A 144179-nucleotide genomic window follows, 5' to 3' on the forward strand; every position below is an offset into this window, starting at 1 on the left:
TAGCTGGTGACTGTCGATCTCTCCCCTCTTGGCACAGAACAGGTGATATCTCAAGTCATTCACCTTCACTGTCCCCGACTTCGGTGCGTACATGAGACAAGTGAAGTTCTCCAATTTATCCATCAGTTCCTCACTGACGTCCCAGTCCTCTCCCAGCTGTGTACATGCATCCTGCACATCTTTGTTGGTTCTGATGAGTTTTAGTGCAGTCAGTTTTCCTCGTCCAGCGAACGTGCTGACTGTGTCGCATCCGGTATAGGCATGCATTCCAATTAGGGCCTGACATACATTTGTGCCGACTGACTTTCCTATTTTCCCTATGTCTAGGATTTTAGCCCTTGCTTTGGTGCCACATTTCTGAAACAACTTGGCATGAATCTTGGTATGAAATGCCAAGCCAATGACAAGTACGTCGGTGTCATCTGAGCTAATAAGCAGACTGGTATCCATGTGCGGCAGCATGCAAGAACAGACGACCATCTGCTTCCTCGTGTGTGCTTTCCAGGGCCACTACTTCTTGGCTAGCATCAGATGTGATCTGATAACACTTGTCATCGCATGTTACAAAGAGAACCTTTCCCTGTAGGCATCTGATGTACTCTGGTTTCTTCCACTCTTCGACCAGGAACATGATAAGACTTGACTTGTTCCCAACATAGCTGAGAAACTTGCGCCATTGCCTTACAATTTGAGATGCCTTGATGTTTTTCAGCTCAAGTCCAAGTTCTTCCCCCCTGGTTAACCGTTCGCTGTTTTTGATGGAAGTCTCCTTGTAGGTGTCAAAGACGACATCGATCCTCTGGCTACTGCATCCATCCTTCAGGGCCATGGATAGGACAATCATGGCCACTTCGGCAAATGTAGTTTGATCACCTGCCACCTTCTGTATAAGGAGCATCCCATCAATAATTGTTGCCGAATTGTCGGGTATCCTTTCAGCCGGGGTCACAGTCCTTTGCAAGGCCGTGGCTAGGGCAGCTTTGTTGGTTTTCCATAGAAGGCCTTCGGGTGTCACCAGGGCCCATGGCAAGGGACCTAGAGGATGAGATAGCACCTCTGCCATGTGAAGATCTCGGCCCTGTGCCATCACGATAATTCTACCAAATAGAGCTCTGTCTGCTTGAAGAATTACTGCCCTGCCATTGCTTCTGCATTCCTTCTTCTTAGTGAGGTTGCTGAAAGTCTTCAGCTTGTTCAGTTGCAAAGGGTCATGGAATTTCGATTGGTGGGTTGCTCTCAAGTCGCTCAATCTTGAAGTTTGTGTAGCACTTGTGTCTGACTTCCCATGCTTTCTCCAGATCCTTGGCAATATTTGGAGGGGCTGCGCATGCGGCGTGCACTTTCTATACATCATTTGAAAGGTAATTCAATAACCTTTTACCTGATATACCACACTAGCTGATATATACACGTGATATTATTTGAGAGCCAAAAAACTAACCCCACCCCCTAAATCTTAAGCGGGAAAAATGACCCGAAAAGCGATAAATGGGTGATCTGACAAATGTGATGATAACACAGATACGGCTAAGAGTTTCACACTGCTATCACATTTTTTTCAGCACTAGGGACCTTGGCCTTGCCAAAAATAACTGTTAGCCATCCTCCCTCTGATTGAGCATGGTCGACCCCTCGGCTCATAGCCTAAATGTCAAAGCACATACTGAAATGGCTATGCATTTCTTCCAAAGATTCTACGACAGCATCAAGTCATGACCACATAGACAGCACAAGTGTATGAAGTAGAGGAGCGTGTTGAGAAATAGGTGATTTCATCAATTCCTTTGGACTTTTGGTTTTCCCATAGTAATTTAAATATTGAAATACCCTCATCAGATGACGTGCAGGTTAAAAACAAGAATGACCGCACTGTGGTCACAACCTGCGACAAAATCCGGTAACGGAGACCGATTGGGAAATGTGCATCTAATGGTTAACCGGACACCTCTCATCCATGTCAGCCTCCCCACAGTTATATCAGAACGAGCAGATTCATCACACGGTCATGGATTGGCTAACTCCATTCAAAAATTACATATCGCTATTTCTTTAGGAAGGCGCGTACCATGCATGCTGACAAACTTCATTACGGTAAACCTCACCAATAATTTCTATTCGACATCAATTAGATTTTTCGGGGTCCTTCATGGTGAGCAACACTCGATCCAAACAAAGCCAATGGACATCTGACAACAAACCCAGTGTATAATCAGCAGAGGCCTACAGGCCTGATGTCTAAGGCCCACCAAAGAACAAAGATGCCAGCTATATTATTTTGTCTTGGTGCCATGGTGGGTGGAGTCCTGTGACAAATGTGGGTGGGGTGCTGCAGCTGTCTGACCAATGGGTGCACATTTCAAAAATCGACCCCCCAACAAGAACCACGCAGAGCTCTTGTAGACATGTGACATCATAGGCACCAAAAATGGCTTGAAAAGCAACCTCCAATATGGAGCAAATGATTGCAACTCGCAAAATTTGCTGTGGGCACAGCTGTACCACTGATGCAGTGCCCACTGTAGGTTAGAACAGGAATTGTATCCAGGGTGCCAGCACTAGCTCACATTATTATTCTTCGTAAAGTTCAGAAAGGTACCCATATGTATAGAAATGGTTTAATTTAGCGCAGTCAGGATAGACAATGTAGGAAGACAAGACCCAAGAAGTGTTTATTCACTTACACAATGCTGGGACACGATATTCTTGACTTCCTCGTTACCGAGCAGAAACATGAGCGATGTACAATATTTGTTCAGTTACCGTTGACAATTTACATACAAGTTTGCAGCACCACAATCCCGCTGGACGATCCCTTACAAAGTTGATCAAGGAGGTGTCATGTGGAAATTTAAGCATAGAAACAAAAGAAAATGGAATGAAAATAAAGACGAGGGGTTACATTTAAACACATCGCCAAGAACTGATAATTTTGTATGTACAGCTCAAATTTCCTTCGTCTCTCCAATAGCTTCCAACCTTGGGGTACGACAGAAATCCCAAAACGGTTCCCTTCAAAGCAGGGCAGGGAGATTCAGGTACAGCATAATGCAACACCGGCATACTCCACCACAACGCACAAGAAAAAAAACCGGATCCTCGACAGTCTCGGTCATTACAAAGCGAGTGTCAGAACATCGCACACACAGAAAAATATATATATTAATGCAAATATACGAGCACAGCATCGATTTCCATGAAAACTTTCCAAAGAAGTTGATGCAACAAAATTATGAAGACTTGTGTGGACTTGGAATGAAGACGCTGCAGCAGTCGATGAGCAATGCATAGAAATGCATTAACAGACAAGGAAAGTTAGTTAGGATTGCCGACGCTGTACATGCTATAGCAATTTGACAAACCTGCCAAAGAAATAAAAAAGAAAATCTGGAAGGAAAAGAATATTGCAGAGAGTGGAGGAGGGCAGAGGATAACTAAACAGGATTAATGACAAATTTCCAAAAGTCATAAAACAAAAAGAACCATGAAAGAGGAGAAAATGAGTTTCTTGGCATCAATTAGGAAATGTGAGGAAAAGGAAAAGGTGGGAAGTCACGACACTATCGTGTGCGAAGCAGGTTGCCCAGCGGGCCGAGGCAAAGGAGTCGAGTAACGCACGGCAGGGATGAACCTAATTGCAGCAAGAGGCTCGATTCTGCTGGGTGGGCTGCTCGATGCATACTCTATCTCCTCCACGATTCTGTGCACTCTGCTGATCGTTCTTTGGCAATTTTTTGGCTGGAAACACACACACACACATCTCGTTTTTTCATTTCTGTTCCTCACAACTCTGTCTCTCTCTTATTCACACAGACACATACATCCACAGACACATCCACAGACACACACAGACACACACACACAGACACACACACACAGAGACACACACATACATATTTAGTCACGTGAAAAAGTAAGTACACCCCATGTAAAGTTTTGACTTTTTCAAGATATTTCAACATACAGCTATTTGATCTTCATTTCAACAATATTGATAGATAAAGGTGATATAATATAACAAATATCATGAAACATTTACATTTTGTAGTCCATTGTATAATTTAAATAAACATAAATGCAAATTTCGCATGTGGAAAAAGTAAGTACACCCTTGGCTCTAATAGGTGGTATTGCCCCCTTTGGCAGAAACAACCTCAAGTAGGCGTTTCTTATAACTGTCTACCAGTCTCTGACATCGAGTGGGAGAAATTTTTTCCCACTCTTCCATGCAGAATTCTTTCAGCTGTGCGATGTTTGAGGGGTTTCTTGCATGCACAGCTCGTTTCAAATCCCCCCACAACATCTCGATGGGATTTAGATCCAGGCTTTGACTTGGCCATGCCAGAACCCTCCATTTCTTTCTTTTCATCCATTCCTTGGTGGATTTACTGGTATGTTTAGGGTCATTGTCATGTTGCAAGGTCCACCTTCGGTTGAGCTTCAACTTTTCGACAGATGGCCTCACATTATCCTCAAGCACCCTCTGGTACAATGAAGAATTCATAGTGGATTCTATGATGGTGAGCTGCCCAGGCCCTGATGCAGCAAAGCTGCCCCAAACCATAATATTTCCACCACCAAAAGTCCACCATGCTTTACAGTTGGTACCAGGTTCTTGTGGTCAAATGCTTTCTTTGGTTTTCACCAAACATGTCTTCCGGTACTGTGGCCAAATAGCTCTACCTTTGACTCATCTGGAACAATGTGCTCTGGACAGAAGTGCCGGTCTTTGCCTAGGTGTTCATTGGCAAACTTTAGTCTTGCCCTGATGTTCTTTCTGGACAGCAAAGGTTTCCTCCTGGCACACCGCCCATGTAGATCAAATTTGTGCAGCCTCATTCTAATGGTAGAGTCGTGCACATTGACATCAACAGTGGCAAGAGCTACCTGGAGGTCCCGTGATGACATTCTGGGGTTCTTAGAGACTTCTTTCAGCATCTTGCGGTCTGCTCTCAGGCTGAACTTGCTAGGGTGTCTTGGCCTGAACAAGTTGGCAGTTGTTTGGAATCTTCTCCACTTGTAGATGATCTTCCGGACAGTCGAATGATTGATTTCAAATTGTTTGGAGATCTTTTTGAATCCCTTTCCAGTCTCGTAGGCATCTATAACCTTCTTTCTGAAGGCCTCGGAGAGCTCTTTTGATCTTGGCATGGTGACGCCGCACACTTCAACAACAAAGAGCAAACCAAACTAAATGTCTGAGGTTTAAATAAGACAGGTTCCTCCAAGATCCTCTCTAACGATGTTCTAATCATTTGCACCTGAGCTGGTGCACCTGATTCTCATTTTAGGTATTTGAAGTAGTGATAAATGTAGGGGTGTACTTACTTTTTCCACATGTGAAATTTGCATTTATGTTTATTTAAATTATACAATGGTGCCTGGTGTTGGCTTAGCGGCTAGGGTGCCAGCTTAGGATCCTAGGATCCTGGGTTCGAATCCCGGTCGATCGCTGAATTAACGCCAGGGGGGTTGACTCAGCCTGTCATCCTTCCGAGGTCGGCTAATTGAGTACCAGTTCACTGGTAATTCCCTGTTTGTCGTAAAAGGTGACAAACAGGGTTGGCGGCAGAAAGGGCATCCGGCCGTAAGACATTGCTTCAAAAAGGAGACCAACAACAACAACAACCACGGTGCCCGAAAAAGGCCAACCCCCGCTTTGTGGGGAAAAATGGCCTCTAAAGGTTTTTTTTTAAATTATACAATGGACTACAAAATGTAAATGTTTCATGATATTTGTAATATTATATCACCTTTATCTATCAATATTGTTGAAATGAAGATCAAATAGCTGTATGTTGAAATATGTTGAAACAGTCAAAACTTTACATGGGGTGTACTTACTTTTTCACGTGACTGTATATGCCCAAGGGCTCTCCGAGAGGTGGGGCGGAAGATAGGCCCAAACGGACAGATAAAACGGATAAAGACCCCTATACTGATGTTGACAAACGAGAACGGATTGTGGATGCAAGTCTGGTAAGGTGTCAGTGTGGACGTGAGTTCGGATCCATCAAAGGGTTGAGGACCCATCAGGCCAGGAAAGGGTGGGAGTGATCATGTGGGAGATGTTGGTCTATGGGGTGATGGTGTGCATGTGGAGGCAGGGCAGGTTCGAAAGAAGTGTGGGTGTGGACGTGAGTTTGAGTCGGTTGCGGTCGGACGTGTTGCGGTTTTGCGAATAAAGGCAACCCCCCTATAGTTAGTTACACCACAACATGTAGCCTCCTATAGTTAGTTATTTCTTATTAAATGTAAAGCATCGGCCCTTTCCAGTGTTTAGAAAGAAAACAAATAATGCGTCGTCAGGCAGGATGATTGTAGGCCTCGTTGAGGCCTAAAGTGCCTTGTCATGTGACTAGACTAGGCCCTGCAGGCCTGAAAGAGGAATAAAACCTTCCCCGAATGAGGAACGATACATTCCTGAGAGGAGGAGCAGCGAGCAACCAATGTGAGCTAAAGGGAAAGCATGGGGGAGTGGCCGAGGGTGGCCAATGAGGGGCTGTCACGTCAACATTCAGGAAGGGTTTGGGGTGTTATAAAAATCCCGGCCCATAACACACTCTCTCTCTCGCTGGGCTCCTGCTATCTTGATCGGTCCTCTGGTTCCTGGCGCTCTCTGGTTCCTGCTCCCGGTTCGTCTTAACCACGTCGTCCCTGCTGAGATAGTCTCCGGCTGTTGGCGCGTTGGGTTGGAGCGATTCCTGGGGCTGTCGTCTACCAAGCCCATTCGCACGAGCTGCACGGCCCAGCCCATACGGGCGAGCTGCACGACCAAGCCCATACGGGCGAGCTGCACGACCAAGCCCATACGGGCGAGCTGCACGACCGAGCCCATACGGGCGAGCTGCACGACCGAGCCCATCTGGGCGAGCTGCACGACCGAGCCCATCCGGGCGAGCTGCACGAAGCGGCCGCGCTTCCCCGCGCATAACCCTCTTCCCCCTTTTCCCGAACGAATGAGGGCCCTTGTCAGGGAACGTAGGTAAGGCTGTTAAGATTCTTTGCTTTGTCTGTGTTCTATACATACTTGTAACTAAATACTGTGTTTTGTACTTCCAACCTGGCCGTCGTCATTTTACATCCATTGCCCGAGCATCGCCCGAATTAAAACCGCTCGATCGGGTCCGATAGTGTAACGGCACGGGTCACGCGACGCACAACCACTCGGGTGTCAGGAATAAGTGACTTGTGCGGGATTCAGTCCCTGTCCTCACGGCTGCGTGTGTCTGAAGGTATTCGGGTTGTGCCCGCCAACCCTTCCGACTTCCGTGCAGCTGCCGGCTCGGCGGCTGGAGTTGCCTAGCAATCCGTCAACCACGAGTTTAGACGTGGTCGGCGGCCTCAGTGGACCCGGAGTTTGTGGGGGGAACGGGGCATAAACCCCCCCTTTGTCCGTCGACGAACCAGGGATCCACAACAAAATTGGTGTCAGGAGCGAGATTGGACCTGGAGTGCGCTTCACGTACTCAAAATTACGAGTGATTAAAATTTAGTTTAAAACAAATTGTTTTTTTTAAATTGAATTCGGGCGATGGCGGGCCAAGACAACCAGGTACCGGTGGGTATAGAAAGTGTAAACGACGGAGATGAATTAATGACCCAGGACCAGCATAAACAATTGGATGAGGGAGTTAATGAGGGTGCAGCAGGTAGAGGTGAAAAATGGCGTCGATTCGCACCCGGGGCCCGCCGGACGGGTTGAGCCCGCGGTGCCGATGGATATGGGCCTATTTATGGCGCAACTCAGGGCATACATGGTCGAGATGAGAGCAGAATCAAGGTGTGACATGAAAAAGATGGGTGATCGAATGGATAAAATGAGGGAAGAAGCAAGGTGTGATATGAATAAGTACAAAAAGTTTTAATTAAAACAAAAGCCACGTCGATGTTACACAATGCCTAGATGCAGCTGTGCCTATAACGTCGATGTTATAGGCACAGGACATTCCTATCGATTCGATTACTTGGTTATTTTTGTGCAAAGTGAAAATATATCTCGGCAATTTCCCGTGTGTGGCGACGAATTTTTAATATATCTCGGCATTTTCCCGTCTGTTATTTCAGGCGGTGTATGACTGACCATGCCGCGATTTAAAAAAAATATATCTCAGCAATTTCCCGTATGTGGCGACACGTGAACGAAGCTATGCTCCTCTCTCCACATTATCGTGACGACGTATAAATTAAATATTTCATCGTGACGATTGTCATCAAATGGACGAATTTTTAATATATCTCGGCATTTTCCCGTCTGTTATTTCGGGCGGTGTATGACTGACCATGCCGCGATTTAAACAAAATATATATATATCTCGGCATTTTCCCGTCTTATTTCGGGCGGTGTATGACTGACCATGCCGCGATTTAAAAAAAAAAAATCTCAATGGACTTGAAGTTATAGGCCTTTGAGAATTCATTTCGTTCTATAAAGGGCAACTTTCATCGGATTTTCTTCCCGTTTTTTTTCAACCGAGTCTAAAACGATGTTAGCGACTGTGAAAAATGAAATGATATATCGAATTTGATTTGAAATAAAACTGTGTGAGAGAGGAAGACACCACGGGCCTACAAAACAGGCCTCAAAGCTATGCGAATTAATAAAATGGTGGATATTTGTTTATATGAAGCCTCTCCCAGAATGGGTGGAGCTATGGTTCCCAGAATGGGTGGAGCTTTGAGGTTTTGTCTTCTCTGCAAGAACAAGAACAAGAAGAAGAACAACAACAACAGCAGAGGGCACTCTATGACCAGCGTCTGCGACGCGGCTAAAAAGATGGGGGAGGAGATTGGGCGGAAGTTGAGCAAAGAGGTGGCAGTGGTACGTGACGAGGTGAAGCGGTGCGAGGAACGCGTGGAGAGGGAGTTAAAACGGAGTACTTCTAAACTACAAGGGGGTATGGAAGGACTGACGCGGGAAGTAGAGAAACCGACGGTGGGACAACAGGAGTTAAGGGAACAGGGAGAGAGAAATGGCGATGTAATCGGGGGGGTTGAAGGCGGCGCAAAAAGAATTTAAGCGGGAAGTGGTAGCGACAAAGAGGGAGTGTAAAATGGGGCACGAAGGACTGACGAAGGGGGTGGATGACGTGATAGAAACTATGGGAACGAAGGAACGAGAAATTAGGATGCAAATAGAGACGACCAAGGTAACATTAGAAAAAGAGATTTCGGAGGGAGATAATGGGAGTGAAAGAAAAAATGGAGGGTGGAAAATGATTTAAGTAATATTGAAAAGAGATGAAGTGAGACAGGGAATTAATTACAAGAGGAAGTGATGGAATATGTGCAGGGTTGGTGTTCGCACCGTGATGAAATGCTTGCTGACCAAATGAAAAGTTTACAGGTGCTGGAAGAGAAGTGGGAAAAGGGGAGCCCCGAAGTGAGTGGCGATGATTTCGGAAATGTGTTTGGTGCGATCGGAGCCTCGACAAACTTGGGGGTCGGGATAGACCTGGGCATTCGTGGGGGTCCATTGTGAGGGGTGCGACAGACGGAGTGTGTGAAAGGCATGTGCGAGTACAGAGTGTGTGGAGAGTGTGTGCACCGGTGTGTGCGAGTATGAAATGGAGTGCAAGGGGTAATCCGCCATCTCAGGCCTCAGGCATCGACACCGATCGGGGTAGAGATCAGTGAGACGGATAGGGTATGCGAGCCCCCGATGGGTGGTGCACCGTGGGGACCCGAACGGTTCACCCGCGCGTCGATCCCGCAGGAAGCGGCGTGTGGGGTACGAACGTCCGGTATCCATAAAGTGCTGCTGGCGCCGTACGACGGCAAGAGCGATCGGTCGAGAGGAAATTCGAAATTGAGGAGGGACGCACTTTACCAGGTGAGGTGCTGTGACTACAACGGGTTGGGTCATCGTGTGTGGAACCGCAGGGCGCCGCGCAAGGATGGACCCCGGCACCTGGGACCACCAACTCTGCGCCCCCCCCCCCACCCCCCCCGGATCGTCAATGCCAGCCAGATAACACCCCACACAGGCGAACAAGCACCCTCATGGACCGCTCTGGCCTTAGAGGCCAAGGCACGACCAGGTACCTCCAGAGATAGGGGCTCATAGTGTAGAAGACTGGGGGAGTATTGTACCCCCCACTTGGGGGTATGGTGGTGTGACCACTCCTCACACATGGGGGGGGGGGTGGGGGGTCATGAGCACTAGTTTAGGGGGATGGCAGTGTTAGGCCCATGGAGGAGCCAGCAATGGTTGCCTCCATGGGGCATCGGAACTAGCCGAGGGAGGGCTAGGATAATTGTTAGGGATTCAGAGACAATGAACTGTAGTGGGGACGTAAAGAGTTGAGTGGTTGCTAACAAAGGGTGTGCATAGTTTAAAGGGACGACGAGGGAAGCACGAGTTATAGGGGAAATTAGTCAGATAAATGATGGTAAGTGTGAATTGAATTGTGGTGTGGAAATAATTGGTGTGGAATGCATGGTGTGGAATGCATGGTGCGAAGGATTGAATGGGGGGAGGGGAGGGGGGAGTGGAACCCATTCACGGAGACCCGGCGGGGTAGTTTAAAGTTAGATAGAGGGTACAGGTAAATTGCATGGATATTGGCACCTGTGGTGCTGATTGTGGAAATAGTTTTTTTTTGTAAGGTGCAGGAGGCAGTGAAATGGCTGGGCGTGTGGCTTAATTGGTAGTAATAGTTATTGGGGCACTCCGTCACTGGTAGCTCGTCGGCCAGGTAAGGCCGCAGGTTGGCTCAGGGAGCCAGTTAGGTTAGTGTGAGTGGGGCCCGAGGATCCAGAGGAAGGACTCGGGTTGCCCAATGCCAAGGTGGGCATCAGGGGGTAAGCGCCAGGGAGGGCCTTCCCCAGATAGGTTAGAGTGAGGAGCAGGCAAGCTCGGGAGGCGGCTCCAGTGAACGGAGGGGTGCAGGTAGGTAGACCTGCTGGTAGAGACACACGACCCAGCCCCGAAATTGTGCGAGGGCACAGATAGAAAATTTGTGGGGTTAGACCCAAATTCAGAGGTGCACCACAGTGTGGGCAATGGGAATTCGGGTTCTTAGAACCGCGTAGTTTAAAGAGGCCTACTGGCAGGGTACGACCCCGGGGAGTTTAAATGAGTAATGTTGTTAGTGTAGTTAGAATGCGAGACCCCTTCGCACCATCCACAACCATCCACCACTGAGGACGAATTTTGCACCGAGAGGCTCTGTAAGCTGTTTGGTAGGTGAGATGCATCACGACATGAGTGGAATATTGTTTTATTCCGTCCTTTCCTTCCTGGGAGAACCTGGGAGGGTTTTGGGGACGAATTTGGCGTAAGAGGGGGACATGTGAGACAAGACGTAGAGACGAATTGTAAATACAAGGAGGGCTAGGGTTGTGTAGTTAACAGTGGGGGTGCGAACGGTTAGGGCCGAGCTTACTCCGCTCACGATGCCGCGTTCCTCTCACCGCACCAGGTATGGCAATACCTGGTTACCTTGTTTTTCATGTGCCACTGTTGCCTTCCCTGTGCTCGTTGCGCTTCGTCTTCCTCCCCGCCCAGGACCATTATGAAGAATCACCTCTCGCAGCATCTTGCTGCCAAACATCCATCCATCCATCCATCCATCCATCACCTTATGGACCACGAGTCTTGTGGCCCCGCACCTCTGCTGTGGTAGCTCTTGGCTGCCCCATCATCTTGCACCATGGACCACCTGTTGGGTGGCATTCTGGCCAACCTTCGGACCACCTGTTGGGAGGCATTCTGGCCAACCTTTGGACCACCTTTTGGGTGGCATGGAAGCCCACCTTTGGCCACGTGTCAGTAGCCCTGTTCACCAAATAAACGGATCAATTTTGAGGAGGTGGAAATTTAGATGACCCTTTGCTTCAAATTGCCTGTATGCTGGTCTCGGGCAGCCGGTTTTTGTTCGGAAACCTCTCAAGACAAGAAGCCGCAAGATGACTCAAGCAGCAAGTGCCTCCATTTCCTTTCTCCATTCCTTCTTACCTCGAGTCCAGGTTCTGGGTTATCGTTTTTGTAAATAAAGATTAAAGTTTTTTAAAATGTAAATGTAAGAATGTTGCCCACCGGTTATGTGTTTAGTTTAAAAATTCCGGAAATACGCGAACAGTTGTGGGTGTGAGTGTTAGTTAGCTGCTCAACGCATTAGGAGGGACATATCTAGTGTAAATTATGTCGCTCACATACATGGGGTTAGATTTAAATGTTAGGGGAATTACATCTACGTGTCACACTAATGGTAAATGTAAAAATTGAATGCCGACTCTACCGGTCGCTCCACCTAAGGTCGACTCAGGACGAACCTGGTCGGAGAGGGGGGTAGTGTTGCGGTTTTGCGAATAAAGGCAACCCCCCTATAGTTAGTTACACCACAACATGTAGCCTCCTATAGTTAGTTATTTCTTATTAAATGTAAAGCCCTTTTAGAAAAAAAACAAATAATGCGTAGAGCCAGGCTGGATGATTGTAGGCCTCGTTGAGGCCTAAAGTGCCTTGTGATGGGACTAGACTAGGCCCTGCAGGCCTGAAAGAGGAATAAAACCTTCCCCGAAGGAGGAACGAGACATTCCTTGGAGGAGGAGCAGCGAGCAACCAATGGGAGCTAAAGGGAAGGCATGAGGGAGTGGCCGAGGGTGGTCAATGAGGGGCTGTCACGATAGTGTAACGGCACGGGTCACGCGACGCACAACCACTCGGGTGTCAGGAATAAGTGACTTGTGCGGGGTTCAGTCCCCGGCCTCACGGATGCGTGTGTCCGAAGGTATTCGGGTTGTGACCGCTAACCCTTCCACAAGCAGCTGCGGGCTCGGCGGCTGGAGTTGCCTAGCAATCCGTCAACCATGAGTTTAGACGTGGTCGGCGGCCTCAGTGGCACCGGAGTTTGTGGGGGGAACGGGGCATAAACCCCCCTTTGTACGTCGAAGAACCCGGGATCCGCGACTGTGTGTATGTATATATATACCGAAGGGCTCTCCAAGAGGTGGGGTGGAAGATGGGCCCAAACGGACAGATAAAATGGATAAATACCCCTATACTGATGTTGACAAACGAGAACGGATTGTGGATGCAATTCTGGTAAGGCGTCAGTGTGGACGTGAGTTCGGATCCATCAGAGGGTTGAGGATCCATCAGGCCAGGAAAGGGTGTGGGAGTGATCGTGTGGGAGATGTTGGTCTATGGGGTGATGGTGTGCATGTGGAGACAGGGCAGGTTTGAGAGAAGTGTGGGTGTGGACGTGAGTTGAGTCGGTGAGAGGATTGCATGTCCATCAGAGCCGAATGGGGTGTGTGCGTAAGGTGGGTGAGGAGGAGGTACAGCAACGCAGTGCCTTTGAAAAGGGGACACGTAAGACGGCCGGGAGAAACAGCCAGGTAGCAAGCCACAGTGTTGTCTGTCCTGGGGTTGTACTTCAGCAGGGAAAGGATGTGAGGAGGAGAGTGAAATGGCCAGGTATGGGAGAAAGGGAAGTATGGGAGAGAATGGATGGAGTGATGTGTGGGGCACTTCATAGGTTGAAAGGAAGGGTGGAAGATAGATTGAGAAAGATGAATGAGATCGTGTTTGAGTATGTATGTGTCACGTTTGGAGTGAAAGTGTGTAGAGAGGGGTGAGAAGGAGGCATGTTTAAGCAGGAGGCAGAAGGAGATCCATGAGTTGAGAATGGAGTTGAAGAGTTCGAATGGAAGATGGAAGAGGGCAGTGGAAGGGGAGAGGAATGGGCTTGAGGTGTTGACGAAGCATGTGAGGATGAGATTGGTGAAGTTGAAGAGTGGAAAGGATGAAGAGGCGAAGAAAGGAGAGGCAGAGGAAGAGAAAGAGGTTCTTTGAGAAGCCTTTTCAGTTTATGAAGGATCTGTTAGAGCTGTCTCGATGTGGTGTATGAAGGTACCAAAGGAAGAGTTGGAAGGTCACCTGCGTGTCACATATGCAGACACAAGGAGGAACAAAGTGGTGGAGGACATCGAAGGATTGGTGAGACGGACAGAGCCAGGTGTTCCATTTGATTTGTCAGAGCCAAAGATGTCTGAGATTGAGGCTGTTTTGAGGAAGGCACGGGCGGCATCGGCTCCAGGACCAAGTGGAGTGCCATGCAAGGTGTTTAAGAGTTGTGAAGGCATCAGGCAGTATCTGTGGAAGGCTCTGAAGGTGGTATGGAGGCAAGGAGTGGTGCCCAGTCAATGGACTAGGGCAGAAGGAGTTTATATTCCAAAGCAGGAGGAGGCTGTGGCACTGGAGCTGTTTAGACCAATATCATTGCTCGATGTAGATGGGAAGATATTGACGAGTGTCTTTGCGGCACGGCTCTCAGGCTTCATCAGAGGAAATGGTTTTGTGGATGGTTCTGTGCAGAAGGCAGGAATACCAGGATAACCAGGATGCATTGAACACTCGGCAATGGTCTGGCAAGTGTTACAGGAGGCAAAGAGGCAAAGGAAGGATGTGGCGGTGGTATGGCTGGATTTGGAGAATGCATATGGGTCAGTGCCGCATGCCTTGATCAGGTATGCCATGGATTTCTTTTGGGTGCCACAGAGATTTAGGGATTTTTTGATGGCATATTATGATCAGTTTTGGATGCGGTTTGCGACACAGTCTTATGTAACAGAGTGCCAGAATTTGGAAGTGGGGATCTCGATGGGATGTACCATCTCCCCTATTTTGTTTGTGCTGGTTATGGAGTTGTTGATACGTGCGGTGAGTGGACATGGGAAAGAAGTGCAGCTAGCCCCTGGTCAGAGGTTGCCAGCAATGTTTGCTTTCATGGATGACCTGATAGTTGTCCAACAGTCCGCTGATGCAGCAGTAGAGGTACTGGGACGATAGAAAGGTTGATGCGGTGGGCAAGAAACGGATAAAGGTGGAATGGGATTTAAAGCAAGAAAGTCGAGGAGTGTGGTAATGAGACAAGGAGTGGTGGATAACATACACAGGTTTGAGCTGGGAGGGGAGGTGGTTCCATCATTGGTGGAGGCCTCTGTGAAGAGTTTGGGAAGATGGTATACAGTGGAGTTGAATGATGTGGGAGGAGTGGAGGAGGTCAGAAACAAGCTTTTGAGAGGTTTGAAGAGGATTGATGGATGTGGTTTGCCAGGTAAGTTGAAGGTATGGTGTTTGAAGTTTGGATTGATGCCATGAGTATTGTGGCCATTGATGATGTATGATATTGCGATTGGGCATGTAGAGAGGATTGAGGTTGTGGTGAGCAGGTTTGTGAGGAGGTGGTTGGGAGTGCCACGCTGTTTGACGAACATTGCCTTTCATGGTCAGGGTGGAAAACTCCAGTTTCCCTTGACATCATTAACCGATGAGTTTAAGGTGGTGAGGGTGTGGGAGTTCATGATGTTGCGGGATTCAAGGTGCAGTGGTAAAGAATGCTCTCCCAAAGAAGAAGGGAAGTCGGAAGTGGAATGCAAGAGCAGAGGTGGACGAGATGGAGGAGCGGTTGCAACAGGAGGAGGTCATGGGGATGGTACAGCACAGGAAGCATGGCTTGGGGTGGATGAAGCATGAGCGATGGGGAAAGGTATGTGTGAAAGAGAGGAGGAAGATGGTTGAGAGGGAGGTGAGAAGAAAGGAAGAGGAGGGGAGATATGTGAAAGCAGTCAGTCAGGCACAGCAAGGTGCTTGGACTAGGTGGGAAGGTGTGCAGGTGAGGATGTTGAAGTGGCAAGAGATTTGGAGGATAGAGCCAATATTGTTGAATTTCCTGTTGCGGGCAACGTATGATGTGCTTCCGTCACTAGTAAACTTGATTGTGGGGGTTGTTGCAGGAGAGATGTTATTTGTGTGGAGGTGTGGGAACGGTGCAGCATGCACCGAGTGCATGTTCAGTGGCATTGTCAGCAGGACAATACAGGTGGCGACATAATCAGGTGCTGGCGGTGGTGGTGCAACAAGAGGTGCTGAGGTCGAGAGAGAGAAGAGAGGAGAAGGAGACTGATGGGGGAGAGGTGTGGTTTGTCAAGGAGGGCCGAGTGGTAAGAGGTGGAAAGAGGAGTAGGTGGAAAGCAAGAGGGCTGTCAGATGCTTGTGATTGGCAGGTGGTGGCAGACCTAAAGCCACAATTGGTATTCCCAGAGAAGATCTGTGTGACAAGGTTGCAGCCTGACTGTCATTTGGTCAGGTGCAACAAGACAGGTCATCTTCAGGGAATTGTCTGTACCTTGGGAAGAGAACATGGAGGAGGTGCACGAGAGGAAGAGAGGAAATTACAGTGAGCTGGAGGCAGAGTGCCGGGAGAGGGGTTGGCGAGTTTCGTGTCAGGCATTTGAGGTGGGGTGCAGAGGGTATATTGGCAATTCCTTTTCTGCATTTCTTGCTCGGCTTGGAGTGTGTGGGACAGAAAGAAGGAGGATGTGTGACAAGGTGGCCCAGGTTGCCTTGAAAGGCTTTTTGGATATGGAGGAAGTTTATGGAGACACGTCGAATGGTGTAGGTTGAGGTTACGGAATAGAAATGGTGTGTGTGTGTGTGTGTGTGTGTGTGTGTGTGTGTGTGTGTGTGTGTGTGTGTGTGTGTGTGTGTGTGTGTGTGATTTTGCATGTTTGCATGAGTGGTGCATGTTGGTAAGGGTAGGTGGTTGGTTGTGTGTGGTTTTTTTATTGTTAGTTTTTTTTTTGTTACTATTATTATTTCTTATTTTGTGTATGTGAGTGAGTGAGTGGGTGAGTGGGTGAGGGTGTGTGTTTTTGCATGAATGAATTTTTGCATGTGTGTGTGTTTTTGTATGTTGAGTGGTGTATGTTGTAAGGGTAGGTGGTTGGTTGGTGTTGTGTGTGTATATGTGTGTGGATGTGTGTGTATGAATGATCTGGTTTGTTTTATTGGCGAGTGGTGAAGGGTATAAAGGTGGGTGTTTGAGTGTTCCACCATGTTTGTTTGGTGCTGTGGATTCTGGATGTGGAGGCGTTGCTGTTGTAGTCTGTGTTCGCACTGGCTGGGGGTGGGGGTTTGTACGCATCCAGGTGTAATTGCTGCATGTGGAGGTGTATGTGCCCCTGCTGGCCCACCTTAGCTGACCGTATCGAGGTTGAAGGGCCGAAACGGGATGATGCTGAGGACCTCGACTGAGGACCCGGTCAGTGCGGCACACTTGTGACCAGATGCGTTTTCAACTTATATATATTATGTGTGTAATATATATATTAAGGCATAGACATGGCCATTGGGCCTTCACGGTGTAATTTGTGCGAGGCTTTTGTCCGAGTGAGCTTAAGTCGAGAGGGCGAATGTACGGGTTGGGAATGTATGGGTCTCCCTTCCCCCACCCGGCAAGGCCGGTACTGGAGGGTGTCACAGGATCGGTGAGTCTCCAAAATTTACTAAAACTGCTGCGTTTTGAAGCTTTGCCTGCAGTTATTCGGCAATCTAAGACAACCTTCTATGATCATATTTACTAAACCTGCTGCGTTTTGAAGCTTTACCTGCAGTTATTTGGCAATCTGATACAACCTTCTATGATCATATTTACTAAACCTGCTGCGTTTTGAAGCTTTACCTGCAGTTCTTTGGCAATCTTAGACAACCTTCTATGATCATATTTACTAAACCTGCTGCATTTTGAAGCTTTACCTGCAGTTATTTGGCAATCTAAGACAACCTTCTATGATCATCTATATATATAAAACACTGTGTGTGTGTGTGTGTGTGTGTGTGTGTGTGTGTGTGTGTGTGTGTGTGTGTGTGTGTGTGTGTGTGTGTGTGTGTGTGTGTGTGTGTGTGTGTGTGTGTGTGTGTGTGTGTGTAATGTTACCGAGACTCCTAAATGGAGAGGCTCACGTACTTGATATTTGGCACAGACATGGCCATTGAGCCTGGGAAGAACATGGCCGACCTAAAAATTTATTTCATAATATTTTTACCTCAGCGCATTTCAGCGAGGAATATTATGCACGGAATCTGACCGGTGGCAGAGCAGCACGCTGATTCGCTCAGAGCGATCACGTGATGTTCCTTGCCGCCATTAACTCAGTTACGCTTTCGCACGTATTTCAGAGCGAAAAGCGATTGCGTATTTTCACATTTCAGCGAGGAACATTGCCATTCACACCACAAAGGTTTTTTTTTCTTTCATCTTTAGATCCATTTTTTTTTTCAGCGAGGGATATTATACACGGAATCTGAATCGGTGGCAGAGCAGCGTGCTGATTCGCTCATTGATGACGATCACGATCACGTGATGACATGATCACGAATGATGTTCGTGACGCGATCACGTGATGTTCCTTGCCGCCATAAACTCACAGCAAGTAGCATAGATTTTAGCATGATTAGCATTTAGCATGATTTAGCATAGATAGTAGCATGCTTCACATAGATTTTTTTTCAGCGAGGAATATTATACACAGATTCTGACCGGTGGCAGAGCAGCGCGCCGATTCGCTCAGAGCGATCACGTGATGTTCCATCCCCGCCGCCAGTTGGCTTCACTTTTCACGGAGTATGAGCGTTCTATATATTTTCAATTTAGTGCGCCCGACTCGCTCACGTACTTGATTTGTGGCATAGACATGGCCATTGGGCCTTCACGGTGTAATTTGTGCGAGGCTTTTGTCCGAGTGAGCTTGAGTCGAGAGGGCGAATGTACGGGTTGGGAATGTACGGGTCTCCCTTTCCCCACCCGCAAGGCCGGTACTGGAGGGCGTCACAGGATCGGTGAGTCTCCAAAATCTGCTTCGTGCTGTTGCGAAGATTCAGGACGATGTCGCGATTGTTGTGCTGCTCTCCGACCATGAGAACTGAAACGTCATTGTTGACTGGCCCTCCCCTTCCCCATACCCCCTCCCCCCTCCCTTTTCCCCCTCCCCCCTCCTTTTCCCCCTCCCCCTCCCCTTTTCCCCCTCCCCCCTCCCCTTTTCCCCCTCCCCCCTCCCCTTTTCCCCCTCCCCCTCCCCCTCCCCCCTCCCCCTCCCTTTTCCCCCTCCCTTTTCCCCCTCCCTTTTCCCCCTCCCCCCTCCCCCTCCCTTTTCCCCCTCCCCCCTCCCCCTCCCTTTTCCCCCTCCCCCCTCCCCCTCCCTTTTCCCCCTCCCCCTCCCCCTCCCTTTTCCCCCTCCCCCCTCCCCCTCCCTTTTCCCCCTCCCCCTCCCATTTCCCCCTCCCCCTCCATTTCCCCCTCCCCCTCCCATTTCCCTTTTCCCCCTCCCCCCATCCCCCTCCACTCCCCCCTCCCCTCTTCCCCCCCAAAACACCCAGAAGACCAAAAAGACCCTTAAAGGGGAACCCAATTTTTATTTCTTCTGAAAACCATTGACAAGCAATCACAGTCTAATTTGAAGGGGATTTTATTTTATTTGTGAATCACGAAGTGCCGAAAAAAAGCCCGATAGTGTCGATTTTCGAGTTTGCCAGTGACATCACATTGTGAACTCACTGTGATCCTGCTGGCGACAGTACATTCCGAGCTGCTCGGATTCCGATAATGATTGGGGATGTTGGAGGGGGCGGGGTGTGTGGGTTGGTCGTTGGTATTGTTAGCTTGGGTGATGGTTGTTGGGGGATGGTGTGTGGTGGTCGTGAATATCGTTAGTTACAGAGATAGTTGATGGGGTATTGTGTAGTGGTGGTGAGGGGTGGTCGTGGGTATTGTTAGCTAGCGTGACGGTTGAAAGGGGATTCTGAGGATATGGTGGAGGGGAGGGTGGTGGGGGGGGGGGGGGGTGGGGGGTTGTCGTGGGTATTGTTAGCTCGCGTGATGGCTGAAGGGGGATTTTGAGGATATGGTGGAGGTGTGGGGTTGTCCTGGGTATTGTTAGCTGGGGTGATGGTTGATGGGAGTTTGTGAAGAGATGGTGGAGGGGAGGAAATAGAGTGGTGTGGGGTTGTCGTGGGTATTGTTAGCTAGGGTGACAGTTAAAGGGGGATTTTGAGGAGATGGTGGAGGGGAGGTTTTTTTTTTTGTTTTGTATACAAGATCGAGGCTCGTGAAAGAGCGAACATTAATCACACAGAAAGACAAACCGACACATAAAACATATAACATCGGGAGCGGTAGACAAGATGGGGAGAGAGGGGGAAGGACACAAACACAACATTTGAGAGCAGGGACCGAGAGACATGGAGACATCGAGAGATCTGAGAGAGCGCGAGGGCTTTGGGGGGGGGAGGGGGCATGGGAAGGGGGCGGTGGGAGAGGTATAAAACATATGGACACTGCCAGGACTTCCAGGAAAGAAGTTGGAATTTCAAACAAGGTGGATCTGGGGTGAATTAGCGGGGGTAGAAAAGATCAAGGTTTTGGATGGGGGAAGATAAGAGATGGTGGTGAACAGCTGTTTTAAAGACCTGGAGGGAGGAGTGGGATTGAAGGGAGTGAGGGAGTTTGTTCCAGAGGCGGGAGAAAAGAGGAATGAAAGAGTGAAGGTGAGCAGAGAGCCGAGATTTCGGCAGTTTAACCATCAGAGGGTTGCTGGCAGATCTTGTGCGACCTGTAGGAATATTTGGGGGACAGAGCACAGAGAGAGCTGGGGGTGCAAGTGCTGGGGGTGCAAGAGCTGGGGGTGCAACCAAAACGAGGTAGGCGGGGGAAGTGTGGGGTTGTCGTGGGTATTGCTGATGAGGGTGACAGTTGAAGGGGGATTTTGAGGAGATGGTGGAGGGGAGGTTGGCAGGGGAGGTGTGGGGTTGTCGTGGCTATTGTTAGCTAGGGTGACGGTTGATATTTGTTTTTTCTGGAAAATTGAGATGCCTCAAAAACCAAGGCCACCTAAGTTGAACAGAGATCCAGCAATATTACCAAAGGAAATAATCAAGAAATCGAAGTCAAATCAGTTGTATCAGCAGAAAACATCCTCCAATAAGTGATGGCAGAAAATGTATTGTATGCTTGGAACAAGAACACCCATAGGGTCGCCCATAGGGTCGCCCGTAGGGCGGGTACTCTGCTAGTATAAAGAATTTAAAGGATTTTTCTGTAAATGATATTAATTTCACAACATCCCATATTCAACTTTATTTAAATTGTAAACCTCAAAACATAGTTCCTCTACCTAAAGTAAGCACCTTAACCTGGAAGAGCAATTGACTAGTTTCACGACTGCACGGATTATCAGCTGGGCACCTGATGCACTTACACACACACCACACCACACCACACACACGACTATAAACCTTGCTCATCTTTCAAATACATTTTGAGAAGCAGCGATGATCAAACAACCAAATTACTCGAGAAAAGGTTTTCTACCAACCTTTTTTCACAAGATCAAATACAATTATAACTGATGTACACATACCTATTGCCAGGAAGACATCATTAACATTCATCGCCGTTTTAGCAGAAGTCTCCATGAACAGCAAGCCATTATCATCGGCATACGTCTCAGCTTCCTGCAGGATGGAATTTAACGACATACGCGTAAAGAATAAATAAACAAACAAAATATACCATGACAACCTCAGTAGAGAGTACTTAGTAGAGCGCATACCTCCACCAGGCTGAACAGTTTACATTCTGTATCCCACTGATAGGCCGGATCTTGAACTGGACGTGAACCAAATTCTAAATCGGCTTGTTCTTGTCCCCTAACCAACTCATCCACAGAGTGGTCATTGTACAATGCTTTCAAATATCGTGATATACATCGTTTTCTTCCAAAAGAAACTCTCCCAAATAAACACAAATAAACAGACAAACCAAGAAACTAACCGTCACAAACAAAAAAAATAAATAACGCCCGCCAATCTTCGGTGGCTGAGGTAATTACCAAAAATGGACAGAGATTATGTATTCATCCCTGTATGTTTGTCGGTGAACAGAATATCTCAAAACGTTATGGGCAGATTTGGACAAAATTTGTGGGACAGGTTGGGTGTGTGACAAGGACGAATCGATTCGATTTTTGGTGAAGATTCGGATACGATAATTTTAAGTGATACTTCATCATTTAAGTGATCGGGCCGAAAATGATGCATAGCATGATATTTGAAAATCTCACTAATGGAGTTTGACAAAACACGGTGGGCAGGCTACGGCAAAACGCGGTGGGCAGGTTACGGCAAAACGCGGTGGGCAGGCTACGGCAAAACGCGGTGGGCAGGCTACGGCAAAACGCGGTGGGCAGGTTACGGCAAAACGCGGTGGGCAGGTTACGGCAAAACGCGGTGGGCAGGCTACGGCAAAACGCGGTGGGCAGGTTACGGCAAAACGCGGTGGGCAGGTTACGGCAAAACGCGGTGGGCAGGTTACGGCAAAACGCGGTGGGCAGGTTACGGCAAAACGCGGTGGGCAGGTTACGGCAAAACGCGGTGGGCAGGTTACGGCAAAACGCGGTGGGCAGGTTACGGCAAAACGCGGTGGGCAGGTTACGGCAAAACGCGGTGGGCAGGTTACGGCAAAACGCCGTGGGCAGGTTACGGCAAAACGCCGTGGGCAGGTTAAGGCAAAACAGGGAGGATGAGTTGGTTTGGTGACAAGAACAAGCCAATTAGATTTTGGTTCATATACAGATGCAGATGCAGATCCGGCCAATCAGTGGGAAACAAAACACAACAACGCAAACGGAGGTATGTGCTCTACAGTCTACAGAGTGCGATTCTAGTTAAGAGCCAATGCATCTCAAATCGATGTCACTGGAAACGCAAATATAACAATGTACCCAGCATGCCTGCATTGGTAACGCATAATCACAGTGACATATGCTACAGTAGAATGGAGCACTTGTCTTCATCATGAAGACTCCTGCCCATCTGCGTAAGTTGGAAAAAATCAAGATGTCAAAAAGGTATGCCAACTACAGTGGGCCGCAAGGAGAAGCTGACATTTCGGGCGTTAGGCATCAACATGAATTCCATCCATTTTACCATTTCCTATAGATTGGACTGACTTGGACATTGGAAAAGCCTTTATGGTGGCATCTTGCAAACGATGAAAAAGCATTTCAGATCCAAATTATTGATAACAAGAACGGGAGCAATGTCAGCTTGAGAGATTGCACAATTTCAGGCACTGCACCAGATGGAAGTTTTTGATGTGTTCAACTAAGCTGGCGATCAAACAAAAATAAAAAATAAAATAAAAACTTGGAGAAGCAAGTTGACACCTGGTACATTATCACATCATCCAAACAAGCTTCTTTGTATCGTTCCAATAGAACCTGAAAAGAAAAAGGTTAACAATATTTTCCTCGATTGTGAGATGTGTCTTCCCACCCTGCGTGGGGCTTTGTGTTGTGTGCATGCCTTGCCCAGGTGACCCGAAGAAACGCGAGACTTACCAGTTGCCTTGCGGTGATTATTAATCATATTAGAGTAATGAGTCAGATTAAGGTTATGGTGAATCGTAAACACTCCACTATAAAGTGAAGCCACGAGTCAATTCAAACAGACTCGTTCTCTTGCAATGGAACTGAATTTTTCCAACAATGTTAATTCACATTATGTAAGCATTATCTACTGGTGTCATTACTGTATTTGTTGTGGAATACCATTAATTTTTATTTACATCAAGTTGCATGCATTATAGCATAAAATGCCTGATGCAATGCATCAATCTACTAAATAAATAGAAGGGATTATAATTATTTTATTTTTTTTGCATTTATCGTTTGCCATTCTAAAGCACTTACAAATTCATTCAACAAAAACACGTATACTCCCATATACATATACATACACACATAATCCCATGTGCATATACACACTCCCAAATACACTACATGACCAAAAGTATGTGGACACCCGAACATCTCATTCCAAAATCATGGCCATTAACATGGAGTTGGTCCCCCCTTTGCTGCTATATCAGCCTCCACTCTCCTGAGAAGGCTTTCCACTAGATGTTGGAACATTGCTGCGGGGATTTGCTTCCATTCAGCCACAAGAGCATTGGTGAGGTCGGGCAATGATGTTGGGCGATTAAGCCTGGCTCGCAGTCGGCATTCCAATTCATCCCAAAGGTGTTCGATGGGGTTGAAGTCAGGGCTCTGTGCAGGCCAGTCAAGTTCTTCCACACCGATCTCGACAAAAACATTTATGTATGGACTTCGCTTTGTGCACGGGGGGTAATGTCATGCTGAAACAGGAAAGGGCCTTCCCCACACTGTTGCCACAAAGTTGGAAGCACACAATCGTCTAGAATGTCATTGTATGATGTAGCGTTAAGATTTCCCTTCACTGGAACTAAGGGGCCGAGCCCAAACCATGAAAAACAGCCCCAGACCATTATTCCTTTTCCACCAACTTTGCAGTTGGCACTATGCATTTAGGCAGGTAGCATTCTCCTGGCATCCGTCAAACCCAGATGTGTCCGTCGGACTGCCCGATTGTGAAGCGGGATTAATCACTCCAGAGAACACGTTTCCACTGCTCCAGAGTCCAATGGCGGCTAGCTCGACACCACACCAGCCAACGCTTGACATTGCGCATGGTGATCTTCGGCTTGTGTGCGGCTGCTCGGCCATGGAAACCCATTTCATGAAGCTCCCGACGAACAGTTGTTGTGCTGACGTTGCTTCCAGAGGCAGTTTGGAACTCGGTAGTGAGTGTTGTAACCGAGGACAGATGATTTTTTTTATGCGCTACGTGCTTCAGCACTCGGCGGTCCCGTTCTGTGAGCTTGTGTGGCCTACCACTTCGCGGCTGAGCTGTTGTTGCTCCTAGATGTTTCCACTTCACAATAACAGCACTTCCAGTTGACTGGGGCAGCTCTAGCAGGGCAGAAATTTGAGGAACTGACTTGTTGGAAAGGTGGCATCCTATGATGGTGCCATGTTGAAAGTCACTGAGCTCTTCAGCACGGCCCATTCTACTGCCAATGTTTGTCTATGGAGATTGCATGGCTGTGTTCTTGAGTATATACAGTATACCTGTCAGCAATGGGTGTAGCTGAAACAGCAGAATCCACTAAATAGAAGGGGTGTCAACATACTTTTGGTCATGTAGTGTACATGTAGCTGCCACACTGGTTAATGACCCTCTCAGACCACCACTACACTACAGTGGTCTGAGAGGGTCATTAACCAGTGTGGCAGCTACATTCAAATGTAAGGTGTGCACAGAGGGAGCTGCAGATGGAGGAAATGTTGTTGGATCTTGGAGACTGCATGAAGCTGGAAGGTGTGAAAACATTTTGCTACCTCGGAGACATGCTGAATGGAGAAGGTGGATCAGACTCTGCAACGGTTGTTCGAGTGAGATGTGCATGGAAGAAGTTTCGGGAACTGAGTGGCGTGCTGATGAGGAGGGGAGTGTCGTTGAAGCTGAAGGGAAAGGTGTATGCTGCATGTGTGAGAAGTGTTATGATTGATGGGAGCGAAACATGGGTAATGAACGTAGAGCAGCAACGAAGGTTGGAAAGGGTGGAAATGCGAATGGTTCGATGGATGTGTGGAGTATCATTGAGAGAGAGGAAGACAAATGATGAATTGCGAAAAATGATGGGAATAGAGCCTGTGATTGATGTTGTGAAGAGGAACAGGTTGAGATGGTTTGGTCATGTGTTGAGAAAGGATGAATGTGACTGGTTGAGAAGAGTAATGGAAATGAGTGTAGAAGGAAGTAGAGGACGGGGAAGACCAAGAAAGACTTGGCTAAAGATGGTGGAAGAAGAAATGCGGGCAAGGGGGTTAACAAGGAGAGATGCAGAAAATAGGGCAAGATGGAGAAGATTGTCATGGGGACCGCAAGGCTAACCCCCGCTCTGGCAGGGAAAATGGCCTTAAAATGCATGTTGTTGTTGTTGTTGCACATGTGTTCGGCTGCACTTAATGATATTGCACTTACCTGTAATTCAACTTCATGTTATTGCACTTCAAAATTGATTTAGGTCATTGCTCTTTTGAAACTTTTAGGTTCATCATACATCATGCATGGTGCAGTGATGTCTCATATTATTTTCTTACTATCCTAACATAACGTAACATAACAGTTAGGATTTATAAAGCGCTTAACCTAAAAGATCTAAGCGCTGCACAAAAGGTACTTTTAGCTACAAAGTTATGAAATACAACTTAAACTACACATAGGTAACAACAATTACAATGAGAAAATATGAAATTTGAGTAATCTTTTAAATCTTTTTATTTTACAGGTATTCACAGGCATTTATCAAGTTTGTGAAATCACTGTTCCATGATGTCCTTTTGAAGAGCCGCCGCCGAAAAAACAATGTACAAGTTACGAACTTTGTGTGTTCTGCCAAGAGAGAACTCCCAAACTCTTGGTTGACATTAATCATGCCATCTTCAAATGTGTGTCATATGAAACATTTCTCAGCAACGTGCACAAAAGAGCACAACTTGGAAACTTAAGCTTTGTGTCAGCTAGTAAGAGAAGACAATACAAATGTCAAATGAAGTCAAATGTTTCAAATTGTCAAATGTCAAATCAAGAAGACAAATGTCAACAGAAGACAATACTCATCACCACCACTTGACGTCAGCCAAATTTACTCAACGGGAGCAGAGTGTAAATCAGCTATTGGCAGCATTGAAGGACTGTAATCCATTTGCTGACAAATCACCTACATTGTACAATTTAATGACAAAACAGGTGGTGCCTGAGAATATTGAAAAGGACATACTGAACATGGAAGTTCGTGGGCAGCAAGCACTCAGATCTTTTGTTGAACAGCACATCTGTGGATCAACAAACATGTGGGACCGCATGACAAAAGTAAAGTATCTCAACTAGGACGACATGTGCAAAACCCTCAAACTGAAAGGTACCAAGGGGGAAGTCGAATTGAAAGCAACAAACACACTCTGCCAGATTGCTCATGATAGCAAAGTCAAGTCGCGAAATCGACCTTCAAGACGTTATCTCCAATTACGAGTTCACAGCCGTCAATTCAACTCTGATGAAAACTGACGGCTCGCTGATAACTTCACAGTAAAAGTGATCTGATACATGTGTTAGAAAGCTTGGCAACAGAAGAGGAAGCCAACAGAGAGGTGACAACTGATTCACATTTGAACACTTTCTTGGTTGTTGATGGCATGTCAGTAGTTCATGAAGTAATGTCTGCAATGTCACCAAAAACCTGCAAAGATATGGGAGATGCCTTTGTTAATACAATAGAAAGTAGATGCAAAAACTATGAAGGTTGCCGTGTGATCTTTGATAATTACGTAAGACAGACCTCAATCAAGGATATCAGACATCGCAAGTTGGGGCACCAATCATCGGCGGTGGGTTACATTGTTGTTGACACAACCCCTATCAATGACCCAAAGCTATTTCTGGCTAACAATGAAACTACAGATTCCCTCACAGTCTACCTGGCAGACAGTCATGCAGCTGAAGATTCCAGTGGCCACGGTGACACGTCTGCATGTAAGAAGTAACATTGAAGATGTTCAGCCATCAACAGGTGTTAGTACACAAGAAGAAGCCACCTTAATTATTTTACATGCAGCTGAGGTCTCTGCAGCTGTAAAGAATGTGCATATTATGAGCCAGGACACAGATGTTATGGTACTTGCTCTACAGAGACTCCCAATTATTGGTCCTCAGACAACCATGCTTATGGGAACAGGTGACGAGAAGAAAAGTGTTGCTGAAACCAATATATGACAGTCTTGGTCCATCAAAAGCTGCAGAACTTCCCGGGTTTCATAGTATGACAGGGTGCGACACATGTGGGCACATAAGAAGTAAAGGCAAAAAAATATGCCTTCAAGGCATTTAATGAAGCAACACCAGATGAACTCACTGCATTGGCTCAACTTGGTACTGAAGAGATGCCATCTGCAGGCGTTATCTCGGGATGTGAGCAGTTCCTGTGTCGGCTGATGAGCACCAAAAGGGACGTGTCCAAAACAGCTGGAAAACTCAGATGGAAACGTTTCAAGAACCAATCTGGGGGGATAGACAAAATCCCTCCAACTGCTGGTGCCTGGTATCAGCATATTCTCAGGGCTCACATGCAAGCATATATTTGGAACCAAGACCTTGTGGAAGATCCAGATATTCCAGACCCATTCAAGCTGGGCTGGTCATGTGCTGCAGATAACATTTCATTTCCTCTCCTGTCAGCTGTTCCTATAGCACCTGAATCTGTAGTTGAGCTTGTCAGGTGCGGCTGTGGAATAAGCAAATGTTCAAGAAGATGTACCTGTAGGCAGAACAATCTTGCATGCACGGAGATGTGTGAATGTGGAGCGGATGAGGAATGCGTTAACACTGGTGTTAGGGAGCATCAAGCTGAGGAAAACCCTGATAACTAGATGCAGATATTGTGACATTGCTACAAACAAAATTGAAATGTCTACAAATGGACTTTTACTTGGTACAAATGGACTTTTGCTTGACCGTTATCAAAATGTATCGCATTATTGTCTGAAGAGGTTCGTATACACAACAACAACAACAACAACAACAACAACAACAACAACAACAACATGCATTTTAAAGGCCATTTTCCCTGCTAGAGCGGGGGTTAGCCTTGCGGTCCCCATGACAATCTTCTCCATTTTGCCCTATTTTCTGCATCTCTCCTTGTTAACCCCCTTGCCCGCATTTCTTCTTCCACCATCTTTAGCCAAGTCTTTCTCGGTCTTCCCCGTCTTCTAGTTCCTTCTACATTCATTTCCATCACTCTTCTCAACCAGTCACTTTCATCCTTCCTCAACACATGACCAAACCATCTCAACCTGTTCCTCTTCACAGCATCAATCACAAGCTCTATTCCCATCATCTTTCGCAATTCATCATTTGTCTTCCTCTCTCTCAACGATACTCCGCACATCCGTCGAACCATTCGCATTTCCACCCTTTCCAACCTTCATTGCTGCTCTACGTTCATTACCCATGTCTCGCTCCCATAAATCATAACACTTCTCACACATGCAGCATACACCTTTCCCTTCAGCTTCAACGACACTCCCCTCATCATCAGCACGCCACTCAATTCCCGAAACTTCTTCCATGCACATCTCACTCGAGCAACCGTTGCCGAGTCTGATCCACCTTCTCCATTCAGCATGTCTCCGAGGTAGCAAAATGTTTTCACACCTTCCAACTTCACGCCGTCTCCAAGATCCAACTCAACATTTCCTCCATCTGCAGCTCCCTCTGTGCACACCTTACATTTGAATGTAGCTGCCACACTGGTTAATGACCCTCTCAGACCACTACATTTTTGATGAACCCACTCAGCGCACATTGTACACTGAATGGAGTTCACTCCGACACCCTTCCTACACACAGCACAGGGCCACTTCCCAGTTCTTTCCACCTCACCACATGCTTTACCACTTGCCATCACCTTCGTCTTTCCGATATTCACCTTCAGACCTTTTGTCTCCATACATTCCTTCCACGTGTTCATCTTTTCCTTCAGTCCATCCATACTTTCCGCAATCAACACCAGATCATCTGCAAACAACTCCCACGGTAAACCCTCCTTTACGTTGAGCCAGCACCTCCATCACAGGTACAATCGGCCTGGTGGTGGGGTGGCTATCTTTGTCAAAAACTCTCTTCCTCACTCTCCTTGCACTGCTCTCTTTCCTCCTCACCCGCAGGAGTACCTCTGGTTACGGCTTCCTCTCCGCTCCCACCTTTTGTTCATATGTGTTCTGTACCGTCCCCCAAACAGTGATGACTCCATCTACATTTCAATGTCTGACAACATGGACCAACTTCTATCCACTCATCCCAACTCTCTCTTCCTCATATGTGGTGACTTCAACTGTCATCATGCCACCTGGTTGGGTGTGGGTTCCTCTCTCACTAGTCATGGCACCTCAGCAAAGGACTTCTGTGACTCACTGGGATTGACACAATCTGTCAATTTCCCGACCCGGATCTCAGCCAATGGAGTATCTTCTCTTCTAGACTTGGTTATGACAAACTTCCCTGCTAATGTCTGCTGCTCTTCTTCTGCTCCAATCGGTTCTTCTGATCATGTGCTTGTCAAAGTGGACATCTCTCTGGCCATTCTCAGAGAGCCTCCTCAGCGTCGACGAGTCTGGCATTTCACTCAGGCCGACTGGGACGGTCTTCAAGCAGCCATCAATCGTCTGGATTGGTCTCCCATCTCCACTGCCTCTGACATCAATTCTTCCTGGGAATTCTTCCAAAGCAAACTGATCTCTCTCATGCACAGATTTATCCCATCTCGCCTTCAATTGTCTTACCCTTCCTCCCGTCCATGGTACACTGAATCTTGTGGTGAGGCAGTTGCCCTGAAACAACTTGCCTTTGCCTCTTGGAAGGCTAATCCAACTGAAGGAAATCTCAGTTCCTTCCACCAAGCTCGGAACAAGTGTGTGTCTACCCTCAGGAGTGCCAGGAAGCACTATCTCTCCTCACTCAAGAATGAACTCTCAAACCTGTCTCCTTCCTCCAAATCCTGGTGGCGTCTGGTCAAATCCGTTTCTGGTGTTTGTTCCCCCTCCATCCCCTCCCTTACCTCAAATAGCCACACAGTTGACATCGCACGTGACAAAGCCGAATGCCTCAACTCTGTGTTCGCCTCGAAATCCTTAGTCCCAAACCCATCTCTCTCTGTTCCCACCTTTCCCAGTCGAACCCAAATGCTCCTGGACTCTGTGTCCTTCTCTCCTGACAAGGTGGAGGAGTTTTTGTCAAACCTCGACTCTGATTCTGCAACTGGACCAGACGGCATCAGCCCACGGGTCCTAAAATCCTGCTCTGCCGCTCTATCTCACCCTCTCTCTGTTCTTTTCACCCTATCTTTTGCTCAAGGTCATCTGCCAGCATCCTGGAAATCAGCTAACATTACCGCTTTACACAAAAAAGGTGCAAAAACAGATCCTTGCAACTACAGACCAATCAGCCTGCTCCCAATTATCAGCAAAGTCATGGAATCCATCATTGCTTCGGATATGAAATCTTTCCTCTTCTCCAATGGCTTGATCTCTGATCATCAATTTGGTTTCAGACCAGGTCACTCTACTCTGGACATGCTGCTTCTGCTGTCTCAACAATGGATGGAGGTCCTGAATGCCAAACAGGAAATCAGAGCTGTCTCCCTTGACATATCAAGGGCCTTTGATACGGTCTGGCACCCAGCTCTCCTCACCAAACTCTCCTCCTATGGTATCCATGGAAATCTCCATGCATGGCTTGCGGACTTCCTCTCTGGTCGTAGTCAACGTGTGGCCCTGAATGGATTTCTCTCATCTCCCCTTCCTGTTCAGGCTGGAGTTCCCCAAGGAAGTGTGCTGGGCCCTGTGCTTTTTCTGGTCTTTATCAATGATCTCTCTGACTCTCTGGAAAATCCTCTCTATCTCTTTGCTGATGACTCCACTCTCTGCCGCTCCATTCCTCTTCCCTCAGATAGGCAGTCTGCAGCCTCCTCACTCTCTGAAGACCTGGACAAAATCACAGACTGGTCAAACAAGTGGAACATGTCTTTCAATCCTGCCAAATCTCACTCTCTTACTATGTCTCTCCGAAAAGATCGACTGGACAACCCTCCCATCTACTTTCTCAACAATCCTCTCCAAGAAGTTCTGTCACTCAAGCTTTTGGGTCTCACTATCTGCCATGATCTTTCTTGGGAAAACCACATTTCCAAGCTGGCCTCCAAAGCCAGTCGCCGACTGGGCATCCTCCGTCGTGCGAAGTCCTTCCTCGGCACACCTGAGCTCCTCACCACATACAAGGCTTTCATCCGCAGCTCAATGGAATACTGTTCTCCCCTATGGGCTGGTGCTCCTGCCTCACACCTGGCTCGGCTTCACGCTGTTGAATCCAAAGCTTTCAAAATCATTGGAATCTCCCGCGATGAAGCTATCTCTGAGGGCCTTTCACTCACTCACCGCAGGCAGGTAGGTGGTCTTTCTGTCTTCTACCGACTCCTCTCCGGCCTTGCTCCCCCAGCTCTCTCCGTGCTCTGTCCCCCAAATATTCCTACAGGTCGCACAAGATCTGCCAGCAACCCTCTGATGGTTAAACTGCCGAAATCTCGGCTCTCTGCTCACCTTCACTCTTTCATTCCTCTTTTCTCCCGCCTGTGGAACAAACTCCCACACTCCCTTCAATCCCTCTCCTCCCTCCAGGTCTTTAAAACAGCTGTTCACCACCATCTCTTATCTTCCCCCATCCATAACCTTGATCTTTTCTACCCCCACTAATTCACCCCAGATTCACCTTGTTTGAAATTCCAACTTATTTCCTGGAAATCCTGGCAGTGTCCATATGTTTATAACTCTCCCACCCCCCCCCCCTTCACATGCCTCCCCCCCTTCACATGCCTCCCCCCTTCACATGCCTCCCCCCTTCACATGCCTCCCCCCCAAAGCCCTCTCCATCCCACAGATCTCTCGATGTCTCCATGTCTCTCGGTCCCTGCTCTCAAATGTGTTTGTGTCCTTCCCCCTCTCTCCCCATCTTGTCTACCGCTCCCGATGTTATTTGTTTTATGTGTCTGTTTGTCTTTCTGTGTGATTAATTTTCGCTCTTTCACGAGCCTCGAACTTGTATACAAAAAAAAATAAAAAAAATAAAAAAAAACCTGGACCCTTGCCACACAAACTTGTATTTCTGTCCCTGCCTACCCTTCACCATTCTCACACCACTTCCCTTCCATCTCGTCTCTTGCACACAACATATGTCCACTCTTCTTCTGACCAATACTTCCACCACTTCTCCTGATCTCCCTGTCATTGTCCCTACATTCCATGTCCCAAACCTCAGAAACCGATCTCCACTTCGGGCTGTACCCTGCCCACATGTAGTTGTAATTGTCATGGTTCTCTTTTTGAGGCAATGTTTTTTTTTTATGGCCGGATGCCCTTCCTGACGCCAACCCTCTTAGTCGCCTCTTACGACACGCAGGGATACGGCGTACCTATTCTTATCCAGGGTACACACTGGGAAACGTTTAAAACATGGAAATTCTGGGGGGTGGGGTGGGCGGCGTCAGCATCACGGCTGCGGTTTAAACATATTTAAATAAATATTTAAACAAAACCATGAAAACAATCTGGGAAAAGTCTCAAAGTGAGAACGTGGATTTGAGAAAGCAGGAGCAGAGGTGAAAGAACAAACGAGATATAGGGGGCGGGGCACAAGTCGAGACGAGGAGGCCGCACCAGACACCAGGCCGCACGAGGCGCACGGGGCGCGAACAAAGAAACGACTAATTACACACAAATTTGCAACAACTACAAAACCAAAACCAAATAGAAACACACAATAACACATACACAACAAAATACGCAGCGGAAATTTGACAAAGAAACGAACGGGAAGACACTCAAACTTTGATGCTGTGGAGAGATCGAAGCAAGTTCGTATACACAACGTTATTTTATATTTTAATGGTAGCAGCTACCTTACAAAATTTGGCAGCCATTTTGAAATTCAAGATGGCCAATATTCCCTTCCTTTGGGTTGCAGTTTTTCTTGATAGTGACATTAACATTACTTTGGCATAGCATGACAATACAATTCCATTACTAGATTCACTTATCGTGGGATTGCGTGTTTGTGCAACTGAAACATAGAAAACAAGTTCAAATGGCGGCCATTTTGAATTTCAAGATGGCTGATATTTCACATAGAATTTTTGTTGACTGGATAAAAGTGTTCTAGTGGATTTTCTGCACAAGGAATTATAGAAATGCCAGAAAAATGGTCAAAGTGCTTTATGTAAAAAGATATGTACAAAAGTCCAAAATATGGTGGCCATTTTGAAATTCAAAATGGCCGCCGAAGATGCCGTTGAAAAAAATGGAACCAACTCTCATCTTGTTGCCTGTGGTATTAGGATGCCAAAAAACCTTGGTTCCACTAGTATAGCAAATTTTGCATCCAAATTACATAACACCATGTACGATCTGCCCGAAAGTTCAAATGCAAACGTCCGACAAGCTAAATTCACCAATGCTTACATTTCAAAAAGGCCCTGTTTGTTCCCAATTGTGCATCAATTTGTGGTGTTACAGGATCCGTTCTAAGAGAAGGTTCACCATTACTTGCACTCGTCACCAACCTCGTACTCCACAATCCGTTGACTGGCCAGGTCTGCCTTGTTACCAGACAGTGCAATTACGATGTTGGGGTTTGCTTGTCTTTGCAGCTCCTTCACCCAATTCTTAGCTCGAACAAAAGAGTCCTGAAAGAAAAAATAATAAAAAGATAAAATAAAAACTAATGCAATTGGGTAGATTCATCATCATTGTGCATCAGATCTTAACGTTCCTTTCTCAAACACGGGCCAGTGATAAATGCCATGCCGGTGATGACAATTTATATGACTGGTGTTAGAAATGGACTTTGATCCCTCACATAAGGGTAAACAAACTACATCCATTGAGAGGACTCTTCCCTCTCCCCTTTTTTAAGATTTGAAGATTTTGAAGATTTTAATATTGAGAGGACTTTAATACTGCTCTCCCCTCTGGGCTGGTGCTCCTGCCTCACACCTAGCTCGGCTTCACGCGGTTGAAACCAAAGCTTTCAGAATCATTGGAATCTCCCGCAATGAAGCCGATTCTGAGGGCCTTTCACTCGCTCAGCACAGGCAGGTTGGTGGTCTTTCTGTCTTCTACCGACTCCTCTCCGGCCTTGCTCCCCCAGCTCTCTCTGTGCTCTGTCCCCCAAATATTCCTGCAGGACGCACAAGATCTGCCAGCAACCCTCTTCTGGTGAAACGACCAAAATCAAGACTCTCTGCTCACCTTCCCCCCTTCATTCCTCTTTTCTCCTGCCTCTGGAACAAACTCCCTCACTCTCTTCAATCCCTCTCCTCCACCCAGGTTTTTAAAACAGCTGTTCACCATCATCTCTTATTTTCCCCCATTCAAAACCTTGATCTTTCCTACTCCCGTTAAAACACACAAATCCGCCTCTTTCAATCCCCAACTTCTTTCCTGAAATTGCTAGTAGTGAAATTCCTAGCAGTGTTCATTTGCTTTCTACCGTGTACCCCTCCCTCCTCCCCCTTCCACAGATCTACCGACGTCCGCGTTCTCCACTGTTGTTGTGCTTGTGTGCTTCCCTCTCCCCCCCACCCCCCCCCCCCCCTTGTCTCCCGCTCCCTTCATTGTATGTTTCATGCGTCTGCGTATGTTTTCATGTTCAATGTGTTAGCTTAGTTCAATGTCAGTTCAGTTAGTTCAATGTCAGTTAGTTCAATGTCAATATTACACGAGCCTCGATTCTTTATACAAAAATAAAAAAAAGGGCAAGCAAATTGCTCGCAACCATATGACCTCACCTGATTTGTAATGTCATAGACTACGATTGCTGCCTGCGCGCCACGGTAATACATGGGTGCCAGGCTGTGATAACGTTCCTGACCCGCAGTGTCCCAGATCTCAAACTTCACCGTTGTGTCATCGAGGCACACCGTCTGCGTCAGGAAGGCAGCTGAAAGACAGACAGGAAGTGAGGCACAGGAGGTGACAACGGTAACAACCTGTTACAGTACATGCCAACCAGTCCTCTGCCCACTCAACTCCCTAATCATTGCCGTCAAAGGTATTATATAATTAATCTCCGATGGTCTTCATGGTTTGGTTCAATATCAATGACGAGACCGACTGACAGCTCGATCTGGTTTCAGGCAACTAGTGCTTCCACTCCGTACAGGAGCGGCAGGAATGGTCATATTATCCTCTCTGGGGTATATATAGATCACAGTAGATATACGGTCGGGTTACCTCAAGAACATTGAGGGTGTGTTCAGTTACCAAGTTTCTTGTAGCGTGCTCACCAAGTGGCTTAAGCATTCAAGCAAGCACTCCATTTGAAACATGTAATAAGAAACGGCTGGCTTGGCAAGCGCTAGCTAACGGCTTAGTAACTGAACACCACCCAGGTTTCTTCCCTTTCAGGTTTGTGTTATTTCAAGCAACGAAAAAACACTGCTCAATTTACATTCTGTAACCTATCTTATTATTGGTGGTGTATTAAATCCATTTATGTAATTAAAATGTTTTAATTGAAATGGGGGTTTTCCGTTTGCGGTCTCGTATCATGGTGTCATTCCTACCTTGTTTGGTTGTTTGTTTTTGAGCTTTCATCCCTCTCGGTTATTTTTTTTTAATGTTTTTTTTTTTTGAGGGGTTATAAATAAAAGTTAATAAAGAATGCAAAATACATGTATACATATCAGAGAGATAGTATACAGACATCAATGTGTATCACCCACTGGAGCAGCATTGTTTTTTGGAACTAGAGGATGGCTGCGCCCGGCTTCACAATCACGACCAGGAAATTTAGAGCTTCCCATCTGTTAGTGTCACGATTTGTATTTGCACGACTTATTTTGAAGATAATTATAAATATTTTATCATAATATTAGCGAATTTAATACGATTACTGTTTTTTTTTTTTTTTTGGCATGGATTCCATCCCTCTACGGTTTTACATGTTCTAAATAGTTGTTTTTGTTGACATTGGGAGGGTAGGGAATATCATGGTGAATGGTTCAATCATTTTTACCCCTCAAACTAGGCTTGGTTTATTTAAGTGCACATTTTTGGGGTTTTTTTAAATGATAAAATGTTTCATACATTTTGTTATGGGTTAAATGCATCTATGTTATTAAATTGGCTTATTATGTTAAAGGATTTTAAAGAATCTTACCCTTCCCAGCCCCCAATCCTGGTTTTGGTTCAGTCTCATATTTGGATTTCCACATTTGGATCTTGTGAGGAAATGTCGATGTACGATTATCGTTTCTTATTTTTATTTTTTGTTATGCATAATGCTTCGTCTTCGTCAGCAGAGGCATTATGTTTTCAGGTTGTCCGTCGGGCTCTGTCCGTGATAGCTTTTCGTTACCACGATAACTTGAGAACGGCTGAAGGGATCTTAGTCAAACTTGGTGCAGGTAAGTATAATGATGTAAACATGCACCGATTAAATTTTGGGGTCAAGAGGTCAAAGGTCAGTGGTCATGTCAGGTAAAAATGTGATTACTTGAGAACAGCTGAATGGATTTAAATCAAACTGGGTACAAGTATTATAATGATGTAATAATGTGGGCAGAGGCATCACGACATAGTACTTTAACGCTGTATTCTGGGTTCTTTCTAAGTCTTATCTAATCCAGAAAACACGAGAATAAAAGGTATCGCTTTTAAATAGTTTATATTCTCACCTGACATTATTTTCTCAGAACATCACTTTGTACACATTTTATGCAGTGGCCATTTTTTTTTTCCAGGTAATCCCTCTACATTGAGTTCTACTGTACTCCATTATAAAAAAGTTGAAGGTGTGATGAAAAGTTTTGCCTTTATAACCTTAGGACCACATCTCAATTCATTAAGTGCCAAGTTATTGGGATGCCTGCTTGATCACGCATCCTTGCAGTTTAAATTTATTGCACGAATGATGGCGAGGAGCATTTTCACGTTCATCGTACAATTTTTTTTTTTATCACGCACAGGTCTGCTATTTATTTTTCCCTTCCCCACTTGTGTATGTGACTAGCCTCGGTGACAAGATCACCGCATGCCTCCTTCCACATTCTTCCTGGTTCCTGTCTCTGCAGTAAAGTGTAATGTCATTTATTAATAGCTTTCAACCTTTTAGCATCATGTTGAAAAGAAATCATGTTTAAAAGTTAAAAATTTAAGTTAAAAATAAATGCGTTTCAGAAAACATGGCGAGCTCGACCGTAATGATTCGACAAACAATCCAAATCAAGGAGCACCTACAATCTCCTTCCACAAAAAATAGCAGGCTTTTCAGATTCAAAAATAATAAATTCTACCTTTTTGGTTCAAGTTATCAAGTGACCACTATATTCGTCGTGTGTGTGTGTGTGTGTGTGTGTGTGTGTGTGTGTGTGTGTGTGTGTGTGTGTGTGTGTGTGTGTGTGTGTGTGTGTGTGTGTGTGTGTGTGTGTGTGTGTGTGTGTGCAGCATAACTACCCGATGATATCATCCGATCTTGATGAAACTTGGGTGGGAGGTTGATATCATGATCTAGTTGTGTCCTGCATAGAGTGGGCGTATTGTGCCCATTGTCGGCGGAGCCACGCCCGAAAAAGATGTATTTTTAGGGGGTAATAGAGTTCAAGCTACATCTTCTCCGAGGGGTTTGGTAGAATCTGACAAGGGTTTCCATATTTGGTTAGGCCAATATCATGTCTCGCCCCATGGAGCTTGATTTTTCAAAAACAAACAAAAAAAAAAAACATTCCCACCGAATATTCGGTATTGTGTAGCTAACTAACCTCATTACTGATTATACATTATTTTCTATCTCATTTCAAGGTCAGTAACCTTCGTTTTGACATTTCTGGGCCTGGCCTGTCCGGGCCCGTTTCGGTTATAGTCCGTCCTTTGTCATTGAATACTGCTCGCTCGTGAACCATCGTCGTCTCCTGACTTGTTGTTTATATTACGCTTGTATTGACACCACGGAAAAAAAAAAAAAACAACAACAACAACAACAACAACAACCACATTTCACCACCATTTTCCCTTTTTTCAGGTTGTGATTGAATGATGGGCAATTCCTCCATACAGATCTATATCCACTGCGTCGGTTTTGGGCAACCCAAATATTGCTTGATATTTTCCAGCCATGTCCTTTTAAGATGTCCTCTCGGCTTTCTTCCTTCTGAAAATAACTTTATTTGCAGTTTCATCTTCTGACCCTCATTGCACATGACCATCCCAAACAAGTCTTCTCTTCCCAAGTTGTTCTTCTTCATTAACATTGATTTTTAAGCTCGGACTTCTTTCTGAGACAATCAATTCATCCTTCATATCATTCTCCTCTCTTCTTTACATTCTTCTCTTTACATCTTTGATCAATAGTGCCCAGGTTTTCCTTCCATAAATCAATGCTGGTCTGATACAGGTTTTATAAACTCTTAACTTTTACAGATAATGGAATGTTTATAGGTTTCCTGATAACACCTCATGGTCTGCACTTATTCCAGGCTGACTATTTTTGATCCAACAGCTACCTGTGTTCATCTGGACATCATCTTTCCATAATGAATACCTCTCCTACACGACTCTCCTCTTGTACACCATCAAACAAACACTCAATCCCATCTCTTTTCACAAAGCATTTAACTTCAGGGAAAAGAACCCCCTTTTTAAGTGCCAGGCAAATTCGTATTTGAGTGTTGAAACCACACTGTACAACCAATTTCATTTCCATTTGCAATGTGAACAAAACCCCCACGTCTGTTCCGGATGCGAGGAAACACCATGAAGATAGTTTTGAGCTTCTCTGTTTTGATCGAAATCTAAAAATATATATAAGAAAAATAAAAAATCTCAGCAAGCAAGTCGCAAACCTTCATTTTCTCTTCAATCAAATTAAATAAATGAATGAATAACTACGTAAAAACATATATGCACGTACGTCGTACACACAATCAAAATTGTCTACCAACACAACCCATTATATATAAACTACTATAAATTATGGGGGGAAGGGATGGAAGGGGAGAGATATTCATCACTTGCACATGCAATAACATTGAAAAACTCAGTATTTTCAAAATGGACAGGTACAAGAAAAGTTTGTATTCCTTTCTCAAAGGTATTATTGTTATCACAATAACAAAGAAAAAAAAATACTCACCGCCGATGGTGCTTTCTTGGAACTCGTGAAACTGACCCTTGACGAAGCGCAGTACAAGGCTGGACTTGCCCACTGCCGATTCGCCCAAGAGAACCAGCTTGAACTGACACATCTTGCTACCGACTGACTGCCCATTGGACCGACCTGGCGCACCGCGGTTTGCCATGTGGCAGCCTCAGGGGGCTGGCTGGAAAAGAAAATAAAAAAGTGGCCTGGCCTGGGAATGGGTTTCTCAGATGTGGAGTTGACAGTCGAGTCAAACGGAAGTGGAATGGATCTGAATGGAGGCAGGGAGAATTAATTGTACACGGAACGCTGTTGTATGCTGGTAGAACTGTGGGGGGGAAAAAACAAATAAAACAACAGAAACAGTTGCTAACAGTATTCCTAAGATGTATTTTAAAATTTCCCTCATAATTAACTTGCAGCCAAAGCACAACGTCTGAAACTAAGAGCTGCTGCCAAGAACCGTAGGCCATGGATGTGGTTGAATACGGAGCCAAGATAATTTGCACCGTTACAAGTTGTTTGCTTAGAACTAACGATTTACGAACGTGTTAGCAAAATAGGAGTCGTGCTCCAAGAGAGGGATGGGAAAAAAAAAAAATTAAACATGGCTATTGGAGGGCGAAGAAAGTTTTCATCTAAGAAAAAAAATGTTTTTTAACTATCCAGGATAAAACTACACCGAGTATTTAAATTTCAGTATCAAAACCTTAAATGAGTACCTGCTGCCCTCCTACTTGAATGCATTCCAACAACCACTTCCCCTTCTAAACCCCTACCCAGGCAATCCAACACCATGTTTTCTAATTTAAAGTTTTCTTAACTTCTACAGTTACAATTCTGTTGAAAATTTGTCACGTTTCGTATTATGGAAGAAAATAAATAAATGCTTAAAGCCCCGTGTGCCAGTCTTAAAAAAAAAAAAAAACCTTGTTTAGTCAACAAATTGAAGTACCGGATACTTAGCAAGCAAGGAGTCACACGTATGCAGAGTACGGACCAGCATCCATTGTTTATAAAGGGGAAGTGAAAATTTAAGGGCGACATGTCATCGGCATCGGCAAGAGCTCACATGATTCGCAAGGCTCAGTTGGCTATCAGCAAACTAACACTCGGATCAAATCCTCGTAGCTTTAAAGTTAATGGAACCAAACCTCCACGTACTTGCATCATCACCAGTGCCCTCACTTACGTCATGATGAAACAAATTCCATTCCGTTCACATTGTAGACCAGTTTAATTTTCCAAGGAGAAAAATTACCCTTTATGATGTAACAAGTATGATTATTCGATCAGAGATTTGGCACTAATGAAAGAGTTCCACGGACAAGGAATATGCCGATTGGTTTGCCGACACATTTGAAGCGAAAGGTTCAGGGTGGGATTTCGGAGTCCAGCCAAGGTAATGGGCCATAATGGAAAATTCTTTTCTTTAGTATCCATACGTGAATGCCAGCAGATATCTCTTCCACTCGGCGGCCAAATATCTCTTCCAAAAATCGTTGATGAATCACGTTCCCCTCAGAGCATATGGATCAGGAATTGAACCCAGACAACAGAGCTCAAAGGTGAGCAAGGTTGCTTCTGAGATATCCTCTCAACCGAAGACCGTGATCGGAAGGTTTCCTTCCAATAAAGCACTGCTACAGGATCATATGGGTAGAACTGAGTTTTACCAAACATCCAAAAAGTCAGCAATATTCTTGTCCTTTTATCTTCTCCCATTGGTTCATCTTCACCAACATTGATGGGTCACTCTTGCTTTCAGAGCGCTCCATAGTCAAGCCATTTTTGCACTGTATGCTACGTCTTCAAAGATCCCCGTTACACACCTTTTCAGATTACTGTACTGTACGTCAAAAAAGTCGCAATGTCGAATTTCCGTGCAAAAAACTTTTTTTTGTGTGAATATAAATTTGAATAGGACGCTTTTGAAAAATCCACCCATCGGGAAAAGAAATTGCAACGCAATACAAACTAGAACGGCACTCAGTAGAGAGCATACCTCCGCCAGGTGAACAGTTTACGTTTTGTACCCCACCGATAGGTCGTATCTGGATAATTTGCACCTTAACCAGAATCTAATCAGCTTGTTCTCGTCACACCAATTCATGCAACTGGTTTTGTCACAACTAGTCCAAAACTTTTTGCGACATCCTGCTATGTATTGTTTTTCAGCCTGGCATTGGCTTAGCGGTTAGGGTGCCTGCTTGGGATCCGAGGATCCTGGGTTCGAATCCCGGTCGATCGCTGAATTAACGCCAGGGGGGTTGACTCAGCCTGTCATCCTTCCGAGGTCGGCAAATTGAGTACCAGCTTGCTGGGATGAATGATCACGGTGTGTACCCCGATTCAGAATAGGCACACCGTATCCCTGCGCATCGTAAGAGGCGACCAAGGGTTGGCGTCAGGAAGGGCATCCGGCCATAAAAACATTGCCTCAAACAGGGAACCATGATCGTCATGGGGTCCGCAAGGCTAACCCCCGCTCTAGCGGGGAAAAATGGCCTTAAAACGATCATTCATTCATTCATTCTGCTATGTATTGTTTTTGGCTCTATCTCTCAATGATGAAGAATCACTTAAATTCTTTTATCTAGATCCAGATCTTCACCAAAATCTAATTATTTCGTCCTCGTCACACACGCTCTCTCTGCCAAATATCGTCTGAATCTGTCCACAACATTTTGAGATATCTTGTTCACAGACAGCCAGGGGTGAAAACATAACGTCCATCCACCTTCGGTGGCAGAGGTAATAAACACAATCACCCATTTCATGAAACATACCCTTTTAAAAAGCGCTCATACGCTTTTAAAAAACAAAGGAAAACTTAAAAACTTTGAATTCCCTTTGGATTTCTACAATTACAATTTGGATTTATGCTGATTGAGGAAAACCTTCAAAGGCAGGCATAAAGATAGTCATGATGTACAATGCTACTTAAAAGAACGTCGGTGCTGCCAGTGGGGCAAAGGGTATTGCTGGGTATTTTTGCTGTTGCCTTCCATCAGTCAGGGCAGAAATTTGTAATTTGTTCAGGGTGCCGGCAATAACTCGTCGACTCTTTGCCAAGGACATCGTGGGATCTTCAACATCTAACCAAAGTGAGCAGATGGCATGATGCCTCACCCTGTCTGAAAAACAGCAGGATGATAGCTCATAACTGGACTGTGATTTGAACCAGACAGCTCAGAACTGAGTGTGCATACCTTTAGGCCATCCTGCCAACCTAAAAAGTCTAAAGCAATCAATGCAATCGACGATTTAAATGGAACAGCGTTTCAAAAATCATTCTAAAGTGCCTCACCAAAAACAAATAAATAAGTAGCTTTCAACACAAACCCATGACCCAAACCCACAACCAAGTATGACCTCAGTTCCAGGATAGTACCAATCATGTGCACACAAAACAATGCTCCAATCTCAACCTAAACCCCCCACGCAGTACTTACTTTTCATGGAAGCAATAATGAAACAAATACACAATTTAAACAACATGCCGATGTTATGAACAATCCCAAAAAGCAGTTATATACACACGATTAAATAGCGAGGTCATAATATTGGATTACATGCCCCCAATGCACCCAACCTACACAACAAAGCTAAATTTGACCAACACTGTGCTATATTTTTGCTACAATAAAGAATCCAAGTGTAGCGGCAAACCCTGCCAAATTGAAATGCAACTAGTCTATAAGCTAACAGCGGTACAACATACATTTTTAATAAGTAGGTTGGAAAGGGGCGACTATTTCACAAAATATTATCCGGGAAACGGGTGTACAAAATACTCGTCAAAAAACAAAAATAAAAGAAAAACGAAACAAGAAAAACTAGAACAGCATTTGGTAGTGCACACAACTCCACCAGGCTGAACAGTTGACGTTTTGTATTCCACTGATAGGCCTGATCTGGACTTGGACCAGAACCAAAATATAATCGGCTTGTTCTCGTCGCCTAACCAACTCATCCAACAACTTGTCATATTCCATCCGCAAGTTTGATACATCGTACCATATATAGATTTTGGCCCTCACTCAATGGTGAAGAATCACTTAAGAATAAAAAATAAAAATAAAAACCACCTATCCAGATCCATATTCAAATCTTCACCAAATTATTTTTAAAAATTGTCCTTGTGACACACCCAACCAGTCCAACAAGTTTCGTCCGAATCTGTCCACAACGTTTTAAGATATTGTGCTAAATATCGTGTGCGGCGCTGGAGGTGGATCCGGATATCCTGTTCACAGAAACAACAGGGGTGAGCAGTAACAACCACCGAAGTTTTTTTGCATACATAGTCGAGGTTCGTGGAAGAGCAGTACAGTGAATAGATTGGGATGTAACAGACAACAGGATGCAAAACAAACATGCATGGAGAAGGAAACTCGAAGGATGGACATCTGAAAATTTGGAAGGAGGAAGGATGTGAGCGTGCAGGTGGGGAGAGGGGGGCAAGGGAGGTTAACAAAGGTACAAAATATCATGGTTTTGGATTGAGCACAATCTGAAATGATGGTGAAGAGCTGTGTTGAAAACCTGGAGGGAAGAATGACATTGAAAGGATTGTGGAGGTTTATTCCACAGGTGGTAAAAAAAATAGGAACCAATGAGTGGAGGTGAGCAATGATCCTGGATTTAGGTAGTTTCACCGGTTTTTGATGGTGCATCATGTGTGTCCTGCAGAAAACTGAGGGGGAGGGGGAGTTGTGGGAGGTGGAAAGAGCAGAGGGTGCAAGACCATGAAGGTGGTATTAGAAGACAGAGACCACCGATCTGTCTGCGATGGCAAAGTGATAGGAACATAGACTCAGCTTCTCAGCTCAAATATGAAATAGGCGAGGCCTAGAAATGAACGAAACCCATTATAATTCCCCTTTTGAACCCTCTATAATTACAGATGGTGGGTTAGTAAGGTTCTTCTTCATTTTGACAAACGGACAGACAGCCAGATATTGAAGCAGCTTCACTGCTTAAAACAAATCTCACTCCTCTCTGTGCATGCACAATCAGGACAGATTCAGAGGCAAGGTAATTTTAAACTACAGGTTTGTTTTCCGTTCAGTGTTCAAAATATAACTCAGTTGAAATCAAGTCGTTCCTTGATCATAAACCGACGTTTGGGGACAAGAAAGACAGACAGAAAACAAATTGCTTAACCGTAGTTTTTGCTTTGTGTGCGCATGGTAACAACACCCGGGTTTACATGATCGAGAGTATACCAAATAAAAAGTATCCCTTCCTCTATCTTCCCAACGTATCTGCTGGAAAAACAACTTTCCCAGAAAAAGGCAAAACAGCCAAAGCCAAGTCTTCTTAGAAAGCAATAAAGAGCTTAAGAAGTTTAAGGACTAGCATTGTGTCGATCATAACATTGTGCTTGACAAAAGTCACCAGTTTGAGTTTAAAGATTGTGAAAACCTCTACTTTAGTGCTTTACCACTCGCCCTTCCCATCAACCCTACCTTAACCATCCTCTCCCACTTCCCCAACATAAAATGTGGCACACTGTGATCTGAACTGAAAATTACCAGGAAACAGTCAGCAAACCAAAACAGACTGAACAAACAAAAAAAACAAAAAACTCAAAGGGCTTAAACACATTAACAAAATAAAAACTCATTCATTTCAAGATAAGTCAGACAACATACAGTTTTGAAGTGTGGGGAGAGGGGGTTGTGCAGGGGAAGTGGGGCAGCATTGTGGTTGAATTGGCCTTTTTCAGATTTCAAATGTACACCATCAAATCAAGTTTGTACGTTATCAACCTTGGCTGTATAGGATTTTAAACTTTGTCTTTGGCACGGATATTCAAAAATACTCTGAAACTTGCCAGACAGAAATGCATCACCTACATATTAAGTATGCAAAATAGCTGACTTATTCACTGCCTTCCCCCAACACCACATCATCATACATCTCCTTTAATCCACCTCTTCATATAAACTCCCCAATCTTGTCAATCCATCTCTTCTCCAAATAAACTGTCCCAATCTCCTGTCAATCCACCTCTTCATATAAACTCCCCAATCTTGTCAATCCATCTCTTCATATAAACTCCCATTTCAATTCCCACTCCCAAGTCTCTCGCCCACCCTACCCTTCTTTCCACAAATTAGTCAGGAAAAAAAAAAAAAAAAAACTGATAGCTGCCACACATCCGTTATCTCACATCAGCAAACACAAGAAGACAAAGGTTGTCCAACCTAGTATTTCTGATAAAGTCTCAAAATGGAAAACAAAAACTCAAATACTTTGTCTTCCAACCTCGAGTGTCCAAAGCTCACGGAGGAAGTTCTTTATTGTCGTACACCTGAAAGACATTATTAGGAAACGGAAATGTAAATAAACATGAACATAAAGCACATCAATAAAGCACCGAATCCAACATGAAGAAAATGCACCATTTGACTACGAATTAAAGTTCACAAATAATTTCTGCGGAGGCAGCCACACGTTTGGTTCAAAAAGATAAATGGGGGCATCCCGAGAACGTTTCACAGCCAAAAGCAGACAAGACAAAATGTTGACCAATTTGGAAGCGGAAAAAGAGGAAATCCACCAATTGGCAGAAATCTGGCACGTTAGATATACCAGACTCGGCTAGAAACCGAGAACATGATCTGGAATAGGTACAACTTACCAAGTTGGAAACATTTAGGTGCTCGTCATGGAAAGACCTCAGCCTTTAAACACTTGTTCAAAATCAAAACACAGCGGCTGCCATTTTACAAATCGCATCGGATAAACATGGAGATTCAAAAGGCAATAAACCAACAATAAATAAACAAACACTATAAAGCTTCCTTAGAGAGACCATTGTAGTTTAGCAAACAAGAAAAGTAATTAAAAACAACAAGGAATACTGAAGGCAGAATAGAAAGGAAGAGGAGGAAAAAAAAAGGAGAAGCTAAACAGTCATTGCAGAATAAGTATTCATAAGGAATTCACAACAGGATGACTGGTTCAAGACCAGCAAAAGTGGATGTGCACAATTTCGGGAGAAACGTCACAAGAACCATCGAGGTTACCTCTCCTGTTAAACGAGAAAAACGTCACAATTTCACAATACGCTCTGCACAGTGGAAGCCTACATGTCCATCATCCAATAGGATGAACAACCTCGTCACAGCACACAAGGACAGACTGGTGAAGACGGAGCAAATCAAAAGAGTCAATGAGCTCGTACGGGACAACACGGAATGGACGGATCAACGTGCCAAGACCACCGTGATCTCATTATTTGGTTTGGAGTGTCCGCCCTTCATGAACAATCGAGCCAGCCATCACTCGTGGCAGCAAATACTCTTATCGACTTTATCATTGCTAGAATCCATCAATTGTTCTGTTCACCGTCACGAGACCTCACACAAATTCAATTCAAGGGTTGCTGTCAGATTTCGCTAAATGCAGAGAAAACTAGAACGGCACTCAGTAGAGAGCACACCTCCACCTGCTTGGCCATATCACTCAATGGTGAAGAATCACTTTTAAAATTATATTTTCCGGATCCGGATCTTCACCAAAATTGAATCGATTCTTCCTTTTCACACACACAACCTGTCCAACAAGTTTCGTCCAAATACACCCTAACTTTTTGAGATATCCGGCTATGTGTCGTTGTTAGCGCAATCTCAGAATGGTGAAGAATCACTTTTAAAATTATATTTTCCGGATCCGGATCTTCACTAATTGAATCGATACTTCCTCGTCACACACACAACCTGTCCAACAAGTTTCGTCCAAATACACCCTAACTTTTTGAGATATCCGGCTATGTGTCGTTGTTAGCGCAATCTCCCAATGGTGAAGAATCACTTGGGGGGGGGGGGGGGGGGGGCAAGGGAAAATAATAAAATAATAATAATAAAAAAATAACATCCGAATCCATATTCAGATCTTCACCAAAATTGAATCGAATCGTCCTTGTCAGACACCCAAACGGTCCACCAAGTTTCGCCCAAATCTGTCCATAACCTTTTGAAAGATCCTGCTATGTATCGTTTTTGGCCCTATCTCCCAATGGTGAAGAATCACTTAAAAATTCTTGTAGCCGAATCCGAATCCGGATCGTCACCAAAATGTAATAATTTCGACCTTGTCACATGCACTACCTGTCCGCCAAAATTCGGCCGAATCCGTCAACAACCTTTTTGATAGATCTTGTTCACAAACGGACAGACAGACAGTGGTGAAAACACATTATATTACCTCCATCCACCTTTGGGTGTTGGAGGTAAATACTACACGTTTGTCCATGTTTGTTAGAAATCCATCGATTGTCCTGTCCACCGGCAAGATATCTCACACAGACCTTCAAGGGTTGCTGTCAGATCACTTTACCTTCAGGACAAACTACTGCATGTTGTCCGAGTTTGTTATAAGCAGAGCCTTTTCATCCTGCAAGCAAAGCATGATGAACTGTAGAGTAGTTTCCATTAAACATCGGATAAATACCCTTTAACGTCAAAGCAAACGCCATCAGACATTATATTAGACAAACAATCACAATGTCCTCACTCTATGCGTTTATGGGCTAAAGGGAAGCAGGAATCTAATTAACGACAGAGTACGTGGTGAACGACACGATATTCACGGTTAATCACGAACGAAACGAGATCCTTCATCACAGATCGACAATGGCAAAGCGAAAAAGACAAAAGACATAAAAGACACGGTCAGATAGACACAAACCCACCCCTATTGCCTGTCGCGATACTCTGGGCCCTCAATCCCCCTCATGCCAATGACGTCAATAAAACACATACCGGAAACGAATCTTCTTCACATACGGATATTACAATTTATGGTTGCTCAAGCTTTTTTACCATATACATGTATTTAAGTGAGGAATAGTGTAGTTTATTATAAAATCGGCGATAAACTATAAATATATATGCGAAATTAAAAAAATTACTTTACGTCGATCTGACCACCCAGCCGCAGCCAATGACGACGAAGTAAATACCATTCCCACCACTTCTGTCACGGCTCAAATTAATTAAGACATTACAAAATTAAATAACTTAAGCATCCTAAGCCACGCAGCGGTGTATATAATTCATTGGCATTCAATAAATCCCGAAAGTTGAATAGGTCTTTGAATAGCGTTGATTTGGACGTGTTGGGAGCCTCGGACAGGCAGCCATGTTTGATCCAACGCAGATTCGATTTGTCGAGTTCAGTCAATTGGCCCAAGTTGAGCCATTTTCGATCCAAAGTAGATTACTTCACACGGCTTGGGTTGGACGCGATGCGACAAGGAGCCTTTGTCAAAATTTGAGCTTTTACTTTGCGGCAGCCCTGAATTGAAATAAAATACGAGCTGGAATGGTAGTCACGGAAAAATGTACGAAGTATCTGTTAATCGATAAACGTAATGACATCACTTACGCTCATGTTGGACTTTTACGTTGAAACACTTTCAAAACTTCACTGATTTAGCTTCAACTTGACTCGTTTAAAGGGCGGGCACGCCATTCACACACGGTGCCAATCATCCACATGATGTGCCAATCATTCACACGACGTGCCAATCATCCACACAATGTGTCCACATGATGTGCCAATCACCCACACAATGTGTCAATCATCCACACGATGTGACAATCATTCACCCGATGTGCCAATCGTCCACATGATGTGCCAATCGTTCACAGTTTCAATAATCCACACAATATGTCAATCATCCACACGATGTGTCAATAATCCTCACAATATGTCAATCATCCACACGATGTGTCATTCAGCCACACAATGTGCCAATCATCTGCATGGTGTAAATCGTTCACACGATGTGCCAATCACCCACATGATGTGCCAATCATAAACATGACGTCATTCATCCACACGATGTGCCAATCATAAACACGACATGCCATTCATCCACAGGATGTGCCAATCATCCACCCGATGTGCCAATCATCCACATGATGTGCCAATCATCCACACGACATGCCATTCAACCACACGATGTGCCAATCATCCACACAATGTGCCAATCATCCACACAATATGTCAATCATCCACAGGATGTGTCAATCATCCACACAATATGTCAATCATCCACGCGATGTGCCAATCATTCGCACGATGCGTCAATCATACACACAATGTGCCAATCATTAACATGACATGTCATTCATCCACACGATGTGCCAATCATAAACACGCATGCAATACATCCACAGGATGTACCAATCGTCCACAGGATGTGCCAATCATATTGCTACGGTTTTGAGATGTGTACAGTGAGCTCAATAAAGGTTAAAGGTTGCCCCCCATAGATATCCACACAAGCAACATGTAGCCTCATTTGTAGTATAGTTATGTCTTAGTATATGTGAGAGTAGGCCCTTTCCAGTGTTAATTCTGCGTTGTGTAAAGACAGGAGAATAGGCCACACTTCTGCAAACCATTCTACCTCTACAGGTGGAATCCATTTTGCTGCCCTTTGCTTGCTCACTAGTCGAGTTAACACGAGATAGGCCTAAAAAGGTGGGGGCGGCGTTGAGATCGGAGCGGCAGAGGCGATGACGGTAAGAATGAGCCGCCAATCAGAGCTCAGAGGTGGCGGCGTCAGAGGGTGTGGTGAGAAGAGTCTGGTGAGTTCCAGAAGGTTTGCGGGGCGTGCCTATATAACCCAATGCGCAAAGCCCTCAACAGGACTTGCCGGGGGAAGGACTTGTAGAGGGGAGGACTTGCAGAGAGGGAGGGACTTGTAGAGGAGAGGGAGAGGACTGGCTGCGTGAGAGGACTTGCATCACTCGCAATGTACCGCTTGATGAACTTGACTATCGATAGGAACGTGTGCGCTAACCAACACCAAGGGTTGAGGAAGAAGAGTTGGTTACTAGATATACACGGGCGCAGCCAGGCACGGTTATAACGAACTTGCGCATTCCAGCCAAGAGAGTGAACGAGGTTGGGTAACCGCCCCTTTTCCATAAAAGCCGTCCGCCTTTGCCGTAAAATCCCTCCCTGCCGTTCACCCCAATATATCGCCTTTGCTCAAGCGACGCGCTGCGTGGCCCTGTCCTCGCCTACCTCCATCTTCGCGGACGTGCCGGGGACCGTGGAGAGCCGGACGAGAACCATCCTTGGATGCGCAGGGGAACACCTGCCCATCTGCAATACTCCGTGTGTGTGTGTGAGACGGGCCCGTTTTCTTTGGGATAATTAAGCCTGTATAAGGATTTCTCTGTGTCTCTTCGTCCTGAACTGTATATATGTGTGATAATCATTAAATCAATCTGTTCTTCCTTTCTTATGAATTCGATCGTTCCCGTGATTTCTCCATTGACTAAGCGTGGCACGAATAAGATCGCTCCAATCGGGTTCCATTAGTTATAACTGCGCGGATCACGTGTACACAAACCGCTCGACATATTCCAACCTCACGTGGTTCGTGCGAGGCTTGTTTCCTCGCTTCCAGGGCAGCGCGAGTACTTAAGTACGAGCGAGAATTTGGTCCCGAAACCCTATTTTGCGCTGTCCGGAAGGGACATAATAGGTCTTGGTTAACGCCAGGCCAGTAAAGACAAGGGGATTAATCCCCCCTTGATAAGGGGAGAAGGCCAGCGACAGAACTATAACAATTGGTAGTAAGGAGTTGGGATTTGGAACCTGGGACAAAAAAATTTAGACAAAATTTTGGACACCAATTGTACATATTGGCCATAACAATTGGTGTCAGGAGTGGGATAGGACCCAAAGTGCGCTTAACGCACTGAAATTACGAGCGGCCGAAATTTAGTTTTAAAATACAAAAATGAAATTCGTGCCATGGCTAGCCAAAGCGATCGAATGCCGGTGGGGGAAGAAGAGGAGATAGATGAGGAGTTAGAATCGATGACCCAGGACCCCCGGGAAGAATTGGGAGAAGAGGAGGACATTGATGAGGGGCCGGCAGTAGGGGTAGAAAATGGCGGCGCCTCGCACGATGCAGCGGAAGCCGAGCCCGCGGCGCCAAAGAATGTGGACCTATTTATGGCACAAATATGGGCCTATATGATAAGGTCGGATCATAAAATGGATGCAATGAGTGGGCAAATGGCTAATCAAATGAGGGAAATGGGTAATAAATCCACCCAGGAGATGAAAGATGGGTTATTGGGGCTGGAAAACAACATGGGTGGCCAATTGAAGGAAATGGGTGACTAATTGAAAGAAATGGGGGACAAATCCACCCGGGAATTGGAAGAGGTGAAAAAGGGGCTGAATACAAAAATGGACACCCAAGGGGAGTTAATAAAAGAAATGGGGGAGGACATGAGGCGCAGGTCGAGCGGGAAGTCGCGGGGGTACGCCACGAGGTAACGCGGTGTGAGGAACGCGGGGAGAGCGGGGTAGAGCAGAGTGCAGCTAAGTTTACCGAGGGAGTAGAAATCGCGACTTGGGGTGTGGAAAAGCCGACGGCCGTCAAATTGGATAAAGAAATGTCGGGAGCGCCGGGGAAGGTCGAATTGGAAGATGAAATTTTATTGGCGCCGGCAGTCGTCGAGGACAAAGAAATGTGTATAGTTGAAATTGGGGCCGAAGAGATGGCAGAGATAGAGTCAGAGGATATAGCATCGAGGGAAAAAATGGAATGTACACAAAGTTGGGATTTGCATTGTGATGTCATGATTTGCCTAACAAAAATGAAGGTTTGCAGGTGCTGCAGCGAAAGAAGGTCCTTAAGGAGAGCAGGAGTGTGCATGGCGGGAAAAGATTTTTGGCGCGCTTGGGATCCAGATGAAACCCGGGCGCTCGTGGAAGGTCCGTGGTGCGATGTGTTAGGGCGACTGGCGCGCGTGTGCGAGCGAAGTGTGCACCGGAGCGCGAGAGTATGTGGGAAGAGTGCGTCGAAGATGAGTGTGAAACAGAGTGTGTGATGGCCGAGGAGAGTGAGGGAGAATGCACACCAGAGCTTGTTGTAGAGAGTGTGCAGCAGTGCACACCAGAGCGTATGATTGGGTGTGCAACAGGATAGTGCACACCCGTGGGTAAGTATGCGCTGATTGGGTGTGTACCAGAAGAGTGCACACCCGTGGTTGTTACTGAGTGTGTAACAAAAGAGGGTACGCGAGGGTGTGCGATGGCCGAGTGTGTAACTGAGTGTGCGAACGGTGTGAGTGCACCGGGGTGGTGTGCACCTGAGTGTGTAAGGGAAGAGAATGCACGGGAGAGTGCTGTAATAGAATGCATGGAGTGCATGAGAGGCACTGGAGCGCCGCGTTGTGCGAGTGAGGAACGGGTTGCGTGGGGTGAGAACGCGGCCTGAGCATCGACGCAGACCGGGGCAGCGTTTAGCGCGACGTATAGCCGACGCGAGCCTTCGGTGCGTGGTGTGCTTTGTGTGCTGCGGGGATCGGCGGGGATCGTTGCCGCGTCGGCGTGCATGATTCGTGCCGGGCCCCGCCCTGTATGGTCGGTGCCGCGCCTTGGCGGGAAAGGCGATCGACACTGTTCAAGGGGGGGTAGGAGAGGTCGGAGCCGTGCCCCCTGGCGGGCGCGGTGCTCCGATCGTGGGCGGTTGGGCCGGTAGAGGGGATGTAGTTAGTTTAGGTGGATGATAATGACGAGGGGTGTGCTTAGTGTAAGGGAAGACGGGAAAGCACGAGTTTAGGGGAAGTAGCTAGTTAGATGATGCTGTGTGTGTGAGGATGGTATTGAGCTTGAGCAAATGAGGAATTGGTTGGGAATAACCAGAAGTGGTGTTTTGAGGACAAATGGAGTTGTGTTGAAGTGAATTGACTTGCATGGTGTGAAAGTGGGGAACAGGTGTGTGAGCACAAGAGGTGTGCAAGAGAACTTGGTGTGCATGAGAATATTTGGTGTGGAATGCTTGGTGGGGGATAGAGGGTGTGGAATGCATGGTGCGAAGGAGTGAATGGGGGGAGATGGACCCCTTCACGAATACCCGGGGTGGGTAGTTTAATGCCAGGTAGAGGGCTTAGGTAAATTGTTTGGATATTGACACCTGTGGTGCAGGAAGTAGCAGTGAAGTGCTTGGTTGGGTGCATGAGTCTGTGGAATGGCTGGGCGTGTGGGCTATGTTGGTGCATATGGTTATTGGAGCACTCCGCCACTGGTAGGTTGTCGGCCAGGTGAGGCTGCATGTAGGCTCTGGGAGCCAGTTATGAGTAGTGTTCAGTGGGGCCCGAGGATCCAGGAGAAGGACCCGGGTAGCCCAATGCCAGAGAGGGCATCAGGGGGTGAGAGAGCCAGGAGGGGCCTTCCCAATTTAGGTAGTCGCAAGGAGCAAGGTAAGCTCGGTTGGCGACTTCAGTGGCGGAGGTGCGCAGGTAGGTAGACCTGCTAGTGGAGCCACACGACCCGGCCCCGAAATTGTGCAAAGGCACAGTAGGAAAAATTGGGGAGTGAGACCCAAATTTGGAAGGCACCAGGTGGTCAATGGGAATCAGGTTTTTAGAACCACATAGTTTAAAGAGGCCAATTGGCAGGGCATGACCCCGGGTAGTTTAAATGAGTTAATGTCAACTAGTGTAGCTAGGATGGGGAAAGCCTTTTGCGCCATCCACATTCATTCACCAAGGTGAAAAGCTCCGCACCCGCACCAAGTGAACGATTTGCGAAGTGAGACGCATCATGACGTGAACGTGACATTGTGTGTTGGTTCCATCTCTTCCTTCTTGGGAGGGATTGGACGACGAATTCGGTTTCGAGGGGGATATGGGAGACAGAACGTAGTGACGAATTTGTAAATACAGGGAAGGGCCAGGGTAGTGTAAGCTGACGTTGGGGGGCACGGACGGTTAGGGACGAGCTTGCTCTGCTCGCTCTCCAGCGCCCCCCATGCTGCATTACCTTGTGTTGATGTGTACCTTTGCACCCTTTCTGCTTTGCTGACTGTGCTTTGTCTCTCCTCCCCACCCATGGACCCACTTTGGAGGAGTTGTGCAGCAACAGCGAATGGTGCAGCTGCACCTTGCTATACCTGTGCAGCACCCCTGCTGCACATTGCTACATCTGTGCAGGTGAACGGCGCGGCACTTTGCTGACGTTTCCTTATCCTTGATTATAACTTTGCTGCACATGTACAGCATTTGCTGCCACAGACACTTTGCTGCACCTCATCACATCACACATGGACCACACGTTTTGTGGCTTTGCACCTTGCTGCAAACTTACCTTGCATCTTCGGACCACTAGTTTTGAGTGGCATCAATGTCACGCAGTTGGACCACATAAGGTTGGCCCTGCTTGGCCAGGAATTAAATAAAAACGAACACGGGTTTTTGTACATTTTATGCTTGGTGTGCCAGGAAAGAAGAACTTTAAGTTTTTATTGCACACAGAAGATGCGACATGCAGGAAGCAAGAAGATGCAGGAAGACAGAAGATGCCAACCACCAGCAGCAAACGTGAACTTTTTGATGAATGTGTTTTGTGTATTGGTGCTATGATGTGCTTCTTCTCCCCTCCAATCTTCTTTCCACGAAGAACAGGTCCTGGGTTATAGAAATGTAAATAATTAGGTTTTGTGGTTGTAAATAAGATGCTACCCAACGGCTTCATGTTTAGTTTGAACTTAATTCCGCAATTCGGTTAGTTGTGGGTACGAGTCTGTTAGTTAGTTACACAACGCAGTAGGTGGGACATATCTAGTGTTGTAAAACTGTCACATACACGGGTTAGAGTAAATGTTAGGGGGAACCACATCTAAGTGTCACACATAATTAAAAGCTTGTCCCAAGTCTTTCTCAAAACCGGTCGTTCCCACTTGGGTAGGTTCGACTCGGGGACGAGTCTGACGAGGGAGGGGGGCAGTGCTACAGTTTTGAGATGTGTACAGTGAGCTCAATAAAGGTGAAAGGTTGCCCCCCATAGATAGTCACACAAGCAACATGTAGCCTCATTTGTAGTATAGTTATGTCTTAGTATATGTGAGTAGGCCCCTTCCAGTGTTAATTCTGCGTTGTGTAAAGACAGGAGAATAGGCCCCACTTCTGCAAACCATTCTACCTCTACAGGCGGAATCCATTTTGCTGCCCTTTGCTTGCTCACTATTCGAGTTAATACGAGGTAGGCCTAAAGAGGTGGGGGCGGCGTACAGGTCGGAGCGGCAGAGGCGATGACGGTAAGAATGAGCCGCCAATCAGAGCTCAGAGGTGGCGGCGTCAGAGGGTGTGGTGAGAAGAGTCTGGTGAGTTCCAGAAGGTTTGCGGGGCAGGCCGATATAACCCGATGCGCAAAGCCCTCAACAGGACTTGCCAGGGGAAGGACTTGCAGAGGGGAGGACTTGCAGAGAGGTAGGGACTTGTAGAGGAGAGGGAGAGGACTGGCTGCGTGAGAGGACTTGCATCACTCGCACTGTACTGCTTGATGAACTTGACTATCGATAAGAACGCGTGCGCTAACCAACACCAAGGGTTGAGGAAGAAGAGTTGGTTACTAGACATATGCGGACGCAGCCAGGCGCGGTTATTACGAACTTGCGCATTCCAGCCAAGAGAGTGAACAAGGTTGCGTAACCGCCCCTTTGCTGTAAAAGCCGTCCCGCCTTTGCCGTAAAAGCCCCCCCTGCCGTTCGCCCCGATATATCGCCTTTGCTCAAGCGACGCGCTGCGTGGCCCTGTCCTCGCCTACCTCCATCTTCGCAGACGTGCCGGGGACCGTGGAGAGCCGGACGAGAATCATCCTTGGACGCGCTGGGGAACACCTGCCCATCTGCAATACCCCGTGTGTGTGTGTGAGACGGGCCCGTTGTCTTTGGGATAATTAAGCCTGTATAAGGATTTCTCTGTGTCTCTTCGTCCCGAACTGTATATACGTGTGATAATCATTAAATCAATCTGTTCTTCCTTTCTTCTGAATTCGATCGTTCCCGTGCTTTCTCCATTGACTAAGCGTGGCACGAATAAGATCGCTCCAATCAGGTTCCATTAGTTATAACTGCGCGGATCACGTGTACACAAACCGTTCGGCGTATTCCAACCTCACGTGGTTCGTGCGGGGCTTGTTTCCTCGCTTCTAGGGCAGCGCGAGTACTTAGGTACGAGCGAGAATTTGGTCCCGAAACCCTATTTTGCGCTGTCCGGAAGGGACGTAATAGGTCTCGGTTCGCGTCAGGCCAGTAAAGACAAGGGGATTAATCCCCCCTTGATAAGGGGAGAAGGCCGGCGACAGAACTATAACAATATACACAGCATGCCAATCAGTAGTTGATATGTGATGGGTATGTCTTCTACTTCGTTTTGTATTGCAAGATTTCATTCATAAGAATATATTTATTTATCTTCATGTCATGATTCATATAAATAATTCATCGGTGTGCAGTATGTGGCTGCTGGTTGCATCATTTTCAGGGTCACCTGTTAATTTTTAAGGAATAGCTCGGCAGTGCGAACTGTTTCACCAAGAATGACGTTGACTGATTGTGGATCTGACTGTCTCACTCAACCCAGATTGCCTTTCACACAGGTAGTTTTCCATCTATTTTCCGCTTCTTTTACAATCTTTGTGAGCCATTTTAGGTAGCAGTCCTTCCTTATCTTGCACGCATGATATACTCGTATATTATGGAGCCCTGAATGTCACCACTTCGAGGGGTTTCTGTGCATGCACACCGAGCAACGGATTACATTATTTCAAAAAACCCACGTATTGTGTCCATCCAGAGATCAACCAGAAAACTTCACCCTGCAAATCTCAAGGCTGACCTCTCCAACCAGTCTCCGTCCTCCAAGTCATGGTGGCACATTGTCAAGTCAGTCTGTTGTATGCTCCCCCTCCATGCACTCCCTCACCTCATCTCAATGGCATCCCACCCTCTTTATCCCCAGTTTACCCCCTCATACACCTCACTTACTGGACTTTACGTGCTTTTCATCAGAAAAAGTAGAGAAAGTTATGTCCAGCCTTGAACATAATCTCTTATGTTGGTTCATATGTTGGATCATAACCTCTCCTTGGCCGACCATCCGACTATATAAAACTAAAGTTAATAGAACACCTATAACATTATTGAGAAAAATGACATATGACTTTTTTGGAAAAAGTAAGTAAGAAGAAGAATCTCTAAGTTCACCACCTCTGAGAGCATGAGTGGCAAATTTTATTGGTCAAGACAGTTTTCTTTTATTGGTTGATTTTATTTGGTTGATTGGCAAATTTTATTGGTTGAGAGATTTTGCCAAAATATTGCTCAACTGAAGGATTTTGGAAGTGTAAATAAGGTGATTCGTATTGTAGTGTTCAAATATATAATTCAATTGAAATAAAGTAAGAGTTTGAATCCTTTGAGTACGGATGACGTCCAATGCCGCAACCCGCGAAAAAGTTTTGTGTATGGATGACGTTACTACACGTCATCGACTATACCTATAAATAGATCGTCAGTATGTGGATGCATTCCCGTACAAAAATGCCAAATTAATCCCGTACCGGGGGTATTTTTATCAAAAAAAATCCCGTACTCAAAGGGTTAAAGGCTGTAGAAAAAAAACAACAAAGGCTGTAGAATCATTGAATCGGAAGTTCACTGCCGTTGATGCACCCACTTTTACACAACCTTATTTAACATGTTAAACTAGTTCTTCATGCCTGGTGTTTATGCCCTTTATGACATCACTAAAAACAGTATGTTTCCTGTTTGGGATGATTTTCTATTTTGTTTGGCTGCCAGAAAGGCAGACAGACAGATAGACAAGTATTTGTTAGCTCTCGGAACGTGACGCCATATAATTTACCAAATTCAGAACCAAAGCATAGTACCGCTAAATTGCAAATTTGTGTTCCGATGTGTATTTTGAGCTAGGATTCTGATAGCGATTTCACCGTCATGAGCAACTCTGAAGGTTCTCAGTATGTTGAAACCGATCAGTGGGATTTTGAAGAAACTATTGGAGCCAAAATTATTGATGGAAACGCTTTCAGAGGAATTGTGGAACCATATCGTTTCAAGCCATATGCGAGCGATTCAGATGAAAATGGTGTCAATGAAAAGGGAAAGGGAGGTTGTTGGAGATGGGGTGAGGGGTGTGGCGGGGTAGAGAGGGGGGAAAGTAGAGAGAGAGAGAGGAGGGGAAGGAGGGAGAGAGGGAACAGCAGAGGGAGGAGAGCGAGGAGGGTGGGGGAGTGAGGAGGGGTGGGGGAGCGAGGATGGTGGTGGAGCGAGGAGGGTGGGTAGTGAGGAGGGTGGGGAGCAAGGTGGGTGGAGGAGTGAGGAGGGGTGGGGGAGCGAGGATGGTGGTGTAGTGAGGCGGGTGGTGTAGTGGGGAGGGTGGGGAGCAAGGAGGGTGGAGGAGTGAGGAGGGGTGGGGGAGCAAGGATGGTGGGGTAGTGAGGAGGATGGGGTAGTGAGGAGGAGAGGGGGTAGGAGGGAATGGGGAGGAAAAGGGGGATGTTCTGGACTTGCGCTTGGAGGGGAACTTGAGGGAGATAGAGGGCAGAGGTTCCCGATTTGCATTTGGTAGTGAGATTTCTGGGGAAGAGGGGGGGGGGGGGAGGATGGTGATTTGCATTTACTGGGAGAACTTGAAGGGAAGAGGGGAGGGGGGGATGGTCCCATCTGCTCGCATTAGTACAGGATTGAACAAGATGGGGTATGTTAAAACAGCACGCTCAAATGGCTCATACTAAACACTGCCTGGAGACACTCGGACACTGCCCGTATATGTCCATGGTGGGGGTGAGGGAGGGGGAGGTGAGAGTAGGTGAGGGGAAAGGAAGGCAGCATGAGGGGAGGGGAAGGCAGTGTGAGGGGATGGGAAGGGAAGGCAGTGTGATGGGAGAAGGAAGGCAGCATGAGAGGAGGGGTAGGGAAGGCAGTGTGAGGGTAGGGGAGGTGTGGGTAGGATGAGTGGAGGGGAAAGTTTAACGTCCATCTGAAGGACGGCTCACACATTGATGAATCAATCACCCTACCTGTGAAACATAGGGATGACAGTCGGAGTTTATAGCTGGGTCGGGATTTGATCTCAGGCTAGACAGCTTACAAACATTGGTTGATAAGGAATGGCTTGCTTTTATGGCATTATTTCACAAGGCCTTATATATGCCACATGATCAGACATAACAGAGGTGAACGAAGGAGCCTTTATCTTATGTAATCTGTAATACTATATATAGATTTTCCGCTCTCTTTTAAAAACCTCAGTACTTTGGTTATATACTTTAATTAGTCCGTGAGAGGCTATTGTGGAAAATCACATCATATAACACATAAAATCGCTCGAGGCTCCTATTTTTAAAACGATAGCACCTACAATAGCGATGTATGCAGCGATTCGTAGACATGAAGATCAGACATTCGAAGATGTGATGAGGAAAGTGCAAATAGAATTTTGAGCGCTTAATCGTGCAGCAACCGTTGCGGCCTATTCCAAAGCAAGGCGTTTTTGAGCAGTCCTAAAAAGAATCAGACCCCTGTGAGGAATAGCGGACTCACCAAGGATTAAGCTTGTTTTTGTTTGAATTAAATAAGGCAGTTAATCATCTTCAAAAACGGTGTTTAATCACACTCAAACAACCAATTTTATTCAATTTCATGCACTCCTTTGGAGTTCGATACATATGCATGCAAAGTTTGGGGCCGCTCGGTTTCATGGTTTTGGAGTTATGGATGAGACACACACGCATACATGTAGACACACACACACACACACACACACACATACACACACACACACACACACACACACACACACACAGACACAAACACATTGCCTATTATTATTGTTGCGGAGATGAGGACTGTATTTTTTTGATTGTGTGCTGTATTATTATTATTATTGTTTATTCTGCGCCCCCCTGCCTCCGGAGCTGTGTAAAGGTGAAAGGGCATCCCATAATTAGTCCACAAGCATACACGTCAGCCAAATAATAGAATACCCCTGTTTGATAGTTATCTCTTATTCTGTGTTTTAGGGTAAGGCTGTGTCTCCCATTAATTGAAGTACTCCATTGCACCAGTGAAAGAGAATAGATCCCCTTTCATTCCCATCCCCAAAATCTCCATTCCCTTTTACATCCCCTCTGGTGATTGCCAAGCCTCGATTCCCAATTACCTCCCCTCCAATACCCACCATTGAACATGTGCTCGAATCGGAGAAGAAAGGCGTGCCCGCCCGTCGTCATCAAGGGCGGAGCCAGAGGGTCGTGCGACCAACCAGGGCCGAGGTGAGCACCCCGATGGGCGTGTCCAAAAGGCCGGCGGCTTAATCGCCGGAGGCGCTATAAAAGGCGCGCACGCAAGAAGCAAGGGAGAGAGTCGTGAGGAGTCAGTCAGTGGAGTCGGTGGTCAGTTGGTTGCGTTGGTTGCGGTGAGGAGTCGGTGGTAAAGAGTGAGCGGACCAAGAAAGAGGTGAGGGTTTGGACCAGACGAGTCGGACAAGGCCTGGCAAAGCACGCGACGTCCACAGCAGCCACAACAGCAGCTTGGGGGCCTGAACGGCGGTTTGGAGCAGGGCCGTAAAGGAACGGCGGCTGCTAAACGCGCCGGTTGTGCTGCAGGACCCCCTTGGACCTTCCTCTCCCTCCAGCCATCCACCTCCTGCTTTTTCCACCCTTCTTGTGTACGTGAGTTTGTTCTGTTTGTTCTGTCCTGGGTTAATTAAGTCTGTATAAGCTAGTATTTTCACTGTGTTACCTGCGTCTTATGTGCTTGTAAATAAACGTGACTGCTTTCTTTTTGCTTATGTGTGTAAATAGTCAATAAATTCAGTAGTATTTCCAAACCTTTCTTTGCCTTCGTTTTCCTCTTTGCATTCGTCGTTTTAGTCTTTTCCCTCATTGAGCAGCCGCGGTGCGATCTGGTCAACGTCGGGTGGAATCGGGTTCTAATCGGGGTGTAACTGTTCGGTCGCGGTTGGACCATCCGCTCGGCCCATCATACCATCTAAACCGCGATCAGTAACATTATTATACGAGGGGCAGTCAAAAAGTAACCTTAAAATATTTTTCACAACTTGTTTATTGCATGTACGTGTGTGACAACTGTGTTATTTTTTCAACATAATCTCCATTGAGTTCAATGCATTTTTTCCAGCGCTTTACTGGAAAGTGCCAGTTTTTTCCAGGAATCCAGCGCCTGGATTCCTGTAGAAAAAAAATAGTTTGGCTGCTTGTGTAGCCATTCGTGCACCACCTCTTGGACCTCTTCGTCGGATTGGAAAATGATTCCACCAAGCTCCTCTTTAAGTGGCCCAAATATGTGATAATTTGAAGGGGCGAGGTCTGGCGAGTAGGGTGGATGAGAAAGACACTGAAAATGCAGGTGCTCGATTGTTTGAGCTGTAGCGCCGGCAGTATGGGGCTGAGCATTGTCATGCTGCAGCAAAACACCGGTAGTGAGTAGTCCACGAAGTTTTGATCTGATTGCTGGTTTCAGATGATTTTTTAAGGAGGTCGTAGTATGATGCACTGATGACTGTGGTCCTACTGGGCATGTAATGCTCCTTAAGTGGGCCTCGGCTATCCCAGAAGAGCATCAGCATGACTTTTCCAGCGGACGGCTGTGTGCGGAATTTTTTGGGCTCCGGTGAAGTTGAATGGCGCCACTCTTTGCTTGCCCTCTTCATTTCTGGCTGAAAGTAGTGGACCCAGCTTTCATCCCCAGTCACTACGCGCTGTAAGAAAGCGTCACCTTCTGTTTTGTAAAGTCGCAGAAGTTCTTCAGATGCGTCCACTCGCCGTTCTTTCAGTTTGGGTGTGAGTTGTCCAGGACTGACACAATCTGTCAATCACTGGGACTGACACAATCTGTCAATTTCCCGACCTGGATCTCAGTCAACGGAGCATCTTCTCTTCTGGACTTGGTTATGACTAACTTCCCTGAAAATGTCTGCTGCTCTTCTTCTGCTCCAATCGGATCATCTGATCATGTCCTTGTTAAAGTGGACATCTCTCTGACCATTCTCAGGGAGCCTGCTCAGCGTCGACGAGTCTGGCATTTCACTCGGGCCAACTGGCATGGTCTTCAAGCAGCCATAAATCATCTGGACTGGTCTCCCATCTCTACCACCTCTGACATCAACTCATCCTGGGAATTCTTCCAAAGTAAATTGCTCTCTCTCATGCACAGATTTATCCCATCTCGTCTTCAGTTGTCATAACCTTCCTCCCGTCCATGGTACACGGAATCTTGTGGTGAGGCTGTTGCCCAGAAACAACTTGCCTTCGTCTCCTGGAAAGCAAATCCAACGGAAGGAAATCTCATTTCCTTTCACAAAGCCAGAAACAAGTGTGTGTCCACCCTCAGGAGAGCCAGGAAACAATATCTCTCCGTTCTCAAGACCGAACTCTCTTATCTGTCTCCCTCTTCCAAATCCTGGTGGCGCCTGGTCAAATCTGTTTCTGGTGTTTGTTCCCCCTCCATCCCCTCCCTTACCTCAAATGGCTACACAGCTGACTCCATATGTGAAAAAGCTGAATGCCTCAACTCTGTGTTTGCCTCTAAATCTTGTGTCCCAAACCCATCCCTCTCTGTACCCACCATACCCAGTCGTACCCAGCTGCTCCTGGGCTCCGTGTCCTTTCCTCCTGACAAGGTGGAAAAGTTTCTGTCAACCCTCGACTCTGATTCTGCAACTGGACCTGACGGCATCAGCCCACGGGTCCTAAAATCATGTTCTTCCGCTCTTTCACTCCCTCTCTCTGTTCTCTTCACCCTCTCTTTTGCTCAAGGTCAACTGCCATCTGCTTGGAAATCAGCCAACATCACCGCTTTGCACAAAAAAGGTGCAAAAACAGATCCTGGCAACTACAGACCAATCAGCCTTCTCCCAATTATCAGCAAAGTCATGGAATCCATCATTGCTTCGGATATGAAATCTTTCCTCTTCTCCAATGGCTTGATCTCTGATCATCAATTTGGTTTCACACCAGGTCACTCTGGACATGCTGCTTCTGCTGTCTCAACAATGGATGGAGGTCCTCAATGCCAAACAGGAAATTAGAGCTGTCTCCCTCGGCATATCACGTGCCTTCGATACGGTCTGGCACCCCGCTCTGCTCACCAAACTCTCCTCCTTTGGTATCCATGGAAATCTCCATGCATGGCTGGTGGACTTCCTCTCTCGTCGTCGTCAACGTGTGGCCCTGAATGGGTTTCTCTCATCTCCTCTTCCTGTTCAGGCTGGAGTTCCCCAAGGCAGTGTTCTGGGCCCTGTGCTTTTTCTGGTCTTCATCAATGATCTCTCTGACTCTCTTGAAAATCCTCTCTATCGCTTTGCTGACGACTCTACTCTCTGTCGCTCCAATCCTCATCCCTCAGATCGGCAGTCTGCAGCCTCCTCACTCTCTGCAGACCTGGACAAAATCACAGACTGGGCAAACAAGTGGAACATGTCTTTCAATCCTGACAAATTTCACACTCTTACGATGTCTCTCCGAAAAGACCGACTGGACAACCCTCCCATCTATTTCTGAATAATCCTCTCCAAGAAGTTCTGTCACTCAAGCTTTTGGGTCTCACTATCTGCCATGATCTTTCCTGGGAAAACCACATTTCCAAGCTGGCCTCCAAAGCCAGTCGCCGACTGGGCATCCTCCATCGTGCAAAGTCCTTCCTTGGCACACCCGAGCTCCTCACCACATACAAGGCTTTCATCCGCAGCTCAATGGAATACTGCTCTCCCCTCTGGGCTGCTGCTCCTGCCTCACACCTAGCTCGTCTTCACGCTGTTGAAACCAAAGCGTTCAGAATCATTGGAATCTCCCGCGATGACGCTATCTCCGAGGGCCTTTCACTTAATCACCGCAGGCAGGTTGGTGGTCTTTCCGTCTTCTACCAACTCCTCTCCGGCCTTGCTCCCCCAGCTCTCTCTGGGCTCTGTCCCCCAAATATTCCTGCAGGTCGCACAAGATCTGCCTGCAACCCTCTTATGGTTAAACTGCCAAAATCAAGACTCTCTGCTCACCTTCACTCCTTCATTCCTCTTTTCTCCCGCCTCTGGAACAAACTCCCTCACTCTCTTCAATCCCACTCCTCCCTCCAGGTCTTTAAAACGGCTGTTCACCACCATCTCTTATCTTCCCCAATCCAAAACCTTGATCTTTTCTACCCCCGCTAATTTCACCCCAAATCCACTTTTTTGAGGTGACTTTTGACTTCTTTCCTGGAAGTCCTTGGTGTCCTTGCGTTTTATACCTATCCTGCCTCCCCCCAAGGCCCTCTCCCTCCAAAAACATCTCCTGATGTCCATGCTCTCAAATGTTGTGTTTGTGTGCTTCCTCCCCTTCTCTCCCCATCTTGTCGACCGCTCCCCTTTTTATATACTTTGTTTGCTTGTGTGTTTGATAAATGTTAGCTCTTTCTCAAGCCTCGACTCTGTATACAAAAAAAAACCAAAAAAAAAAAACCCACCTTGCAGACACTTTGCGGAACCCCAGCACCTTGTGAATGATATGGTGTGCTGAACCATGGCTAATGTTCAATTCGGAGACCAATTCATCCAGCGTAATGTGACGGTTTTCCCTGAACACGCGTTCAACTCCTGCATCCATTTCTGGTGTGTCGGCTGTGTGAGGCTGGCCCGAGCGAGCAGCGTCTGCCACAATGGACACTCCACTTTTAAACGTCCTGCCCCAGTCGTTCACCTGCTGCAGCGATAAACATGCGTCACCATATTGCATCTTCATTCTGCGATGGATTTCACTGGGATTCACACCCTCACTTCCCAAGAAACGGACTACAGAACGTTGCTCCTCCCTGGTGCATGCTTCTAAGGGAGGCGCCATCTTGGAACTCTCTGCTGACGTCATACGCTCAATGTTGCCAGATCTAAAACAGGCAAAACATGACTCTTACCCAAAGATATAACATATGTCGATTACAACTACACACATTACATTATCGAATTTATATCGCCATTTTAAGGTTACTTATTGACTGGCCCTCGTCGATCATTTTCATTAATATGGAGAATCACAGCTAAAAACATCAACAGGTCACTCACCTCAATTGGTGAACTACGAAAACACGTGGTGGGAGTATTGTTTGTGTTTGTGAACACAAATTTCTTTGTTAATTTTCTAGCACATACTTCACCGTTATTTTATAGTTCTGTAGCGGTTCCCGCTGAATGTACACAATCGCCTTGCACCTGCCAGGACGCGGCCAGGGCGCGATCGCCATGCCGGGCTCGTCCGGACGGGCCCAGACGCGCCTCTCCTGGGCATGCCCGGACTCGCTGTTCCCGGGCACGCCCGAACCTCCCGGGCACGCCCGGTCTCGTCTTTCCCGGGCATGCCCGCTCTCGCCTTTCCAGGGCTCGCCCAGAGCGCGCGGGCATGCCCAGCCTCGACTTGCCGGGCCGCGTCCAGGACGCCCGGGCATGTCCAGACTCGCCTTTCCAGGGCTCGCACAGAGCGTCCGGGCATGCCCGGTCTCGGTTTTCCCGGGCAAACGCCCCGGCATAAATGTGTATAAATATTGCTGCCCGATAAACGGGCTTGTCAGAATACCTGAGCTGTTTTGTTTCAATAAAGCAACTCGGACGAATTCCGTCTTTGGTCGCGTCAATTCTTTCGACTCGCGTTGGAGCGCAGCTCCTTCACTGTTGACCTACCGACATGGACACGGCAGTGAATCTTAAACTGCCTACCTTCTGGGAGGCTCACGCGGCTGTTTGGTTCGCCCAGGCGGACTCCCAGTTCGCCCTGCGAGGCATCACCGTGGACGACACCCGCTTCCACCACGTCGTGGCAGCGCTCGGTTCCGCCACCGTGGCCCGCGCCCTGAGCCTCCTCGAGCACCCGCCGGCTGCTGACAAGTATGATGCACTGAAGACGCTCCTCCTCGACGCTTTCGCCCTCTCACCGGCGGCACGCGCACGGCGCCTGCTCGACCTGCCCGAGCTCGGCGACACGCGCCCGCCCGAGCACATGGACTATATGCTCTCGTTGCTCGGTGAGCACTCTCCGGATTTTCTGTTCCGCGAGCTGTTCCTTCGCCAGCTGCCTCACCTGGTACGCGTCGCCCTGGCTGGCACGTCGATCACCGATCCCCGCGCCCTCGCCAGGGAAGCCGATAAGATCTCCTCGGCGGGCCAACACATCGGCGCGGCTACCTGGAGCCTGCCGCCGTCCGAGGCGACGCCCACGGCGCCCGAGCGCCCTGCACGGTTGGAGGCCGAACTGCCGGTGCAACTGGCGGCCGCTACGCCGTGCCGACCGCTTCCGACATGACGGCCGGGGCCTCCACCTGACCAGGCGTGGCGTTATTACAACGCCAGGTTCGGACACAAGGTTCGGATGTGCCGACCCCCGTGCACTTTCGGCAAGTCGGGAAACGGCCGGGCCGGCGTTCATTCCCAGCCATGAGCGCTGGCCACTCGGGCAACTTGCTTTTTATTCGGGACAAAGCGTCCGGGCGGCGTTTCCTTTGTGACACCGGCGCCCAACTGAGCGTCATACCCGCCTCCGAGCAGGACAGGTGGGACGCCGTTTGCGGCCCCTCTTTGGTCGCTGCTAATGGCTCGGCCATACGCACTTTCGGCCCGCGCGACGTCACCCTCTGCTTCGGCAGCCAGCGCTTTCAGTGGACCTTTGTGACCGCCTGCGTCCCCATGGCTTTGCTGGGCGCCGACTTCCTCTGTGCGCACGGGCCGCTGGTCGACGTCAAACGACGTCGCCTTGTCAACGCCGAGACCTTCAGCTCCCTGGCGTGCACGATGAGCAGCTCCGCGCCGACCGAACTGGCGTGCGCCCTCCCGACGGCGAACGAGTTCGCTCGCCTGCTCGCGGAATTCCCGGCCCTCACGCGGCCGACGTTTTCGGCCGTCGCAGTGCGGCATGAGATCGAGCACCACATACCCACTACGGGCCCGCCGGTCTACGCCAGGGCCCGCCGCCTCGACCCGGCCAAGCTCGCCGTGGGAAAGGCCGAGTTCGACGCGTTGGAGCACCTCAGCATCGTGCGGCGCTCCAATAGCGTGTGGGCCTCATCACTGCACATCGTGCCAAAGCCGGGGGGCGGATGGTGCCCGTGTGGCGACTACCGCCGCCTCAACGACGCTACCACCCCCGACAGGTACCCGATCCCGCACATCCAGGACTTTTCCGCCCGTTTGGCGGGACGGGTCATATTTTCCAAAATTGACCTGATACGGGGATACCACCAGGTACCTGTCCGGGCGGCCGACGTCCCGAAGACGGCCGTCATCACGCCGTTCGGCCTGTTCGAATTTTTGAGGATGCCGTTTGGCCTCAAGAACGCGGCCCAGGCGTTCCAGCGCTTAATGGACGGCGTGCTGCGTGACCTGCCATTTCTTTTCGTCTATCTGGACAACATCCTCGTCGCCAGCACGTCCCGCGCCGAGCACCTCCTCCACCTCCGAACACTGTTCGGTCGCCTCAGCGAGCACGGCTTAATTGTCAACCCGGCCAAATGCCACTTCGGCACGACGACCGTTGCCTTTTTGGGCCACCGCATCACCAAGACCGGGGCCGTGTCGCTGCCGACCAAGGTCGAGGCCATCACCACGTTCCCGCGTCCCTGTTCCATCAAGGCCCTACAAGAGTTCCTCGGCATGGTGAATTTTTATCACCGATTCGTGCCCCACGCTGCTCAGCTCATGCGGCCCCTTTACGAGGCCCTCTGGGGCAAGCCGGCCAAGCATGACATCGTTTGGTCCGCGGCCATGGACGCGGCCTTCGCGAGCGCAAAACGGGCCCTCGCCGACGCAACGCTGCTGGCTCACCCGGTACTCAACGCGCCCATCGCCCTCACTACGGACGCCTCCAACTACGCGGTGGGCGCCGTCCATGAACAATGGGTGGACGGGGTTTGGCAGCCACTCGCTTTTTTCAGCCGGCAACTCCGGCCGAACGAGTTAAAATACAGCACGTTCGACCGCGAGCTGCTCGGTCTATTCCTGGCCGTTCGCCATTTCCGACACCTCCTGGAGGGCCGCCCGTTCACGGCTTTCGTCGACCACAAGCCGTTGGTCTACGCAATGGCCAAAGTCACGGAGCCGTGGTCGGCCCGCCAGCAGCGCCACCTCTCCGCCGTGTCGGAATTCACCACGGACATCCGGCACGTCGCCGGCAAAGACAACGCCGTGGCCGACTGTCTTTCTCGGGCCAGCGCGAACGCGGTCCACCTCGGCGTGGACTTCGCACTCATGGCGGCCGACCAGACCACCGACGCCTCGGTGCAGGCCCTCCGGGCGGCGGACACGGGCCTCCGCCTGGCCGACATCCCCTTCGCGGGCACCGTCCTGCTCTGCGACGTCTCCCAGGGCCAGCCTCGCCCCATCGTGCCCGTTTCCTGGCAGCGCCGCATCTTCGCCTCCATCCACGGCCTTTCTCACCCGGGCCGGAAAGCTTCTCAGAAGCTGGTGTCGGCGCGTTTCGTCTAGCACGGCCTTCGACGGAACGTCCGCGACTGGGCCAATGCCTGCACGGCCTGCCAGCGGGCCAAGGTCCACCGCCACACCCAGGCCCGCTAGCACCTTTCACCGTGCCTGCACGGCGTTTCGACCACGTCCACGTGGACCTGGTGGGTCCCCTGCCCCCATCGCGGGGGTTCACCCACCTGCTCACCATGGTGGACAGGACCACCAGGTAGCCGGAGGCCGTGCCCCTCACCTCCACCACCACCGCCGACGTGGCGCAGGCATTCATCACCACATGGGTCGCGTGCTTCGGCGCACCGGCGGACATCTCGTCCGACTGCGGCCCACAGTTCACGTCCGAACTTTGGGGCGCGGTTGCCCGCTCGTTGGGGGTCACGCTGCACCGCACCACGGCCTACCACCCCCAAGCCAACGGGTTGTGCGAGCGGTTTCACCACTCCATGAAGGCCGCACTCATGGCTGGCCTTCAGGATGACGGTTGGACCGACCGGCTGCCGTGGGTCCTTTTGGGCCTCCGCACGGCCCCCAAGGAGGACCTCCGGGCATCCGCCGCCGAGCTCGTCTACGGCCAGCCGCTCCGCGTCCCGGGCGAGTTCGTGCCCGACGCTACCAGTCCCTGGTCCGCCGCACACCAGCGCTCGGACCTCCAGGAGGCCGCCCGACGATTTGCCCCCGTGCCAACGTCCCGCCACGGTGGCCCCCAGTCCTACGTCCCCCCGGCGCTTCGCACAGCGGAGTACGTCTTTGTGCGTCATGACGTGCACCGGGGGCCACTCCGGCCGCCGTACGACGGGCCCTTCCGGGTCCTGCGACGGGGCGACAAGTCCTTCGTCGTCGACGTCGGCGGCCGGTCGGACCGGATCTCTGTGGACCGCCTCAAACCGGCGCACGTGGACGTCGACCGACCACCACGGTTGGCCCTTCCTCCGCGGCGAGGCCGCCCCCCGTCCACAGTTCCCCCCGCTCGACCACCCACCACCAGATCGGACCCCCCCCCCCCCCCACGACCCTCCAGGGGTCGCTTCGGCCGGGTCATCCGGACCCCCCTTAAATTGACCCTGCCAGTGCAGGTCGATTCTGGAGGGGCGTGTGTAGCGGTTCCCGCTGAATGTACACAATCGCCTTGCACCTGCCAGGACGCGGCCAGGGCGCGATCGCCATGCCGGGCTCGTCCGGACGGGCCCAGACGCGCCTCTCCTGGGCATGCCCGGACTCGCTGTTCCCGGGCACGCCCGAACTTCCCGGGCACGCCCGGTCTCGTCTTTCCCGGGCATGCCCGCTCTCGCCTTTCCAGGGCTTGCCCAGAGCACCCGGGCACGCCCAGCCTCGACTTGCCAGGCCGCGTCCAGGACACCCAGGCATGTCCAGACTCGCCTTTCCAGGGCACGCCCAGAGCGTCCGGGCATGCCCGCTCTCGCCTTTCCAGGGCTCGCCCAGAGCGCTCGGGCACGCCCAGCCTCGACTTGCCAGGCCGCGTCCAGGACGCCCGGGCATGTCCAGACTCGCCTTTCCAGGACTCGCCCTTGACACCCGGGCATGCCCGGTCTCGGTTTTCCCGGGCAAACGCCCCGGCATAAATGTGTATATATATTGCTGCCCGATAAACGGGCTTGTCAGAATACCTGAGCTGTTTTGTTTCAATAAAGCAACTCGGACGAATTCCGTCTTTGGTCGCGTCAATTCTTTCGACTCGCGTTGGAGCGCAGCTCCTTCAGTTCCATAATAGCAATAATTAGTCCTTGAGCCAACCGGCCATTTTTTGAAGTGAATGCTCCGGGGGGGGGGGGGGGGGGGGGAGTAATTCTCATTATGATTTTCCATTAGACCAATGTCTCAAGTGTCAGAAAAGGTGTGATGGACATCTGAGAACGGTAGCTTAGTGCCCGGATGGACGCCATCTTTGAAACCACCCAGCTCGAAAATGCCCATTTGGTGGGGTACATTGTTGCACGTGTATCTGGACTTCTATACTAGCTATCGATGTGCGGTTGACGACTAAATATACGTCCGATGTGTACCGTCTAAATAAAAAATAATATGAAGCATTTTGTTTTAGATTAATTATTATAAAAATCAATTATCGAAAAAAAATCATATATTTTTCAATATTTTATTATTAGACTTGTACTTTTTTTAGTGAAACAACACTGGTATGATTTTCCAAATTATGCATTGTGCTACACCGTTTATCTGTCTATAAAAATAACTCAAAAACTAAAACATATCATCCACCACGAGTGTACACAAAAAATATATGAAAAGGCATGCACTTTCCACAAACCGAAACTATGTCAGTTGGAATTTCCCGCCGATAATTCAACCCACAGAACCCAGTGCCGAAAGTGACGTCAGTCTATTCTATATCTATATTCTATATTCTATATCTCAGTCTGAGATTTGTTGCGGTGACCTGATTAATTACTGAGGGGGGGGGGGGGGGGGTGGGTGGCTTAAGAACTAAAAGTGAACATGTTAGATGGCGCCACATACAACTCTATTATAGAGTTGTATTGTGGCGCCATCTAACATGTTCACTGACTTGGATGAGTATGTCTATGTAAGCTGGCGAGCTTTTCGGATATCGGAGTAATCTAACGTCAGTCTTTTTGTTCTTTCAGCTGAGATGGCCGGTGTCGAGGCGAAACGGGCGAAGATTGAACCTGAGTCCGGAACGTGCATCCTGTGCAGCAAGAAGTCGCCACTCTCTGAACTAAGCAAGGCAGCGGGCAACAGTTCTTGGAAGACATTGTGTGACGCAGCCGCAGTTAGAAACTTTTATCCAATTCTAAAGCTAGTCCAAGAAGGCGCAGTTGAACTTCCTAATATTCCAATATTATACCATAGGGCTTGTAGATCAGACTTCACTCACAAAAACCACCTAGCTACTTTGACCAATGCAGCTAGAAGTTCTTCAGTTGATACTGGCGATGCGGTGCGACGGCGATCATCACAGGAAGAGACAGGATCAACTTCAACGGTCTACGATGATAAATGCATTTTTTGCCAGCGTGCTTCAAAATTCATAAAAGGCAGTCGTACCCGTGAAACAGTTGTCTTGGCTGTTGAACTTCGAGCAGATAAGACAATAAGAGATGCTGCGACAGCTCGCAATGATGAGAGAGTTTTGGCATTGACTACACGAGATATGGTTGCAGCTGAGGCTCACTACCACTTCTCCTGCTATAGAAACTACACACGGCCCCAAAAACCTCAAGTAGAAACTGACATTGAAGATAATATCGAGAAAAAAGAAATGATACGATGTATATTCAATTTCATTCGCACTGACTTGTTCTTGAACCCGAGGATTGTTCCAATAGTTGATGTTGCAACAGATATCCTGTCTTCAGATACATTTTCAGTTGATGTTCGTGACTCCATCAAGAAGAATCTGCAGCACACATTACAAAGAGAGTTTGGAGAATCGCTCATCTTCTTCAATGTGAAACACCGTGTATACTTGATGCCCGATAATCTGACAAAGCGAGAGATTGCTGCAGAGTGCGTAAACCTGAAAGCAGAAGTGAAAGCATTTGAACGAACGGACGGTGAAAGTAACATTGTGCGTGCAGCTACTTCACTGCGACACCAGATCAAAGATGCTCATTACAATGAACGTTGGCCGCCTCAGCCAGCAGAACTCACTTCAGATTACGTGAAGATACCAGATTCTCGTGTATTTCTGCATACTTTGATTTGCGGGAGTGGGGGTAGCTCTGCGCGTGCCGACACACTGGTATGGTCGATGGCTCAAGATATCATCAATGCTGTACACCGGGGTACCATCAGAACATCGAAGCATGTCCTACTTCCGTGGGTCATGAAAACGCTCACCGGTAATACAGAGGTCATCAGAATTTTGAATCGACTCGGGCACGGATGTTCGTACACAGTTCTGGAAGAAATCGAGACAGCGCTATGCATAGACAAATTAGCAAGTGTGGAGAAAGATACAGTACCACTTCCGTCACATGTGCACCCTTCGGTCCCGACTGTATTAGCATTCGATAACATCGACAGGCTAGAGGAATCGCTGAGTGGTGGCGGAACATCGCATCGCGTCAACGGTATCATCGTCCAACCGAAGTCGCAGTCGTGTTTGCCGCCCCAACCTCCATCGGCAGTATCCAAAGCAGATAAGAAGCGATCTATCCCGTCATCCAGCGATTTAGTTCCAATATACAGCGGTGGGAAACGAGAGGGCCCACCTGCAATCAAGCCTGCAGATCTTTCTGACACTCTTGCAGGCGCAACATCCCTTGCGCAGCGCCGAAATCACGTATGGATTATGACTCGCATGCTGGAACCATGCGACCAGACAATCAGTTCGTGGACTGGTTTCAACATCATGACTAGAGATCGTGTTCAGGTGACGGAAGATGTAGTTGGCTACCTGCCGACTATAAACGCGCCTGCCACAGATATGGCAACAGTGCAAGAAATCCTCAGAGAAGCTCTGAACATCATGTCATCACTTCAGCTTGAGCGTATACCGGTGGTGCTAGACCAGGCACTATTTGCTAAGGCGACCGAAATAGCATGGAAAGATGTCGATCGATATGGAAGAATCGTGCTCATGATGGGGAACTTCCATACCATCTGTAACTTCATGTCGAGCATTGGGAAAATGTTTGGAGATGCAGGCCTTCGGGATGTAGCTGTTGAGTCAGGAGTAATCGCTGAAGGTTCCATCAACAGGGTTCTGGAAGGCAAGCAATACAACCGTGCTGTGCGACTCCACAAGTTGATGTACGAGGCACTAATGCGCATCATTTGGAAGGGCTTCCAGGTGTGGATAGAAAGCAATCATCCTGACAAGGAACCCCAGATTCGAAGCACTGACCTCAAAATTCGCAGCATCAAGGAGGATGTTTGCCACGAGACTCTCGCTGCTGCTCTCGATGATGATTCATGTGTACAGAGCTTTGACATGTTCGCGAAATACCTACATTTTCTGCGAACCAAACATGGAGACCTGGCTCGCTTCTGGATGATGTATATTGATATGGTAGAGACCCTGCTGGGGTTGATTCGTGCGGATAGAGAAGGCGACTGGATGCTTCACTTGGCTTGTGTCAGAAGAGTGATCCCTTGGTGTTTCGCAATGAACAAGGTGAACTATGCTAGATATCTACCAGTGTACTATGCACAGATGACGCAACTCCACGAAACATGCCCCGAGTTGTACAGGCATTTCAATCAAGGCTACTTCTCCGTACAGCTTAGACCAGGGAATCCATTTGCCAGAATCGCTGTTGATCAGACAACAGAAGAAACAGTAAACAAAGATACGCAAACAGCTGGAGGAACACGAGGTTTTAGTCTTCGACAAGGGGCTGTGTCACGATACTATCTAACTGCAGAAAATCGGGCTACTGCACTGAGGCAACTACGAGAAACTATCCTTGTGAATGGCAGCGACACATCTCACGCCAAGCACCCTGACTTGTCTACTTCTCGCATCAAACGTGATGAGTCTGGCGTCACAGCTATCTGTGATCTACTGGAAAATGACTGGACCAATCCATTCGCAGATGATCCGTCATGTCTTCTCAGTATATCTACCGGAGCGGCTGCGAGGGAGGACGTTTCTAATGACCTACTCAACACCCTGCAAAAGGGGGAAGCGGCGTATCAAAGCTTCCAGAAACGTCTTGAAGAGGGAACAGGCTTTCATGACACATTGAACAAGCTAAACTTGAAGACCTTTGGTAAGATCAAGCAGAAAGTTGTGAAGGGCACAAACAAGGAGATCGTCCTGAGAGCTGACAGACAACTGTTTGCCACCATGATACTCATCGCCAAGACAAGGAACCTCGACATGCAACTTGTCCTTTGTCACCCACTAGGGCCGTTACCATGGTCTTTGGCAAACGTTGATGGGTCAATGAAAAAAACGAACAAAGCTGCACTTGCGAAACACATGGAAGGTCTTGTGGAACCAGCCGAGAGCGTTGACAAGCGAAGTGCAACAATAATTGATGCGATGGCTCTCATACAAAAGATGCATGGCGAGAACGACACGTTCGAAGAACTATCTGACCGCATCCTTGCTGCAGCGCTTCACGCTGGTCAAGGCAGTGAGCGCATCGATGTTGTCTTTGACACATACACAGAAGAATCCATCAAAGCAGCTGAGCGTGTGAACCGCGGTTCAAATGAAGGCATCAGTTTCAGCGAGATCAGACCCGCACACAAAATCATGAACTGGCGGCGTCTCCTTGCTTGCAGCCAGACAAAGGAGAAACTGGTTGTGTTTCTGGCGGAGTCGTGGAAACATGAAACAAATCGCGAAAAGCTAGGCAACAGAACACTGTATGTCACCTGTGGTGAAAAATGTGTGGTACTGACCCGCGATAGGTGGAAGTTGGTGCAAGCACTCGAATGTAGCCACGAGGAAGCAGACACGCGTATGTTTCTCCACGCAAAGCACGCCGCTACCCACTACAAGACGATCATCTTAGTGGCAGATGACACCGACGTTCTGATCATCAGTCTTCATCTCAGCAGAACCATCGATAGTCAGCTCTTCATCAGACGAGGAACAAAGGTTCGAGTCAGAATGATCGACGTTGGAAAGTTGGCTGCGGTATTGGGGTCTGGAGTTTGCAGTGCATTGCCAGGGCTTCATGCATGGAGCGGGTGTGACACTGTGAGTGCTCTGGCTAGCCAAGGAAAGATAAAGGCTTTGAAGCTTGTGCAAGCGAATGAGCTGTATCTTCAAGCATTCACAGATCTGGGATCTTCGTGGAATGTACCAACAGACGTCTTCAATAGCATTCAGGCCTTCACGTGTCAGCTGTACGCCAAGAACACGAAGATCGTCGGTGTTAATTCGCTCCGTTATCACATGTTCTGTGCAAAGAAGGGCCAGATCGAATCTGGACAATTGCCGCCTTGTGAAGACTCCTTGATGCAGCATACGCTTAGGGCCAACTATCAGGCGGCTATCTGGCGACGCAGCCTTGAAAACCTACCAGACGTCCCAACACCATCAGCAGGACATGGTTGGGAACTCGATGATGGCGGTTCGCTCACAATCCGATGGATGGCGGGTCTACCAGCTCCAGATGTCGTCTTGAATCTCATCTCATGCACATGCAGAAGGACGTGTCGACCGTCAGATTGCTCCTGCATACTGAATGGGTTGAAGTGCACTGTTGTGTGTAAGCTGCAGGGATGCTCCAACATGGTGCAGGATGATGCTATCGTGGCTCAGGATGCCAATGACTCTGATGGCGACTCTGATGATTAACTTTGTGTGCACTGTATATTGTATAGCATATGTTGTTCTCTATTATAATGCAGGCCAAATTGCCTGAAAATCTTTATAGACAGATAAACGGTTTAGCAAAATGTATAATTTGGAAGATCATACCGGTGTTATTTGACTAAAACATGACATGTTCAATGATACCTCCGCTTGCTTATTAGGAATATACATCGTATGGTGTTAAAATCAGCTCCATACGTCTTTCCAAACTCTAGTAATGAATAATTAATATAATTGGCGGCCATTTTGAAATCCAAGATGGCCACCAAAGTGCAGATTTCCTATGTAACAATTTCCGCCTGCTTATTAGATATCGTATGGTGTTAAAATCCTCTCAGTACGACATTCCTAACTTGCGTTATCGTCAGAATAGATAATGCCAGCGGCGGCCTAAGTCATTTTATGCCTCTTTACATTTATTTGTTGTAAACTCGTGGTGGATGATATGTTTTAGTTTTTGAGTTATTTTTATAGACAGATAAACGGTGTAGCACAATGCATAATTTGGAAAATCATACCAGTGTTGTTTCACTAAAAAAAGTACAAGTCTAATAATAAAATATTGAAAAATATATGATTTTTTTTCGATAATTGATTTTTATAATAATTAATCTAAAACAAAATGCTTCATATTATTTTTTATTTAGACGGTACACATCGGACGTATATTTAGTCGTCAACCGCACATCGATAGCTAGTATAGAAGTCCAGATACACGTGCAACAATGTACCCCACCAAATGGGCATTTTCGAGCCGGGTGGTTTCAAAGATGGCGTCCATCCGGGCACTAAGCTACCGTTCTCAGATGTCCATCACACCTTTTCTGACACTTGAGACATTGGTCTAATGGAAAATCATAATGAGAATTACTCCCCCCGCCGGAGCATTACTTTTGGTCTGGCTCAAGGACTAAATGTTGTGGATCGCTCGCTAAGTGCCGTAAGCACTCAAGCAAGCACGACTCCAACGAAGATGAGGAACGGCTGGCTTGGCAAGCGATAGCAAACTTATTGGTAAAGGAACACACTCCTGTCTGTAGTTGTTTAAATGCACGTTATCGAGAATATTTTGTGTGTTGAAGGTAAGTAACGGAGAATCATCCGCTTGTGGCGAACACGATGGCTCGCTGGCGCGGTGACATCATTCCGCGCACCAAGAGCAAGAGGGTGTCGGCCACGCCCGAGGGGTAGGCGTGGCCTCGGGATATACACGCATTACACGGGGCTCGCAGCCCCGCCCCCGACCCCCGAGGCCGAGCGAGTCAGTGGCTCAGTGCTACAGTTTGAGCTTTGTAATAAAGACTCTTTGGATCCTACGCGTTGTTGCTTACCTTTTCTGGCAAACAAGCCGTGCGCGTAGCACCGCACTACACGCTTCCGCTCCCTCTTCTCTTTGTTCATACTATTTGTGTTGTTCTTCTTCCTCGTATTTTTCAACACAACAAAAAACACAATTTTCCGGCCAGAAAGACCAATCGACAAAAAAAAAACAAATATAGTACGGTATTTGTTTGTTTTAATCAGTTTACGTAATGTAGAATTCAGGAAATAGTCGTAAACCTCATTCCGGAAAATCCATTTTCTGCATGAAAAACTTATTTCCATTATGAGCGGTGTATAACCATTCCACTACTTGCCTGGTTCCTAATTTATTCCATTTTTTTTTTTAAAGTATTAATAATGCAACTCTTGAAGAGTAAATATTTACTATATGTTTGGGTAATTCCATTACCCTTCAAAGAAAGGCTATTGCGTGCAGATTTACTTGGATGATCGGAATCGCTCCCAAAATGCTTCACCCGGACCTCTTTCTTTCTTTCCGCCATCAGCGAGGCCGGTGTGTTGTCTGTGTCTGGGGTGGCCGTCGGAATCCGAACCGTAACCACGTAATCATAGTGTTTTGTGAATAATGGTTACTGCGTGTCGTACTCGCGAGTAAATTGAATCTTGTTTGTACATTCATTTTTATTCTCAGGTATCGTTAACTTCCAATACCTTATTCGTCAGAAGAGCGGTAGCACACGACTGTTTACCGAACTGTTCGGACTATACACAGAATTGTATATTTTTACTTGAACAAACTGGCGCTAATAATAATAATGTGTGTGTGTTGGGAAAAGAACCGACGTTGCCCATTTGGCCCTACCCAGCTGACCATTAACGTGTTGACCTCTGACCCTAACAGCCGCCATGGTACGTATGAATGTCCTCGCGGATGCTCTGAAAAGCATCAACAACGCCGAGAAACGCGGCAAGAGACAGGTTCTTATCCGGCCCTGTTCCAAAGTCATCGTCAAGTTCCTCATGGTCATGATGAAGCACGGTGGGTCATGCTGGGCCTGGTGTTACTGTTTAAAATACAATGTGGACCAATCTCCTAAAAATGATTATTAATATTATCACGTTTAAGTACAGTACAGTACAGTGCTTGTGGAATCAAATTGTCTTCCCTTTGTATCTTTATCAGGTCAAGAGTGCTCTTATCACCTTTATTTATCCATTAGGCCTACCTGCGATAATCCCAAGTGCGTGTGTGTGTCTCCGTGTGTGTGTGTGTGTCTCCGTGTGTGTGTGTCTCCGTGTGTGTGTGTGTCTCCGTGTGTGTGTGTGTCTCCGTGTGTGTGTGTCTCCGTGTGTGTGTGTCTCCGTGTGTGTGTGTCTCCGTGTGTGTGTGTCTCCGTGTGTGTGTGTGTCTCCGTGTGTGTGTGTCTCCGTGTGTGTGTGTCTCCGTGTGTGTGTCTCCGTGTGTGTGTGTCTCCGTGTGTGTGTGTCTCCGTGTGTGTGTGTGTCTCCGTGTGTGTGTGTCTCCGTGTGTGTGTGTGTATCCGTGTCTCCGTGTGTGTGTGTGTCTCCGCGTGTGTGTGTCTCCGTGCGTGTGTGTGTCTCCGTGTGTGTGTGTGTGTCTCCGCGTGTGTGTCTCCGTGTGTGTGTCTCCGTGTGTGTGTGTCTCCGTGTGTGTGTGTCTCCGTGTGTGTGTCTCCGTGTGTGTGTGTGTGTGTCTTCGTGTGTGTGTGTGTCTCCGTGTGTGTCTGTGTGTGTGTGTGTGTGTGTGTGTGTGTGTCTCCGTGTGTGTGTGTCTCCGTGTGTGTGTGTCTCCGTGTGTGTGTGTCTCCGTGTGTGTGTGTCTCCGTGTGTGTGTGTCTCCGTGTGTGTGTGTCTCCGTGTGTGTGTGTGTGTGTGTGTGTGTGTGTGTGTGTGTGTGTGTGTGTGTGTGTGTGTGTGTGTGTGTGTGTGTGTGTGTGTGTGTGTGTGTCAGTATGTCTCCTGTGTGTGTCTCCGACCAAATGACCGAACATCGACAGCATATTTGCCTTTTGATTCATAGAAATCAGGCCTGCGGATTTCACGGAAACGATCGTTACCGGTAGCGTGATAGCAAAAACACGGAACCGAAAGTACGTTTCCCATCGCAGAAAGGCAGTGTAAGGCAAAAAGATTTTGTATTTACCTTCACGTGTGATTTGTAGCTCACTATTTTAGAAGTTGAGTTTTATTTCCAACAAAATTAGGCCGGCAAAGCAGACAGCATCTAGTTTCCCACATTCAGGTTCGCGATATGACTTCCGCTTTGATGGACATGCGCATCGGTCTAAATCACAGACTTCCGTTTCAAAATGGCATCCGTTGCTAGCGAAAAAACCCCGAAAATGTCGCCTTAAAAACATTACGAAAATAGTCATTCAGCGACGATTTTGAAGCGGAATGCGATGGGGAAGGCTTGGTCACATTGCTTCGCTGCAAAGTGTGTGCTACTCATTACACAGACATACGGGAGGCATCGCGCCGGGGCACAAGCGGTCCACCACTGACGGCGATTGTAAACTACGTGAACGGCGTGACCGATGTTCACAAGGTAAAGGGAGACACTGACAACCGAACCTACTGCGGTACATCTGTTCCAATCCAGAATTTATTTAACAAATACTTAGGCCTATATCAGTACTGCGTCGGCCTATATTACTTTGCTAAACGCAAATAATTTCAATATTAAAACATAAAGATTGATAACAGTTTAGAACAACAATAGTCCATAAATAATAAATAAATACAATATCATTTACATTTTAAAAATGAACAAAAATTTAATAATATTAGTTTATTAATTTTAAAACAGGATAAGCCCATCAAATTGACAGCATTTGCTCTTCTCTGATAATAAACATCAACCTCAATAATGAACATGCGTTAATTACATTGCATACATGTAAATGACAGGATTTATTATTGGAGACTACATTTTAAATTTTGTATTACAATTGTTTTGCTTTACAAATTCTAAAGGAAAAAAAAAAATCGTTTCCCATTAGGTTTGGGCACGGAACCGGAATTTTGTTTCCCATCGGTTCCCATAAACTTAAATCACGGAACCGAAAAACGGTTACCGATCTGAAATCCGCAGGCCTGAGAAATCATCACATCACCTGACTGAATAGAATGAAAAGTTATAGTTTGACAGACTACGGTGGTGCCTTTTGGAAGTTGTGACTTGACAGTGGGAGAGCTTTGGGCAGCGGGTCATCCAATTTGTCGAACCCTATCTAGGACAAACGATCTATGCACGTAGTAAAGGTACAGCTGACCAACAACCAGAACTAAAGTCCACCAATTTGCAACAACTAAGAAAGTGCAAACTTGGCCTCAGGTGATGTTTCGTTTCTGGCCTACGAACTTCCTAAACCCCAAAACTCCAGTTCCAGCCTGCTCCCATTTATTAATTTATTTATCCGATTTGCAGCTCCTTTCTGGCCGTGCCGAAGCCTGTAGTTTTTGCGGTGTGAGGATAACGCCACACCATAATCTTTAGGGTTGTGTTCTTTCCTAAATCACAACTGGCATGATCTTGTATTACATGGATGTATGGACCCTCGGCATCACAAAGCTACAAATGGAGCAGCACGTCGCCATTGGACAATTTAAATTGCATCAGATGTGGCAATGAATGTGAATTGTTGCTCCCAGATTGCCAGATCAATGACAGAAGACGCCATTTGCATTTGTGCCCTCTCCATCCCGACCCCGTTTAGAATCCCGTGCGGGCACGGGCAACTTACTGGTTTTAATTATACCTACCTTAGAGAGGTACTCAGAAAAAGGTAACGTGTAAAACTGGCTACCAACATGTGTCATTTGTGCAGACACAAACAAATGGATCCAAATGGAATACTTTTTTTTGCAGAGGAAACAGGTAAAGGTGAAGAGCACAATGGGGAGAACCTACACCCATTGCTGTCCTAAGACTTCAATCTCCAGTTTTTATAGCTTTGTGTGCAGATTCATATTGTGGCCTTTTTCATTGCAGGATACATAGGAGAGTTTGAGATAATCGATGATCATCGAGCAGGCAAGGTCGTGGTTAATCTGACGGGCAGGTTGAACAAGGTTTGCGAGTTGCTTTACCTGTCCGTAACCATACGTTTTCACAACATCTGCAACACATTCTCTTGACTTGTTCGGATCGGCGAAGAGTGCCAGTGTTTTTGAGAGTGTCCACCTTGTGTCACAGTGTGGAGTTATCAGCCCTCGATTTGACGTTCAACTCAAAGACTTGGAGAAGTGGCAGACAAACCTCCTGCCCTCTCGACAGTTTGGGTGAGCCGAATCTCTTCTTGCCTCGTTTTTGCTTCTTGCCTCAGTGCATGTAATTTTGTGTTGATTGAATAAATAATAGCAAGTCAGTATTGATACATCTTGCATTGGGTTGCATACTATTGCAAGTGATTTTTTTTTATCCATAAGCCATTCATGTTGTGTAAGAAGCATTTCTGACTTGTCACATGTATTCCATTGGTGTAAATGAGTCTTTTGTCTTGACATGCCCTTGTCTCATGTTTGTATTAAATGCTTAAATTTTAACGTAACGTTATGGGCATTGTTTAAGTTATGCTACGTTATTTAAAAGACTGATATTGATAAACTAGGAGAAAGCCCGTCAAAAATGACTGGTTGGAACAGTTTATTTGACGGTGCAGCCTCGTGAGCATGCCAAAGTTTGCAGCCTGGGCCGAGTGTCAGGTGTGATTGTATCTTCTTTATTTATTATACATCCTACAGATGGAAATGAGCACTCGTTTTACTCTGCGCGCATTGCACATCACGTGCAGCAAATTTCACCTCCCTGTGCCTTGTATTTATTGTGATTTTAAAAAACCGCATCTGTACACCATCCTTGAGGCTCAGTTTGCAAGACACCATCTACAATTTCAATGTAAGAGACATAATTACTCTTCTTTTGGGTCTTCAGAGTCCTCAGGATCATTTGGGCAATTGGGTGCTCAGGGTCTTTTGCGTCCTTGGATTATTTTTTGGTCCTCGGGGTCTTTTTGGTGTTTGGGGTCTTTTGGGTGTTTGGGGTCTTTTGGGTGTTTGGGGTCTTCTGGGTGTTTGGGGTCTTCTGGGTGTTTGTGGTCTTCTGGGTCCAGGGGGCTTTCATGGTCTTTTAGGGTCTTTGGCATATTTTGGGTCCTCTGGGCTGTTTGGATCCTTTGGGTTGCAAGAATAGAAGAGGACGAGGAGGAAGAAGAAATATGGCGAACCCTCCCAGCAAGCGAACCCTCCCTCCCTATTTTCTCAGCAATCCTCTTGAAGAAGTTTAGTCGGTCTACCTTTTAGGCCGCCCCCCCCCCCCCCCCCAAAGGTGGTTTCTGACTGGGCATCCTCCCGTGCAAAGCCTTTGCTTTGCCGCACCTGAACACTTATCCACCGACAAGGTTTTCATCTGCAGCTTGTCAGAGTACTTCTCTTCCCTCTGGGCTGTCTTCTCCCACCTCCTTTCTGGTCTTGCACTATTTGCCCTTTCCGTGTTCGTCCTCTCGCCCCCCCCCCCCCTCCTACCTCCAACCCCACCAGATTGCTTCAGGGTGCACACAGTCTTCCCTAGTAACCCCTCTTCTGGCGAAATTTCCTCTTCCACTCCTCCCTCCTGTGGAACCAACGTCCTCAGACTCGTCAATCTCGTTCTTCCCTCCAGGTCATCAAGACAGCTGTTCACCGCCATCTCAGATCATCCCCTATCCAAAACCATGATATTCTCTACCCCCAATAACCCTCCATAAGCTCAGCACTTTCTGAGTTTGCAGTTTTTCCTTCCACTTCTGTGATTTGAGAGTTTGTGGCTGTAAACAACAGCAACACCAACGGGAATGTTAAGGCCATTTTCCCTGCTAGAGTGGGGGTTAGCCTTGCGGGCCCCATGACAATCTTCTCCATTTTGCCCTATTTTCTGCATCTCCCCTTGTTAACCCCCTTGCCCGCATTTCTTCTTCCACCATCTTTAGCCAAGTCTCTCGGTCTTCCCCGTCCTCAACTTCCTTCTACATTCATTTCCATCACTCTTCTCAACCAGTCACCTTCATCCTTCCTCAACACATGACCAAACCATCTCAACCTGTTCCTCTTCACAGCATCAATCACAGGCTCTATTCCCATCATCTTTTGCAATTCATCATTTGTCTTCCTCTCTCTCAACGATACTCCGCACATCCGTCGAACCATTCGCATTTCCACCCTTTCAAACCTTCATTTCTGCTCTACGTTCATTACCCATGTCTCGCTCCCATAAATCATAACACTTCTCACACATGCAGCATACACCTTTCCCTTCAGCTTCAACGACACTCCCCTCATCATCAGCACGCCACTCAATTCCCGAAACTTCTTCCATGCACATCTCAATCGAGCAACCGTTGCCGAGTCTGATCCACCTTCTCCATTCAGCATGTCTCCGAGGTAGCAAAATGTTTTCACACCTTCCAGCTTCACGCCGTCTCCAAGATCCAACGCAACATTTCCTCCATCTGCAGGTCCCTCTGTGCACCTTACATTTGAATGTAGTTGCCACACTGGTTAATGACCCTCTCAGACCACTACATTTTTGATGAACCCACTCAGCACACATTGTACATTGAATGGAGTTCACTCCGACACCCTTCCTACACACAGCACAGGGCCACTTCCCAGTTCTTTCCACCTCACCATATGCTTTACCACTTGCCATCACCTTCGTCTTTCCGATATTCACCTTCAGACCTTTTGTCTCCATACATTCCTTCCACTTGTTCATCTTTTCCTTCAGTCCATCCATACTTTCCGCAATCAACACCAGATCATCTGCATACAACAACTCCCACTGTAAACCCTCCTTTACGTTCTGAGCCAGCACCTCCATCACAGCTACAAATAGTAGTGGACTTAGTACCGACCCCTGATGCACTCCCACCTTCACCTCAAACTCACCACTGTTCCCGTCCTTCGTCCCTACAGCTGTGTGCGCTCTTGTACATTGCCATCACTACTCTGATCAACCATTCCTCCACTCCTAACTTCCTCAATGCCCATGTCAATACTTTGCGTGGAACCCTATCGAATGCTTTCTCCAGATCAACAAACCCAAGAAACAACTTCTTGCTCTTCTCCATGTACTTCTCCTGCAACTGCCTCACAATGAAAAGCGCGTCTGTCGTTCCTCTTCCTGGCATAAATCCAAACTGCATTTCGTCGATCTTCACTTTCTTCCTTATCCTCCTCTCCAACACCCTTTCCAATACCTTCATTCCATGCTCCAATAACGTTATCGCTCGGTACGAGCCACACTCCAGAGGGTCACCTTTCCCCTTGTATAGAGGGATGAGGGTACTCAGTTCCCAATCCACTGGAATGCGGCCTTCTTTCACCATCAGATTACAGATCTCTGTCATTCTCTTCACACCCCAACTTCCTGCTGCCTTCAACATATCTCCCACAACTCCCGTCGGCCCTCCCGCTTTTCTACCCTTCATTGCTTTTATCGCTTCCTCAACTTCCTTGTCAGTTATCTTCTCTGCCGGTCCTAAAACTGGGTTACTCTCTATGTTGCCATCCCATTCATTCTCTGTGTTCTACAGCATTTCCATATATCTTTTCCATCTTCCTTTAATTCCATCTGGGTCGACAACGATTTGTCCCACTTCATCCTTCAAGCAACTCACCCCCATCACATCGCACTTTTCTTTCGCTATCTGCTTTGCAATCCTGAATACTGCTTTCTGACCGTCTTCCGAATCCAAGCGTTCTCCGAACATTCCCCTACATGCCTCCCGTGCCTCCGCTACCTCCCTCTTTGCAGCCTTCCTGGCTGCCTCATAACTTTCATGCTCTGCTGTTTCTGCTCCCGTACCCTTCGCCTTCTGCCACTCCTTGACTTCTTCCTTTTCTTGTCAATCCTCTTTCCAACTTCATCATCCCACCACCATGTTTCCGAGTGCCTCGGTGGTCCTTTTGTCCATTAAATCACAGTGTACACCGATGAATATTATATTGATGACCTATCCTGAACATAGATTGACGGACAGTCGAGTTTTTATGATATAAACCACATCATTATTGCGCAACAGTGACAGAAGTACTTAATTTAGTGTAAAATGCCATGTATTGTAAAATCACGATATACAAGGTAAACTAAAACTGTTAAAAAACAAAAAAATACAAGATCTGAGGCTTGTAATGGAGCTGCAACTTTGACCTCACACACACACATGGACAGACAGACGAGACAAACACAGCCACTGAGTTTGGGGGAAGTGACGTCACTTCCTGGGGCACTTTGGGTAACAGCGACGTCACACCATTGGTGCCGCTTTTCTCACCACACTCAGCTGGGCCTTTCCTCCTCCCCGTGAATGCCAACCAATGGGGATTGTCCATGCTCTGTCATTTTAAATGCTGAACATCAAGCAAGGATGCAGCACGTACCATTTTTAGCTCAATTGGACTTTAGTCTGGTGAGCTTAAGCGAGCAGTGTCCATGTGTCAGTCAATGAGTCTGTCAACACTTCAGTCATTATCGCTTGAACCAAACACACGATTATGATTAAACTTGGCCACAAACTTCATATCTGATGCCTAACAAAGGTGTACTGGCCGCATCAAAATCTGTGCTCTTTAATAGGATCTCCAGGTGGGTTTTCACCACCCCCCACCCCCACTCCAAAATATTAAGGGTGTCTATGGGGAGCGTGGGCGTTTGGAGGTCCGAGGGGGTTTGAGTGACTTGCTCCTCATTGAGTTGTGCTTCAGGACCCAAGGTCTTATTTTTAGTCTTTGGTATGACTCGGCTGTGGTTTGAAACAACAACACCCCAAACTCGGAGTGGATGCTCTTAACTATTACAGCACCGTAAATATATGACAAAGCTCATAACTCTTCTATAGGGAACTTTTACATGAGCTGCGTGTACAATAGTAATGTCATTTCCCTGTATGTCTACATTTATACACACTTTCAAAATATTCTGTTGAATTAGTCATGTCCAGATAGCCAGTTTAAACCCCAAACCTTTTGTATGATTTCATAAATGTCATGAGAGACAAACAAATGAAACTTTTATTCCCACAAAACGTTTTCCTGCTATTCACATCATGTTTAAAGCCATATTAAAGTATATTAAATGGTATCTTAAGCAGTGAACATTTGTAAATGGTCTATTAAGTTTATTGAAGAATTACTTTTTCCTCTTCATCAATTTGATGACCCTCATCGTCGCTGTCCTTTGCTTGATTGAGGCAATTCCTACAGCTGCACAGATCAGTTGCAAGACGAGTTATTTTTCCAAACAAGAACACCACAGGCTCTCACACTGACTTCTTAAAATGACAATGTGTTCGCTCAAGAATCCCTGGTGCTAGAGACAAGCCCATCCAGTCTATGACCAGGTTATCATCTTCCATCTGCTAGCCAAGATCACCAGGTGAAGGGATGTCCATGTTACATACCAAATACCTTCTCCATATGACAGCTTAGTAATTGGCTCTCTGCACATTCTTCTGAAGAGAGTCTAGGATTGGAGGCATTGCTGATTCTAGGATACTTGTATGCGGCAGCTTGAAGTGCTTTTACCTTGCTTTGTTTATGGACGAGCACTCTTTCTGTGGGTACAGGGTATGGGTGAATGCCTCTAGCTTTGACAGTATTTCACTAGACTAGAGGGTGTGTATTCTGCTCCAAAGGTGATGGAACACATCAACAGACCTCTTCATGATCTTCCATGCTTTCACCTTCTCCCATAGAAAGCGCTTACACGACCACATCCTGTAAAAGAATGCAGTTCAAGGAGAGCACTCAATCTCCATGGGCCCAGCTTCTCTGCAACCATAGTCATATCTACAATCCTCTTCATTTTCTGCTCTGTCTGGAAGTAGATGTTGCCTGTTGCTGAAATATCAGTATACAGCGATGGCAATAATAATAAATTGGGTGAAGCCCCCCCCCCCCCCCCATCCCCCTTGGTAGGCCCAGTGAGCCGAATACAAAAATGAATGACAGATCTAAGACTGAGCGATCCTGCGGACCATCTAGTAGAAGGGCTGTATCAGGTTTCAGAGCAATCAGCTGGTAAATGAGAGACCAGTATGGAAATGACGTTTCAGGGGGCACACCCCACTGGGAGCACCCATGATCCAAAATCGAAAAATCAACGGCTGACTGATTGTGTGGGATACTGTCTTGTATTCCTGTGTCACGTTTCAGAACAATCAGCCATGTCATAAGTGAGTATCAAAAGGTTAACGGATGACTGGACGGACAGACATTCAGACATCACGACCCATTTTATGAGTTCATCTATTCGAGAATTGAGATGAGATGACCTAAAAACTGTGTCAAGACTTGATTATGTTTCCAGCTCGTCTAGCTGCATACTTGCCGTGTAGAAGCAAATGTGTATCTACTTCCTCTTGATCACATTCTGGTTCCTTGATCATTTCCACCAGAGCATCACTACCCCTGATGGTGAACGAGTTGCATTCACTTGATTGAGCAAGAATAAACCTCGGATTGCTGCAGCTCCATCTTTCCATGTGGTGAACAGGAAATTTGGCCCATGGTTGAGGAACCTCTTCCACTGCTTTGGTACATTAACCAATTTGCAAGGATCTTGACTGTCTGGATACATCTTTGGCTGTCTGGATACCTTCTGAAGCTCTTTTAGCTCGTTCAGCAGTTTTGATGCTTTTCACAGGATATCTCTCTGTTACAAAGTGGATCTGATTTGTTGTTATGGTGCCTCAACTTTGCAAGCTCTGTCAGGAGGAGTGTTTGTTGCAAGCTCTGTCAGGAGGAGCGTTTGTTGCAAGCTCTGTCAGGAGGAGAGTTTGTTGCAAGCTCTTGTCTGGAGGAGAGTTTGTTGCAATCTCTTGTTAGGAGGAGTGTTTGATGCAAGCTCTCGTCAGGAGGAGTGTTTGTTGCAAGCTCTTGTCAGGAGGAGTGTTTGTTGCAAGCTCTTGTCAGGAGGAGTGTTTGTTGCAAGCTCTTGTCAGGAGGAGTGTTTGTTGCAAGCTCTTGTCAGGAGGAGAGTTTGTTGCAAGCTCTTGTCAGGAGGAGAGTTTGTTGCAAGCTCATTCAGTACGAGTGTTGCAAGCTCATTCGGTCGGAATGTTGCAAGCTTTGCAAAATGTCGATGGAATGTGATTGGCCTTCATTTGTTGTAACCTCGTCATTCTATCAATAATTCATAGTCTTTTGTCTGATGTCTGATGGGATGGAATAGATATATTGGTCTGGTGTGATAAGAGACTCTGTGATGCGTGAGGTTTGCTTTTGGATTCTTTACAAGGGAGGCGTTTAGATTGCAAGTGGGCAGACGCCAATGCTGAACTGCATCATCCTCTGCAAACTCACTTTGTTAGCTCTGTCACACGTGCAAACAGGTTCCTAATAGACTGCACTTCCTTTATTGCTGCGAGAAGTGACATGGCTTAATGCATAGTAACATTCACACTAGTGCTTTTAGTGTATGGACTCTCATTCTATCATGACACATGATCACATCACATAAGCAAATCTGCCAATGACATGATCTTCTGCTAATTTGAGCCAAGAAAGATTGGTTTTAATTTTCAGACATGCCATTTGACATTGTAATGTTTGGGGGCAAAACGTGCCTCCTTCTCCATTGGTAGAGGGCTGTTGAGTCGTGTGCACCTTCTCAGCTAAATCCATCTTCTTGATGTCAATGAAGCGCTGGTAGCACTCAGATGGTAACCAAACCACAACCTCAGTCTGTCGCTCAATGTTTGGTTCATCTCCAACTCGAAGACTCTAGATTTAGTCGACCAGCATACATGTACGCAACGCTCCATGTTGTGACCTCCGTTTATGCATAAAGTAAACACTTTGTGACGATGTTTTTGTCTTGTGCATTGTGTATCATTGTATTTGACTGGCCAATAGTTTTTCCATGTGTTGTTGTTTTTGTTAAATGAAGTATGCTTTGAAAAAGAAAGACTTACCAAATTCTATGTCATTAATTAAGCCTGGTGTCGGCTTAACAGTTAAGGTGGCTGGCTTAAGATCGTAGGGTCTTGAGTTCCAGCCCCTGTTGTGCTATTGAATTAACACCAGGCGGGTCGACTCATCCTGTCGTCCTTCCGAGGTCGGCAAAATAAGTACCTATCCAGTTCGTAAGGGGGCACTGCACCAGTGGTACATCTGTGCCCCCAGAAAATTATGCAGCCAAGCAGCCTCAGGCTCATTAAGTTCTTTCATTAATTCTTAGGTTTTTTTTTTTTTTTTTTTTTTTTTTTTTGATCAGAAACAGCCTACGATGAGGGACAATGGGGAGGTGGGACCTTCCCTCCTCCCCCCTTTCATAGAGGGGAGGGGAATTCTTTTTCTCTGTGCCCATGACCTGACCCTGGGATCATCCCACGGCCTGTACACCTCTTCCACAACCCTCGACACGATATGCAAAAAAAACAAAAAAAAAAACACCTTTAGAGGCCATTTTTCCCCGCAAGCGGGGGTTGGCCTTTTTCGGGAACCGTGGTTGTTGTTGTTTTTCGGTCCCCTTTTTGAAGCAATGTTTTATGGCCGGATGCCCTTCCTGACGCCAACCCTTTTTGCCGCCTTTAACGACAAGCAGGGAATTACCAGTGAACTGGTACTCAATTTGCGCACCTCGGAAGGATGACAGGCTGAGTCGACCCCCCTGGCGTTAATTCAGCGATTGACCGGGATTCGAACCCAGGATCCTAGGATCCTAAGCCGGCACCCTAGCCGCTAGCCCAACACCAGGGATTTTCACTTTGCAAAGTGAAACCGACACGATATGCAAAGAAAGGAAGAAATCAGTTGAACGTTGACTGGCTTTTCTGTGATGTAGTTTACGTATTAGTCACGTTTCTTTCACTCTTGATTGCTCCAGAGTCTAGTATGATTAATTATCGACTGTACAAGATTAAGAACCAGGAAGAAAGGTGGAAGAAGGTATGCAGCGAGTCTCATGTTTCTTTATCGAGTCTCATGTTTCTTTATCGGGTGGCGTTGCTCTTGGACAGCTTGCTTGGCTGCCCTTACCTGTTGGGTTTTTATGTTTTTTTTGTATCCGTAAAATTTCAAGTTCCTCTATTCGTCTCGTGACCTAGCAGCCTAGCTCTTCGTGACGACTGTCAGGATTGCGTTCAAGCCACCAAAAAGACCGACTGGACAACCCTCCCATCCACTTTCTAAATAATCCTCTCCAAGAAGTTCTGTCACTCAAGCTTTTGGGTCTCACTATCTGCCATGATCTTTCCTGGGAAAACCACATTTCAAATCTGGCCTCCAAAGCCAGTCGCCGACTGGGCATCCTCCGTCGTGCAAAGTCCTTCCTTGGCACACCTGAGCTCCTCACCACATACAAGGCTTTCATCCGCAGCTCAATGGAATACTGCTCACCCCTCTGGGCTGGTGCTCCTGCCTCACACCTCGCTCGTCTTCACGCTGTTGAAACCAAAGCATTCAGAATCATTGGAATCTCCCGCGATGAAGCTAACTCCAAGGGCCTCTCACTCACTCACCGCAGGCAGGTTGGTGGTCTTTCCATCTTCTACCGACTCCTCTCTGGCCTTGCCCCCCCCAGCTCTCTCTAGGCTCTGTCCCGCAAATATTCCTACAGGTCGCACAAGATCTGCCTGCAACCCTCTTATGGTCAAACTGCCAAAATCAAGACTCTCTGCTCACCTTCACTCCTTCATTCCTCTCTTCTCCCGCCTCTGGAACAAACTCCCTCACTCTCTTCAATCCCACTCCACCCTCCAGGTCTTTAAAACTGCTGTTCACCACCATCTCTTATCTTCCCCCATCCAAAACCTTGATCTTTTCTACCCCCGCTAATTTCACCCCAATTCCACTTTTTTGAAATACCAACTTCTGTCCTGGAAGTCCTTGGTGTCCTTGTGTTTTATACTTCTCCCTCCATCCCCCCCCCTTCCCACGCCTCCTCCCCCCAAGCCCTCTCCCTTCCACACATCTCCCTGCTCTCAAATGTTGTGTTTGTGTGCTTCCCCTTCTCTCCCCATCTTGTTTTCCGCTCCCTCCTTTTTGTGTGTTTTGTTTGTCTGGTTGATTTGTTTGTGAAGTAAATGTTAGCTCTTTCACGAGCCTCGATTCAGTATACGAAAAAAAAAATTTAAAAAAAGCAAGTTGTGTTCTGAATTTTGAAAGTACTTCAGCTGTTTGGCAGTCTGTATTCGGTTTCTCGTATATTAAAAAAAAAAATTAACAAAATTTGCCGCATGGTTGTCATCTTTTGATGGTGGTTCATCGAGTTTTAGTCTCTTCCAAATTGTGTTTTAAATCATCTTCACTTTATCTTCAGGGTACGTTTAATGTGTTACTTCCGACTGTAACCGGTGATACTTCAATACTAGTCAGGGATTGGCTTGAGACAGAAATGCCCTCTGGTTATATTTAAACAGGTGATCCTCACTATTCTCATTCTAACTGCGATCCCGTTAGTCGTGGAGTGGAGACCACCTAAATGGCATTTTCTTCACCCTTGGACGATGTTTCCCTGGGGAAACGCATAAAGAAATGACGGTAGTTTCTCAATTTTTGGATGACTTATTGGTTTGGTGCCACTCAAGCTGGTCACAGCTGTCTCTTGATCTGCATACCTGGAAAAAAAAATGTTTGTTTCCCTGTGCACCCTTGTAATTTCTTCACACCTGGCTCGTAGTTGCAGAATTTCTTTCTTCGTCAGTGGGTTAATTCGGTTTATCAGAGCTATCTGACTGCTGATAAATTTTTTAGGAAAATAAATAAATATATTGAGCAGGCCATCTTGTGCACATGAAGTGGAATTGCTCATCTTCATGTATATTCATGTGAGCAGTATATTGATGAGTCTAGTGACTCAAACCTTTTTTTTTTTTTTGCACCAACAAAAATAAATATATTGAGCCAAATGTAAATAAAAGTGCAACATCAGACTATAATCGGTACTGCTCAAAATCGGTGGTTTCTTTGTCAAAGATTGAGAGCCACATTTTGCCTTCGATAACCAACCCGACAATTCTGGTTGTCTTGTGGTCAATCGATGCGTAACCAAGTCAAACGATTGGCCAGCATAACTGTAATCGTGCGACGGATTGATTTGTGATTGGCCGCACCATATCAGTGAGCACAAGTACAATTTAAGTCAATTGTGTTATAACGTTTAGGAGATTGTGTGGCCTGCACAACAGATAACATTATGACTATTCATCACTGCATCTAAACCAAAAGGTTTCAGCACAGCTATATGGTTGACAATGAATCTCATGCTTGCAAACAACGATGTGTTAAATAAGCATATTATATGAGCATAAACTATCCCCCTACATTGGCCTCCCTTTATTATTTAGGTTTTGTCTGCTTGTTAGATGGGTATGTTTCATGTACCCCATGGCTTTCACTGCTGAGATTGTATGTATAAGAGCTATTTGTTTCTCTCCCCGACATTAGCTTTATTGTGTTGACCACATCGTCGGGTATCATGGATCACGAAGAGGCGAGGAAGAAACACACCGGAGGGAAGATTCTGGGATTTTTCTTCTGAGATGTGTGCCTTTGCCCAAATGAGGAAATAAAGACGTTTGTAAAACTTGTTTGCTGCTGTCATGTTTTTGCAAACTGCTGCTTTCTTTTCTTCTATGTTTATATAAATCTGCCACCAAAGGTGCTGGGCGCATTGTTTTGTGGTGGTCCGTCCGTCAGTGATCATCTTTTGTTCCCGCAAAAACTTGTGAACTGCTAAAAGGATTTTGACCAAACTTGGCACAACTATGGACTGTAATACAAAGATGACCTGATTAAATTTTGTGTTCAAAGGGGCAAAGGCCTATGGTCAAGTGTCATTTTCTTTACCTGTGTCACCAAAGGTGGATGGAGGTTCTGTTTTCACTCCTGTGTCTGTTTGTCTCTGTCTGTGAACAAGATATCTCAAAAAGTTGTGGACGGATTCAAACAAAACTTTTCGGAGAGGTAGTGTATGTGACACGGACGAAATGATTAGATTTTGGTGAAGATCCGGATTCGGATCTGGTTCGTAGAATTTTTTAAGTGATGTTGACACACCATTGGGAGATGGGGCCAAAAACGATATATAGCAGGATATCTCAAAAAGTTGTGGACAGAGTTGGTCGAAACTTGGTGTGGAGGTTGGGCAGGTGACAAGAACAAGCTGATTAGGTTTTAGTTCAGGTCCGAATTCTGATCCGGCCTACCAGTGGGATACAAAACATAAACTGTTAAGCCTGGCGGAGGTATGCGCTCTACCGAACGCTGTTCTAGTTGAAAATCTGTGTTACTGCAATAACATATGAACCACTCAAGAGATTTCAACCATACTTGACACACTTTAATGGACTAATGCAAAGATTAATTGATTCAATTTTAGATTAAACTGGTCAAAGGTCACGTGCCCTTTGAAAATCATTTTGACAACCATAACTCGGAGTTAGAAGAATTTGGTGTCTATCTTTTATCTACTCTCTCTCTCCCTCCCCTCGCCACTCCCCTCTCTCTCCCTTCCCCCTCCATCTTTCAAGGGACATTTAATTTTTCATGTGCCCATTGACCATTAATTGACAACAAACGTAATAGTGGGTTGACATCCAACGTGGGTGGAGGTAGTTTACCCATTTAACGCATTTCGTCAAAAATCTACTTTCCAATTTTTTTTTAACTAACAAGAAAACGCGATGGTAAAACTAAATTCCTAAATGGGATCCTCCACACCAGACTTGAACACAGACAAAGGGATAAAATAACATTGGAAAGGAATAGTGTGATTATTTATTGCACTTATCTGCGAGCGGCTTGACCCTCGTCAGGAATCGTCAAGGCCCCGTATGCGCAGTCCGGACCCGGCGGCGTTCTTGGCGGGAAGAAGGCCACAGTCCGCTCATTCGCGCTCTACTAGGCCTCGCTGGGCGTCTCGCTCACCCCAACCTCGTCACGCTGTAGCGGCAAGCCGTGCCTGTCCACGCGTCGTCTGCACGGAGAACCGCAGTTCCCAGGCTGCGGCTCTTCCTGTTACCTCTGCCCGTCTCCCGGTGGCATCTTTGACACGGTCGGTCTAAGCCTGCCGCAACCTTTTTTAGCCCAGGGCCCAATAAAAAACCCAGGCATCCAGTCGCGACCCATCGAATCCCCCCCACAAACCGTCACGGAAATATCGATTGCTTATGACGTTAATATCTTGGTAAGGGTTTGGTTCATCATCTTTGTACAGTAGTACAATTCGTAATTGAACAATAAAGCAAAGCGACGACGATCATACCAAACACTGTCCTTATTTTGTATGGATCTCCACGATCATGAGGAGAGAGAGAGCGATAGACCACGCCCCCCTTGAGAATAAGCAGCGACTTCGATCACAGACACCGCCCACTTGATATTATTGTCAGCCAATCAGGCTTAAACTCCCTACCTTGTTAGCAGCTTTGGAAGAGATGAATCCACCCCTACGATGAATCCGAATGAAGATTTAATGAAGAAGATGATTATGAAGATGAATCTCACAACATTCATTGGCGGTGTATCTATTGTGAAATAGAATAAAACTTTAATTATTAAAGTGACACGCCAAGATAAGGTGTTTGAACTTTATTTTAATCTTCATCGTGAATAGATGATGAACTTATAATGTAACTTGAACTGATAAACAAAACAAGAATAACTTTTACTGAAAAAACCCGATATGCATCTGAACTTATACCCAGGTTCAATGTTCCGTTATCATGAACAACATTAAATAAACAACTTTCACTGATTTAACCCGAAAGTGAAACTTACAAGCCTAATTCAAATGTTCCGTTAGCAACATTGTAGATGTGGATTATCCACATCAGTGCGATGGTTGACTTTGCATATTGGCTACGAGATCATCGATTCGGCTTTGAAGCGGCGACAATGCGATTGTCAGGTTGGCGCACAGGGCCACTGTCTCCAGTTTGTTTCGATACTTGGACTTCAGATATGTCACCGTTGAGAAACCTGCCTCACACATCCACGTCGTCGTGAATGGCATCAGGAACTTTACCGCGAGATGTGCAATCTATGGGTACTCATGAGACACTGTCAGCTAAAACTTTACCAAAGTGTCCTTCCTGAACAGTGTCTCAAGTGTACCGTCGGACAGGATGTCGATCAAGTCCTCTTTCAATCTGTTGGACAAGTTGCAGCACTGCTGAACGTCGACTGAATAAGCGTCTCGGATCCACTTCTTCTCCACGCGTGGATCAACAGGAAAGTATTCGTCAAATCGTTTGCGCAGGTTCACCAGATGTTCGACTATGACATCCTTAATGTCCACACGTTCCTCAACACTCTTGCTGAGCAGATCATCCAGGTTTTCAAACGTCAAATTCATCATTGGTCTGTACTCTTCTCTTCCATAGATCCAGCTTTGACTTGAACGCTGCTATCTTGTCATACATTATGAACACGGATTTCGCCTGCTTGTTTGTTTTGCCCTGGAACGATATGTTCAGATTGTTCAACAAGTTGAAGATGTCGGCCATGTATGCCAATGTTGCGATGAATTTGTTGTTTTTGTAGTAGACTGCCAGGTCTGACCTAGCCACCCCCAAGAATGCGAGGACCTGGTCTCGAAGTTCATACAATCTTGCCAAAGCATCTCCTCTGGAGAGCCAGCGAACAGCTGCAAAATACAGCACCGTGGTGTGTTCTGCATCTTGCTCCTTACACAGCTCTGCAAACAACCTCGAAGTTAGGGCGCTCTTCCTGAGATGGTTGATTGTTTTCACTGCAATATCCATTACTTCGGCAAATCCAGGTGACATCTCTTTCGCCGCTAATGCCTCGCGGTGGAGGAAGCAGTGGGTCCAGCTTGCCTCTGGTGCCACATCTTGGATGAGCTTGATGACACCGCTGCGCCGACCTGTCATCGATGCCGCACCATCGGTACAAACGCCAACACAGTCTTCCCACCTGAGGCTATGCAATTCGATGTGTTTGACGATTGCGAATATTTCTGCGGCCGTAGTCTTGGTCTGTAGCTCGTCACATGCCAGAAGATCCTCCATAAAATCATCGCCATGCCGATAACGAACAAAGATGAGGATCAACGCCTTCTGTGCGATGTCCATTGACTCGTCCAACTGGATGACAAACTTGTTGGCCTCTAGGTTTGCGTACAGCTGGTGCTCGATGTCTTCACCCATGTCTATTATCCGTCGGCGAATCGTGTCGGCAGAAAGCGGATTGGTGCTTATCTTGGAAGCCGCCGTCTCTCCAAGCACTTCTCTGCACATCGCCTTGCGCGCATGGCAGGATGAGTTGCTCTGCAATACAAGATAAATAAAATAACACATGAACATTTCTTTCACTTTATGATTAATCTTGATTTTGTTCCAAGGCAGCGGTGCAGAACCTGGGGGTCATTTGGGGTTTTCCGGGGGTCATGAAGGGGTCATAAATAACATCAATTTGTTGAGCCCATTTTTAGGAACCTAACAAAGGTACATACCACACACAGTATTTTGTTCACGTATGCGTGAACGTCACGACCCCCAGGGTAAGAACCGCTGTTCCAAGGCATTATAAAAATTCAATATGTATGATGTGATTGCCGTACGTACTTTTAAAAAAGAGGCAAAGTTTAAGAATGGCTGTATTGCAACAAACAGTAAAACTTACGAAGTTGTGATATACCAACGCATACATGGCACGAGTAATAGTAAACAAAAACCCGACACATCAATATTCTAAAGACGAAATGAAAAACTAAATTTAACTATACTTACAGTGCCATGTATTACTTTATGAACCTACAAACCGCCAATGCAGTGAAATACTTTTACGAAACAAAACAAAAAACTTACCCGCAATAGTGTACGATTTCTTTTCTTTGGCAACTTCTCCGCCACCAGGTAGCTGGCTTTGGTCAGTCCCTTCGACAGAAAAACAGCCAAACTCATTACTGACTTGTTCATCTCGCGTTCTTTCTGAAGAAAAAACTCCCATGACTTGTTGACATGATCTCCATGTTTCTTCTTGAGGTGCCGCTTCAGCTTTTGGGGCCTGAGGGACTCGTACGTCAAGGCATATCACACACTGTGGTCGATGAACATTGTGCTTATCGATATTCAAGGTGAACCCATAGTTCAGGAACACAGGCTGATACTTTCTAGCCATGGCGAGTACTTTATGCTCACAGCTCAATCTTTCGAATGAAAAGCAATGGACATTCGCGTGTCGGAAACTAAACATATGATTTGACTGACCGGATGCACGCGCGGTACATCACGGTAGAAGAGTCCACACTATAAAGTTTGTGTCGGCGTTCGTTTGATCTCTGTTCTGTTCAGTCTGGAGAAGTAAATCGTCGATATGTTTTTTTTGTTTTTAGTTTTTTTTCCCCACGATTTCTGAAACGATCATGCGACCCATTGAAAATCCTTCGTGACCCAAACATTGGGTCACGACCCATAGGTTGCGGAACGTCAGTCTAAGCACAATCGTTCCCGAGATCCAGAACGAGATAGCCAAAAGAGAGAAGAGCGACAGGAGGGCAAGAGCGACAATGGAGTCGGAGGGAAAATGGAGCAAGAGCCCAAATGCCGGTCAGACCTGGTTTTTACGTCTTCCCCCTCACGGCAATGGTGCTTCTTTTCCAATCAGCATGTCCCTTCTTACCCCGGCCTTCCTGTTGGTCAACTCCCTCCCAATCACTGTCCTTCTGGGCATGTCTTCGGCCTGCTCGACCTCCGTGGTGATGTAGCTGGCTGGTAGTGTCCATCGGCAGTGCTCAGAACTGGCTCCCGGTAGGTTTTTGGTTCACGAGTTATCAAGTGACCACTATATTTGTCGTGTGTGTGTGTCTGCGTGTGTGTGTGTCTGTGTGTGTGTGCGTGTGTGTCTGCAGCATAACTACCCGATGATATGATCTGATATTGATGAAACTTGGGTGGGAGGTTAATATCATGATCTAGTTGTGTCCTGCCCTGAGTGGGCGTATTGCGCCCTTTGTGGGCGGAGCCACGCCGGAAAAATGTCTTTTTAGGGGGTAATCAATTTCAAGCTACATCTTCCCCGAGGGGTTTGGTGGAATCTGACAGGGGTTTCGATATATCGTTAGGCCAATGTCATGTGCCGAGCCCCATGGAGCTCGATTTTTCAGTTTTCCTCCCTCCCCCCCCCCTTTTTTTTTTTTTTTTTCCCCCTCCATTTTTCACCGAATTTTCGGTGTTGTGAAGCTAACTAACCTCATAACTGATTATACATTATTTTCTATCTCATTTCAAGGTCAGTAACCTTAGTTTTGACATTTCCGGGCCTGTTTCTGTTATAGTCCGTCCTTTGTCATTGAATACCGCTCGCTCGTGAACTATCGTCGTCTCCTGACTTGTATTATTATTTCGTGTAGTTTTTGGGCATTTCCTGCGCTACTGTCCATGGTGCGGTGCCAAAAGAGGTAAAGGATAAAACACAAAGTGAACGACGAACAGGGAATTACTTAACCTCATCCCTGAGCGAAATAACATGCCCTGCCCCCTCGTGATGGGAACAAATATACAACTTCGTCTGACATTCGGATTAAACAGGTTCTCTACTTATTACATGGTGGTTCTTCTTCTTCACAACAGTCGGAGCATGCCACCTCCACAAATCTACCTGGTCGAAAGTATCCATACCCCCACAAATGTAACAATATATGTATATAGATATGTATATGTACATTGTACAGTCACGTGAAAAAGTAAGTACACCCCATGTAAAGTTTTGACTTTTTCAACATATTTCAACATACAGCTATTTGATCTTCATTTCAACAATATTGATAGATAAAGGTGATATAATATAACAAATATCATGAAACATTTACATTTTGTAGTCCATTGTATAATTTAAATAAACATAAATGCAAATTTCGCATGTGGAAAAAGTAAGTACACCCCTACATTTATCACTACTTCAAATACCTAAAATTAGAATCATCAGGTGCACCAGCTCAGGTGCAAATTATTAGAACATCGTTAGAGAGGATCTTGGAGGAACCTGTATTATTTAAACGTCAGACGTTTAGTTTGGTTTGCTCTTTGTTGTTGAAGTGTGCGGCGTCACCATGCCGAGATCAAAAGAGCTCTCTGAGGCCTTCAGAAAGAAGGTTATAGATGCCTACGAGTCTGGGAAGGGATTTAAAAAGATCTCCAAACAATTTGAAATCAATCATTCGACTGTCCAGAAGATCATCTACAAGTGGAGAAGATTCCAAACAACTGCCAACTTGTTCAAGCCAGGCCGCCACGAGCAAGTTCAGCCCGAGAGCAGACCGCAAGATGCTGAAAGAAGTCTCGAAGAACCCCAGAATGTCATCACGGGACCTACAGGTAGCTCTTGCCACTGTTGATGTTAAAGTGCACAAGTCTACCATTAGAAAGAGGCTGCATAAATTTGATCTACATGGGAGGTGTGCCAGGAGGAAACCGTTGCTGCCCAGAAAGAACATCAGGGTAAGACTATAAAGTTTGCCAATGAACACCTAGGCAAAGACCAGCACTTCTAGAACAATGTGCTCTGGACAGATGAGTCAAAGGTAGAGCTATTTGGCCACAGCACCAGAAGACATGTTTGGCGAAAATCAAAGACAGCATTTGACCACAAGAACCTGATACCAACTGTAAAGCATGGTGGTGGAAATATTATGGTTTGGGGCAGCTTTGCTGCATCAGGGCCTGGGCAGCTCACCATCATATAATCCACTATGAATTCTTCATTGCACCAGAGGGTGCTTGAGGTTAATGTGAGGCCATCTGTCGGCAAGTTGAAGCTCAACCGAAGGTGGACCTTGCAACATGACAATGACCCTAAACATACCAGTAAATCCACCAAGGAATGGCTGAAAAGAAAGAAATGGAGGGTTCTAGAATGGTCAAGTCAAAGCCCAGATCTAAATCCCATCGAGATGTTGTGGGGGGATTTGAAACGAGCTGTGCATGCAAAAAAACCCTCAAACATCGCACAGCTGAAAGAATTCTGCATGGAGGAGTGGGCAAAAAATTCTCCCAGTCGATGTCAGAGACTGGTAGACAGTTATAAGAAACGCCTACTTGAGGTTGTTTCTGCCAAAGGGGGCAATACCATCTATTAGAGCCAAGGGTGTACTTCCTTTTTCCACATGCTAAATTTGCATTTATGTTTATTTAAATTATACAATGGACTACAAAATGTAAATGTTTCATGATATTTGTTATATTATATCACCTTTATCTGTCAATATTGTTGAAATGAAGATCAATAACTGTATGTTTAAATATGTTGAAAAAGTCAAAACTTTACATGGGGTGTACTTACTTTTTCACGTGACTGTATATATATATTGTGGCGGATCTCGGACGTCGGCTCTCCCCTTATCAAGGGGGGGTTAATCCCCTTGTCCTTTTATCTGGCCGACCCGAGTCCTGGAAGTTATACCGTCCTTCCCGGCGCGGCGTTAGGTCGGGTTTGTTAGGCCTCGGGGTTCACTACTACCTGATTACTAACGCCGGCCGGAAACGAGGGAATAACTCCCGCTCGACCCACGGATATGATGGAAAATGCCGAGCGGATAGCAATCCGCGATCCGAGCTATTAACAAATGACAACCCGATTCTGAGCGGTTCCTAATCGTGCCATGTTTACCCAATTGAGAAAAGACTAATGCGATCGGATAAGAGGAAACCAAGAAAGAACAAGGCAATTTATTACAAATGTACAGAAAGAAGAGGAAACGAAAGAAATGTACAAGATAGGAAGATGAAGAAGAAGAACACAGGGCAGCCTTAAACAGTCTCATTCTTAATACCCAGGACAAACGGGCCCGTCTCACATACACACTCACACGGGGATTGTAGATGGTGGATGGTCACCGGCGCGTCCAGGCTCCAGTCGGCTCCAGTCCAGCGGGCGAAACCCGGCAGGCAGCTCCGCGTGTAGTTGGAACGCGAACGGACAATTATATAACGGGGGGAAATCTGGTACGCTGCGTACGGAATATAATAGGTGCACACTCGTGCCAAACGCCCTCTCTCTCCAATGTCGTCTTAATCAGCGCGCTTCCTCACAGTCCTCACAGTCCTGTCTTGGACAGTTCTCTCATCAAGCGCGCGGTACATCTCTCCTCGCTGGCAAGTCCTGTCACAATCAGCGCCAGCGAGTGAGTCCTCCTTTAATAAGATCCTCCTTTAATAAGCGCCACTGCATCAGTCTTCACAAAGGTGCGCTCTCCCGATAAGTCCCCTGAAAGGGCTTTTCGTTCGCGCTTATATAACTCGACCAGCAATCGCTCCACGAGCCCAAAAGCCACGCCTATCAGGCGATCCTACCTCAGCCCTGGTTGGCTGGGCATTGCTTTCCGGCCACGCCCTGATGGTGGGTTGACGTGGCCACACCTTCTTCCTGGCGTTCCGCCCCATTTTTCGGGCCTCACCTCGTGGCTTATGGTGGCGTTGAGGGAGCGCTAAGGCAGCTGCTGCTGGCCGAGGCGCGTAACACTTGGGAGAGGCCATGAGGTACAGACTGTAGGGGCGCGCTTAATGGCGTGGCTTGGAGAGGGAGGCTGTTAAAATGGACGAAAGGGGCCTACTCCTTATTTGATTGACACAACGCAGATTCAATTATTGGAAACACGGCCTTATCTAAACACATACTAATGAAATAACTGAAGTCCTATGGTGACCTACGTGTTGCTTGTGGCCTAACTATGGGGTGCAACCTTTAACCCTTTAATGTCATATTTACAAGAGTGTGGGTCCTCAAAACCACAACAATATACTGTATGTAATTATATATATAATTATATATATAATTATATATATATATATATATATATATATATATATATAAAATTATATTTATATATATATATATATACAATTATATATAATAATCGGTCATTATGCGACTTCATACCATCAGTGGGGAACCGCCAGTGAGGTGTCCCATACAGCTACTGCTGCACCTTACTGGGAGCGATAAGCACTGCCTGCCACACAGTAACATTATCTCTGGTATCCACACTATATGGAGTCGACCTGGATATGGAGTCCACCCTACGGGTGGGGCTCCAATTGGGAGGCCCAAATGAAAAGGCAAAATATCAGAAATTAAAGGCTTTTTTTATTTTAAACGATTCATATAAACATCCGTTAAATCATATCACACGCAAATCATCAAAATCTAAACAGTATTTGCAGAATTTCAATAAAAGCCACATCTCTGTTCATATCGGTAAATATTATTCCATCGTGTTTGGAAAAATTGGAATATTGGGAAAAAAATTTGGAAAAATAATATAGCCTATTTTACTCCAGGGGAGCCCAGGATTACCCACCCAAAATTTCGTTGCGATTGGTTCAGCCGTTTTTGCGGTACCTGGGAACAGACAGACAGACATTTGGTGAATTATAGTAAGATGATGGAAGGCACACGTTGATGAATCCCCCTGCCTGTGAAACACCGGGATGACAGTTTATAGCTGTGTCGGGATTCTAACCTAGGCTAGACAGCTTAGACACGAATGTGTGTACGTCCGGGCTATACTCTTAGCCCATGCAGGTGAGACGTGAGAATTTATAACCGTGGGATCTTTAACGTTCCCCAACTAATGCTGGCGGATGGGATATCCGGCTTAACCATCAATCCTAGGTATGGAGCACTTTGTGATGCAACTCTTTCCCTGCGAAGCACCAATCCGACGGTTCGTAGTCGGTCGGGAATCGAACCCAGAACACATCAACGCACACGTCGAAGCTCGCTTTACCCCCCTGCACCATGTCGTCGTATTCGCACGAGTCATGGATGGATTTTCAAGTAATTTACGGAAACTGTTGGACTATTCATTAAGAATTCATCCGTTCGAGCGCAGTCTCGAGATGAATGAAGGTTGTTGCGTGTTTTGCGAGATGGAGGTAATTCAGGGTCATTTGCATCTCCGGGATGGTCTCCGCAGTGCCAAACAGCAGGGATGCTTTTTAAGGAGAATTTAGTTGCTTTTCCAGCACTGACGGTTCTCGATGAATATAAATAACAATGGTGTCATATTTATGATCGCCCCCGGAGAGGCATGGAATTATCACGATGGCACGCTGTAGTTCAGCCGAGCTTCCCGCCAAAAGTACCAGCAGGTGGCACCATAGGACGTACGAGTTTCCGAGTCGGCATGTTGTTTGGGGGTAAATTGGTTGTGGACGAGCAGAGATCCGTGAATCTTGGTCACCTTTGTGCATGACTTTAAAGCTTGCCATTAAATCGCCAAAACGGACAGGTTGTGTGTGTAACAAGGATGAAATTATTAGATTTTGGTGAAAAAAAAAAAGATCCAGATCTGGATCGGAGACTTTTTTAAAAATGAATCTTCACCATTGAGAGATAGGGCAAAAACGGTATGCAGCACGATATCTCAAAAAGTTGTGAACAAATTCTGGCAAAACTTGGTGGAGAGGTTAAGTGTGCGAAAAGGGAGAATTGACTCAATTTTGGTGAAAATCCGAATGCGGATCCAGATCACAGAATTTTAAAGTGATTCTTCACCATTGCGTGAGAGGGCTAAAACCGATATATAGCACAATACCTAAAAAAAGTTATGGACGGATTTGGTCGAAACTTGGTGGACAGGTTGTGTGTGTGATAACCACAAATTGATTCGATTTTGGTGAAGATCTGGATCAGAAAATTTTAAAGTGATTCTTCACCATTGAGTGATCGGGCTAAAACCGACATATAGCACAATATCTCAAAACGTTATGGGCGGATTTGGACGGAACTTGGTGGACCGGTTGGGTGTGTGACGAGGACTAATCGATTAGATTTTGCTGAAGATCTGAATATGGATTCGGATATGAGAATTATTTAATTTCTAAGTGATTCTTCACCATTGAGTGATCGGGCTAAAACCGACATATAGCACAATGTCTCAAAACGTTATGGGCGGATTTGGACGGAACTTGGTGGACCGGTTGGGTGTGTGACGAGGACTAATCGATTCGATTTTGCTGAAGATCTGAATATGGATTCAGATATGAGAATTATTTAATTTCTAAGTGATTCTTCACCATTGAGTAATATGGTCAAAACGATTTATAGCAGGATATCTCAAAAAATTGTAGGCGACTTGTGACAAAACTTAGTGGATGAGATGGTTCGGCGACAAAAACAAGATTCGATTTTTGTTCAGATCTGGAGCCACATCTAGCTCATCAGTGGGATACAATTCGTAAACTGTTCAGTCTGGCGGGGGTTTTCTCCCGAGTGCCATTCTAGATGATGTTGTTGGTCGTGGAACGGTGGGCACCTTCACCGATGCTTTATGGTGGGCATGGGACTTGTGGGATGCATGTGTTTGCCGTTAAATCGTCGGTGACAGATGCCGCACCGATTGTCGCATCGAGCGAGTTTGCCGTTTCGTAGATGACCAACAGAATGGAGTTCACATTGCATGTCATCATTAATTGGGAAGGGTTGGGTTCATGAATCCATAATCTGTTTCTAATTTTGCAGCTTACGATAATGACACGAAGAGCATCGAGTCATGTTAAAAACGAATATGAAGGTCTTTCAGAACACAAGATCAAGGTGGTGTGTTCATTACCAACTTTGTTGAAGAGCGCTCGCAAAGCGGCTTAAGCACTCCATTCAAAAACCGTTGATAAGGAACGGCCGGCTTGGCCAGCGATAGCAAGCAGCTTGAAAACTGAACCCACCACTGGACATCTTGACAGCATACAGTACACTGTACTATACATAAAAAACTGCCAAAAGCACAGTTTTTTTTTAAATTAAAGACTTTAAATATTAATCATGACTATTTTCATTGTAATGAAAACGTACCTTGACCACTTTTCAACACGGTTTTAGTTTTTTAATTGTACAAAAACTCAGAGGTGATGTTGAGTGTGTATAGAAGTGCAAGTGTACATTTCATATAACTTTAAAGTCTACGTGTACATTTCAATGTGTATGTGGACATACACTACATGACCAAAAGTATGCGGACACCCCTTCTAATTAGTGGATTAGGCTGTTTCAGCCACACCCATTTCTGACAGGTATATATAATCAAGCACACAGCCATGCAATATCCATAGGCAAACATTGGTAGTAGATTGGGCCGTACTGAAGAGGTCAGTGACTTTCAACGTGGCACCGTCATTGGATGCAGCCTTTCCAACAAGTCAGTTCGTCAAATTTCTGCCTGCTAGAGCTGCCTCTGTCAACTGTAAGTGCTGTTATTGTGAAGTGGAAACGTCTAGGAGCAACAACAGCTCAACCATGAAGTGGTAGGCCACAAGCTCACAGAACGGGACCGCCAAGTGCTGAAGTGCGTAGCGCGTAAAAATCGTCCGTCCTCGGTCGCAACACTCACTAGCGAGTTCCAAACTCCCTCTGGAAGCAACAACAGCACAACAACTGTTCGCCGGGAGCTTCATTAAATGGGTTTCCATGGCTGAGCAGCCGCACACAAGCCTAAGATCACCATGCGCAATGCCAAGCGTCGGCTGGAGTGGTGTAAAGCTCGCCACCATTGGAATCTGGAACAGTGGAAATGCGTTCTCTGGTGTGATGAATCACGCTTCATCATCTGGCGGGCCGACGGACGAATCTGGGTTTGGTGGATGCCAGGAGAACGCTACCTGCCTGAATGCATAGTGCCAACTGTAACGTTTGGTGCAGGAGGAATGGTCTGGGGCTGTTTTTCATGGTTCGGGCTCAGCCCCTTAGTTCCAGTGAAGGGAAATCTTAATGCTGGAGCATATGATGACATTTTAGATGATTATGTTCTTCCAACTTTGTGGCAACAGTTTGGGGGAGGCCTTTTTCCTGTTTCAGCATGACAATGCCCCCTGTGCACAAAGTGAGGTCCATACAGAAATGGTTTGTCGAGATCGGAGTGGAAGAACTACATGGACGTGTACATTTCTACGTGGACGTGTACTTGTGGCCTTGTGGCCTACCACTGCCCATTGACTGCCCTGCACAGAGCCCTGACCTCAACCCCATCGAACACCTTTGGGATGAATTGGAACGCCGACCTCGAGCGAGGCCTAATCGCCCAACATCAGTGCCCGACCTCACTAATGCTCTTGTGGCTGAATGGAAGCAAATCTCCGCAGCAATGTTTTGACATCTAGTGGAAATCCTTCCCAGAAGTGGAGGCTGTTATAGCAGCAAAGGGGGGACCAACTCCACATTAATGCCCATGATTTTGGAATGAGATGTTTGATGTTTGGGTATCCACATACTTTTGGTCATGTAGTGTAACTTCTCATGTACGGTACATTTACATAATAACCTGTAAAAGAAGAAGTAAAAAATATCTCGGGAATTTCCCCGGCCTCCCTACTAATTAATTACTTACGCAGGCATTTCACTTCCAAGGCGATTTTCGTTTTTTTCACATATGTGAATTACACGTCTATGCACGTTTAAAATACAGTTTGAAAAGTCAGGCGAAAACCAGAAGTTTTGTTATTATTATTAAAGACCAGTATTCTCTTTTCTCTGTATTATGAGAACATACCTTCATTGGACGGTTTATAATACACCTCTGCCGTTATTGCTCCGAATAAAACAAGCGTTACCTCGTTTTCTCTGCACAAGTTGTAATCAAAATGTACCTTTGTTTCCTCAAAACGGTACCTTCATTTAATGATAAAAGACGCATTGTTCAGTCTTCAAATGTACACCACAGGCCTATGAAGCTAAAGGGGTATGTGGAGCGAAACAAAATGGTGGTGATTTCTGGCCCGCTCGAGAGAAAGGCATGGCCTGGCTAATGGGCGGTGCTTGTGACTTTGGGGGAGAGGGGAGAAGGCATGGCCTGGCTAATGGGCGGTGCTTGTGACTTTGGGGGAGAGGGGAGAAGGCGTGGCCTGTAGAATGGGCAGTCCTTGTGGCACAGACACAAACTGACCTTTGTATGTAAGATTCTTGACAATTGCGTGATAGGGCCGAAAACGACATATAGCATATTTCAATAGCTTGTGGACGGATAATGACTAAACTAGGTGGACGAGTTGGTTAGGTGACAAGAACAAGCCGATTCGATTTTGGTTCAGGTCTGAATCCAGATCCGGCCTATCAGTGGGATACAAAACCTAAACTGTTCAGCCTGGTGGAGGTATGCTGTCTGCCTAGTGTTGTTCTAGTTCACCATGTTTCCTTCCCTTGCTCTCATTCATCTCCTTGTACTTTATTCCTCCAAGTCTCCCTCCATTTTTCCCACTACCCTCCCCGACCCTCTTTCCAACTTTCCTCGATTTTCCAATCCTCCCCTCTTTCCACTGCTCTTTTTCTTCTGTTATGCCCTGATCCATGCTGTATTCTGGCTCTTTGATTCTGTAGCCAAAAATTTTTTTTTGTAGTTTTCCCATATCATATTGAATGTGCAGATCGCTGTGGATTATGGACCTGAGCTGCTTTGTTTAGTGATTGTCTGATTATTATGAGTTGAGTATGACTGAGTAGATAGATGGGGTTGACATTTGCATTCTGCAAATGCGAAGATTCGCAACAGATACCGTACTGACTCTGCTTTTCTCATTTCACTCCAAGGATCCAACTAGTCAGTCCAGCCAACAAATAATTTGTGTCTTAATAAAATTGGAAGGTTAGTAAAAGTTGCATTAACATCATTTCTGTAGTATATGCACTCTCCTCTAAGCTGTCTAACGTGGGCCGACATTAAATCAGGCACCCGGTCTGCCAGCATTCGTTGGTGGACTTTAAAGATCCACGGTGGGTGTTCCTCGTGAAGAGTAGACAACCTATTGCCAGTATCCTGGCCAAATTCCAAATTCCTGCTCTAACCCACAGGGGGCACCGATTGCTTGAATTTCACTTTTATTGTATGATGGTGATTCCAGTGTGTAGCAACTTTGTGTAATATAATTCTTATTTATAATTGGTACTTGGTGTGTACATTACCCCTTTGTGAAACATTCCCATGTTGAATATTTATTCTACTGCTGTAATTTCCATTTAATCTTTTTAAAAAAAGAAGTTATAGTTTGATGAGATTGTGAAATGTTCGAAAGCGGGTTATTTTGCTCATGATTTTGAAATGGCTTTTTCTTGTGGGTGAATTATATTATCGATTTGCTACCCCTTATGGAAGCTTGGTGTTGGCTTAGCGGTTCGGGTGCCGGCTTGGGATCCTAGGATCCTGGGTTCGAATCCTGGTCGATCGCTGAATTAATGCCAGGGGGGGTTGTACTCAGCCTGTCATCCTTCCGAGGTCGGCAAATTGAGTACGAGTTCACTGGTAATTCTTGTGTCGCAAGAGGCGACTAACAGGGTTGGTGGCGGGAAGGGCATCCGGCCATAAAATCGCTTCAAAAAGGGGATCACGGTGCCCGAAAAAGGCCAACCCCTGCTCTGCGGGGAAAAATGGCCTCCAAAGGTGGTTCTACCCCTTATGGAAATTAATAACTCAGGAACATTCAATCAAAGATGGTATAAAGTGATCGACGGTATCCTATGTGTGGAACGAGATGAATGAATGTGGAACCGACTTACTGCATCTGATGTCTTGTACAGGGTGCTGCCCATAGTCACCTCATGCTTTCTCTCGTAATTAACCCTGCTCTGTTCAACTCTCCCTTATCCCCTCCATTGACCCAAATGTTAATTTCCTCTCTGCCACTCATGCGTGATGCCTGTCTTTTTTTTCTTTTCTTTTTGGATACAGAATCGAGGCTCGTGAAAGAGCTAACATTTATCACACAAACAAATCAAACAGACGAACAAAGTATATAAAAAGAGGGAGCGGTAGACAAGATGGGGAGAGAAGGGGAAGCACACAAACACAACATTTGAGAGCAGGGACATGGGGAGATGTGTGGGAGGGAGAGGGCTTGGTGGGGGGAGGCGTGGGAAGGGGGGAGGGGGGTGGGAGAAGTATAAAACACAAGGACACCAAGGACTTCCAGGAAAGAAGTTGGTATTTCAAAAAAGTGGATTTGGGGTGAAATTAGCGGGGGTAGAAAAGATCAAGGTTTTGGATGGGGGAAGATAAGAGTTGGTGGTGAACAGCTGTTTTAAAGACCTGGAGGGAGGAGTGGGATTGTAGAGAGTGAGGGATTTTGTTCCAGAGGTGGGAGAAAAGAGGAATGAAAGAGTGAAGGTGAGCAGAGAGCCGAGATTTCGGCAGTTTAACCATAAGAGGGTTGCAGGCAGATCTTGTGCGACCTGTAGGAATATTTGGGGGACAGAGCACAGAGAGAGCTGAGGGAGCAAGGCCGGAGAGGAGTCGGTAGAAGACGGAAATACCACCAACCTGCCTGCGGTGAGCGAGTGAAAGGCCCTTGGAGTTAGCTTCATCGCGGGAGATTCCAATGATTCTGAACGCTTTGGTTTCAATAGCGTAAAGACGAGCTAGGTGTGAGGCAGGAGCACCAGCCCAGAGGGGAGAGCAGTATTCCATTGAGCTGCGGATGAAAGCCTTGTATGTGGTGAGGAGCTCAGGTGTGCCAAGGGAGGACTTCGCACGACGGAGGATGCCCAGTCGGCGACTGGCTTTGGAGGCCAGATTTGAAATGTGGTTTTCCCAGGAAAGATCATGGCAGATAGTGAGACCCAAAAGCTTGAGTGACAGAACTTCTTGGAGAGGATTATTCCGAAAGTGGATGGGATGGTTGTCCAGTCGGTCTTTTCAGAGAGACATCGTAAGAGTGTGAGATTTGTCACGATTGAAAGACATGTTCCACTTGTTTGCCCATTCTGTGATTTTCTCCAGGCCTGCAGAGAGTGAGGAGGCTGCAGACTGCCGATCTGAGGGATGAGGAATGGAGCGACAGAGAGCAGAGTCAACAGCAAAGAGATAGAGTGGATTTTCAAGAGAGTCAGAGAGATCATTGATGAAGCCCAGAAAAAGCACAGGGCCCAGAACACTGCCTTGGGGAACTCCAGCCTGAACAGGAAGAGGAGATGAGAGAAACCCATTCAGGGCCACATGTTGACTACGACTAGAGAGGAAGTCCGCCAGCCATGCATGGAGATTTCCATGGATACCAAAGGAGGAGAGTTTTGTGAGCAGAGCGGGGTGCCAGACCGTATCGAAGGCACGTGATATGTCAAGGGAGACAGCTCTAATTTCCTGTTTGGCATTGAGGACCTCCATCCATTGTTGAGAAAGCAGAAGCAGCATGTCCAGAGTAGAGTGCCCAGGTCTGAAACCAAATTGTTGATCAGAGATAAAGCCATTGGAGAAGAGGAAAGATTTCATATCCGAGGCAATGATGGATTCCATGACTTTGCTTACAATTGGGAGAAGGCTGATTGGTCTGTAGTTTCTCGGATCTGTTTTTGCACATTTTTTGTGCAAAGCGGTGATGTTGGCTGATTTCCAAGCAGATGGCAGATGACCTTGAGCAAAAGAGAGGGTGAAGAGAACAGAGAGAGGGAGTGAAAGAGCGGAAGAACAGGATTTTAGGACCCGTGGGCTGATGCCGTCAGGTCCAGTTGCAGAATCAGAGGTGAGGGTTGACAGAAACTTTTCCACCTTGTCAGGAGGAAAGGACACAGAGTCCAGGAGCAGCTGGGTATGACTGGGTATGGTGGGTACATTGATGGATGGGTTTGGGACACACGATTTAGAGGCAAACACAGAGTTGAGGCATTCAGCTTTTTCACGTGCGGAGTCAGCCGTGTAGCCGTTTGAGGTGAGGGAGGGGATGGAGGGGGAACAAACACCAGAAACAGATTTGACCAGACGCCACCAGGATTTGGAAGAGGGAGACAGATAAGAGAGTTCGGTCTTGAGAACGGAGAGATATTGTTTCCTGGCTCTCCTGGGGGTGGACACACACTTGTTTCGGGCTTTGTGAAAGGAAATGAGATTTCCTTCCGTTGGATTTGCTTTCCAGGAGACGAAGGCAAGTTGTTTCTGGGCAACAGCCTCACCACAAGATTCCATGTACCATGGACGGGAGGAAGGGTATGACAACTGAAGACGAGATGGGATAAATCTGTGCATGAGAGAGAGAGAGAGCAATTTACTTTGGAAGAATTCCCAGGATGCGTTGATGTCAGAGGCGGTAGAGATGGGAGACTATTCCAGATGATTGATGGCTGCTTGAAGACCGTGCCAGTTGGCCTGAGTGAAATGCCAGACTCGTCGACGCTGAGGAGGCTCTCTGAGAATGGTCAGAGAGATGTCCACTTTAAACAAGCACATGATCAGATGAGCCAATTGGAGCAGAAGAAGAGCAGCAGACATTTTCAGGGAAGTTAGTCATAACCAAGTCCAGAAGAGAAGATGCTCCGTTGACAGAGATCCGGGTCGGGAAATTGACATATTGTGTCAGTCCCAGTGAGTCGCAGAAGTCCTTTGCTGAGGAGCCATGGCTGGTGAGAGAGGTACCCACACCCAGCCAAATGGCATGGTGACAATTGAAATCACCACATATGAGGAAGAGAGAGTTGGGATGGGTAGATAGAAGTTGGTCCATATTATCAGACAGCGAGATGTAGATGGAGTCATCACTGTTTGGTGGACGGTACAACACACATATGAAAAAAAGGTGGGAGCGAAGGGGAAGCCGTAGCCAGAGGTATTCCTGGGGGTGAGGTGGAGAGAGGGCAGTGCAGGGCGAGTGAGGAAGAGAGTTTTTTAAATAAAGATAGCAAACCCACCTCCAGGACGAGGCTCAGGTCTATCATACCGGAGGAGGGAGTAACCTGGGAGAGATACCAAGGAATCAGAGACATCATGAAGGAAGAAAATTTCTGTTAAGCAGATCACGTCTGGTTTGTCAGAAGCAACCTGTATGGAGAGATCAGTCAAGTTTGAGCAAAGGCCCCCGATGTTTGAGGCCCATACCGTTAATGAAGAGGAAGGGGGAGCATCGGATACAGAACAGGGGGGGGGGGGGGGAGGGGTAGGGTAAGATGTGGAAGAGGAGGAAGTGGTAGGGAGAGCTGTTGAAGGTGTGTCAGAGATTTCATAATAGCTTGGAGAAAGGGAAGGATGGGGTGGACAAAAGGTTTAATGGTGATTGGGTGAGGCACAGTGAGGTGTTATTTGAAGAGGGGGAAGAGCAAAGCAGAAGGTTGGGGGAGATGAAGGTGAAAGTTGGAAGGGGGAAGAAGCAGGGAGGATGCTTTGAGGAGGAGGGGTGAGAGGGGAGTCTAGGAGGGGAGGAGCGAGGGAGAGTCTCGGAGGGGAGGGGTGTGGGGGAGGTTTAGGAGGAAAGGGGCAAGGGGGGAGATTTGAAAGGGATGGGTGATGTGAAGGATTTGGAGGGGAGGGGCAAGGGGGAAGATTTGAAAGGGATGGGTGATGGGGAAGATTTGGAGGGGAGGGGCAAGGGGGAATATTTGAAAGAGATGGGTGATGGGGAAGATTTGGAGGGGAGAGGAAAGGGGGTAGATTTGGAGGGGAGGGGTGATGGGGAAGTTTTGGAGGGGAGGGGTGATGGGGAAGTTTTGGAGGGGAGGGGTGATGGGGAAGATTTGGAGGGGAGGGGTGAGATTGGAATTTAGAAAGTGTACGGTTAATGGGAAACGAACATTTATTGCAAAATGAGTTTCTTGTGACCTTTGAGTCAAAAATACTTTTGAGGACGCTGGAGGAGGGGTGGAGTGCAGGAGAGTTTCGGGAATGTAGAAAAGAGGAACTGTAAGAGATGGAATTTTTTTTTGGAATGAATAGATTTGGTGAGCAAGTCGAAAGCATCCTTTTATAGAAGAAGAAGAAAAAGGTGTTATAATATACGACAGAATACAGTTCTTCAGGGGAAAGTTTAAACATTTTAAAATTTAGCAGTCAAAACTATCTGGGGAAATGGAAAATGGAAATGGGGGTGAAACACGTGATCGAAGAACGAACGAACAAATAAGAACAACGAATAAGAACAGAGAAGGAAATATGTTTTTTTGGGTTTTTTTTTTTTTTTTTGAGTTGAGATTTTAAACAAGGAAGTATGGGGTGAAAGACTGGGACAAAAACAGAAAACGAAAGTAATTGCAGCACAATCGACGGACCGCTGAGAGAAAAACAAAGCCTCAAGGTAGGACACGGTAGCCTACTAGGCCTCAAAATACGCGACACGAATTAACCGACGATTTTGTATACAGGTATGAAAAATTAACACCGAGAATCTTATTAAGGACACACTATAGGTACACATATCGAAAGATAGATACAGTTTCGACAAAAACACAATTGTGAAAAATTACTTAACTTCGAAAGCGTGAGCGCATGGACAGCTTCGAAAAGACGTGACCTCGCCGACAAAGATCTCGCGAGATTTCTTGTGTTCTTTGATGCTCTGTCAGGATGTCTGTCATTCAACTCCTCGGTGAGCCTACATTTATATATTTTTAAAAAGTCATCCTTTCCGGTTCCGGTAGCACCACCGGGATTTCCTTCCATTGACTGCACTTGGGGGCACTCCTTGTTTCCCTTACATTTGCTTCCACTGCTAACATTTCCCAAACCAAGCAATTTGTAATTGGAGCGACATTTCATGCTCTCTCTAAGCCATTGATACAGCGATTTTTAAACATATTTTTTGTTTTGATTGCTCGAGGTGGTATCGATGGATATTCAGATTTTGCTGCCGTCATGAATGTTGATTGAGGGGGTAGGAGGGAGTGGTCATGTCCACCCTTTATTCTACTTTGCTAGGCCCTACTTCTCATTCTACTTTTCACCTGCTGGCTGTACCACCTCCACCAGGCTGAACAGTTGACTTTTTGTATCCCACTGATAGGCCGGATCTGCATCTGGTCCTTTCATCCTTGTCAAACACAAGAATCTAATCGGCTTGTTTTTGTCACCTACTCAACTTATTCACCAAGTTTTGTCATAATCCATCGACAAGATTTTGAAATATCGTGCTGTACATCGGTTTTTGGCGCCATCTTTCGAAGGTGAAGAATCACTTCTTTTTTTTTTGTATACAAGATTGAGGCTCGTGTCAGAGCTAACATTAATGCCAAAAAAAAAACGGACACATGAGACATAATAAAGGGAGCGGGAGACAAGATGGGGAGAGAGGGGGAATCTTCAAATTTACAAAGCACACAAGTACAACATTTGAGAGCAGGGACATCGGGAGATCTGAGGGAGGTAGAGGGCTTGGGGTGAGGAGGCATGGTAAGGGGGGTGGGAGAGGTATAAAACACATGCACACAGCTAGGACTTCCAGGAACCCTTCCAGGAAACAAGTCGGTATTTCAGAAAGTGGATCTGGGGTGAAATTAGCGGGGGTAGAAAATATCAAGGTTTTGAATGGGGGAAGATAAGAGATGGTGGTGAACAGCTGTTTTAAAGACCTGGAGGGAAGAGTGGGATTGAAGAGAGTGAGGGAGTTTGTTCCAGAGGTGGGAAAAAGAGGAATGAAAGAGTGAAGGTGAGCAGAGAGTCTTGGTTTTGGCAGTTTCACCAGAAGAGGGTTGCTGGCAGATCTTGTGCGACCTGTAGGAATATTTGGGGGACAGCCCAGAGAGAGCTGGGGGGGGGGGGGGGAGGTGGAGCTAGGCCAGAGAGGAGTCGGTAGAAGACAGAAAGACCATCAACCTGCCTGCGGTGAGTGAGTGAGTGAAAGGCCCTCAGAGTTAGCTTCATCGCGGAGATTCTTGAAAAAATATATATATTGTTACAGACGTGGCTTAGATGTTATTTACCGAGCGGTTTGGTATGACCACGTCTGCACAAGTTACCCGATTATACCCGAACGTTGACTAATCGCGCTACGCTAGGTCAATGAAGGAAAAGACACACGGCTGGGATTAAAATGACACGACACCATGGATACGGTTCTCAAGACCTCCGGAGGAGATTATATTCGTTCGGAAGGTCAGATTACAGGGACGAGAGGTACAGCATAGAAAGACAAGCACTTAGACACAATCTTATATTAACCCCAACAGACGACAGATAAACGGGACAAAAGGCTGACTCACACGGGGATTGATGGCTAGGAAAGGCAGGATCGATGGCTCCAGGTGCACCTGGGCTCAGGGACAGGATCGACCCGGTCCGGTCCAGAGATGCGGGAGGTCTCACAGCGCTCGAGGTAGTGACTTGCTCTTCTTCAAGCTGGGGGCGCATCTGACCTCACATCCGGTGAGTCGCTTCGTATATCCGGCGGGGAGTGACACGCCCTCGGCTCGTTAGCTCCGCCTCGTGGAATCGGCACGTTGCTTCTCATTGGGTGCGTGCGGGGGGTTTACCAGGCTCCGCCCTTGACGAGGAGCTGACAGCCAGCCCCTTCGTGGTAACCCCGTGGAGCGCATGGTCATGGCGGCTAACCGAGCTGGTGGGAGGACGCACACTCCCCCCGCGCGCCGTGGTTGTAGTTGTTGTTGTAGCTGTAGTTGTTGTTGTTGTTGTTGTTTGGGGAAGAAGATGGAAGGAGGTATGGGAAAGGTCCTAAACTCACTACTGGTGCCATATAATCACATTCTGGTGCAACGAAGAGTCATAATTAATGGAAACGAGTCCTTAACTGACATAGACTAAGAATAACTAGCAAGATGTCCGAAAGTTGTCTACGTGTGATGCGGTGGACCTGGGCACGACATTTAATGGGGGAAAAAGGGGAAGGTCGGTTCTACAGAGTGTTATTTACCGGCAATGGGACTAGGGAATGGGGGATTGGGGATAGTTGGGGAGTATTGGGGAAATAGGGGAATATTTACAAGCGGATATGGAGGCCAAATTCCATATTCGCAACAATATATTTCTCGTATCCAGATCCAAATCTTCACTAAAATGAAGCGAAGTTCTAAAATCGAATCAATTCGTTCTTGGCAAATAACCAACCTGTTCACGAAGTTTTGGTGGAATCCGTCTGTAATTTTTTGGAGATATTGTGTTGTATATAGTTTTTGGTCCTATCACTCAATGGTGAAGAATCACTTAAAAAAAATTCACGGATCTGGATCCAGATTTGGATCTTCACCAAAATCGTAACAATTCGTCCTGGTCACACACCCAACCTCTCCACCAAATTTCGTCCGAATCCGTCTGTAAGTTTTTTGAGATATCGTGTTCGATATAGTTTTTGGTCCGATCACTCAATGGTGAAGAATCACCTAAAGAATTTACGGATGCGGATCCAGATTTGGATCTTCACCAAAATCGAAACAATTCGTCCTGGTCACAAACTCGATCTGTCCACCAAGTTTCGTCCGAATCCATCCATAACTTTTTGACATATCGTGCTCACAAACAGACTAACAGACAGGAGTGGAAAACATAACGTCCTTCGACCTAAGATGGCGGAGGTAAAAATTCGACCGTACAGTCAAAGGTATTTCACATTACAAAATGCTGATTGGTTAACGACATCATGTGACCAAATAACCCGAACAATAACGTTGATGACATACTTGCAGGCTTCACTGCTTTGCGAACCACCTTTTCGCATAAACCCTCGTTACTCTGTGGCTGGCATGCACTCTTGAGAAGAATACCATAAAAACCTCCATTGTATTAGGATAAATATTTAATGTCGTCTATTTTTGTTTTGTTAAGTTTGGAACAATTTAGGCAACGTCGTCCATTGCGAAGTGACACCAGTGTTTCCGCTTGGAGACCCACTTTAATCAGGCCAGGGCCGAATTGACTTTCTGATAAGAACACTATTCCTGAGAGAGCAAGGTCCTGCCAGGGGTTGCTGATTGCTTTCCCCGTCCCTGCTTGTGCCCTGGGCTGGTAGAACAAGCGAAGCTTCTCTGCTGTGTATCACTGCACACAGATTCTGCTCTCGAGCAAATGCGTGCGTTTTCTATCAATCCTGAGAATATACTATTTAGGTGTGTGCGGGTGTGTGCTTCAAAAGGATAAGCACAACATGGGTTAGGGTTAGGGTTAGGGTTAGGGTTAGGGTTAGGGTTAGGGTTAGGGTTAGGGTTAGGGTTAGGTTAATGGTGCTAAAAAATTCCTGTTCAATCCCCACCTTGTCCTTCTTTGTTTTCACAATTAACTAGATTTTGTGATATATTGGAATAGTTAGCGTGCCTGTTGTCCCACCTGCAACTGTAGATTGCAAAACCCCGTTTTTCTTGCCACAGTGGCTGCAGCTATTATTCTGAGTCAAGAAAGCCTGTGGAGAGGCCCTACTTCGTCAGGAAGCTCTTTGCTAGTTCAGTGCAGAGGAGTCACCATAAATTTTCAGTCGATAAGCTCTTAAGAACTTAATAATTATATTATAGATAGATAAATAGATAGATAGATATATAGATAAGAACTTAGTGTTCAATGGAAATAGGAAAGTCTGCCACATTTATAGGTCTTTGTTTGAATTTCATCTGGTGCTTTGTTAGAGATGTGTTTGCTATACATCTAAATCTGTCTTGCATTGATCTTGAATTTACCTTTTCCCCTCTAACTCACCTAATGAGAATCCATTTTAGTGGCTCCCCATTATCTTTCACTTAAAACCTTTGTTTTGATACAGGCACGAACAGCGATATGTACGTTAATGATATATTTGGAGGCCTTTTGTTGTATGTTGTATCGATACTTTGGTCGGCTCTCCATTAATCGCGAAAGGTGCTCGGTGGTTGCCTTGCGCACGTGAAGCGAAAAGCAGGGTTAAGCAATCGGTTCACTTTGTCTGTGTACCTGTCTGTCCTTGTGTCTACAAACGTCAGTTTGTGATTGAGGAACAACTTAATTTCAATTGATTGTTGTATTTTGAACACGAATCGGAGAATGAAGCAGAAAAAGAACAGGCTTTTTACCGTACTTTTGCTCTGAATTTGGCCCGATCACACATGCACAAAGAGGAGTGAAATAATATTTTTTACTCTGTCTGTCTGGTAGTCAAACTACATTCAAAATCATTCCAAACAGGAAACTGACTGTTTTTAAGGACTTTATAAAGCACACAAACAACAGGCACAAATAACTAATGTAACGTGTTAGATCGGGTGGTGTAGAAGACGCTGCAGCAACGGCGGTAAACGTTTGGAAAAAAATTCTACAACCTTTAGAATCTTTATTTTATTTCAATTGAATTATATACTTTACTTGAACACTGTAATAATAATATAATAATCATAATACTTTGGTTTATTCATGTAAAAACACCAAACAAGGTAGTCCGAAGACTGAAATTCGTAAGGTTCACTTTGGAAAGTATAAAATAACAGTAATCAGTAAAATAACAGTAAAATAACAATAATTACATCATTATTGCATCAAAATAAAAACAAAATAAAAAACAATAAAGAAAAAAGATTGTGCTCTGAAACCAATCTATATAAATAAAACACAGTTTGTGTGTGTGTTACCTATAGACTCCTAAATGGAGAGGCTCAAGTACTTGATTTTTGGCATAGACATGGACATTGGGCCTGGGAAGGACATGGCTGACCTAAAAATGACCTCCGATGACGAGTTCCAAATTTTTTATTCATAGTTAACGTAGCGCATTTCAGCGAGGAACATTATACACTTTTTTTTTCTTTTTTGTATACAAGATCGAGGCTCGTGAAAGAGCTAACATTAATCACACAGAAAGACAAACCGACACATAAAACATATAACATGGGGAGCGGTAGACGAGATGGGGCGAGAGGGGGAGGAACACAAACACAACATCTGAGAGCAGGGACATCGAGAGATCTGTGGGAGGGAGAGGGCTTTGGGGAGGGGAGGCATGGGAAGGGGGTGGCGGGGTGGGAGAGGTATAAAACATATGGACACTGCCGGGACTTCCAGGAAAGGAGTTGGAATTTCAAACAAGGTGGATCTGGGGTGAATTAGTGGGGGTAGAAAAGATCAAGGTTTTGGATGGGGAAAGATAAGAGATGGTGGTGAACAGCTGTTTTATAGACCTGGAGGGAGGAGTGCGATTGTAGGGAGTGTGGGAGTTTGTTCCAGAGGCGGGAGAAAAGAGGAATGAAAGAGTGAAGGTGAGCAGAGAGCCGAGATTTCGGCAGTTTAACCATCAGAGGGTTGCTGACAGATCATGTGCGACCTGTCGGAATATTTGGGGGACAAAGCACAGAGAGAGCTGGGGAAGCAAGGCCAGAGAGGAGTCGGTAGAAGACAGAAAGACCACCTACCTGTCTGCGGTGAGTGAGTGAAAGTCCCTCGCAGTTAGCTTCATCACGGGAGATTCCAATGATTCTGAAAGCTTTGGTTTCAACAGCGTGAAGCCGAGCGAGGTGTGAGGAAGGAGCACCGACCCAGAGGGGAGAACAGTATTCCATTGAGCTGCGGATGAAAGCCTTGTATGTGGTGAGGAGCTCAGGTGTGCCGAGGGAGGACTTCGCACGACGGAGGATGCCCAGCCGGCGACTGGCTTTGGAGGCCAGCTTGGAAATGTCAAGTTTGACAAGGAAATGTCAAACTAAATCGCAGCCTGTGCCAGAGCAGCTCCCTGATTCGCTCAGAGCGATCACGTGATGTTCCATCCTCGCCGCCAGACTCGCTCACGTACTTGATTTTTGGCATAGGCATAGACATGGCCAAAGGAGCCTGGGAAGGACATGGCCTACCTAAAAATGACCTCCGATGACGAGATCCATATTTTTTATTCATATTGAACTTAGCGCATTTCAGCGAGGAACATTATACACGAAATCGCAGGCTGTGCCAGAGCAGCTCGCTGATTCGCTCAGAGCGATCACGTGATGTTCCATCCTCACTGCCAGACTCGCTCACGTCCCTCCCTCCCCTCCCGTCCCCTTCCCCCCTCCCTTCCCCCTGCCCTCCCTCCCCCTCCCCTGCCGTCCCCTCCCTCCCCTCCCGTCCCCTTGCCCCCATCCCCTCCCTCCCCCTCCCCTCCCGTCCCCTTCCCCCCTCCCCTCCCCTCCTCCCCTGCCCGGCAACGCCGGGTACTTCTGCTTGTAATAACATAACCATTGCACGTTTAAAATCACAAAATGTACAAAAATGGAAAATGGTGATGAAAACACACAGGATGCAGTCGATGTATAAAAAGAACATACTGATGATAACGAGCTCAATAAAGCCGTGAGGTGAGGAATTGTTGACTTTTTATAACGTTGCGTTCTACGACGGGGAATGTCTAGGTTTAAGGAGTTTCTTAGTTGTCGGCAGGATCGAGATGGAGATTGACGGATACGAGGCAGAATTTCAAAATGGCGCTCCGATCTGAGGTTGTGGACGCTCTGTAAGACGCAAAGAGGCAACAGACACAGACATTTGGTTTCCATAGATCAGAGAGAAATTGGAATGAAGTAACTAAAGAAATCAGATTTCAGAGTGATCGGTGGGTATATTCAGCTTGCTTTATGGCAGAATGGGATTAGTGGTTATTACCCCGAGCACGCGAAGCAGAATCTGAGGATAAGCAATTGGTTCACTTTTGTCTGTCTGTCTGTCTACCAACGTCAGATTATGATCAAGGAACAGCTTTACCACAGATCTCCACAACAACACAGATCTTTACCACAACAACTCAGATCCACAGATCTTTACCACAACAACTCAGATTATGATCATCCCCCCCAAGCCCTCTCCCTCCCACAGATCTCCCGATGTCCCTGCTCTCAAATGTTGTACTTGTGTGCTTCCCCCTTTCTCCCCATCTTGTCTCCCGCTCCATTTATTTCGTCTTATGTGTCCGTTTGTTTGTTTTTGTCATTAATGTTAGCTCTTACACGAGCCTCGATCTTGTATACAAAAAAAATTGATTTCAATTGAATATTATATTTTGAACACGAAACAGCACAAATCGTAACATGAATATGGAGGACGAACATGTAGCTCAGCATTACTTTGGCTATTAATTTGTTCTGATTGTGCATCCGCAGAGGAGTGAGAATTTTTAAGTGGCTAAGCCGCTTTAATATATTTTCTTTGTATATAAGATCGAGGCTCGTGAAAGAGCTAACATTAATCACACAAAAAGTCAAACCGACACATAAAACATATAATAAGGGGAGTGGTAGACAAGATGGGGAGAGAGGGGGAAGCACACAAACACAACATTTGAGAGCAGGGACATGGAGAGATCTGTGGGAGCAAGAGGGCTTGGGGGGAGGTAGGAGAAGTAGAAAACATATGGACCCTGCAAGGACTTCCAGCAAAGAAGTTGGAATTTAAAAAAAGTGGTATTTGGTTACGTCTGTCCATAAAAATGAAGAAGAAGAACCTTTCTACATCATCGTATTGTTGCGGTTTTGTGTTTTTACAAATAAAGGTTAATTTCTCCTCATAGTTTAGTGACACTACAACATGTAGCCTCGTTTAAGCTCAGTTATTTCTTAGTAGGTGTAAGCGTAGACCTTTCCTATGTGTTAGTTTTGCGTTGAGTAGAATAATGAGAGTTAGGTCTCCTTCCAATGCTTATGCTGCCTCGATACTTTGAGTTTTGGCGCAAATCACCACGAGGCCGGCCTGACAAGTCGATCCAGGCCGAAGGAAGGCGGGCAGGAGAAGTGGGAGTGACCGGTAAGCACGAGCCGCCAATCAGGGCTCGAGGGGAGTGGCTTAGCACTGTGGCAAAAGGCGTGGTTTGGATCATTCGATACCGGCCAGTGCGTGGCAATATAATCCTGTGCCCCGAAGCCCCTACCTAAGTTCTGAGAGTGCGCGGTGTTGAACCAAGTTCTGAGAGTGCGCAGTGTTGAATCAAGTTGTGAGGCAAGCCCATCAGTCGTTTCGGAGCGCCAAGTTGTGGGAATGGAGGCAGACGAGTTACAAGTTGAGTTCTCGGTTGAGCTTGAGTCAGATCCTCCGTTGAGTTACGAGAACAAAAGCGCGCCGTTGTATTAATTGTGCTGTGAAGGACCGCCATGCTGGGCGAGAGATGCGCATATTTTCCTGCCTGCCCTTGTTCGAGATATGTGCTGCGAGGATCCCTCCTGCCTGCCTGCCAGCCTTCGTCGGGGGACGTGCGGTGACCGCCAGAGGGCCACGCCGGGTGAGCTGTTCCTGAACGACCAAAGCCGGCGCGTCCAGCGCATGAACTTTTCTTCCTTCATCCCCCTGTGAGTGTGAACGTGCCCATTGTCTCGGGAGATAAGTTAAGACTGACTAAGATCTGCCCCGTGTCTCTCTTTTCTACCGAACCATTGTACATACTAGTGTAAATAAATCGTGTTCTTCCTTGATTCGACCGTTTCGTCTCTCCATCATAGACTGAGCGTGGTTCGAATTATATCGCTCTAATCGGCTTCCAATACCAAGGTAACTGCACAGACCACGTGATGCGCCATCCGCTCGGGTGCACTCAAATTACGCGTGGTTCATGCGATACTTGTTCCCCGCTTCCGCGGCGGCGTGGGTCCTTAGGTACGTGCGAAGATTGTCCCGAAACCCTGTCCCGCGTCTGACCGGAAGTGGCGACTCAAGTCTCGCGGTTGCGACGACCCAAGGAGAACAAGGGGCTTAATCTCCCTTTGGTAAGGGAACGGGGTCACGCAAAACCATAACATTTGGTGTCCGGGAGTGGGATTGGACCTGCAGTACGTTTCCCGTGCTGCGAAATTACGAGCGAGCAAAATTTAGTTGTTAAAGCCAAATTATATTCGTACCATGACTGGCCAAGGCGGTCGAATGCCGGTGGGGGTAGAAAAAGAGGTGAAATTAATGACTCAGGACCTGCAGAGACAGTTGGTAGTGGAAGCTGAAAAGGGTGCCGCAGCTGGTAACGAAAATGGCGGCGCCTCACACGTGGCGGCGGGAGCCGAGCCCGCTGTGCAGGCGGGTTTTGACATGCATTCATTCATGACGCAACTCTTAGCGACCATAGGAGTGTCAAGACAGGAAATGAATGAAAAGTTGGATGAAATGAACAGGGAGAAGGAGGCGAGATGTGAGAAGAATAAAATGAGTACTCGGATGGACACAATGGGGGAGGACATTGGGCGCAGGTTGAGCGGGAAGGTCGCGGTGGTGCGCGACGAGGTGACGCAGTGTGAGGAACGCGTGGGGAGCGAGCTTGGGCAGAGCACAGCTAAATTGACGGAGGCTATGGAAATTGCGACGCGGGGTGTAGAAGAGCTGACGGTCGCCGAATTGGACGAGAAAATTTCATGGGCGCCGACGATTGTCGAGGTAGAAAAAGAAATGATGGAAATTGGGGCCGAAGAGACGGTAGAATCGGGAATAAATTGCGGGAGGTAGAAATGGAATGCACACAAAGTTCGTATTCACACCGTGATGCCGTGCTTGCTAACCCCAATAAAGCTTTACAGGTGCTGGCGGAAAAGCCGGGGAATGAGGACCCCGAGGTGAGTGGTAAAAATGGCGCGAATGTGTTTGGCGCGAACGGGTTTTTGGCGCGCTTGGGAGAGATACGAGACCCGGGCGGTCACGGAAGGTCCATTGTGCGGTGTATGAGGGTGACTGGTGCGGAGTGTGAGAGCGAGTCCATACCCGAGTGTGTGATAGAGAAGTGTGTGCCGGAGTGTGCCAGAGAAGAGTGTGTTACGGAGTGTGTAACGGAAGAGTGTGTTACAGAGTGTATGCAGGAGTGCACACCCGGGGTGTTACGGAGTGTGTAACAGGAAAGTGTGCGATGATGAAGTGTGTGAAAGGCGTGAGTGCGCCTAGGTGTGCAGTAACGGAGTGTATGAGAGGCGCGGGGACGCCTGGGTGTGCGAGTGCGGAGTGGGTCGGGAGGTGTGAGGACGCGGCTCAAGCATCGACACCGACCGGGGTAGCGCCTAGCGGGACGGGTAGCAGACGTGAGCCCCGGGTGAGTTGTGTGCAGCAGGACCGGCGGGGATCGGTGCCACGGCGGTTTCACAAGGGCCGGCGTGCACGATTCATACCGGCCCCCGCACTGTATGGTTGGTGCCATGCCATGGCGGCAAAGGCGCTCGGCGAGGTTCAAGGGTAGGTAGCAGATTTCTGAGCCGCACACCTTGGCAGGTGCGGTGCTCTGACCGTGGCCGGTTGGGTCACCGTGTTTGGGACCACGAGGCCCCGCGCAGGGATGGGGTCCTGCACCTAGGCCCGTCCATACCTCCCCCTTTGGATCGAAAATGCCGGACAGACACCACATACAGGCGACTAACCACCCGCATGGATCGCTCGGCCTTTCGAAGCTGAGCTGTGTGACGACGTACCTCCATATATGGGGGCTCGAGTGTAGCGGACTGATGAGAGTAAGTGTACCCTACGTGGAGGAATGGTCGTATCACCATTCCTCACCCAGGGCCCATGAGCACTCTAGTTTAGAGGGATGGCAGTGATAGGCACATGGAGGTGCCAGCAATGGTTACCTCCATGGGGCACCGAAGCTAGCCGAGGGAGGGCTAGGATAATGTTAGGGAAATAGAAGACTGTAGGGACAAAATTTAAGTTGTGACACTGTACCTTTAGTGGGGACGTAGGTAGATTCGATGGTTGATAATGACAAGGGAGTGCATAGTTTAAAGGGACGACGGGGAAGCACGAGAGTAGGGGAAGTAGTTAGCTAGATGATGCTGTGTGTGTGAGAAATTGTGTTGAGACAAATGGAATTATGTTTGAGGTGTGCGAGGAAAGAGGTGTGTGAGCACAACAGGTGTGTGAGGAAAGTGGTGTGCGAGATAAATGGTGTGAGAATATTTGGTGTGGAATGCTTGGTGTGGAATAGGTGTGGAATGCATGGTGCGAAGGATTGAATGGGGGAAGAGTGGAACCCATTCACGAAAGCCCGGGGGTGGGGGGGGGGGGGGGTAGTGTAAAGCCAGGTAGAGGGCATAGGCAAAATTTGTATGGATATTGACACCTGTGGTGCGGGCAGTAGCAAGTAGTGTTTTGTTGGATGCATGAGTATGTGGAATGGCTGGGCGTGTGGCTTAATTGGTGCGTATGGTTATTGGGGCAGTGGGGCACTCCGCCACTGGTAGTTTGTCGCCAGGTGAGGCCGCAGGTAGGCTCTGGGAGCCGGTTAGGTTAGAGTTGCGTGGGGCCCGAGGATCCAAGGGAAGGACCCGGGTTGCCCAATGCCAAGGTGGGCATCAGGGGGTAAAGTGCCAGGAGGGGCCTTCCCCAGTTAGGTCGTCGCAGGAGCAGGTAAGCTCGGGTGGCGACTTCAGTGGTGGAGGTGCGCAGGTAGGTAGACCTGCTGGTAGAGCCACACGACCCAGCCCCGAAATTGTGCGAGCGCACAGTATGAAAATTGTGGGAGTGAGACCCAAATTTTGGAGGGCACCAGGTGGGCAATGGGAATTCGGGTTCTTAGAACCACATAGTTTAAAGAGGCCGATTGGTAGGGTACGACCCCGGGCAGTTTAACAGAGTAAATGTCAGTAGTGTAGTTAGGATGAGAGAAATCCCTTCGCACCATCCACAGCCATTCACCAAGGAGGACGAAGCTCCACACCGAGGCTCTGTAAGCTGATTTGAGTTGTGAGACGCATCCCGACGTAAGGAGACATTGTGTTTGTTCCATTCCTTCCTTCCTGGGAGGGATTGGGAGATGAATTTGGAGTAGAGGGGGATATGGGAGACAAGACGTAGAGACGGATTTTAAATACAAGGAGGGTTAGGGTAGTGTAAGCCGACGGTGGGGGGTACGGACGGTTAGGGACGAGCCTGCTCTGCTTGCTCTTCCGCGCCCCTCGCATTGCATTACCTTGTTTTCTGTGTGCCGTTGCGTCCTTTCCGCTCTGCTTGTTGTGCCTCGTCTCTCCCCCCCCCCACCCCAGGACCATTTTGGAGGTGGAACTGTGCAGCACCATCGACCTGTGCAGCATCCCTGCTGCACCTTGCTACATCTGTGCAGCCGAACTGCGCAGCCATTGGCTGCCATATCCTTTTGATGTAATTTCGCTGCACCTTTGTTACATCTGTGCAGCACTTTGCCACAAACCCTTTGCTGCACCTTACACACTATGGACCACAAGCTTTGTGGCCTTGCACCTCTGCTGTGCAGCACTTTGCTGCCAAATCACCTTGCATCTTCGGACCACTTGTTTTGAGTGGCGTTAATGTCACGCAGTCGGACCACATGAGAGTGGCCCTGCCTGGCAAAGAAAAAGAAATGAAATGAAATAAAAGCTTCTTTTTTTTTTTTGTGCATTTTTACTATGGTGTGCTAGGGATGAGAGGATATGTAAGTTTAGGTAGCCCTGAAGATCAAAAATGGCCTGTATGCCGGTCCGGGGGCTAGCCTGTTTGATATATGCACACAGAAGAAGCAAGATGCAAGAAGCAAGCAGCAAATGTCATGATCTATGAGTGTGTTTTGTGATTTTGCTGTGCTTTCTCTCCCCTCCAATCTTCTCTTCCAAAAAGGACACGTCCTGGGTCATAGAATTGCAAATAAGGTTAAGTTTTTGTGCTTGTAAATATAAAAATGCTGCCCACCGGCTATGTGTTTAGTTTGACAAATTCCGGAATTCGGTTAAATGTGGGCGTGAATCTGATATGTAGCTATTCAATGCAATAGGAGGGACATATTTAGTGTTTTAAAACTGTCGCATACACGGGTTAGAGTAAATGTTAGGGGGAACCACACCGATATGTCACAATTGTCACATGTAAAAGTAAGAGTTCATTTTGCATGTCATTCTCTAACCGGTCGTTGCATTTGTTGGTTCCGACTCGGGGACGAGCCTGACGAGGGAGGGGTGTAGTGTTGCGGTTTTGTGTTTTTACAAATAAAGGTTAATTTCCTCTCACAGTTTAGTCACACAACAACATGTAGCCTCGTTTAAGCTCAGTTATTTCTTAGTAAATGTAAGCGTAGTCCTTTTCCTGTGTTAGTTTTGCATTGAGTAGAATAATGAGAGTTAGGTCTCCTTCCAATGCTTATGCTGCCTCGATACTTTGAGTTTTGGCGCAAATCACCACGAGGCTGGCCTGACAAGTCGATCCAGGCCAAAGGAAGGCGGGGCAGGAGAAGTGGGAGTGACCGGCAAGCACGAGCCGTCAATCAGGGCTCGAGGGGAGTGGCTTAGCACTGCGGTAAAAGGCAAGGTTTGGAACATTCGATACGGGCCAGGGCGTGGCAATATAACCCTGATCCCCGAAGCCCCCACCGAAGTTCTGAGAGCTCGCGGTGTTGAACCAAGTTCTGAGAGTGCGCGGTGTTGAATCAAGTTATGAGGCAAGCCCATCAGTCGGTTCGGAGCGCCAAGTTGTGGGAAGGGAGGCAGATGAGTGACAAGTTGAGTTCTCGGTTGAGCTTGAGTCAGATCCTCCGTTGAGTTATGAGAGCGAAAGCGCGCCGTTGTATTAATCGCACTGTGAAGGACCGCCGTGCCGCGTGAGAGATGCACATCTTTTCCTGCCTGCCCTTGTTTGAGATACGCGCTGCGAGGATCCCTCCCGCCTGCCTGCCTGCCTTCGTCGGGGGACGTGCGGTGACCACCAGAGGGCCACGCCGGGTGAGTTGTTCCTGAACGACCAAAGCCGGCGGTCCAGCGCATGAACTTTTCTTCCTTCATCCTCCTGTGAGTGTGAACGGGCCCATTGTCTGGGAGGGATAAGTTAAGACTGACTAAGATCTGCCCTGTGTCTCTCTTTTCTACCGAACCATTGTACATACTGGTGTCAATAAATCGTGTTCTTCCTTGATTTGACCGTTTCATCTCTCCATCATTGACTGAGCCTGGTACGAATTATATCGCTCTAATCGGGTTCCAATACCAAGGTAACTGCACGGACCACGTGGTGCGCCATCCGCTCGGGTGCACTCAAATTACGCGTGGTTCGTGCGAGACTTGATCCCCGCTTCCGCGGCGGCGTGGGTACTTAGGTACATGCGAAGATTGTCCCGAAACCCTGTCCCGCGTCTGACCGGAAGTGGTGACTCAAGTCTCGTGGTTGCGACGACCCAAGGAGAACAAGGGGCTTAATCTCCCCTTGGTAAGGGAATGGGGTCGCGCAAAACCGTAACAGTATTTAATTCTAAAGGGTAATTCTTTTGGGTTCTAAAGGGTGATTTCATTGGGTCTCAAAGGGTAATTCTAAAGGGTTGTAAAGGGTAATTCTAAAGGATTGTAAATGGTATTTCTGAAGGGTCCTGAAGTGTAATTCTAAAGGGGTCCTCAAGGGTAATTCTAAATGGTTTCATTTGATTCTTGGCTTTGCCTATTTCAAATTAAAAATTCCAAACTGAACTGCTTCCTTCTGAAATGGGTGCAATTTATTTTACCCTGTTTGTTTGTCTGGTGGTCAAACAAAATTGAAGGTCATTCCAAACGGGAAACTTACTGTTTTAAGGATATTGTAAAGGACACAAACAACAGGCATGAATAACTCATGTCATTAAATTCATTTGAGGTGGTTAAATAAGGTGGTGTAAAAGACGCTGCATCAACAGCAGTGAACTTAACGATTTTTTTCTATGCCCTTTAAGATCTTTATTTGATTTCAATTATTATTGAATTATATACTTGAACAATGTAGAACACAAATCGCCTTTTTGTCACTTTCAAAAACCCGTCGTTTCGCAGGACATGGAAAAAGTTCATGTTCCGAGCGCAGAGTAAATATGAGAAAAGTTATGAGAATCAGCATTCACGCTGTCATGCCCTGAGGGCAGAATAACTGTTTGAGATTCTGCATTAATTTTGACAAATATGAAAGGGGACATAGTGTTGTGTGGTTACCATCACGCCGTTATGTAAGGTTCACGGACATTGAAACATACATACATCATGCTTGGAAATGCAAAGGTTTTAAAAGACTCCCCCGATGTCCTTTTTCTCAAGACTGCATGGGGTAATGTGTTATATGACGTCTAGTTTTGGTTAGTTTTATTACTTGCAAAATCGAAGATTTTTCAAGTATATTGGTCGGTTGCGTTTGTGGTTCTGTCTGTCTGTTTGTCTGTTTGTTACTTGCAAAATCGAAGATTTTTCAAGTATATTGGTTGGTTGCGTTTGTGGTTCTGTCTGTTTGTCTGTTTGTCACCGGCCTGCAGGTCACATTTCTAAACCGATCGTCACGAAACTTCACCAAGTTGTATAGGTCGTCCCAATTGAGAAGCCTATTATTTTTGGAGTCAAAAGGTCAAAAGGTCAACATAGGCCAAAGGTCACCAACTTTGCCAAATTTCTAAAATCCTCAATTTTCATCCGATTGACTTGGAATTTGAAGAGGACTTGCATATCTGGTCACTGAATTCAACCACCGAGTATATTTGAGGTCAACATAGGCCAAAAGGTCAACATAGGCCAAATTTCTAAAATCCTCAATTTTCATCCGATTGACTTGAAATTTGAAGAGAACTTGCATATCTGGTCACTGAATTAAACCACTAAGTACTTTTGAGGTCAACATATGCCAAAAGGTCAACATAGGCCAAAAGGTCAACATAGGCCAAATTTCTAAAATCATCAATTTTCATCCAATTGACTTGAAATTTGAAGATGACTTGAATATCTGGTCACTGAATTCAACCACAAATTATATTTTAGGTGAACATCGGCCAAAAGGTCAACATAGGCCGAATTTCTAAAATCACCAATTTTCATTTGATTGACTTGAAATTATAAGAGGATTTACATATATGGTCACTGAATTCAACCACCAACTATTTTTAAGGTCAGGATAGGCCAAAAGGTCAACAGGCCAAGTTTTTAAAATCCTCAATTTTCATCCGAATGACTTGAAAATTGAACAGCATTTGCACATTGAGTCACTAAATAGGGAAACTAACTATTTTTGAGGTCAAAAGGTCAAAGGTCAACTCAAGGTCAACCTTACAAAATCATTTTTCATCTGAAAAATCGTCACTTTTCTTCCTGTTGACCCGAGCTTTGATCAAGATTGTCATTTTTAACATTGATGAAATGGACAATTTGCTGTATCAATGGAATTTTTTTCTTGGGCTTGGGGGACGGATTTTGCAAGTATCGTGCTTCGCATGACGTCTTCTTGTTTTTTATTGTTGTGATTTTGTTTCATGTGTGGTGTCTTTGTTATTGCTTAAGGTTGCAGTAGTGTTAGGACCGGATTAATGGGTAATTGTATTGGTATTTAGAAGTTCATGGTCTAAGGCCTAGTAATAGTTGAGAGTGGTTATTAGGGACTAGCATGAGTACCCGGAGTTGGGGGAGAGGTGGAGGGGGCGGGGGAGAGGTGGAGGGGGGGGGGGGGGGAGAGGTGGAGGGAGGCAGGTGAGGAAGGGCATGGGGGGAGTGAAGGGGGAGGTGATGGTAACCTCATAACACTATGTCCCCTTTCATATTTGTCAAAATTTATGCAGAATCTCAAACAGTTATTCTGCCCTCAGGGCATGACAGCGTGAATGCTGATTCTCATAACTTTTCTCATATTTACTCTGCGCTCGGAACATTAACTTTTTCCATGTCCTGCTAAACGACGGGTTTTTGAAAAGGGGAGAGGGAGGGAAAGACATATTACATATACTGTACATCTTTTTGGGGAGGGGGAGGGTGGTGGTTTTGACAGGCCCCTCCGTTTTGGGGGAGGGGGGAACGGGAAGAAGGAAAAATTTACCCGTGCAAAGAGTGCTTTAACCTCAGTGTTTCCCAGGTAAAAAAGGCAATTGTAATACCCTCTGCCACCACAGGTGGTGCTACACGATACACATTTACATCGAGAATTTATGCTCCTCTCCCGATCCCCCACACCTCCACATGAGGCCGCGGCCACATAGCCTATGTTGCCCCCCAGACATAGTTGTATTTCTATTTGTACCCCGAGTAAAGTATACCAGTGTTTATAGCTGGAGTACCCGGCGTTGCTCAAGTGAAAAAGAAACATTAACATATTTGAAATGAGGGCAAATGTAATGTAAAAGCAATTACATCCAAATCAGAATCCATCACAAATGTCAAATCATCATTTTACCTTTTCATTGAATATATGCTGCTGAATGTGCCGTTGATCACGTTTCTGAGTTAAGTTTGATGACGTTCACTAAGAAGAAGAAGAGGCCTTACCACCAACTTTGACCGCTTCCGTAATTTTTTGATTTTATTTGTGTTCAAATGTCTGGTGATTGTTGTGTATATATTTATGCGGATGTGTACTTGGATGTAACTGCCATTAATCAAAAGGGCTTAGGCACTCCAGAGCGATTTTTTTTTTTAATCCCCCAAAACGATTTTTTTTTTTTTGCCTAAAACACTCCCAGGCATTCACTCTGAAAGTTTGACGAAGATCCGTTCGGCCATCTCTGAGAAAAATGGCGACACACACACAGACCAACGGCTCTCTTGTTGAGTAGATGTTTTTATTCCAGGATTCAATTAGTCCATAGGTAGTACAGGTAAAGAAAGGTGGTTGCAAATAATGTTGGGATCTTAATTGAGGAACAAGAAGAATAAATGCAACACCCTGCCATAGATTGTAAGCGATGTAAGGAATGTTTTATGTAGGCCTGCATCAGGGATCGTGGAGGTTGAAGGTAGCCTTTGCTGTAGAGTTAGGGTTAGTTGAAGAAATAGCACACCTGAGAATTCTTATTATACATAGGTTTAAGGAACGGATAGCTGCTTTGTAAGAAGTAATGGAGTGCAAATAATTTGTATACAATTATTGTTTGTTAGGTTTGTGGAGGCATTCTGCAGGGGAAATTGGCAGGGATGAAGGTGTGGGGAATGTGGGCAGTGGTAGGTGCAGGCAGTGGTGAAAGTGAGGTGAGTATAGGTGTTGGTGATGTGGTGAAGGTGAAGCGGTGTGGAGGATGGAGCGAGCGCAGGCAGTGGTAATGGTGAGGCGAGGGCAGGCGATGTTTAGGGTATGGTGGAGACTAGGAGATGGTTTTGGTCACAATTAAACTATTAAATATGTAGATTCTTCATTTTCCAGGAAGGATCGTAGACAAAGAGTTATATGTATTGTTTTGAAGGAACAGGAGTAAACAGGGAGGAATTGCAATTGATAACATGATTAGTAACTCCAAGCAGTAAAAACAATTTCCAAAAAGGGAAGAGTTAATAAAATATTAATTTTACACCAACTTGATGGCTCGAATGGCTTCCCCCTGCATCCGGTTTCCTTGTGTCTCCTTGTGTAACACCAGGTGTTTAAATATTTAAACGGAGGACCTTGAAGCGACAGGAAGCATGTGAGTACAAATGACATCAATATTACCGGTGCTGCTTTATAAGCATTTGATATTCTTCCAACCCGCTGCACTGCATCGGAGTACAATGACGTCATTGCTGTCTGTGACTCAGTTTTTGTAAAGTTGTTCCACTTGCTGAATAAATAGCCATGAGGCAGCACATATACATTGTAGTTGTTGATGTTCCTCTGGGACCAACCCACCTCATGGCCAATTTCACTTCAAAGTGTTCCAGTAGTGACGGTAGTAATGATAGACCATAGGGGCAATTCCACGGTTACTCACATTACATATACTAGTAACGGTATCCGCCCTATAGTCCAAGCCATTTAGCATTTGACGGGGAAAAAACTGCAACACTACCGATCTCATTAGTATTGATTACCCTCAAGGTACCTTTATAACATACTAAAAGTATAAAGGTCTAAAAATATGGGGTGACTCTCAAATAATGCAATCAAGTTTTCTCCATTTAGCCCCATGTTAAAAGACGTACATATGCCGCATGCTATGATTATTGTCGCTCTCTGAACTTCTATTGCTTATTTTATACACTGGACCTATTAAATCACTAGCACGATATAATAAATAAAGGATATCATACTATACAATATTGTATATATAAGTGAAGTTTTTACTGTTTTAGTGTCTTATTTAACCACACCCCGTTTTACAAAGACTGCTCACTCCACAGCAAGCGACGGTACATCATTATTTGTTTGTGAACCATATATATCTTAGTTTTTAATCCCATCAATGACATGTATTTAGTATGTTTAGGTCTATTGGCAATAACATACAGTAATAGTATATTCAACTTTTCTATATTTGCAGGTAATCCAACCCTGAAGAATGGCGGCCAATTCGTGTGTGTTCTGCAATGAATCCACCAACAACGATAATCCAGTAGTGACACTTCGTGAAAAGGGAAGTCGGACTATTAATGTTGTTAGTGACCAGCGCAGTGACCCAATACAGACTGCTCCAGGTCAAGTTGTTCATCAAGAATGCCGACGTGTATACTGCAATCCAATAAAGGTAGCACAGAGTATCAGAGATACACACAGACCAGGCCCAAGTGTATCGCTCCGATCAGCAGAGGAAGCCTTCAACTTCAAAGCAGATTGCCTCTTCTGTGGTACAAAGGTGAACTTTGATAACAGGAAACAACAAGGAGATGTCCACTCTGAAGGCCAGATCATCTGTGCGAGTTAGTAAAGACCAGGTACAGATAGACCCAGAACTGCTATTCCAGCGTCTCATCATCATCTCAAAATCTGCTGAAGATAAGGAAGAGATGTTTCGCTTTGAGTTATGCCCTCATCCACCTGCGCTGTTTGATAAAAAAGCTGATGCTACGTGAAGCCCAGAAGTCCGTACTCGGAGATGCTATCTGGTCTAAACTTGAACCAGGTACCATAGAGTCAATCAGCGAAATCCAGTATGTCTTGGATGGTGGAAGTCTGCTGCACCGTATACCATGGCCACGTGGTTCACCAACATATCGAGAGATCTGCATGCTCCACTGTGACTATGTTACAAGAAAGTACGGAAAGGCCATCGTAATATTTGATGGATATCTTGGTCAATCAACCAAGCACATGACCCACCAGAGGCGAGCAGCAGGTAGAGGTGGACCAGAAGTGACTTTCACTGATGACATGAAGTTGACCATGAAGAAAGACATCTTCCTGGGAAACCTCAACAACAAACAGAACTTCATCAACATGTTGAGCAGATACCTCCGGCTTTCTGGATGCCAGACCCATCATTCCCAGGAAGATGCTGACCTGCTAATCGTCCAGACCGCAGTCAGTTCGGCGAACATGAGGAACACAGCCCTTATAGGAGAAGACACAGATCTGATCGTCCTACTCTGCTTCTACGCAAACCTAGAAGCACACGACTTGTTTATGTATAGTCAGGCAAAATCCACTACAAAACCAAACCACATCTGGAATGTGAAGTCCATGAAACGTCAGCTAGGTGCAGCTGTGTGTGAAAGCATCCTATTCATACACGCAGTATTGGGATGTGACACGACGTCTCGACTGTACGGCCTTGGCAAAGGAGCGTCACTGAAGAAATTCATGATGAGCACACTCTTCCAAACTCAATCCCAACAGTTCTTGGCTGAGGATGCATCACCAGATGTGGTCGAGGCTGCAGGAGAGATAGCACTCGTGTGTCTCTACAAGGGTAAACCTGATGAAAGTTTGGATTCCCTCAGGTACAAGCGGTTTTGTGAACAGGTCGCAGTCAAGACTTCGAAGATACTCCCACAGACCTTACCGCCCACACCTGCTGCAGCGAGATATCACAGCAGACGGGTGTATCTGCAAATACAGCAGTGGAAAGGAAACAACAGCCTACAACCAGTGGATTTGGGCTGGAGAATGAGCGACGGCAATCTTGTTCCTGTTATGACCGACCTCCCTCCAGCACCTCAGGATTTGTTGAATGTTATCCGGTGCAACTGTTCGACCGATTGTGGTTCCGCACGGTGTACATGCCGCAAGAACAACTTGGAGTGTTCTCCTGCTTGTGGTCAGTGCCGTGGATCTGGCTGCACCAACTCCGTCCTGGACAGTTTCAGCGACGACGATGACGAGGAAAATGATGATTAGGTAGTGGACTGTTACTGCACTGTTACTATTACTGCATGTAATAGTTATAGACTATTACATGCAGCTGAATTAGTTAATTGTGGACATTTTTTTACTTTTAAGCGAATCCTTGACTTCCGACAGTATTTTATGAGTCAGTATTATTAGTTTCTCTATATGTGATTTTATTATGAGTTTGTGATTTTAATCAACAAAATGTGCCATAATTCTGAAACAGTCATGACAAGTGATTCATGTATTTGCATATCAGTGATCAGTATTTAGCTATTGGGAATTTTGTTTACGTGCTTATTTTTTTGTTCCGTACGGGCCGTACTGGGGCTGTAACATGCTGTAATTCCTGATATTAAAAGTATAATTATATATCATGTGCTCGGAATGTATCGCAAAATGTGAACAAATCGTACCGCAAAAGGATGAAAAGGGGGGTCCATGTACCAGTGATTTTGACAGACACCCCATATTTTTAGAGCTTTAGACTTTTGATATGTTATCTGGTATATATTACTGCATACAATTTCGCACTGATATGTAGTGTTGCAGTTTTTTCCTATCTGGCCCCATATTTGGGCTAAATGGCTTGGACTACTATAGTCGAGTCAATCTATGACCGAAAATATGCTAACCTCAAACAAATTGCAAAAGAATGTATTTTAGTTGTTTCAATATAAGAACTGTTTCCTACATGACATATAAAAAGTCTAGAAACATTCAGCTTGGGGAACATTTTCAAAATTAGGTTTTCCTTGACCCACCCTGTATGTGGTTTTTAACCGCCTTGATATGAAACAGTCCGATTGTTATCGAATTTGATTATACATCACTGTGTTATCAGATTATCATTTCATCGATTAAACAGCCTAATCTCATTTCAAATAAACTTCTTCATAATGTGGACTACCTTTTTCACTTTCCTTTGCCTTAGGAATGTCTACGTTTCCCCGTGAAGGTCGGCTTGAAGGTCAACAGAAGGTGCATTTGAACAACTGATGCCACGACAGTCTCCACATCCAACGGAACACTGCAAACCATGTTTCTTGCAGTTGCAGCGTCGACTGTCACAATCTGTTTTACAGTTACATCTTATGATCTTCAGTAGTTTCTCTGGTGCTGGAGGCAAGTGGGTACGGATAGGCTCAAGTCTGTCACCGGCTGTAATCCATCCCCAGTCCTCTGGAATCAAATCCCCATCTTGCCCTATCCACTGCTGAACTTGCAAGTAAACACGCTGACTGTGGTGTCTGGCTGCTGCTGACGTTGGCGGTAAGACATGAACATGGACAAATGAAGTATTAGTCATGACTCATGACTTTGCTGCAAAATTTCCTGCACCTCAATAGATCCAAGCCTTCCCCAGGATTACCATTATACAGACAGGTAAGTGCTTTCTCCCCAGCCACAACGACTTCCTCCTTTGATGCCTTTCTGGAAAATACTTCAGCTTGGTGCTTGAAATGAGGGTCACTTTTAAGTTTTCTCAATGCAGCTCCCTTTCCAATTCCATATAAACGAGATGTTGTATCACATCCTGTTATGCTATGAACAAATGGGAGCAAACAACATATTTCAGGGCCAAGTCTTTGCTTGATGCATCTGATGTTCCACACACGCTTTTTCTTAACAGCTGTTTGTTTGGCCTCCGACTTGAAGTAGATATCTCTTGAGCAGATGTCTGCATGGTAGCATAGAAGCACAAGAAGATCGGTGTCTTCTCCAACTAATACTGTCACGTTTGCAGATGCTGATGACACTGTAGTCTGGACAATCAGCAGGTCAGCATCCCCAGTAGCATGTAACGTCTTGATTCCCTTTTCTTCCATCTTCTTGCTGAGCAGATTGATGAAACGTTGTTTGTTTGCAGAGTTGGTCAAAAACTGCTGCTTCTTGGATTTGAGATGCATATCCTCTGTGAATCTGACTTCAGGTCCGTATGTTCCACCAGTGCGTCGCATGTGAGCATGGTCTTTTGTGGATGGGCCATTGCAATACCCATCGAAAACAACTGTGGGGTTTGAGTACTTCAAGACATACTCTACATACAATTTGCAGAGGGATGCAAAACTAGATCCTTGGGGCCATGGTATGCGTTGCAGCAGAGAACCACCGTCAAAAACATGATGCAGAGCTTCTACGTTTAGTGCTGGCATGACATATCCGGCTAAAGTCCATATTGCATCTGCAAGTGCTGGCTTCTTTGCCTCTCTGAGGAGACCAGATGAGTCGAACAATGAAGAAGGAAAGCTACAGAGTTCATAAGTGAAGACTTCCGAGATGTCATCAAAGAGGCCGTTAGCTGCTGTAATTAAACATTGAAACAGGAGCTGAGGGTCAACCTGTACTGATTCTCCATCTATCTTCACTGCTGTCTTGGCTCCAAGGGTTACAGCTTGGTTTGCCTTCTTAACGGTGTAGCTCTGTACATTCTGAGAAACCATTGATTTGAGGACACGAAGGCCAACTTATTTTGCTCTGTCAACATTTACACTTGCATCTGCTGTCACACCAGTTGCTATGTTCCGAAGGGTTGGATCCGAAGGGTTGGATCCGAAGGGTTGGATTTCTATCCTCAAGGAAAGACAAAATTGTCTTGGTGTCATTGTAAATCTCTAGATTTTCTTGCTGGCGTGTCTTCTTTGTGCTGTTCACTTGTGTAGAATTCAGTGTCTGTAAACTGCTGCATGGCAATGTTGATGTCTGCACAAGCTGGTCTGGAAAGTAACCACTGTCTTCCGCTCCCTCTTTTTATATATTTTGTTTGTCTGGTTGATTTGTTTGTGAAGTAAATGTTAGCTCTTTCACGAGCCTCGATTCAGTATACAAAAAAATAAATTCCGTGTCCTCTAGTCAATCCACCTGTTGTTTTAATGCTTCTCATTAAAACCTGCTCTTTTACAAGATCTGTAGATAAGCCAGCCCAAAAACGATCACTTCTCCTGAGTACATGGTGTCCAGATTCAAATCAGGTGTACACTTCAGGGTGATCTGCTTCTAGATTTTGCATATTTTGCAAGTACATGTAAGCTGATTTCACATAGAAATTGTGTCCAGCAGCAGCAAAATACGGCAACATGTCTTGTACAGACTGAAGATGAAGATGCCAGTTCCCTGTACGTTCTGCTTTTATAAACTTGTGGAGTATATCTATCATATCCATGTACTGAAGCCAAAGAGATGGCGTGCGATGATGAATGAGTTCTACTTTTTCACACACAAGCTTTTCAATCATTTTGTCAACAACATTCTCCATACAGACTGACTCCGCAGTCTCCATACAACGTCTCCTTTCAGTAGATATTCATAGAGTTCAATACATTCTGACAAGACATTGTTGCTGGTTATCCTGGTAAGACCATGAGCTGCTTCATCTTCAGAGACTATGACTTGAGGAATATCTGCAATATCTGGTTCCCTAGGCATAACATCAGAAACATCATGTTCATTTGAATCTCTGATGTCATTGGACATGTCGTCATGTTGATGCTTTTCAAACAAGGGTACTCTGAATGCCTTTGAAATCAGCATAGCATTAAGGGCCTTGTCAACCAAAAAGTGTCCCCTGACAGCCCTTGATACAGACTTGTATTAGCATATCTTGAAAACCAAATTTCCTTAGATTTCAAACGATTTTGTATCTGACCTCTGCCGAAAAGTCGCACGCAAAATCCGTCAAATTTATTTCGTTTTTAAAACTGTTTCCGCAATCTAGACTTTTCTAGACTTTTGATATATCATTAAGGCAATACTACTAAGCATGTTTATCAAAAAAGTATTTCTTTTGCAATTTGTTTGAGGTCAAATTACAGATTGACTGGACTACTATGGGCGGGGCTTCAATTGGGAGACCCAAATGAAAAGGCAAAATATCAGAAATTGAAGGCTTTTTAAAAATTTTAAACGATTCATATAAACATCTGTTGAATCATATCACACGCAAATAATGAAAATCTAAACAGTACATGGCGCCCATTTTGAAAAAAAGATTGAATTCTGCAAAACGGAAGCGGCCGCTACACGTCTTTCTCAGTCGCACGTTTATGTATGAAGAGTGTGCGCCGAATCTGTAACACGGAAGCGGCCGCTACACCTGTTTCTCAGTCGCTTTGCACACGCTGCCATGTTACTTCGGAGCCGCACGTTTATATAGGAAGAGTTCGTCAGGGGTCGATCTACTCTCTCCTGGTACGTAGAATAAACAGTATTTGTAGACTTTCAACAAAAGCCACATCACTGTTCATATCGGTAAATATTATTCCATTGTGTTTGGAAAAACTGGAAAATTGGAAAACTTGGAAAAACAATATCGCCTAATTTACTCCCAGGGGTCCCAGGAATACCCACCCAAAATATCGTTGCAATCGGTTGAGCCGTTTTTGCGGTACCTTCAAACAGAGGACGGATATTTGGTGAATTATAGTTATATATATATATATATATATATATATATATATATATATATATATATATATATATATATATATATATATATATATATATATATATATATATGCGTATATAGATGCATTAATGTAATGTATTGTAATGTGAGTAACCGTGGAATTGCCCATAGTATTAGGTAAGTTGAATCAGTAATTAATTATTTTTCAGCCAAAGCTGTTTTCTACCAAAAGAGAATGGAAAGCAGAGGCAGAGCAATTAGGGGATGGAAACCATATCTCTGCCTGTACCGCCTATGTTTTATGTAGCGGAGATGCAAACGTCTTACTGTTTTTTTTTGTGGCATCCAAGATGGCAGACTGTTGGATGAAAATTACATATTGGAAGCAATTAGGGTTTCATTTTAAGCACAACCAGACGTATCATCCCTTTGTTGACATATTCGAATCAAGCCGGCCACCGGGCCACCGTCACCCACCCGGCATGGAATGTTTACGCATGGACAGGCAGGCAACGTATATTTGATATAAATCAAGTTTTACAACAGTTGGACATAATTGCAGCAAAAAGTGTGCGACAAGTTATTTTATGCAAATGGTCACCAGTGCATTATTCAAATGACTTGAAGGAAGGATTTTAATTAGGGCTAAACAGGGTTTCTCTCCTGCAGCTGTTAGTTTTTGCACGACAGGGCCTGATTGTGTATTGATTGCCCTTGCAGCCGCCTGACACACTAATGCACGTTTTGCAACGATGCTTTCATCAATACATCGAGGGTGTTGTCCCATTTTTCATGCTAAAGGCCATTTTGGGAGAACTGCTGCCTGAGATCGCTCCATTATTCATCACGGGCCCTTTCGATGGAATGGAGTGAACAGGCCCAGGGTTTAAATCACTTTTGGCCTTATCTCCATGCAGGGCAATCCTGTCACTTTGTCTCTTGTTATTATTTTTTTTACCTTTCTCTTTTGAAAGCCCTTGGACGATGCAAATTATTAATTGACGGATCGATTACCACGTCTGTGTAGCACGTTACATGAACCGACTGGACACGCTGGCTGCCCAAAATCCACAACTTCCTGTTTCTACAACTTCCTGTTTCTACAACTTCCTGTTTCCACAACTTCCTGTTTCCACAACTTCCTGTTTCCACAACTTCCTGTTTCATTCTCCTCTTATGTTTGTACCTCTTTGAGTCAGACCAGATGGTAGACATAATGGGCCACTGCAATTCATACCATTCCTGGTAATGACGTCATGTGTACTTTATTCCATGACATGAAATGCACCCAGGTGCAGTATAGTGGGGGAGCAATGTGATATATGCCAAGGGCCTTGGAAATAATAACTTGGGTAGCTGGGAATTCACAATTGCATGATGAAGCACAAGCTGCTTTGCAGGGGATAGGACTTGAGACATCACATCCTTGCCTGCTCTAAAATTGTCCGACCGATCCAAGTAACGATGCACGTTACATTAGGGATTGCAAGATACATTTTGCAACCCTGGTCCAAATGGCTTGTGTTTCTGATATTATACAACATATGATTAATCATTTTCACAAATCCATAATTGAGATGTTACAATCCTGGGAAAAACCCTCCATAAGTCATGTCCAGCCGTGAAAGTATATGGAATCCCAGGGATGGATGAGGCTGGCCGAGAGGATCAGTTTAATTGTCTCGAAGCTTTGTTAAAACCTCCTCACGTGCGAAGTTGTGCAGGTGCAATTGGACGCTTGACCTGCCAAAAAGCAATAGCAGTACTTTGACCTTGCCACACTTATCATCGACAGCCAAGTTGCCTTTCGCTCGCCATGCACATGCAATGACAGTACACTATTAGAACAGGTGGTTGCCAGTCGAGCTGTATAAGATAAAGTGTTCCTGCTTGGACCAAGGGAAATTGTAGAAGAGACATCACAGTATGGTGGTAAAATCACTCCAGAGCACAAGGAAGGAACAGAAACGAGAAGTGTAGATTAGGAACAGATTTGGGTGGTTTGTTTGGCGCGTATGTGATTGTTCGGTCTTAACCATAAACCTAACATACAGTGCCTAAAGAAAGTATTCACACCCCTTGACCTTTCTCACATTTTGTTGTCCTACAGCCTGAATTTAAAATAGGTTTAATTGAGATTTTTTTTGTCACTCATCTACACATAATACCCCATAATGTCGAAGTGGAATTTTTGTTTAAGAAATTTTTACTAAATCATTAAAAATGGAATACAGAAATGTCTAATTTATGCAAGTATCCAACCCCCTAAGTACATAATTTGTCGAAGCGCCTTTTGCAGTGATTACAGCTTTGAGTCTTCTTAGTTATGTCTATCAGGTTTGCACATCTGTATTTGTGGAGTTTCTTACTTGCAGATTTGCTCAAGCTCTGTCAAGTTGGATGGGAAGCGTCCGTGAACAGGAATCGTCAAGTCTTTCCACAGATTCTCAATGAGATGTCTGTGCTTTGGCTGGGCCACTCAAGGACTTTCATGTTCTTGTTCTGAAGCCATTCCAGTGTTGTTTTGGCTGTATACTTGGGGTCATTGTCCTGTTACAACATAAATCTTTGCTGCAGTCTAAGATCTTTTGTACTCTGAAGCAGGTTCTCCTCAAGCATTTGCCTGTATTTGACTCCATTCATTGGTCCCTCGATCCATACAAGTCTCGCAGTCCCTGCCACTGAAAAGCATCCCCATAACATGATGCTGCCACCATGCTTCACATTAGGGATGGTGTTAGGTGGGTGATGAGCTGTGCTCTGTTTACGCCAGATGCAGTGCTTTGCATTCGGCCAAAGAGTTCAATTTTCATCTCATCAGACCACAGAATATTTTGCCTCATGCTCTCAAAGTCTTTTACGTGCCTTTTTGCAAACTCCAGGCGTGCTGTTATGTGCCTTTTTCTCAGGAATGGCTTCCGTCTGGCCACTCTCCTATAAAGCCTAGATTTGTGAAGTGCTGCATACAGTTGTCTTTCTGGCAGATCTTCTTATCTCAACCATGGAACTCCATAGTTGTGCCAGAGTGGTCATTGGGTTCTTGGTCACATCCCTGACAAAGGTCATTCTTGCCCGGTTGCTCAGTTTGTTCAGACAGACAGCTCTAGTAAGAGTCTGGGTAGTTCCATGTTCTTACCCATTTTCTAATTATGGAGTGCATTGTGCTCTTGGGAACTTTTAACACTCTAGAAATTAGTTTCTACCCTTACCCATATCTATGCCTCCTCAAAATTATACATCGGAGTTCTACGGACAGTTCCTTGGACTTCATGGTTGTTTCTGCTCTGACATGCACTGTCAACTGTGGGACCTTATGTAGAAAGGTGTGTTTCTTTCTAAATCATGTCCAATCAATTGAATTGGCCACCGGTGCACTGCAATCGAGTGTAGAGACATCTTCAGGATGATCAAAGGAAGGTTGATACCCCTGAGCTCAATTTGGAGTGCCATAGCAAAGGGGTTGAATACTTATTGACTGAAGACATTTTGGATTTTCATTTTTAATTGTTTTGGAAAACCTTCTAAAAAATAAAACCACTTTGACATTATGGGATATTATGTGTAGATCAGTGACAAAAAAATCTCAATTTGATCTATCTTAAATTCCGGCTGTAACACAACAAAATGTGAAAAATGTCAAGGGGTGTGAATACTTTCTGAAGGCACTGTAGATAGGAAAAAAGCAAGTGCATGCAGAGATTGTTTGGTTCAAAGGCTTAAATGTTGTGGAAATAGGATTATGGATTATCAAAATCTGGTTCAAATGGTCATGGAAAATATAGAAAAAAAAAAAATCTTGCTCGTTAATTGGCTTTTATATTTAAGCCAAAAGTATGCAAGTGGCAGATAAGACATGGCATTGTTGGACATAAGCTGACATCTTACATGTACATGATTTATTGATTTTTATATTCTATGATGTTGATGGCAGAAGTGTAATTTGATGTTGTCGTGCCTCGATCTTGCGACGTGAGATGTTCTGCGAAAATGAGCTCACTTAGTCACTATGGGACACTTAATTTTCGATCGAGATTTTATTGATGACGTTGGGGGAGGGGGAGGCGAGCAAGGTGGGGGAAATGGGGGTCCCACAATTTGCCAACCTCTTGAGACAACTGTAACGTCTGAAAGCCATTGAGCTTACCAGGCTGTTAATCCTACCATGGCTGAATTCCGTATATGTTAAGTGACAGGGAGCTAGATAAGGACCATTTCTCTGTTTCTCGTGATTATCTGACCGTCATCCATAAACGTAAAACTGGACCATCATAAACTCCATAAACGTAAAATGTCAAACAATTCGATTTACGTTGATATTCAACACCGATAGAGTGGGTAAAGCTTCATTGAAATGATCATCAAACATATTGGCAATTTTTCTCGAAATTCAATAAAAGGATCCTATAAACAACAGCGAAAAACATTTCACGAAAGTTTCCCCAAACTAAAGTGTTATTGTCACGTGGAGGAATAATCATAATGTATAGATTTGTTACATTTCAGATAAAGGAATGACTTCGCTTCACAGGACATCAACACAACAGTACATTCCAGCTGCGCATCATCTGCATATGACGTCACAATGGGACGCATTTTTACCTCCGCCACCAAAGGTCGATGGAGGTTATGTTTTCACCCATGTTTGTTACTTGCAAAATCAAAGATTTTTCAAGTATATTGATTGGTCTTGTGTGTTATTCTGTCTGTCTGTCTGTTTTGTCTGTATGTCAGTCACCTACAGGTCACAATTTTCAACGGAGCTTTACGAAACTTCACCAAGTTGTGGAGGTCGTCACAATTGAGAAGCCTATTGATTTTGAGGGCAAAGGTCATCCGGATGTCAAATTTCTAAAATCGCCATTTTTAATCTGATTGACTTGAAAATTGAACAGCATTTGTATATTGAGTCACTAAATTGGGGAATTAACTAT

The 144179-nt window shown here is 46.2% G+C and overlaps 2 protein-coding genes across 23 annotated transcripts; one reads left to right on the forward strand and one right to left on the reverse strand.

The window, feature by feature from the left end:
- Window positions 1-2644: 2644 nt before the first annotated feature.
- Window positions 2645-77476, reverse strand: LOC137434468 (ras-related protein Rab-5A). 21 transcript variants are annotated; one of them, XM_078785572.1, is made up of 8 exons: window positions 48156-48231; window positions 47801-47857; window positions 45712-45770; window positions 39443-39719; window positions 35100-35251; window positions 33873-33995; window positions 21202-21295; window positions 2645-3735 (listed from the first exon to the last, which is right to left on the reverse strand). In XM_078785572.1, exons 4-8 carry the CDS (start codon window positions 39606-39608, stop codon window positions 3629-3631), a joined length of 642 nt encoding a protein of 213 aa, XP_078641698.1. In that variant the 5' UTR covers window positions 39609-39719; window positions 45712-45770; window positions 47801-47857; window positions 48156-48231; the 3' UTR covers window positions 2645-3628. The 21 variants fall into 21 exon arrangements, with proteins under 21 accessions (XP_078641698.1, XP_078641690.1, XP_078641699.1 ...); XM_078785564.1 differs by having other exon boundaries at window positions 39443-39776; window positions 45725-45770; window positions 47772-47857; window positions 48156-48223; XM_078785573.1 differs by having other exon boundaries at window positions 45725-45770; window positions 47772-47857; window positions 48156-48214.
- Window positions 77477-77836: 360 nt separating this feature from the next.
- Window positions 77837-92913, forward strand: RPS15A (ribosomal protein S15a). 2 transcript variants are annotated; one of them, XM_068127503.2, is made up of 5 exons: window positions 77837-77873; window positions 78222-78359; window positions 81336-81415; window positions 81540-81625; window positions 92771-92913. In XM_068127503.2, the coding sequence occupies exons 2-5, from the start codon at window positions 78227-78229 to the stop codon at window positions 92862-92864; spliced, it is 393 nt and encodes a 130-aa protein (XP_067983604.1). In that variant the 5' UTR covers window positions 77837-77873; window positions 78222-78226; the 3' UTR covers window positions 92865-92913. The 2 variants fall into 2 exon arrangements, with proteins under 2 accessions (XP_067983604.1, XP_078641704.1); XM_078785578.1 differs by having other exon boundaries at window positions 77852-78011.
- The last annotated feature ends 51266 nt before the right edge of the window (window positions 92914-144179 follow it).

This window comes from Myxine glutinosa, chromosome 10 (genome assembly GCF_964187855.1).
Source record: "Myxine glutinosa chromosome 10, kmMyxGlut1.1, whole genome shotgun sequence".
Taxonomy (NCBI): domain Eukaryota; kingdom Metazoa; phylum Chordata; class Myxini; order Myxiniformes; family Myxinidae; genus Myxine; species Myxine glutinosa.

What these genes read in the sequence shown, in the direction of transcription:
- LOC137434468 (XM_078785575.1), bottom strand. Translation starts at nt 39,608, where the DNA reads ATGGCAAACCGCGGTGCGCCAGGTCGGTCCAATGGGCAGTCAGTCGGT. An exon ending in CCAAGAAAGCACCATCGGCG is followed by an intron (nt 35,252 to 39,442) that starts GTGAGTATTTTT and finishes TCTGTCTTTCAG; the next exon opens with CTGCCTTCCTGACGCAGACG. An exon ending in TGATGTCTTCCTGGCAATAG is followed by an intron (nt 3,736 to 21,201) that starts GTATGTGTACAT and finishes GTGTGTTTCCAG; the next exon opens with CCAAAAAATTGCCAAAGAAC.
- RPS15A (XM_068127503.2), top strand. Translation starts at nt 78,227, where the DNA reads ATGGTACGTATGAATGTCCTCGCGGATGCTCTGAAAAGCATCAACAAC. An exon ending in CATGGTCATGATGAAGCACG is followed by an intron (nt 78,360 to 81,335) that starts GTGGGTCATGCT and finishes TTTTCATTGCAG; the next exon opens with GATACATAGGAGAGTTTGAG. An exon ending in TGACGGGCAGGTTGAACAAG is followed by an intron (nt 81,416 to 81,539) that starts GTTTGCGAGTTG and finishes CTTGTGTCACAG; the next exon opens with TGTGGAGTTATCAGCCCTCG.